Genomic DNA, 144,179 nt, shown 5'->3' with positions numbered 1-144,179 from the left:
GTCTCTAAATATTTTTGTACATAAAATTTGTGCAAAAAGAACACGTTTCGAAGAAAAAAAAATTTGCATTGACATATTTCTTCTTCTTATACACGTAAATGCTGAAACTTGCTTTGTGTCATATCCCCATGTGTATCTTGAGCCTATTAATGCATATACTGTACAAGGTATAGCAAGCAAAGGAGCAAAAAAGCTTTGTTCTTTACACCTACCATTGAATAGATATGAAGTACCCGGCTCCCTGTGCCCATTGTGCCAATGCATGATACTGTTTTGTGCCTACAAAACTATGAACAATTCCTATGATATGCCACCTACGACTAGGGTTGTCAACTTTATTTTGTTTTGTTTAATACCACCCTTTGTTTTGGGGGCAGGCCATAATGTAATTTAGGGGTGGGGCAATGCCATAATAGGCAGGGAAATTGTCAGACCAAGCAGGGAAGGGTGAATGTGATTGCCAAATAAGCGGGAAAATGGGTGAAGTGTATAGGTAAGAGTAGGGCCTATGGTGGACCTATGAGTATATGAAGGTAAGACAAGGGAGGGGATTTATAGGGTATTACAAATTTAAGGCAAGTAAATGGCTAGCAGGTGATTTACTGGCTTGGCTGGTTATACCAGCTAGTTGGCAACTCTACTTATGGCACAACTTTTTTGTAAAATATGTTCTTACATATAAATTCATATGTCAAATGAAAACACAGTTCTTACAGTGCTGTATATACCAAGTTTACTAAGCTTAGAATTTCCAGTGTTTGTATTTATATAAGGCGATATGGCTCACTTTACAGGGGTCACTCCACCAATAATGTGATACAATGTCCCCTCAACTGTCAGTGCCCACTCCCTCCTAGCATCTTGGATATGGGTTACAAACACAAAAGGAGACTGTTGAAAGGAGAATGTTAGAAGTAAAGAGCTTGTGACCAAAGTTTGAAAAATAATTTATATTTCCATTGGGCAAACTCATGTAAAAAGGTGAACATTTACTTTAAATGGTCCTTGTACCTGGCTGTGCTGGTACAAATACCGGTGCTTTGCAGCACTCAGTGGCCAGAGATAAATAAACAGTTTATTGACATTAAATATTTCATTTACCAACAGAACATTTGCATCTTATTGGAATTTTGTTGGTATGGCAACTGCTGCTATATGTCAGCTTTTAATTATATTACATTGGTAAGTACTATGCGAAGCATATTTTCAATAAATGGAAACAATGACTTTAAGGTTAGTTCAAAGGGAAAGATAGCCAAGTGAGAAATTTCTTGAATTGTTTTCTGGTCATTTAAGTCACAAATGGAAATGTATTATCACTGTATAGCTTCATCTACTGGATATCCCACCATTGTCACTTAGCCTCTAAAGGTGTCATTTACTATATTTAAAGTGCAAAAGAGTGTGCAACCCATCATGTTTTGGCACTTTGTATCCTATCCTGTACAAAGAAAAAATCCAGGTCCGGACTTGTTTTTTCCCATGAATACAGTGCTATCTGCATTCTACAGCTCTGTATTCATGAGGGGAAAAATGGAGGCAGCACATAAGCATCCCCCTCCCACCCCCTAACATGTGCATCATTTATTTGGATTTTTTAATCTGGCCCAATTTGCACAGCACAGCCAGACCTTGGACACTGTGTTAAGTAAGCATTGAGGGGTGTACTTTTGCATAAATTACCCCTTAAATCTCACTACACATGGAAAGGTCTGCTCCATTAGTAAGGTTACCAAAGAAGCGGTCTCCCAGCTGGTGGGCCCGATGGGGGTAATCCAATCTTATGGCCCCCAGCAATATATCACTTTGCAAGGAGGCCCTATACCCAGACCAATAAGCAACAAATTTGAACCGCAGTAGCCAAAAATGTCAGCCCCTGAATGGCCAGCTTACAACCATGTCTGCTTTGTAAAATTCCACAAGCATAAAATACAGACTTCTATTTCAAATCCTTTCTATAAAAAAAAAATTTACTGTAGCAATGTAATTAGCAATTATTTCCTAAATAATTGTTCTATAATAATGTATATTGCTATTATATATTTCAATTATTTAAACACTCTTGTATTAAATTTAAATGACAGAGATCCTGGTTTAATAGTAAACCCGCTAATCTACTAATCAGTCGAAAACAGTGGAAAATGAAGAAAAAATATCTTCTTGGTCTCCAGTAGGAACATATCAGATGAATCTTAAAAGGGTCCCATTATCTCCGTGGGTTTCTCTGTTGAAGTTAAAAATCTAAAAATGGTTTTCATTCATTTCTCATTAATATGCAAAATTATTTAAATGAGATTGTAATTAACCATCTACTCAGTAGAAAACCTTTTCATGATAATTTATGATAAACTCAGTTGCAGCTTTGATTGAGATTGATTTTTGGTGTTAGGAAACTGTCATGAATATAAAGGAGCAGCTGAAAGAAAAAAGGTCTTTAAACACCTTACTTTTCGCTTGTCTCATTACTGCTTGTGTTCACATAGACAGAGACTTGCAGGCACATTCACCCTCCTTTTTCCATTTTTGTTGACTAAAGGTTTGCATTTATGATGAGTTTCATTAATTAAAAATAAAAACGGAGGCATCCTGATTGCATAAGTATCCGGGTCTTTAGTTATGGCAAGCTTAAATTTGTTCAGGTGCTCGTAATTACCTCGACAAGTCACACAATTAGTGGCTAGAGGGTCTTTGCACAATGAGAGAGGCTCGTAGGATTGCAAAATAAACACACCTGTCTCTGAAGTGCTGCTTGCAAAGGTATTTCATTTCATGGAAAGGTGCAAATTATGGGAGAAGTGGGGAGGGGGGCGGGCGCAGCACAAGAGAACACACAAAGTACACAAAGTGAGGTTTAAATAGTGTTGCAAATAATGAAGGGTGAATCCAAGCACACCGGACAGCAGGAGATTCTCTTAAAACTTAGTCTTTATTCATCCATTTAAAAACAAGCCATGCCTAACGCGTTTCGTGCACAGATGCACTTAATCATAGGCTAAAATAGTGTTGCAAGTTAAATAGTGTTGCAAGTGCAAGAGTTGATAAGGTTAACAAAAGGGGTGGTATAGGACATGGAAACCCTATATTTTCCTACCATGTTTATAAGTTGGGCACGTCTCCCCCACCCACACTGCATCATTTATACTATATATATATATATATATATATATATATATATATATATATATATATATATATATATATCCCTTCTGTTTGCCAGCACCATCACATTTTACTAAAACAAATACCAGCTTTCACCTGGCAGCCATTTTCCTTCTGACATCATCAGTGACATTTACATCTGCAAACAGCACATGTACATGCAATGAAGAATGCAGGCTTACACAGGCAGAACGTACTTTGACAAAAAGTTCTGTTTTTCCAATTTGCAATTGGATTTCATTTTTAATTATTTGTAGTTTTTCAGTTATTTAGCTTTTGTGTTAAGCAGCTCTCTAGTTTGGAATTTTAGCAGGTATCTGGGTGAAAGGGTTTTGTTTACCTTAGCAACCAGACAGTGGTTTGAATAAGAGACTGGGATTTATGAATAGGTGAGGGCCTAAATAGAAAGATAAAAGGTAAGGAATAAAATGTAACAATAATAATTATAAGCTCACAGGTCCATAGTTTTTTTTAGTTGCTGGGGTCAGAGAAGCCCTTTTGAAAGCTGGAAAGAAGTAGAAGATTGATGCAAACACTATAAAAAATAAATAATAAAGACCAATTGCAAAGTTGCTAGGAATGGGACATTATATAACATATTAACAGTTTACTTAAAGATGAACAACTCCTTTAATTCCATATGGCTACCCCACCCCTGTGGGTAGCACAGCAACCCCCAGCACATAATTATACACCTTACAGACCCCCTAACAATTATTTCCAAACGTTAACAAAATCCAAAAACAAACCCCTGCCACAGGCGGAGGCGGCATAGGGTAGGTAGAGTATAGCACACACAGGCAGCATAGGGCAGGCAGAGTATGGCACACACAGGCAGCATAGGGCAGGCAGAGTATGGCACACACAGGCAGCATAGGGCAGGCAGAGTATGGCACACACAGGCAGCATAGGGTAGGCAGAGTATGGCACACACAGGCAGCAAAGGGCAAGTAGAATATGGCACACACATGCAGCATAGGGCAGTCAGAGTATGGCACACACGGGCAGCATAGAGCAGGAAGAGTATGGCATACACAGGCAGGGTAGGACAGGAAGAGTATGGCACACACAGGCCGGCAGATCCAAAGGGCAGGCCAAGTAGTGAAAGAGACCTATCATGCCAAGTAACTCATTATGACCACTCCAAGGGCCTTACAGGTTTGAATAATGCAGGGTCTTACAGGTATAAATAATACAGGGGCTTACAGTCTGAATCTGATCTGATATCAATGCAGGGAGGCCCAGTTAATCTTAGTACTGATATTTATATTTATATCTTACACACAGGTAAGCAGTCACAGCAGCCAGACAGATCGGGGGCCACACAAGAGGGGGCTGTGAGCCAGATGCAGTTGGATAGCACTGACATAATACATTGCACCAACTCCTTAATTTTGTAGAATGGGGTGGGTTATTTTTAAGTCGGCAGTCCAGAAACAGAATATAAAAGGACAGACTATTTTCATACAATTCTGGGCACCGGTATACATATTTTTCTCTTTTAAAGAAGGATTTACCTGTGCATGTATGCATTTGCCAAGTTAGGGCATTTCAAGAACATTTTCATTTTGGGATTGTAATTTAGAGCACTCTAGCATAGTGCTGTGAGGAAGAGCATTCATTTTATTATCTCAATCACTCTAACTGCTGCTCTTTCCATTCCTGAATTTTGTTTTTGTCATAAAACCCTGTTTTATATGAAAGTCAGCAAGCTAGACCCCTGCAGGTGAAATTAGTATTGATGCCACAACTAATCTTAAGTTACTGAATGCTGCTTACATCGATATTAGAATTCTTTTTATTTTTATGCTTGATTTTGACAGTAAAAACCACACTAAGCATGAATGCTATATTCCTGAAAGTACAGGTGTTGATTTGCTTAAAGATATTTGTAATTTTCTCTATCTATATAGATAGACAGATATTGCCATACATACAGAAGTTTGGTGGAAACTTTTGCCATGCTTACAGAACAGGTTTATATTTATAGTGTGGAAAGATTTTTGAGAAATTACACACACATATAAAAACCCATGGTAATATGGTGAAAATAATACCCAGGTAAGAGATTCAGTGGAGAACAGATATGTAGTGATGAGCGAATGTTTTTGCCTGGCAAGGATTGGGAGCGAAATTCCACCATTCACCATTGGCGAATAGTTTATCAAAACTTCTGTAAAACTGTGCCACCAAAAAAGGGTGTGATCTGCTAAAAAAGGCGTGGCCGTAGCAAAAAAGTTACGTGTGGAAAAAAGCTGCATGGTATCCGCGCTTCGCTCATCTCTACAGATATACAAAGCAAGAGATTGCACTCAAGGATCTCTTGATCGATTCCCAGAACACAATCTATTTATTTAATTTGTGTGTGTATAGGCGCACACACACACACACACATATATGTTTTAATATGGCACTCTAATTAAGTACTTACAAACTGCTCACGTATATTGTGTGTTTTTGTGGATTCACAGATATTGTAGATTTGGAGTTGCACACAGGCAAGTGAGTTATATGTAGCTATCCTGATAATGTATTTAATACAGGACAGGTCTTAAAATAGCTGAAAAACCACATTTTTATAATCAGTGCAAAACAAATGGATTATTATTATCAGCATCTTGGGTCACATATTTATGAGGAATCAGGTGTCTAGATAGACAGACAGACAAAATTATAGATAGATAGATATTTACATATTGGGAATGAAAGAATTAGTGACTTTTTTAAGATCTAAAGCTTTCAACTGAAAATATAGATATAGCATTTGTCCCCCTAGATATTTCTATTCTGAGAATAACTTCTATCAAAAAGTACCTGGAACAGCGATATAGGCAATAGTGGTCTTCTCACATGACAATACTTAGATGTAGTACTATGAAAGGTAACATATCATTAATTCATTTTCATCTCAGCTGATATTCTGCCATTGGTATATCAACAGTGTGATTCAATTTTGGTAAGGCTACTGCAGTATATGTGCCATCCGCAAACATTGAAACATAACAAATTTTATAGAATAAAACTGATTAAACAATGTATAAATAGAAGATAATAGGTGAAGCGAATGTAAGAAAAAAAGATGGTGAATCCCAAATTGAATACAGTTATGCCTTAAAATCACTAAAAACATCTTTTGTACCACTGTACATCATGTAATTTGCCTATATGAAATGTGACGACTGACTTGACCTTGAGACCTCAAACTGGTAGTCACCACTAGGCAACTAGAATAGTATTACTAATCCAACACTTTTTACAAAAAGGACCTAGTGTGTACCTCCCCAAAAGATAAGGTGGATTGATCTAATTTGCTTTTACAGAGGAAACAAAGTGGATAAACCCTTTGTATGTATACATGTATGTATGGGCACAAAAGTGTCTGGGGGATTGATTGAAAAAAGTGTTCTTTCACCTGTTTTAGTGCTATAAATAAATCATGACAAATATATTTTTCAAGTCTTTCTGTGCCACTGCAATGTGTGCAAATGCTTTATTGTACTCTTCAGCTTTAATGCATAATGAATTGTTGCATAGTGTAATTTTCCTTTTTAATTCTGTTCCATGTCTTTTGGGTGGAAGAGTCTGATTTTGTACAACCTGGTATAGCAAAGCATCTTTTGGTCTAACTGGTGAGGACTGTTTGTATTTTTCAGGGGGTTTTTGGACTTTGTTACAATTCAGTGCTCAATAGGTACCATACTAAGATTTATCAGTGTTCTGATTTTCGTGGTTTCTACTTATACCATAAATGTCTAGCCATTTATGGTATATAAACTGGAAAACTGAAGTCTAACTAAAGAAAGAGGTTAGAAATGTTGTACATTATGTTTTGGGCTTCTGTACCAGCACAAGGCAACCACACACACATGCTCTGTGCTGCTGTCACTTACCTGAGCTTAGGGACTGACTCACAATATACTGTATATATAGAATATAATTGTCACAATATGACACAACCCCTAAACTCAGCTTCCCAACAGCTGCCCAGAGTACACTGAGCATGTGCAGTGTCATTGACACTTCTAACACAATTCAGTATGGTGACACCCTGTGACAACTTTTAAGTTGGATCATTGCTACTGATGATGCTGAACCTTTAGGCTAGTTCAATAAATTCCTTATATAAAATATGGCATTTCTAGCCATATTCATTTTTAGGGTATAGTTCTCCTTTAAAAGACCTGAATTGAAAAAAGCATGAATACACTTTACATATTGAAAAAAAAACAAAACAAAAAACAAAAACCATTTTACAACTCCCATTGACTCAATACCTTTTAGTTTTGTATTAGAACTTCCTGGTTTTGACACATAATTAATGGTGAAAAATGTGTGCTTTTTCACAGAAAAATCAAGTTTAAGTGCAAAAAAACACAAATCGTGGAAAAAAAATAAAAAGAGATATGAATATTATGCCCCACCTTGACAGCGACCTTAGACCCAGAAAGAACTGTTGACTGCTTAGTATTTTATTAATTTTATCACCAAAATTGCATTGATTTTTTTAGATTACACACCCACACACATTTTATATATATATATATATATATATATATATATATATATATATATATATATATATATATATATTTATATAAATATATATATCCTGTTAAATGTATCCGTATAATAAATTAAGAGCCACTGTATCCTTATAAATGGCATTTAGTGATGTCATCAGTTGCAATAGGTTTTTAGTTATGTAATTTGTGTCACGTGACTCAATTAATTTTGTGTGTGTTATAAAAATGATATACTACATTGTAAAAGGAACCATGGAGTTTCATGTTGTGTCAACATAAAACATGATTTTATGTTGAAACACAACTCTTCAGTGACTTCTAATACAGGTATGGTATCCTTTATGCGGAAATCAGTAATCCAGAAAGCTCTGAATTACGGGATGGTCATCTCTCATAGACTTTATTTTTCAATCGTTTCCTTTACTTTGCACTTGATTCCAACTAAAATATTATTCATTCTTATTGGAGCAAAACAAATCTATTGGGTTTATTTAATGTTTAAATGATTTTTTAGTAGATTTTTAGTATGGTGATCCAAATTGCGAAAAGATCCTTTATCTGGAAAACCCCAAGTCTCAAGCTGGATGACAGGTCCCATACCTACAGTATATCCTTAAATTTTACAATACGGGGTAGATTATTTATTACAAAAATAACAGTTCCTAGGGATTTTATAAGTTGCTGAGTAGACAAGGGTGAAATAATTAGCGCGGTGGAGAAATTAGGCGCATATCACAGCGGGCGTGGCTTCCTCTGATGTGCGCGTCAGCTTTTGACACATGCGTAGTTTTTTTAAATGCGTGCATCATTCTTTTGACATGCCCGTCCAAAGCCAGCAATTTTTTCTGCGCACAAATTATTTTGCCCATCCCTATTGCTGAGTTGATGTCAATTCAGACACATGATTCACCTGTGTAATATCAAAATGTTACCCTCTGGTAAACTATGAGGATATTAGAAGCCACCTAAGAAAACGATCGGATTGTGTGATTTCTTATTTCGTTTGATTTTACAATACGGGAGCATTTTCCCCAATTTTTCGTCCTATAGCCAAAAGAATCTGGACATTCTATATGGCCCAAATCATCCAGATTCTACATAAATGATATAAGACACATAAGAGATATAACAGAGCCGGTTATAGCAGCAAAAGGAGGACCATTCCATTATACTGAATGCTCTGGTTTCTAAGATGTTGAGTGACAGGTACATGGACTCTTTTGGTACTATAATATATGTATTTCCAATGTATTTAGTCAGTTCATAATTGGATTCACAGTTGATTTCCATTAATATTTTATAGTAAGCCTGTCTTTAATCCTATGTTTCTTTTGTCATTTATCAAGCTAGCCTGCTTGGCTTTCATTTGGCAAGTGGGCTAGTTTATCTGGCTTCATTAGTCATCAAAATTAGCTGAAATTACACTCTAAGGTATTTCCTGATAAGAGAAAGTTAAAGGCCTGTCTCAGCAGTGTATTTCTCATTGCCATGGGAGCAATTAACACATGGTCTTAGAGCAAAACTGTTTTTAAGTGGACATTGCATACTTAACTGTATATTTTTGACAAAAAAAACACCAAGGCAATAAAACCTACTGGGAATATGCATTAAGTGTAACACCGAGCAGTTTCCTAATAACTCACTTGAGGCATAATCGCTTGCGAATTATCATTTATTTAACTCATGGGGATTCCCAGTGTGTTCTCTCTAACTGCTGCTAATGAAATTCTTTCAATTTGAATCAATGTAAAAATATAGTCGCTAGTGCTCAGTTTTACAGCATACTGGTAATACAAATCTAATACATATTAGCCTATTGATTCACTCTTATTAGTAGAGTTATGGTTACAGCTGATACTATATATGCAAATACCTCACAGGCAGTTATAACATTTAAAGGAGAAGGAAAGGAAAAAACTAAGTAAGCTTTATCAGAAAGGTCTATGTAAATACAGCCATAAGCACTCACAGAAAAGCTGCACTGATTCCTCTATCAAAAGAAACACAGGATTTCTTGTCTTTATTTGTGTACACGTGTACTTTGGTATCAGACTTCCTCTCTCAGAAAAATCCTTCTTTCCTGGGGTCTGAGTCTGCACAGCTTTTTCCTCTCTCCCTTCTCCTGCTCCCCCCAACCATAAGAATTCACTCCCCCTCCCATCAGAATGAGAGATCTATGCTACCAGCAGCACAGAACCTACGGAGACCAAACTCTAAAATGGCAGCTGCTATCTTAAACAAACAGAGGGAGCTTCTAGGGCTGTTTTCTCAAGTATGGTAAAGCTTTCTGCTGAATACATATGGCACTAATGTGGTTAATCTATTGGAAGTAAAATGCCAAAATGACTTTCCTTATTCTTTAAAAAGGACTAAAGCCATACATTAAGAAGAATGGTGCAAATATAAGCATCAGTTAATACTTTAGCACCAAATATTACGAATTTTCATTTTGATAGAGTAGTAAGGAAGAGAAAAGGTATGTGAAGTTTTGACTTCACATATTATTCTAACTTAAGAAACCTCTAGCAATTAATACTTGAGGACTTGGAAATGCTTATGTTTAGGATTTTGCGATACTACAGTTCAAAGCTTGATTAACCAGTGGAAACTTTGGAAATAAATGTTTACTTTAAACTTTAAATTTACTGTTGACATAGGAAATGAAAGCATTATGTTTAATTATGCCTTTTACAAAACACTGGTAAACTTACTTTTTTGCAAGGCAGTTTGCAAATACAGAGATGGGACCTGTTATCCAGAATGCTGGGGACCTGGAGTTTTTTAGGCAGATTTATCAAAATGGGAGTTTAGACCTTAATATTGTACATAAAAACTCACCCATGCTCTATTCGTTCCTATGGGGAACTTTCACCCATTGATAAATACACTTCTTAAAATCCCATAGGATTTTATGTATTAAGCTCTAAACTCACATTTGTATAAATCTGCCCCTAAGGGGCTGATTTACTAAGACACGATTTCGAATCCGAATTGGAAAAATTCCGATTGGAAACGAACATTTTGCGACGTTTTCGGTAATTTTGCGATTTTTTCGTATTTTTTGCGTTTTTCTCGGCGTCTTTACGATTTTTGCGTAAAAACGCGAGTTTTTTGTAGCCATTACGAAAGTTGCGCAAAGTCGCGATTTTTTCGTAGCGTTAACACTTGCGCGCAAAGTCGCGCCTTTTTCGTAGCCTTAAAACTTAAAAGGCGCGACGTTTCGCGCAAGTTTTAACGCTACGAAAAAATCGCGACTTTGCGCAACTTTCGTAATGGCGTTTTTACGCAAAAATCGTAAAGACGCCGAAAAAATCGCAAAAGACGCCGAAAAAATCGCAAAAGATATGAAAAAAATCGCAAAATTACCGATCATTACGAAAAAAACGCAATCGGACGCATTCGGCCTGTTCGTGGGTTAGTAAATGTGCCCCTTAGTCTACTAATAAATCATTTAAACATTAAGTAAACCCAATGGGATCATTTTGCCTCCAATAAGAATAATTATATCTTAGTTACGATCAAGTACAAGAGCTCGTAATGCTTTAATATTACAGAGATAAATATTTTTTAAAATGTGGATTATATGATTAAAATGGAGTCTGTGGGAGATGGCCAGCAATTCAGAGCTTTCAGGAAAACAGGCTTCCAGATAACGGATCCTATGCCTGTACCATTTCTTAAGAATGTCTTAGTAATTACTGCAAGAAAAAATCCAAGGCAATGACATACACACAAAGTTAGGCACACTCTCCCACAGTAAAAGAAAAGTATTTTATTTAGGTTCCATAAATTTTGATTTACAAAACAAAAAATATAATTTAGAAAGGTAAGAATATCATTGTAGCCATTTATTATCTTAGGTATATGCATTAACATGCTGCTTTAAATTGGAGCAATCAACATGGCAGCAGATCAACAACAGGCAACCACTTGAACTATGAATTAGCACATACAGTATAGAGATATTTAATTTTTAAATACAGTTATTTCTTGTGTTTAAACATTCTTTCTAGAAAGGCAATATAAATACAAATCCCCGCCATGTTTTTGTGCAGCATTAACGGTACACAACATGCAAAGAAAAGAGTCTTTGAATTGAACGGCTGAAAAATTACAGTGGCTAGAGACAAAAGGAGAAGCAGAACAAAGGTTTATAAAGATTCTAAATCACACACAAAACATTTGTTCTGCTCCAGCTCTTTGTGAACTAATTGGATCTCCTGGAGGGACAGGTAATTGTAGTTGCCTACATAAACTGTCCTGAAGCTCCCTTGGAAAGCTCCAGTAAGCTCCCAGTGTTAGCAGCTATCAAGGATTTCACAGGTCAGTCATTGGATCGATACAGCTAAAAGCAGCAGGGACTATAATGTCGACAGCAGGTTTAGAGAAGAAAAAAAATCTTGCTAGTGCCGGTTTGCTCCCCGTCATACAGCCACTCACGACAGCTTAATTAACCCTTGGAAAATACAATTTATCTAAAGACTTGCCAGGTCTATTCTTGGCCATATTGGTGAAATGATAGCAAAGATAGCTGGCAGCACCAAATTCCCATTTCTCCGTTACAGCTCTTACAGCAAGTTAGATAACATAATTATACGTGGATGTGAACGTCTTGTTTAGAAGGACAGAAAGAACACGGAATGCAATGCACCTGAACCAGGTTGTTAGAACTTGCAGGTGATTTTAGCAACAGCTTGGCTACAAAGGGCAATTGCGTGATGTGTTCAATGTCTGGGGATAGAGAAAACACTGGCCCGTGTTCTTGGAGTTTGATTTTAAGTGTCTGTAAAGTATTTGGTTTTCAAAGTTGCTAACAATTATAACAACACATTTAGCAGTACACAAAAACAGTATTTTGTAGAAGTTAGATTTGGCAAATTAAAACCTACCCCCATATGTAATAAAAGGCTCTAAGTTTGCCCAGGAGCAGTAACCCATAGCAACAAATTAAATATTTGTTTTTAAACTGACCAGAAAATGTTACCTGCTGATTGGTTGCTATTACATATAGTTACATAGGGTTGAAAAAAGACCATCCAAGAGTCCATCAAGTTCAACCCCTCCAAGTAAACCAAGCACACACAAAACTTTACTGACCTATCTATACACTCACATACATAAACCATATACATTAACATAAACCCCATATACAATTATTATCATGCAACAGCTCAATTTTTTTACAGTAAGGTAACCATGGTCCAACAAGGTAAATTTTGCACATAACCCAAATGGACAGAGAGCATATCAGGGGCCACACACACAGTATGGCTACCTTCCTAATATTCTGATGGCCTGTGCTGCAGCTTGTTTTCACTTCAGCTATCATGGTGACTTGGCAGCTAAAATATCCAATTTTAATATTTAATTCAAATTTAATATTTAACTACAGTACAAGGATATTGGTTGGGATTGATGGGCTACCATAGCCTTAGTAGCAACAGAATCAGTGGTACATGCATGACCAGCAGTTTACAATAGTGTACTATTTAATTAAACATCTTTTAACTGTTTATCCATAATAACAAAGATAGCAGAGGACATTTACTAATAAGTACAATATATACAGTGGTGTGAAAAACTATTTGCCCCCTTCCTGATTTCTTATTCTTTTGCATGTTTGTCACACAAAATGTTTCTGATCATCAAACACATTTAACTATTAGTCAAAGATAACACAAGTAAACACAAAATGCAGTTTTTAAATGAGGGTTTTTATTATTTAGGGAGAAAAAAAATCCAAACCTACATGGCCCTGTGTGAAAAAGTAATTGCCCCCTGAACCTAATAACTGGTTGGGCCACCCTTAGCAGCAATAACTGCAATCAAGTGTTTGCGATAACTTGCAACGAGTCTTTTACAGCGCTCTGGAGGAATTTTGGCCCACTCATCTTTGCAGAATTGTTGTAATTCAGCTTTATTTGAGGGTTTTCTAGCATGAACCGCCTTTTTAAGGTCATGCCACAACATCTCAATAGGATTCAGGTCAGGACTGTGACTAGGCCACTCCAAAGTCTTCATTTTGTTTTTCTTCAGCCATTCAGAGGTGGATTTGCTGGTGTGTTTTGGGTCATTGTCCTGCTGCAGCACCCAAGATCGCTTCAGCTTGAGTTGACGAACAGATGGCCGGACATTCTCCTTCAGGATTTTTTGGTAGACAGTAGAATTCATGGTTCCATCTATCACAGCAAGCCATCCAGGTCCTGAAGCAGCAAAACAACCCCAGACCATCACATTACCACCACCATATTTTACTGTTGGTATGATGTTCTTTTTCTGAAATGCTGTGTTACTTTTACGTCAGATGTAACGGGACACGCACCTTCCAAAAAGTTCAACTTTTGTCTCGTCGGTCCACAAGGTATTTTCCCAAAAGTCTTGGCAATCATTGAGATGTTTTTTAGCAAAATTGAGACGAGCCATAATGTTCTTTTTGCTTAAAAGTGGTTTGCGCCTTGGAAATCTGCCATGCAGGCCGTTTTTGCCCAGATCCTTTCTTATGGTGGAGTCGTGAATACTGACCTTAATTGAGGCAAGTGAGGCCTGCAGTTCTTTAGATGTTGTCCTGGGGTCTTTTGTGGCCTCTCGGATGAGTTGTCTCTGCGCTCTTGGGGTAATTTTGGTCGGCCGGCCACTCCTGGGAAGGTTCACCACTGTTCCATGTTTTTGCCATTTGTGGATAATGGCTCTCACTGTGGTTCGCTGGAGTCCCAAAGCTTTAGAAATGGCTTTATAACCTTTACCAGACTGATAGATCTCAATTACTTTTGTTCTCATTTGTTCCTGAATTTCTTTGGATCTTGGCATGATGTCTAGCTTTTGAGCTGCTTTTGGTCTACTTCTCTGTGTCAGGTAGCTCCTATTTAAGTGATTTCTTGATTGAAACAGGTGTGGCAGTAATCAGGCCTGGGGGTGACTACAGAAATTGATATTGAAATTGAAAATTGAAATTGATAAACCACAGTTAAGTTATTTTTTAACAAGGGGGGCAATCACTTTTTCACACAGGGCCATGTAGATTTGGAGTTTTTTTTCTCCCTTAATAAAGTAAACCTTCATTTTAAAACTGCATTTTGTGTTCAATTATGTTATCTTTGACTAATAGTTAACGGTTTTTGATGAGCAGAAACATTTAAGTGGGACAAACATGCAAAAGAATAAGAAATCAGGAAGGGGGCAAATAGTTTTTCACACCACTGTAAGCAACATTGTATTCTAGAATTCCAGATAATGAATGCCAAAAGTTGCAAATTGCAGTAGTAAATTGCTCAAAATGGCATGGTAAAGAGCAGTATGTATGTCATGGGTGCGCACTTAAATGCCCTTCAGCTGAATTCAATTGGCACAACAGTGAGTGCTTATAGACATAACATGCAAAAAGGGCCCTGACCTTATTGTCTGGTCAAGACACGTTAGAATATGACAATATTCTGCCCTACAAAGCCAATTAGTTTTAGGTACCAGGGTTATCTGTTTCTGTCTCAGCACATGTTCAAAGCAGAAAATATAGAAAATTGAATCCTTCAGAATGCTATGACATATCTTATATTTAATGTGTGCTAGAAGTAAAATAAAAAGCCACTAAACTCTGATTCCAGGGGAAGAGAGGGTGACCAAGGGGTCTGAAGGACAACAAAGTCTGCAGTTATCTGTCTTAAGAAAAGTATATGGTGGGGGGCTCGTTGGACATAATTGGTTGGTAAGCTCTATACATATTGTGCACACCAGCATGGCCTCTGCCCATTAACCAGGCAAAAATAAATACAAAAAAAGACAATAACAATAATACAACTATATGCAATATTTACACTGTTTTATATGGTTCTTTTCTTAAATTCTAAAATTTTAGGTCTTGTAGAGTGTGGACAAGGAACTTACTATTTGGCCTCTGTGGTTGGAAGAAGAACTGGAGATGATGAATGTACATAAAAGGTGACCACTTTTTATGTACTTATACTGAGTGTTTGTTTCCACTAGTATACTGAACTTTTTGGCTTGTGTCAGTATTACTGGGCTTGGTTTGTTTTGGCTCTTTTGCCAGTGTCACCATACTGGACCTTTTGGGTCAAATGTCACTTTTACTGTGTTAGGACTTTTACCAGTTCTACTATATTGAACCTTTAGGTATCTCAGGTGAGAGATTCTTTACATTTTTCCACTGGTGGCTGGGTTGTGCACTGGCAGTCAAAAGCACAAAGCAAGGCACACAAGAGGTTAAACATCTCAGATTCCAGGTAGCTGAGCTGGTCCTTGGTGTCCTAGCCCAGGGACACTAATGTCTGCACTATAGTGAATGGTAGTTACAGGGCTTGCTTTGGTCCACAAGGCCACTATACACTAGCCTAGCTAAAGCAGCCCAGGGGGATAGTGGTAAGTGCCTATGGTACAGTTGCTTATGTTATGATCTTTATAAGATGACAGCTAATGTAAGTGCACTAGCGATGCGTGGGTCAGGAAAAACTCAACCCCGACCCAACCCTAATCCACAAAAATATTGCTTTTTTGGGACCCGCACCAAACCCATAACCACTACAGCATGCACCAAGGGAAACTTTAGGAGCAGAGGAAGAGTGTACTTCCCCAGTCTGACCTGCTCCCAAACCCAAACCACAATGGTCATCCAAATATAACCCTAACCAGCCTGACACAAGGTTCAAACCTGCGGTTCCAGCGGGTTGCAGGTCAACCCGCACATCACTACAGTGCACTCAGCTTTCCCTCTGAAAACTCTGTAAATGAGTCCAGCTAACCGACATTCAGCAACTTTATTCTACTGACAAAGAGCATGAGCTTTGTAATTTATCAGCCAGTCAAATTATGCACAGCACAGAGGCTTCTCTTCCTCAGCCTGCATATGGTTTCCTGCACATTATGGTTGTGTTATGGCTCCCAGTCATCGGTGCATAGAAGCTATAGAAATGAGACTTTATTAGTATCTCAGTGGTTGTTTCAAATAACGACAAAACAGTTGTTCATTATTGCTCATTAGATTCATATTAGGCTCATCTGCAAGAGCAATACAGACCCTATTCATTCTCAACTGCAAAATAACAGATATGATTTGACACCTGTGATATTTCAGCATTCATTAGATGCTAATAACACCAAAAGGACTTCAAAGGCAACACATGATGAACATAGCTGTAAAAATGCTGCTTTCCGTTTCACTTGTTTGCAGCAATTTTTATTAGAACACAGTAAGAAACCCGCTTTTTGCCTGCACACAGCAGAAAAAAAATCATATTTTAATCAGTAAAGTAATTGTCAAAACAATGCCACAATCCCATTCATAACACATCAGGGAAATTAACTTTGTATTTACAGATTCATGCTCATCGTAGAAAACAGCACAGAAATATATTTAGTAATATTACCCTAACTGCTGCACTTGGCTCTTACTACACTTGAAACAATAAACTGAAAAAAATATATATTTTTTTGGTATTTTTGAAATGCATCTGATTTTAAAAATATATATTTCTGTTTTATGTTCCATATTCAGTTTTATTTTGCCTCCGTATAATGCTATTGGCTTCCCTTCTTTGTCTGTTGCTCATTTTCCAACCCCTTCCCCTTCTTGTTGTCTGCTCCACTCTGCCCCCAGCTGGAATGTATACTACTTTTAGTACAGCTAATGGAACTAATGGTTATGCAGAAAGCACTGAATTATGGAAAGGCCATTTCACAAAGCCTCCATTTTAATCAAATAATTCATTTTTTTTTTTTTTTTAAATGTCTTTTTTCTTTAATAATAATAAAGTATCTCTACTTGATACCAACTGACATACAATTAACCCTTATTAGGCATGCACTGAATCCAGGATTCATTTCGGGATTCGAACCAGGATTTGGCCTTTATCAGCAGGATTTGGACTTGGCCGAATTCAAGTGCCTGGGCGAACTGAATCAGATTTCTTAAAATCATGTGACTTTTCATCAGGTTTGCACGTGCAGCACGTGGTTCTCTTTAATTAGGATTTGATTTCGGATTCGGTCGAACCTTTCGTGCAGGATTCGGGGTTTGGCTGAATCCCAAAACAGAGGATTTGGTACATCCCTTATCCTTTTTGGAAGCAAAACAATTCTGTTGGGTTTATTTAATGTAAGGTATGGAAATCCAAATTATGCAATGACCCTTTATTTGGAAAACCCAATGCCCTGAGTATTCTAGATAATTTGCATTTTATCCATCACCACTCTTCACATCATGGCTTCAGATAACCATCTGCACCCAAAGTAGCAGCCTACTTTTCAGATCTGCTTGATTGCACCTTAACATTAAAGCAACATTAAGCAACTCAAGTACGTGGAGTGATGGGAAGTTTTCTAACTGAACAAATAATGATGTGCCCATTGGCTTGAATGAAATAAGTTAAGTAAGTGAGCTTCCAATTATTTATTATAAAAATATACTTCAAATATTTTAAATGTAAACTTTGAGTGGGGCAACTGGTATAGTCTGTTTATTTTTTCTTTTTGTAAATTGAATATATACAATATATACAAAACAGGCAAGAACAGGAGGTGAAAACAGAATTTAATTAGATACACTTCAGCATTCCCAATTAAAAATGGGAACATTTTAGCCTTGTGCACTCTTGCATTATATATGCAACAGCAGTCATTATGACTACTCAGATATACATTCAGATGCAGGGGCAAAGAGCAGTCACAGAGACAGACTTGCATGCAAATTGTGGTGATTATTGTAGTGCCACAACTGGGTGAGCTACAAATTTTCACATTCCCACCAAAGTGGGGGTACATTTTCCACAGAGACATGGAGCATGAAACAGGGTCAGTCCAACTGAAATGGGGACTAATAGTAACCTTAAATTACTTTACCTAACTTAGGGTTAAGTTAACTTAGTGCAAGGTATGCATGTATGCAAGTGTATTAAAGTGATACTGACACTAAAAAACTTCTCTTCAAAATATGAATGTACATAAAAAGTTGCCTATAGGTTATGTTGTTCATTATTTGCTGATAGGGCTGCTTTTGAAAGTAATTGTTACTTGAAGTTCCTAAACCTGACTGGTTTGCCAACCTGACTGTCCCTTCTCTACTCGTTAATTATGGCTTTTAATTCTAACCAATTACTGTTGCACAAATATGGCCGCCCCCTCATAGATAGGGGGATCAGATAGGTAATGTAAAAGCTTCGGGCAAATACTATTTATGGGACAATTAGGGCTCTGGCACACGGGGAGATTAGTCGCCCGCGAGAAATCTCCCTGTTCGCAGGCGACTAATCTCTCCGGATTGCCATCCCACCGGCGAAAATGTTTGCCTGAGATATTATTACACCGTGTGCCAGGGAGAATCATCTATCAACATTCTCATTTAAGTGGTTTTAGAGGTTTTTCAAAACCATAAATAAACTTATTTTCTTCAAAACCATGAATGCTAAGTGATTTATTAAAACAGACTTTTAAAAAGCCACAAATGAAAAAAAAAAACAGGAAAAAAGTTCGCAAATTTTTCATTGTCGCATAAATGAGTCAACTCCCCCCAAAGAAACCTCTAAAACCACAAAGCAAAGAAAGATTAGCCAATTGTAAAAGGTCAGTGGCCATTGACTTCTACATAACCTTGACATCTTTTAAATTGTGTATTTGTACTTTTGGATTTGTCACAGTTTTGACGTATAATAAATGGAGAAAAATCATATTTTTGTACAAAAAATATGATCATGAAAAAACAAACAAACAAACAAACCGACCTTTAGTAAATGGCCCCGTAGAATGTTATATGCCACATAACTAGTCTGTTACATTGTGTTGACTGGGAATAAAAATGTTATCAGCTTTGGTTAATTGCTTATTTTTTAATTTGTTTTTTTTTTTTAATTTTCTCATAATCCTGCAGTTGTATTGGTGTTACATTAATTAGATAAGAAGCTATGGGTTATGTCTCTTACCATTTCTTCTCTTGGGAAGAATGAACCAGAGGCCTAAATGATTCCTTATTTCAGTGTAAGTCTGGGAAACAATACTGAGCTATTAATAGCTTATGGTCAGGACTGTCTCCCATTAGTATGCCATTAATGTAATGACCCCTGTACTACATTTAAAGATCATCAGGATCAATTTTTATTCTGAGGTCAGACATATTGATTGTGTAGTAAAATGAGTCACATTTAATATATCCCATCATGATAATTAGGTTTCTGCTGAAATGTAGCAGTAACACTTGAATAATGAACATTATTGCGGATGAGGCATATAAAAGCAACAGAGACTGTGCTCACTGGGTAAAAGCAAAATACCAGGTTAAAGTAATTATGTTATTATTGCCAATGCATAGTGCTTGTTATGGGCAGTGATTAATATACAATAAACATGGTTACAGTAAATCACATTGCACAGTTTCTAACATTTAATTATTACAGCTATGAGAGTTGGGAATATTCCACACAAATATATATTTTGTTGCCTAATTGAAAATTCTAACCGAAGAGTATGGCCTGTGGTGCTAAATTTTAACATTTTAAGAGATAGCTTGACTCCTGACTGCTGTACATTTAATGCAAACAGCACAACACACAATAATGCCTGCATATTAGCACTAAAGCATACGTAGACAGAACAGTCAGTGGAGTCTACTTGAGATCCCCTATACATTAGTGAATTATTAACTATCTGTTAAATCCTAGTGATAAGAGTTAAGGTCAAATATGTTTATTTTAGGTAAAATGTACAGCAATATTGCCTTTTAATAAGGGAATGTATGTCTTATATATCTTTTTCTGTAAGCTCAATTATTAAATTAACACAAAAAGTTGTATTGTAAAATTTGTGAAAGTGATTTGATGTTATGGAAAATGTAAATAACGAGTTACAAAATAAACATGTATTGGTACATGTAGGCACAAATATCCCAGCTAATAAATCTATGGCTTACTGATGGATCTTTACATTTCTTTCCATTTACGGCCCTGCACAAAGCTCAGTATAACATACAATATAGCCAAAGATCTGTAGGAAAACCCTAAAACAGTGTAGATTTCCTAAAAAGAGATGTTCCAAGACACTAGACATTAGGGAGACTAAAATTTTGCTTTCATATTTAATTTTTTTTTATTACTAAGATTATTATTTACATTTGATAAAGAAATAGAAAAATCTAAAAAAAAATGTGCTTGTCTAGTGACAGATAGAAGGCAGCTTTGTCTTTTTTTGACCTGCAGGCAAGCAAAACAACAATAAAGAGATTGACTATTAAAAATGCAATATTTATACAGCATAACTTCTCAGAGAGAGCATTAAATGCCCAGTGCAGCATATTTACAATGTGCAGAACTCAAACCACCCAGTTCTGAGGTTGCCACACTGTGTTGCTAACACCTTGGGGTGCTTGGAGGTGCCATATTTCTGAGCATTATCAGCTCTGCTGCAAAGCCTGTACAGAAATCTCTGCCACATCCAAACACAGAGATTGCGTACAATACAATACTGTATTGCAACATACAATACTGGTGTACTGTACATTGTAGATAGACAGGAAAAGCAGTTGTAGTGGAGCAAACAGGCTATTTACATTTGACAATGCATTCCAAAATGGATATTACCTTCAAAAAGGTAACAGCAGGCACAGTGGCAAGTATAATTGTAAAGCTTGCTTAATTTCTTGGTATTAACAAAAAGCAAAGCTTTTAAAAATGTGCCCATTAATGCACTATCCATTATTTCTACATTCAAGGCAAAATTAGGTATGCTGTATCTTTTTTTTAAATGTCTATTTAATGGACAATTGAACATAAGAAAATGGAATATCTATCGTATAATCTACGAATATTTTTTTTTAAAAATGAGCCTCAAACAATATTTTGTGATAAAGAGACAAATAAAGTGACTTTTACAGATAATACTGTTTCATCCTGTAGTCTTTTTATCAGCCACTGTAATATATATAGATACTGCTTTCAGAGAAAGAGGACCACATTATTTGACTGAACTCTTCAATTAGCAAAATACATTAAAAGATGTCCACAAGGAAAAGTTAATCAGTCACAAAGTTGGCAAATTATACCTCATGTCATCCATATCCAGTATCCATCACTTCAGGACATAGCACATTAACTGACTCATTAGCTATTTCAAACCATATGGACATAGGTTTGGGTGGGTCGCTTTGATAATATGCTAAGGTGATCTTCCTAATTAACGCAATTATGTGATCTCAATCATTGGGCCAGTCATGCTAAATAGTGTCGCAGCCTTTAGAAAGGGTATCAGCGCACCAAGACAATGACAGAAATGAGGACCATGAACTCTGTTGCCTCTGAGTCCCACCGTAACAAACTCATTATTTTAAAAGTTTTGCGGACTGATCAAGCAGATAGGAGAGCAGACGCTTATTGATTGTGGAAGCAAACAGATTTCTCAATTTCAAAACTGGCAAAACTCACCATCTTGCTGTTACTGGATGGTGTTTATGCTGGGAAGGTATGTCAGCTGTGTAAATTTAGCAATGATATTTGGAGATACGTGCCAGACTGGAAAACATGTTAATACAGGATGTGCTAAAATGTCAGTATTAAATACCATGAGAATGCTTCAGTGCAACAGTGAGTGAGTGAGGGCATTTCTTCATATGCTGCAGGAATTGTAACAAACCTCTTGTGTAAACCTAATCTTTAAAATAATCCCTTTAATTCTTTCGGATGAAGAGGCTGGATTTTCTGAGAGTGATATTTTTTCATTTCCAAACTCTTGAGAAATTAAAATTTAAAAGTTTTTACATTTTCTTTTGCAGTCATAATGTTGAGCTTGTATTTGCAAACAGTCTATCTGTGAAATAATGACGTGAAACCTCTCTCCTTGCCCTTGGAATTAAGGGGATTCATCAGCAGAATGAGAACCTTGAAATGTAAAATGCAAAAAACCTGAATGTAAAACATCACATGTGAAAGCTTGCAAGGTCATGTAGAACTCAATGGGGGCTGTACTAGGCAAAATGTTAAATAGTTACTGATTTCAAGCTATTTAAAAAAAAAAATATTCAGATTTTTTTTAATAAATAAGGTAGCATTCAAGTGTTTTGAAATTTCAAGAATATTCAAAGAAGAAAAATATGAAAATTATGAATTTTGATAAACCCCCTAAGAGACAGATTTATCAATATTAAAAAACTTGAAAATCTTGAATGTGTGCTTATATATGAAATAACTTGAAAATCAAAACAAGAGTTTGAGAGGCCCCGTGATTTCTAATGGCGGCCCTGGGCATAACGCTGGTGCAGCCCGGCCCGGGCCGTCTGTAAGTCAATGTGGCCCCTGAGCCAAAAAGTTTGCCCACCCCTGATATACACCAACATCAACACTAAGGGGCTGATTTACTAAGACACAAATTCGAATCCGAATTGGAAAAATTCCGATTGGAAAACGAACATTTTGCGACTTTTTCGTATTTTTTGCGATTTTTTTCGGCGCCTTTACGACTTTTCAGAAATTGTCGCGACTTTTTCGTTACCAATACGATTTGCGCGAAAAACGCGAGTTTTTCGTAGCCATTACGATTCGCTCATATCTTTTTTGCGATTTTTTCGTATTGAGCGCTCGTAAGCGGTGGGCGAAACTTTCAGACTTAGCATGATTTTGGAAGCCTCCCATAGGACTCAATGGCACCCTGCAGCTCCAAACTGGCCCAATAAAAGTCACCATACTGAAGCTTGAATGAATCCGAACGCTACGAAAAAAATCGCAACATTTTGCACAACTTTCGGAATGGCTACGAAAAAGGCGCGATAATTTTCCGAAAAATCGCCAAATACCGATCATTACGAAAAAAACGCAATCGGACGCATTCGGCCCGTTCGTGGGTAAGTAAATGTGCCCCTAACTGTAGATATTAGTATCACAATAGCCTTGGATATTCTGATTGTTCAAGAACTCATCCAGGCCCCTCTTAAAGGCATTAACAGAATCTGCCATTACCACATCACTAGGAAGGGCATTCCCCAACCTCACTGCCCTCACCGTGAAAAACCACCTACACTGCTTGAAAGTTCCTGCTTGAAAGTCCCATTTCTGTAATCTAAAGGGGTGGCCTCTGGTGCGCTGATCATCTTTATGGGAAAAAAGAACATCCCCCAACTGCCTATAATCCCCTCTAATGTACATGTACAGAGTAATAATGTCCCCTCGCAAGCGCCTTTTTTCCAGAGAAAACAACCCCAACCCTGACAGTCTAACCTTATAGCTTAAATCTTCCATCCCCTTTAACAGTTTAGTTGCAGTCTCTGCACTCTCTTCAGCTCATTAATATCCTTCTTAAAGGAACAGTAACACCAAAAAATTCAAGTGTATAAAAGAAATTCAAATATAATGTACTGTTGCCCTGCACTGGTACAACTGGAGTGTTTACCTCAGAAACACTACTATGGTTTATATAAAGAATGCAGCTGTGTAGCCATGGGGGCAGCCATTCAAAGGAGAAAAGGCACAGGCACTTAGCAGATAACAGATAAAACACTATTGTATTCTACAGAGCTTATCCGTTATCTGCTATGTAACCTGTGCCTTTTCTCCTTTTTTCCAGTTTGAATGGCTGCCCCCGGGGCTACACAGCAGCTTATTATATATAAACTATAGTAGAGTTACTGTAGCAAACACACAACTTTTACCAGTGCAAGGCAACAGTACATTATTTTTAATTTACTTTAAATCTCTTTAATTTTTTGGTGTTACTGTTCCTTTAAGGAATGAAGCCCAAAACTTTACTGCTCACTCAAGATGATACAAGACAGCACTTTATTTCCTTTAGTAGTCACTGATTGACACTGCCTGGAATTAGACAACTTATCTACAAAAATCCTCAGATGCTGTTTTCCAATTTTGTCAAATCGCTCTGCAAATTTCACATTAATCTTACAAACTCAAATTTAAAAATAGCGTGAATCTTAAATAACCAACTTCCATTGACTTCTTGCCAGCTTTAAGACGGCAATTTTTCATTTCAAGTTTTTTTGCACTTTATAAATCTTGAAAACTCCAGGTTTGGAAATTTGAAGCAGTTTTCGATGCAAAATCAAGGTAAAATCATGGTATAAACTCAAATTCTAACAAATCTGCCTCATAGGACACCACTTACTAATGTTTGTAATTTTTTACAATTCATTTTTTTTTCACTAAAACTCAATTTTTTGTGTAAAAAACACACATTTTTTTCCATTTATTATGTGACAAACCCGTGAAAATTGCAAATGTAAAAATAGTTGCTGAGGTTATGTAAAAGTCAGTGGGACCTGTCCTAAGCAAATTTTAACAATCTTATTTAATTATTGGTTTTAGAGGTTTTTAGGCTTTTATTCCATGAAGATTCATAGGAAAATGTAAAATGTTATTTTTGTTTTTGGATCTTTTGATAAATGACTAGACAATTGTGGTTCGTAGAAATGGGTTTATTCGTGATTTCAAAAAAACTCTAAAACCACTAAAAACTGAAAGCTGCCTGTAAATGTATCAGTACCTAAACTATCATCAGAACTAATAGTGAAAAATAGTGATAATGGAAAGTTATTATGTTAAACACAGTTATTGAGGCTGTCTACCTTTATTTCTGTTTTTGCCCTGTTCAGCTGCACTGTATATTCACACCACAGTGCAGAGAAATCTCCGCCACTTGTAATGTGATTTCTCTGCAGATATTTAACCAAGTGAAATGTATTCTAATGTAAATATGCTAAAAGATTTCACTTTCAACGAGGGTTATTTGCATGGAGGGTAATTTTGCATCCTAAGTCAGATATAGTTATGCATATGCAAAAATAATATAACTAATGTTAAGATCAGATCTGCAATTTGCAACAACATATTTGCACTACAGCTCTTATGAGACAAAAAATTAAGCCACATGTAAAATATTCAAATGGATTATAAAATAACAAGTAATTATATGAACACAGCATTTTTTTCATTTAATCATGCATTTAGAATAGGTCAATTCAAATATATTGAATGATTTTTCTGACAACATACCCCCTAGTTGGCATATATGGCAAAAACATTAAGGAGAACTAAAGCATAACAAAGATGTAGGGCTGTGATCCCCAACCAGTGGCTCAGGGGCAACATGTTGCTCCCTAACCCCTTGGATGTTGCTCTCAGTGCCCCCAAACCAGGGAGTTATTTTTGAATCCCTGACTTGGGGGCAAGTTTTGGTTGAATGAAACAAGATTTCCTACCAAATAAAGCCTCCTGTAAGCTGATACGGTGCATAGAGGCCCCTAATAGCCAATCACAGCCCTTATTTGGCTCCTCCATGAACTTTTATGGTGCTTGTGTTGCTCCTCAAGTCTTTTTACATTTGACTGTGGCTCATGAGTAAGAAAGGTTGGGGATCCCTGATGTAGGGTAAAAATGCTGCACATAATGTTTTGAGATTTTGCACCAGCCCAAGGCAACCACATCCCTTTAGCAGGAAAGATCTGTGCAACTGAAAGTGCCCCTTAGTGAAAGCTTTCTCTTCTATATACTGCTGATTCATAGCACTTGTTTTGGGCTGCTGTTAGTTACCTGAAGTAGGGACAAATTTATAATTCATGAATGGTTATTTATTAATAAACAAAAACAGAAAAGGGTGAACGATAAAATGTGTAAAAAAAAAAAAAAGCAAATGCCATGACTGGGGAACTTTCCATCACTTTTATAACATTGCTATTAAAGGGGCTAAAGGCTATTTTGCCCCTCCCCCAAAAATGATTTGAATATTGGCTTCTACATACCCTCAACAGCTTTTAGATGTTTTAGTGTATTTTTACATTAGGGTTCTTTGACATTTTGATGCATAATAAATGGCAAACATTTCTCTTTTTTCAGTTAGCACAGAAAAATATGATTCACAGAAAAAAAATATGACTTTTGATAAATATGCCCTAGTTTCTGGTAGATGGTTTCCAATGGCCTTTTAAGTTTGGCTTCTCCACATCAAATCAGGACACAATGAGCATGTGCAGGGTCACTGACACTCAAAAGATGGCTTAATGAGGTCCAATATGGTGATCTCCTCTGGACTAATTTAAAGGTCTGGATTATTACTGGGCTGCTAAACCCCTGGGCTGGTACAGAAAGTTCAGTATATCAAATACAGCATTTCTAGCCACATTCATTTTCAGGGTTCTCCTTTAAAGGACTACTATTGAAAAAAACATCTTATTATGTTTATTTCAGAACCACTACTACAGATATAACAAATAAGCTAATGGTAGTTGTTGCTGATGATATCAGTTCCTACACAGGAAGATAAACATAAGCAAAATGTCTCATAACTCCCTATGGGAATATGTAGTAAGGTAGAGGTTTTGCCTGTCTTACATAAAGACTAACCCCAACATTTGGGAAGGGGTAACAATTTCATTTTTAAGGTTAGGGCATGCCCTGGGAGATTCTTATTGGCCAGGGATGTCAGGTGTTCGTTGTTCTTTAAAAGGGGAGGGGACCCAGTGTTCTGTCTCTATGAATCCTATTTGCTGGAGTTGGTTGTAGGCTCCAGAAAAGGTGGCAACCTTATTGCCAAAAAAATCGTTCGTTTGTAAAAAAATAAAACATTTACTTTAAAACATTACTGAGCTTATAAAAATATATTTCATCCTATAGGAATACACAATATTTAGTTTCCGCAGGGCAAAAAAATACGGAACTATTTCACAGCCTTGATTTGAAACCGAAACAGAAAGGTAATTGTGCAATGGGAAATGACCCCTTTCTCCCTCAAACCCCTCTCTTTTACACACGGCAACTCTCTATCCGGCTGGGAACACGGTTACGCTTTTGAGACGTTCCCTAAATCCCTGCGGGAATATGCGCTTGGCTGACGCTCCCAGTGCTAAAGTTGGTGGTCACATGACATAGTTGTTTCTGTTTCACTTTCCGGCGGCATGTGCAGTAATTCACTCGGAGCGGCAGCCCGGCCGTAGGAATGTGTGTGTGTGTGTGTGTGTGTGTGTAGCTGGAACCGAATAGTGTAATTGGAAAAAGACTGCGTATCTCTATTCCAGCTCTGTGTGTGTAGGCGAGAGAGAGTCTCTGGGGAGTGTGGGGACTGGAGGCTAATCGCAGTTCTGGACCTCATCACAGAAGTACGTATATTGTGCAGTTCTGTGCCCTGCATAGTAAACTAATGTAATAATATAGAATAATACTTTAGCACGCTTCCGGGGCTGCAGAATATGATCTTTTTGTGTTTTATTGGAACTGTGGTTGGATGTACTCATGTATGGATCACAATATGGCCAGCAGCATTCATACAGGAGGAACTTCATATTAGGGTTTGTAACATTAGGACTTACAGAATAATCATTCTATTTATAAAATGTCAACGTATTCCACAGTGAAGTACAGAAGGGAAGATAACTTACGTACACACAACCCAATATAGTAGGGAATAGTACTATCTGTATATATCTGTAGGGGTGGGATATAATATATGCACTAAATTCTTAACATACACATAGTTTAGAATTACTATTAATAGTATAATCTCTTAATTATAATGTATGGTGGTTTCATTTAAAAGGAAAAAAAAGCTATAATTATTGGGGGTGCACACATCTAATAATTAAACAACCTTTAAACAACCTGTCTTTTTAAAGGTGGCCATACACGTGGCGATCTGACGATGTTTCGTACGACCATCGGTCGCACGAAACATCGTAAGATCCGCCACACACCATTCAGGGCTGAATCGGCAGGTAAGGAGGTAGAAACAATAGGATTTCTACCTCCTTCTGCCGATTCAGATCTGAAGGGAGAATTTTGGTCAGGCGCCTTCTATGGCGCCCGATCAAAATTTTCCAACTGGTCCGATCGGCGAGTCGTCCGATATCAGCAGGTTCCTGCGATATCGGTCGACTCGCCGACATACCATACACGCACCGATTATCGTACGAAGCGAGGTTTCGTACGATAATATTGGTGCGTGTATGGCCACCTTTAGTCTGGGTGCTCCTGTTTGCTTAAGGGTGAAGACACACAGAGCTACTTAGTAGCAGCTACTTGTCACAGCTACTAAGCACCAGAAAATACCCTGCCATAGACTGAGAATTGCCTCTGCTAACACACACATAGAGACAATTATCACTAAATGATCAGTATTGTCTATTTTAGTAGCTGTGACAAGTAGCTGCTACTAGTAGCTCTGTGTGTCTTTACCCTAAAACTGCACTGACTCAGGGTATTTGTGTAGGCTCATTCGCGCCATTTTCTTCTGCTTCTTTCTTCTTATTTCAGGCCCAATCAGGCACATGTGTAATAGAGTAAAAACAATGACTTTTCACTTTACTGCACATGTGCCTGCTCAGGCTGGAACAAAGAGAAGCCAGGGCTTGTGCAGATTTAGGGAACAGGCCTGGGGTATCAGGTAAGTGATTATATCACTGGGGGATGCCTAAGATTTTTGGTACCCCCAATGATTATAACTTTAATTCTTTTAAATAACTTTTAAAATTCTTTTAAAATTGCTTGCAAATTATAATTCATGAATACATGAATTTGTATTATCTAAAGCTCCAATCAATCAATCAATCAATCAAAAGAGTAGATTGGATATTTAATAAGTGTGTGTATTTGTGAGTTGCTGAAACATTGCTCTTGTGAGTACTTTATATATTTACATAAGATTCTGAAAGTTGCGCTCCCTTAATGGTTGTCAGACCCAAAAGGTATACAGTTATGTGATCCATTATCCAGAAACCCTTCATTCAGAAAGCTCCAATTAAAAGAAGGCCATCTCCCATAGACTCCATTTTAATCAAATGATTACATTTTAAAAAATTATTTCCTTTTTCTCTGTAATAATAAATCAGTACCTTGTACTTGATCCCAACTAAGATATAATCAATCCTTTTTGGAGGCAAAATAATCCTGTTGGGTTTTGATAATGTTTAAATGATTTTTCAGTGGACTTAAAGTATGGAGATCCACATTATGGAAAGACCCCTTATCTGGAAACCCTGAGGTCCCAAGCATTCTGGCAAAATATGCAATTAAAGTCTGTACTGGGATTCAAAATTGGCCCTGGCATTTCTAGTACATAGAGGCCCAAAGAGCCCCTACTAGCCCATTAAATAGGGACTGTCTATGACAACTTATAGCAGTCTTTCTGGCATTTGCCAGAACCCGCAGATTGCCAGTCCGGGCCTGGTTAAAGAAGAAGTAAACCTTTTTTTTCTACATTTAAAATTACTTTAAAAAACCCATGGAATAACATACCCTAGTCCCTGCATTCAGTCTGATCTGGTTTCTGATTTATAAGTTGAAATCTCCAGCTCCTTTTCTCTTCTTCTGCCCCTTTTTCCTGTTCAGCTCTCCTCATCTCTTCGACTATAGGGTAGTCGAAGAGATGAAAGCCTTCTGTTCATGCCTGACAGAGAAGAAGCTTTCTGGGAATGCACAGTGAGTCAGGCAGTTATGTATGGGCACAAAAAAAAGCTGCTGCTGCACACTGGCTTCTGTTTATTCCCAGAAAGCTCCTTCTCTGTCAGGCATGCAAGGAAGGCTCTCCTCATTGACTGTCCTGTAGTCAGAGATATAAGGAGAGCTTATCAGAAACCAGATCAGACTGAATTTAGGGACTAGGGTATGTTATTCTGGGGGTTGTTTAGAGTAATTTTAAAGATAGGAAAAAAAAGTTTACTTCTTCTTTAATATCCATGTACTGTGAATAGTGGGGGGTTCACAGATTAGGCAAGTTTGAAAATTTCATCTGCTGATGCACCATATCAGCCATTGCATGGGACACTGGCAGAGAAGCCTCAGCGCCTTCTCTTGCTGTTCTGATTGTTAGGTATGGTGTCCTTACCATCTGTGGCTCTCATACACTTTCCCTTTGATTGAGACATGCAGTTATACTTAAATATGTGTTTTGCCTCTAATATACATGTGTGCTTTCCCAAATGGGACCTTAGGAGTCTCCTTCACAAGTTAATAATTGTTTCTGCAAAGTTTTCTGGCAACAGTACAAAGTCATGAGGAGGCTATTGCAAGCTGAATGAGTCAAAGTGCATGAGTCATGTTGCTTTTTTCATGTTTGCACTTTATAGAGTCTGAAACGAAAATGCCCCCAAGGAGAAGTAAACTCCCTGTTCCTCTTCCAGAAGGATGGAAAGTTACAGACACCAGCAAAAAAACATGGAGGATGGGTAAAATGATTGGCAAAGGAGGTTTTGGGCTCATTTATTTAGGTAATCTGAACAGCTTTAAATTAAAAAAAAAATATAGCACATATTTTATTGTGCTATGTCTGTACATGCATGATGATTCATTGGGAAATCCAGTTATGGTTATGTGAAATCATTTGCCTTTCTCAAGGTGGCTGTGCACGTTAAGATCTGCTCTTTTGGCAAGGTACCCAAGACTAATTTGATCTTTCAGGGTTGGTTCACTTTTTAGTTTACTTTTACTATGTTATAGAATGGCTAGTTCTAAGCAACTTTTCATGTAACATACTAAAAGTAAACTTAAGGTGATCCACCCCTTTAATCCGAATTCCTCTCTGAGCACTTTTGCAGTTTACATTAATTTTCTGTTTTTAGTGGTTTCCGAGATAATAGCAGTTTTAGACAGTTTAGATTCTTTTGACGTGAATCATGTCATAGAACTGATAACTTTTGCTAAACATTGGGATACATAGTATGGTGCTCAGACTGCAGCTATGGACAAGGATAAATAGTATTTTAGTTTACAGTAGGTCCTTTTGCTGTATGATTTTGCTTCCCATGATGCAGATGACATTGCTAACACTGTGCTAGAACTGCACGTATGGGCCACTTTCAGGTACAGCTAACTTCTCATCATGCTTAAAGGAGAAGGAAAGTTAAAATCACTGGGGGGGGGGGGGGGGGGCAAAGTGTTAGGTACTCCCAGTGATTGTTTTCACTTACCTAATACCCTGGGCTGGTGCTCCTATTACCAGAAAACTGCACCAGCCCGGGGTACATGCAGGCGAGCGATCCTCTTCCTTTCTTCTTCTTTCTCTGCGATCCCGGGGCCAGTGAATGCTCAGTAGAGTGAAAAAGCCAGCTTGATTGCTCACCTACATGTACCCCAAGCTGGTGCAGTTTTCTGCCAACCGGAGCACCAGCCCAGGGTATCAGGTAAGTGAATACAATCACTGGGGGGTACCTAACATTATGTCGCCCCCAGTGATTCGACCTTTCCTTCTTCTTTATGGCTAGTGCCACACAAAATGCTTTGTGCGCTATAGGTTTTAGGGTAGTTGCCACACTTGGCAGATTCTCAGCCTATAGATAAACGCAGCAGCTAAGAATCTGTCCCTATGCTCCTAATAGTTTTTTGATGTGCCTGAACTTTGAACCACTGCGTCGGCATACTCAAGCATTTTCTCGTGATTAAATCTGCTCTATGTGCCCGCACCTGGGCCGACGCAGTATCTCAGAGTGCAAGCACATCAGAAAGCATAGGGACCGATTTTCGGCCTGCATTTATCCATTGGCCTAGAATCTGGCACATGTAGCACTGCCCTAATATCTATAGCACACAGAGCATTTTGTTGCTGCCCTCAGATAGAACAACCCACTCCATCTGTTATCGCTCCAAACACTACAGAATGACATACTACTGTGCCAGAAAGTTCCTTGTATCTGCTCCATGCTCGCTAGATGGTGCGGTTTCCATTCAGCAGAGTGATGAGAAGCGGAGAGGGAAGTTTGGTCCACCACTGCCTAAGGACAGGAGAAAACAAAACTCTTAGTTTAAATTTATTACATTTCTAACAACACTATAAATGATCCTATAGATGCAACTTCTGCATCCACAAAATATTGTATATATATATATAACTTAGACTGATATTACTCCAAGTTTAATGTTCAATTTTTTCCTTCTCCAACAGCTTCTCCGGAATGTGATGTACCAGTGCGTGATGATGCAGTACATGTAATAAAAGTGGTAATGATCTAATTTTTTAAATCTTGTTTATCCATCAGAAATATTGCATCTGTAATAAGTAAATGTATTAGCTTCTGATTTTTTTAGTAAACACATAGGGGCACATTTACTAAAATCCAATGTTTTTCTGGTAAAAATTCGTAGTAACCATGATAATTTCTGAAGTGCTAAAATGTCAATTTGCGTTCTGAAAGTTACAAAATTTTTGTGTCGAAAAGTTCGTTAAGCCTTGAAAATTGTTTAGTAAATAGGCCCCATAGTGTAAGTCTCATAGTGACTTTCCTGCAGTAATATCAAAGATTAGATGAAAAAATTTCCGTGGATTTTGTCATGGTAAAAAATGTTTTTTTTACAAATACATCAGTCAATTGAGCTTCTTCAGCTGAATTCTGCATTGCATTTTCAAAAGAGCAAACTTTTTTTATGTTTAATTTTAAAATTTGACGTGGGGCTAGACATATTCTTAGTTTCGCAGGGGCCCTCAACCATGTGACCGCTAAACATCAGTCTCTCTTTATTGCTGCAATGCAAATTGGAATAATGTCACCCCTTTTCTTTCCCCCAGCAGCCAATCAGCAGAATAATGGGAAGGTAACAAGAGAACAGCTCCCTGACAGCTGCATTGCTAAAAAGGTCAATCAACAATTTATTCAGTGAAATAAACAACCATTTATTGGCTCAAAAAAAAGGTCCCATGCCCCAGCTAGTGGCAGATATGGGAAAAACACTTAATAATAAAACTCCCAAGTCCAGCCATGACTCCTTCAGTTACATAGAGTAGGAGAAACCATAGCTTATCTGAAAGCAGTTGTGTTGTGCAGTGCTGGCTCTTTCTGAAGAGCACTGAGATGGCTGCTTACACACCAATATTTATTGGTTCAAGAATAACATTTTAAATGGTAGAATTAAATATTTGCAATGTACACAGTGCAATTTAGCAATAAAAACTACACCATAAACACTGTGATAGAATCCCTGTAAATTAATCTTCTGGTAACACTCATGTTCTAAAGTGTTTAGTGAATTAATTCTTCAAGAAAAATGTGTTTCATGGGTAGTTTTTCCATTCAATTTATTTTGATGTAATAGGTTACTTATATATATGCTTAGGTTATACTAAATCCTTATTTATCAGATCTTGGATTTCCTAGATATGAGAATTCCTAAAATGTTTGTAATCCTTCAAAATAAATATGTGTAATGTTTTATTTGCATGTTCAGTCTTTGTTTGCTGTACCTGATGATTAAGTAGGGGCCAGTGTGGGTAGGTGGGATTTACACTAGGAAAGATTTTTCAATGTTTCAGCAACCACAGTAGAAATAAAAAAGAATCCTCCTCTCTTAATATGAATTTAACAAATATATTATTCCGAGAGTAACAGAGCATTAAAAAGTAAATTACTCCCCAAAATGATCATCCTTTTGTCCTTCCTACTGTGCCATGTTTGTGAAAGTAAAACAGCAGAACACCTGCAAACATTTAAAGCTGCCATTTGCACAGCAGGAATTATATAGATGATTCAGACTATGCATATTGGAACTGAAAAATTAAGGGACACTTTGCGGTTCCATCTTTCTGTTGTTTTGTTTCATAGTAAATGTATGTTCCTGTACCTGAAGTTATTCGTGTTTTTCTACTGACGCTCGAGGAACAAGTAGTTTATATAAAAATAGCATTAGTGACCCATTTGTTGAACAGAAGATAGAGTAAAATTGTACACACATGGGCTTAGTCCTCTTATTACTTTATTTGTCTGGGTTTCTGTTGTCGGTTTGCATGTGGGTTTGCTCTGTTTCTAGAAGAATTATGTAACATATGAGCTACAGAAACATTTGCAGTATAAAAACTTTAATCTTCCCTTGATATAGCTTCTAGCTTTCTCATTTGCCACTGCCACTCAGAAAACCAGATCGTACTCTGCTTATTGGCTGTCCCACTTGGCACACGACTAGATAGTAATTAAAGCTGTAGGGAACTGTGGCTTCTTTAATTCACTTGGCCGCTTTAATTTGTGTTGACTGATGACTACTTACATGAAAAATATGCCTTTTAAGAGAATAACTAAACAGAAAAACTAAGAAATAGAAGTAGTTAACAGACCATAGTGGTTAGATGGGAATGCCTATGTTAACGTAAGGTTATTTCTGAAAAAGATGCTGAAATTAATCTTTCTGACTAAAAAAGGGCCTATCCAAAATGTTGGAACAGCTGCTAAGTTAAGTTAATTAATTTCATAATAATTCTACCGTTAAATCTCTTGGTTTGCATTGAGGTGATGAAGAATTTAATTTTGTATGAAACACACTACCATTTGTTATTTTATACCAACAAAGTTTTTTTTTAATTTCAGGAGTACCATCAAAATGGACCTTTGTTTTGTGAGTTGAAATTTTACCAAAGAGCAGCAAAGCCAGAGGATAGTGAGTGTGATAATATTTTTATAGTTATATAAATATACAGTGTATGCCCTGTTATTGTTACTATATATGGGGTTTTGTTTAGGGATGCTCCAAATCCTTGATTTGGTTCAGCCTAGTCCAGGTGCCTGACTGAACCAAATCCCAACCCTTGAAATCAAGTGACTTCTGGTCAATTGAATAAGGAAATCACACATTGTAACCCTACCTTACCCTAAATAGTGGATTTGGTGCATAACTAGTTTTGTTAGAACAATGTTGGGTTCCACTGAGCTCAGTTTTCCTGTGCAGACTTTTATATGGTTACATTTTAATATACATGCTAGTAAATACCCTGTATTGGAGAAAAATGATTTTCCAGCTCTACCAACCAATTGATATAATAATATGTTAATAATAATCATGTTTGAATGGAAAAAAATAACAACCTTTTTGATTAACTCATTCAGTTGGGTTTATTTCTAATTTTTTTTTTACATAAACACTACCTGAACTGGCAAAATTAAAAAAAAAATGTTTTTTCACACAGACATACCTGATTCTTCAGATTGAGGATTTAAAATTCTTGGAGAAGAATTAATTTCAGTTTTACCAAACAATTGAACTTAAAGGGACACCTAAGAATACCTTTACTAAAAAAATGAGCTCTATAAATAGAATTATAGTTTTAATTAAATAATCAAATGTGAAAGTTTGGCTATCCCCCTCTCCATAATAAACAGGACAGTTTGTTCAGAGCTCCCTATCTATCTATCTATCTATCTATCTATCTATCTATCTATCTATCTATCTATCTATCTATCTATCTATCTATCTATCTATGTGTCTGTCTGTCTGTCTGTCTGTCTATCTAGCTATCTGTAAAACAAACCCCTACCTTCTCTAAGCAGCAGCCTTTGAGTATATCATTTTCAGAGGCTTATCAGTGGACTGGTAATTAGTTTTATCAGCTCCTCTGAAGTTCTTTAGGATCAGGAAGTGCTAAAGTAAAATTGGCTTTATATTCTTGTTTGTGCCAGAAATAACAGAAATCATAGATATTCTTTCTTAAAACAACAGGCAAAAAGTATGCACATCAGCACATGCTCTATTCATTGAGCTCATGTTGAACAAAGGGGTATATACTGTCCCTTTAATAATCACAATTAAAGGGAAAAAATAGCAAACTTTTGTGATCTAATTTAGCTGTGTTCATGTTAAAAAAATGATAATAATAATAATCACTACCTGAACTGCCAAAATCAAAAATCCATACAGGCATACCTGAGTCCTCAGATTGAGAGGAAACCATTATAGTCTGCATGTGACTCTCAGAAAATCTCCCTCCTCCCAGTAAGGCTGGCAAGTCATTTAAGTGATTGATGTTTGGAAGGAGGGCAGTACACATGGAACAAGATAAGGCAGAGGGTGGGAAATGTCCCTATAAGTCAGAGGCAAATTATCTGAGGAATCATGTGTGCCCGTGTAAAAAAATAAATATTTTATTTTTGGCATTCAGGACTGTATAGAGCTTCATTGTCAGAGTACCTTTGGAATGTGTTAAAAGTTTATGTCACACTGATAACCAGAAAATACTCCTAATGGTACTCCATCTACATTCCACCTAGGTTACATTCTACATGTATGGGACCTGTTATCCAGAATGGTTAGGATCTGGAGTTTTACAGATAAGGTATCATTCTGAAATTTGAATCTCCGTATCTTAAGGCATCCAAAATAATTTAAACATTAAATAAACCCAGCAGGATTGTTTTGCCACCAATATGGATTCATGCAGCTTAGTTACCATGAAGTACAAGGTACTGTCTTATTATTACAGAGAAAAAGAAAATCATTTTTAAAAACTGGAATTATTTGGTTAAAATGTAGTCTATGGGAAATGGGCCTTCCTGTAATTGAGATCTTTCTGGAAACAGGTTTCTGTATAACAGATCCCATACCTGTATAATTTTTTGTATACTTTACCAAACAGCCTAAATCATTGTACCTGTTGTGTTATGTTGTATTTTCTAAAATTAATTTAATTATATGTAGACATTGTCGTAAAAAAATACACAAACTGACACTGATTGAATCAAGTAGGGTTTGCAAAAAAAGTTTCTTTTTCGCTAATGTTAGACTGCATATAAACGTTATGTAGGCTGTTTTGTTGTGATTTGGTACCTAGGATTTCATGTAGCTCAAGAGGCAACACCGAATCACCAGAAGTCTGCCCTATTGCTTACTAAAGAAATCTTTTAAAAAAACACATGTACAACTCAGTCTCAGTCATATATAACCCATGACTGAAATAACAAAATTCTGATAAAATACACAATATACTCAAGAGTCATACAATGCAACTATAACTAATGTCATTCATACTGGAAGGTTTTGTTATAGCTATGCAATTTTTATCCTGTATCCTTTTGTTTCTTAGTTAGAAAATGGACAGCCAATAAGAAACTAGATTATCTTGGGATACCCAAGTACTGGGGATCAGGAGAAACTACATTCAATTCTCAAAGGTAAGAATATTTACTAGCATACGCAGATGAATCCATAGAGAAAAGCTATGAGTAAACTGTACAATTGCGCCTTTGGCAGAGGATGGGTTCTCATCTCGAGCCTTAAAACTTTTAGGATATCTTGCTATAATGAGTATTAAGAAAAACCACATGTATAATCTGCTTACTAAGTTATAAGAGTTCTGCACTAAAGCTGGACATTCACTGAAAGATCCGCTGGTGGGCCAAGGTTGCCAAATGAGGGGATCTTTCCTGATGTAGCCACCTTGAGGGTGGGTATTATCGGATTGATCCAGTCGTTTGGCCAAATGATCAGATCACATTGACGGAATGCAGGCCATCAGGGTGGGGACCACATCATTAAGCAACTAATGTAGCAAATCAGGGTCTTCATCTGGTTAAGGAAGATTGGAAGATTGAACTTAAATCTTAATATGACCATACACGTAAAAATTCACTCTTTTGGTGAGGTCAAAAATAAGCAAATCTTTCCCCTGATATGCTCATCTTGGGTGGGCGATATTGTGCCAATGTGATCATTTGGCCCTAGGGCAAAAGAATCCAATTACAATGAAGGGAATACGAAAAGTCACAGCGAGGACCGCATCAATGAGCTGATGCAGTCCTTGATCCGACAGAAAAATCAAGACTGCCCGAACATCTCATTTTTTGGCCAGATATCAGTCTGGGAGGCCCATCAGAAGGCCCCATACACAGGCAGATAAGATGCCAAAATGGGTTTTTAGTACCCAAATTGGCAACTTAAATCTGCCTGGATATGGCCACCTTTAGAAACATGGTAAGGTGTAAAATAGAAAGCAATTGAAAAAAGTCATTATTGCTGGTGTAACAACTGAACTGAAAAAAATGTTGAATAATGAGCTACCCCTTTAACAATTTATATAGTTGGTAACAGTGATATATTAGTTGATACATTCTTCTGTAGTATAAAAAAATGTCATTAATCCGATTGAACTAGTTGCTCTGTTTTTGGCCCAGCTTTCCCAGCATAAGCTGTAGGGGCAAAAGATGCTGCTAAACAATGTTAGTGATTAAAAATAAACTATTAGCTAATTTAGTGGAAATATAGTTGTGGTTGCAAACATTTGCCTGCAGTTGTTGCGTGAAAAAAACCCTTAATTAAATTACTTGCATCTAAAGGAGCTCTTCTTACTTCGGCATAGTGTTTCTCACAACTTGGTTTATCCCAAACTTTGTGAGAATTTTGCACAGTGGGTCTGTTGATGCAGAGGAAACCTGTAAACCTTTAATGGTTGTCTAGAGCTGCCTGTGTCAATAGACACAAAACACTTGCAATTAAAGAACTGGATGCAGACCAATTCAGACACTAAATGACAGAAGTGACAAATTCCGAACACAACCAATTTGTAGCACAACTTTGTCCAATTCGTGTCATCCAGGTGTTAGATGCATTGCTGCTTTGCGACCACTAATTCACTTGAATTACGAAATTACTCTTTTCAGACTTTTACTCCTTAACAAGGAGTATTATTTGTTAAATGGATACTATCATGATTTTTATGGTGTACTTTTTATTTCTAAATTCTCTCTACCATTTTAGTCTTGAACCAACAAATCATTTTTTTTGTTGTAATATTGGTGTGTAGGCAGCCATCTTAGTGCATTTTGCCTGAGTCTGCATCTGAATTTTCAGAAAGACACAGTGCTACACATTAGAACTGCTTTCAGGTAACCTATTGCTTCTCCTACTCCCATGTTACTGGAGGAGTCCCAAGCTGGATTTGGATTTCTTACTATTGAGTGTTATTCTGATATCTACTGGGAGCTTCTATCTTGCCACCTTCCCATTGTTCTGCTGATCGGCAGCTGGGAGGGTGGTGATATCACTCCAACTTGCAGCTCAGTTTTTTGGAGCATAGGTCACATGGCTGTGGCACCCTGGGAAATAAAGAATATGGCTAGCTCCATGTCACATTTCAAAATTAAATATAAAAAAATAAAATGGTTTCCCCATGACAATATTCCTTAAGTATCTGAATATGATACATTTTGTAAAGGTGTTCTGCACCAAACAAAAGAGACTTTTTTGTATTTATCGTGATTAATGATATCCTAAAAAACCTATTGTGGTGGCAAGATGGAGGACATAAGTGCACATCATGGAACCATTATCCTGCTCTGGATTTTGGATCTCATTATAAAATATAAAGCCAGCTATGCATTCTTAGTAATAAAGTGAGAAGCTTATCACTTTCACTTTAATCATACACCAGGCATACATTCTTAGACTCTATTAAAATTCACTGCCTTTGGTCACGTTCCACTTGTAAGAGTCTCATTTACATTTCATTACAGAGTCTCTTCAGTACCTTGTTGCAACAAATTGTCTCTTATTTATGTATAGAATAATCCGCCATTTCAGATTTATTTGTGAGGTTTTCTGCCTGAAGAAACAATCTCAGTACTGTGAAAGATTGCAGTGGATAGGTTTTGTTACTTGACTTTTTACAACTATCACCTTTCTTTATTTTAGTGGCCTTTAGGAAAGGTAGCCACTAAATCTGTTTTTTCTATGGCTAACACACCTCCAGTTTATTTCAGTTATTTACTAATAGAAGCTGCAGCATTTAAAGAAAACAATGCAAAAATGATTATAATGTATAATTCATTTTGTATCCGTTGTACAAGTTAGCTAGTGAAATCAAAGATCTGATTGGTTGACTTGGGTCACTATATTGGTGCAATGTAACACTTAGGTTAGTAAATTGGCCCTTTGTCTGTGTCTTTCTTTAATTTCTAATAACTATTGTAAAGTTACAGATTTATGGTGATGGATCGACTTGGAGTGGATCTTCAAACATTGCTGAACAAAAACAATGGAAAACTGTCAGCACAAAGAGTTATGCAATTAGGTATTTGTATGGTAAGTTTTGATTTTGGGATACATTTTTTCAGGTAAATAAAAAGTAAAATACAGTAACCTCAATTCCACATCTCCTTATTTTAAGTCTTCTTGCATAATATAGTTTCCTGATTTCACACCATTTTTTCTGGTAACCAGTTAAGTATTCAGCCATGAATCCCAGCCTTTTTTCCAGGGTATCCCAGTATAGCATAGATGAGTTTGTAGAGCGGAATTATCTGATAGACCTGCATTTGCCATTGGGTTCAAAGGGGTGGGTATTGTGCTTTCCAGTACATAACAATGCATCTTTTAGCTATGGTAATGAGTATTGGTAGGAGAGTTCTTGTAGCTCTAGTGGGGTCCACTATTTTAACCTGGTTCTCAGACCAGGGTTTTCCCAGACGGGCAGAACTTTATAGCGTCTATCACTTTCTGAACAGAGATGGGGATTTCTAGTTCCTGGCTTGCCGAGGCCCAGGTGGATGCTAAGCATGAGTGGGGAGTGGTCCGATAAACCTCTAGTCAGGCTTGGTTGTAACAACTGTACTGAGCGATACCTGGATTCCTGTAGTGCCATAGATCAAGTTAGACCAAATGTTTCCAACCACCTTGGGAAGGAGTCATCAGAGCAGGCCGGTGTGAGGAGCTGATTAATAGATTCACTAAATTAAAATCGCCCATAATAAGAAGAGGAACAACAGGTAAGCTGGTGACTTTGCTCATTATAGTATAAAGTACTGTATCAGAGAACAGTGGCAGGATGTAAACATTGGCATTTGTGACCAAGGACCCCATAACATGGGCCTTTGCAATAATAAATTTGCCCCCTGGGTCAGAAATCAGATGTTCTAGGCTAAAGGAGCAGGATCTATTGACTAAGATTAAGACCACTCTAGAGTTGGTCGAAGAGGAGGCATGAGGGGCTGCCATCATCCATGTTTTTCAAGAGCTAGAAGTTTTCTACCATCTAGATGTGTCTCCTGGAGGAGATAATATGGGGGGCATGTTTAATTAATTGAAATACTGGGCCTCTTTTTATCACACTACCAAAGCCTCTAACTTTCCAGTCTATGTTTAATCTGGACATTGTAAATTATGGTGATCCAGTATCGTACCATTAACAGTGAACAAGGTCATTAATCTAATTAACCTTAGAACAAAGCCAACTCCCACCCTATCCACTGAGAACACCGACAATAACAGTGGATTTACACCACATCAGAAGAAAAGGGACTACCCTAAGTAAATGGTCCACTTATTGAGCAGGACCTTAAGGCACAAGTAGTGTTCAGTAGTTGAGTACAAGTGTCCTGTACTTTTAGGTCTGATTACTGTTACCAGTAGTAAAGTTTCTGGGGGTTGTTGGCATCTAGGAGCCTAGGTCATTGGCAAGACTGAGATCTGCTGCCTTTGGCACCCAGCTATGAGATGACCTCTTCTGAGACTGTGTTTGGCTACCTTCCTAGACACTCAATTTAGCTGGAACAACATGGCATAGGACAGGTTGCATTGCCTCAGACATTTTTTGGCTTTGGCCAATAAAAGATCTATTGTCGTTTGCGGGCTTCCATCAGGATCAACCAGTGGTGGGGCGAGTGGGGATCTTATGGGCTTGCTCCACAGTAAAGTTGGAAGAGAAGTTGTCACTTCCCAGTTCATCTTTGAGCCATTTGGAATAGGAGCAGTAATATCCTCTAGTTTGCTGATGCTCCTTTCTGCCCTTTTAGTGTGATCAGACATAAGATCATCAATTTTCCCACTAGTAACAGCATGGTTGCCTCCCTGTGCTGGAGGCGATTTTGTGTAGGCAACACAACACCCCATTCATTTTTACCATTAATTGAAACTAAAACCCCAGTTTTAAAGCTTAAAAAAGCCAATAAAACTGTTTAGGTGTGATCTGTATTACAGGTTTGCATTGTCTCTATATTAAGGCTTATGCCTGCAGAGATCCATTATTACAAGTGACCCTGTTATAATGCTGTAAGTCAGTCAGGAATCAGCAGCTGGTATGTTTTGTGCTGGTGCACCAAGACTGTGCTTTCCCCCTTGTCCACTTCTTCCTGCCCTGTCATTTGTGATGAAATAGAGAAAAGCAGAGGGACATTCAAGTCTTTCCAGCTGTGTTCCCAACTGAGCTACATGGGGTATTTTAATTGGCTATATTATATGCATGCTGAATTGGGAATCTCTGCCACCCTTAGCAATGAAGGAAGGCTGCTGCTGCAAATGTTTCAATACATTTTTGCCAAAATGAATGATAATATAGTAAAAAATAATTTGCATGGCTCATGAGGCCTTACTAAATAAGATGCTACTAAATTTGTGTCATTTATGATACAGCACAACTGTGGCTTAGACTTGCACAGTGCTAGCATTCAGAATTGTATCTACACATTGAGCTATTTTTGCTATATTTGTTATCAATCTGAGCTATACGCACACGTTCAAAGGGACTTGGACCCAATAATGAAATGATGTTTGTACAGTGCCAAACATCACAAGACTGCGACTGCTGTTTTCCTTTTAAATGACCCCTTTTTACTATATCCCAGTGTACTGTATTGGGGTCTTTATGGGGTCATGTTGTACACTGGCAGCAAAAAAAAACAAAGCTTTCTGGCTTAGTTAGTAGGTATTTGGCTTGCCATGAACAAATGTTAGCTGGGGAACAATACTGTACAATTGTCATTGTATGATATTTTAACAGTATCAAAACGGAGTCCCTTGTAAGAATAATAAATACATAAAAAATGTTTATCTTCTCTCTTTTAGTTGGACATCTTGGAATTCATACATGGAAATGAATATGTACACTGTGATATAAAAGCAGCGAACATTCTTTTCAGCTACACCGATCAGACTGAGGTAACAAGGAACACCCTTTACTAACACACTTTAATGTCTAAGTATGCAGTCATGGGAACCTTTATCTGGAAACCTGACAGTTCAGAATTACGGGAAGGCCATCTCGCATAGAGTGCATTGTAAGCAAGTAATTGCATTAAAAATATATTACCTTTTTCTTAATAGTAAAACATTACCTTGTACTTAATGGTAACTAAGCTGCATGAGTTCATATTGGTGGCAAAACAATCCTAATGAGTTTATTTAATGTTTAAATGTTTTAGTAGACTTAAGCTGACCCGATAATTTTTGTGCCATACCTATTGGTCATTTAATTGATAGGCCAGGTTAGAAAACTTTTGGCCGGATAATGATAAAATCTGTGCATGTATGTGACGATACCCTTGTGGGACCTACAGTGCATTTCCGGGAAGTCACTTTCATACGATTGGTGTCTGCCAACTATTTTCATGCTCAGAACATCTTCTGATTTGTTATTTTTAGGGCTTCATTCTACAATTTCAATCTGAATGTTAGTTTTAGATTGTTGCAATTAAACGTACAATATCTGAACGTTTGTCAGAAGAAGACTAAAATCTGTACGTGTGTGGCCACCTTTAGGTATGGTGATCTAAATCACCACCTTGCTCCAAATCCTCCCCCACAGGCAAACAAGCACAATCATGAGGTGGGGAGGTAAACAGTATTTGGGTGGTGAGAGATGGGCCTGAACTAGAGTGTCAAGTGCCCCCGCACCACCATTGAGCCTAAGACACCTGCCTCTTCTGCCTACCCCTCATTCCGGCCCTGGTCAGCACAGCTGAAAAATTCTGGGGGGCCTTTACCCGCCCTTTATCTAATGTCACCCAAGGAGGCAGGGCAGGCCCAAGCTTATAAAGGAAAGCACAGAGTCAAATGGAGCTGGGAGTGATGCTTGAGGGGGCTGGAGCAGGAAGTGATGTCAACCGCAGGGAGGGCACTAGGCAAAAATCTGCCTGCAACCTGCTGGGTGAGACATTGCCCTTTGGTCACTTGTGATGTGTAGGTAAAACCAAAATCCACAGGTGGCTGGTTCAGACTAGTCTGCACATCAGTATTTTGCAGGTTTTCTGGGTTTTTCTGTATAGTTAGAGGGTGTCAGGGGGCTCTGTATGCAAAAGCTGAGTTGGCAGGCGAGAAATCCTTATGCGCTATTTCATTTTGGGGTCAGTACATACCACAGACTTTGGTATATCTATGCATATTGGGCATCAAACTGCCAGTAGACCTTGGGTGTTTCTATTTGGGGTGATTTGCTTCTGTATGCAAGAAATTGTGTGAGATAAATGCGGCAAATTGCAACATTTTTAGGCGATTTTCTGAATGCCATAAAAATCCGCAAACAGTAAAGCTTTATGGATTGGTACTTTGGAGTAAAAAGAAATGTGTACCCATTATAGATTCAGGGGAATGTGTACTTTCCAAAAATATATGGCTTTCTGGGGCGAGTGTACTTTTTTTTGTAACATTATCCCACATAAAGGATATAAATGTGTTGATTTTGCAGGAGCTGAAATGACAGATCATATGGGGGTATGTTTCCATTGGGGCCCCTACACACACATATTTGGGTAAACCTATACATATTGGTTATCAAACTGTTCAGTGGACCCCTGGTGTTCAAATTTATGGTGTTTTATCTTGGTACCTAATGCTATGTGGGAGATAAGATGCTGCAAACTGGAAGCTTTGAGGGGATTTTTGGAAATGTCATCAAAATTGCTAACTTTAGAAAAGCTGTGCGGCTTGGTACTTTGGAGTAGAAAGACATGGGTACCCATTTTAGATTCGGGGGAATGTGTACTTTCCAAAATATATGACTTTCTGGGGTGAGCGTACTTTTTACTAGCTTTATCCCACATATAATAATGTAAATGTGTTGATTTTGCAGGAGCTGAAATGACCGAAATGATATTTCATATGGGGGTATGTTCACATTGGGGCCCCTACATGCCACATACTTAGGTAAACCTATACATATTGGGCCTCAAACTGTTCAGTGGACCCCGGCATTCATATTTAGGGTGTTTTATTTTGTTACTTTATGACCTATAGGAGATAAAATACTATAGACTGGAAGCTTTGAAGTGATTTTTAAAAAAAAAATCACAAATTTTGATAAAACCAATAACTTTAGGAAAGCATTGTGACTTGATAGTTTGGAGTAGACAGACAGTTGTGCCTATTCTGGATTCCCCAGAATCTGTTCTTTCCAGAAATGTGTAATTTTCTGGGATAAACCTTCTGTTAGTGGATTTTTTGACCTTGAAATCTAAAGTATGCAGCTTTCTGAAGCAGTGCTTTGGAAATTTGGTAGTGTACTGTTGGGAGTTTTTGACCTATACAAGTGAGAAATCTTCATAAAACTATATATATTTGGTATTGGCACGTTCAGGCGACACAGGACTTTGCAAATCAGTTGTATTTTTGTGCAAAAAAGAATTATTGTTTCTGGTATGTGTGTTTATATTATGGAAAATGTGATTTTTTTTTTTTACATTGTTTAGATATTTAGAAGCCTATATCTTGTTACAGAATTGGAATTACACCAACATTCTACCATATTTTGAAAGCTTAGGTTGTCCTGAAAAAAACAATATATTGTTTTCCTGGGTAAACTAAAAGTCCCCCCGAGGAAAGGCCCCTAAAGTGAAACAGTGCAAAATGTTCAAAAACTGTCTGGCAGTAGAAGTTCCTCTTTGACCAAAACGGCTGGCAGTGAAAGGGTTAAAACAGAAATTATTTATTGATTTTGCTTTGTATAAGGCACATACTATGATACACATTTATCTTGGTAAACTTTTAACCCCTTTTAATGTGCTCTTATGCAAGTTTTAGCATGAATTGTACAAAAAAAGTAATTGCCAGAACAGCTGTTTATAAATAAAATAATAGTCCTGGCCATAAGACAGGAACATCTAGATAGGGAAGGGGGCTAGAAAGGGTAGTTGGCTGAAGTAGCAGAACTAGCTGCTCTGGCTGAGTTTAAGATGGATTGTAGAGGTGAAAGATGGGAAACAGGAAATGGTCAGAGCACAAATTAATTGTGGAGGGGATTTTGGCTGTGTAATGAAGATGCTTTAGACACAGAACTTTGTGGAGATAACTCCTAGACTCCATGCAGAGTTCACTAATATGACCTCTGTTCCATCAGTCATAATCTTCAAGTCTGGTATGGAGTCAGATTAGGAGAAAAAAATGTGTTCCGTTTTGAGTCAATTAATGTGAAAGAGAGAATTAAGCCAGCATGTGACCTGCCAGTGTCATACAATACACAGTACTGCTAATACTCTCCTGACACAGTTTTACTCTCTGTGCAACTGGCAAGCTATGCTGGCGCCATGTTGGATGTGTTCTTGCTGACCCTTTAGTAATACAGTGTTACATCCTTGCTGCTAAGTGTGTACAACCATGCCCCTCACATTTCTGCATCTCTTCAACTACATGGGCACTTGTTTTATTCTTGGGCAGCAGCTTAATCTTTGCCGTGTTAGTTCCTCTTGTTAAAATGAAGTACAGGTATGGGATCTGTTATCCAGAATGCTTGGGACCTGGGGTTTTCCGGATAAGGGATCTTTCTGTAATTTGGATCTCCATAACTTAAGTCTACTAAAAGTAATTTAAATATTGGAGTCAATAGGAGATGGCCTTTCCGTAATTCGGAACTTTCTGGAAAATGGGTTTCCGGATAAGGGATCGTATACCTGTATGTCATGTAATAGGTATTTATATACAATACAGTGGGAAATCAAAATATTCATTAACAGCAGTTATACAGTATATGTTATATATATATTTTAAATTTCCTTTTCCTGTTTTTAGATACTCAGCTCACATGGTGGGTTTTAATAAATAACATATGCATGTATGATGTAAGCATTCTTAGGTACAATAAACCTTTATTTTAGTAAACACAGTTCTTGGTATAATGTGCTTGTTTTTCATTTTGATGCTGAACAAACATATTAACAATGTAAGGTCTAAGAAAGGCAATTCCAGCTAAATGTAGCCCACTTTGGAACTGCAGCAAAGAGCAGCACTGCCTCCTAACTATGCCTATTTATAGAGCGAGTTGCATTGCAAACTATGTACACTTTATTTACCGGAGGGATTTTTTCATTTTCAAGTAGTAAAACACGCAGAGTTGATTTTAGCATATTAACACCTCAAAATGAACTGCTTCATTGTGCAGCCACTGCAGGAAATTCAGCTGGAATGAAAACATAACATTTCTGTTGGCTTTATACTTCCGATCCTACAAAAGGCAAACGCTTGTGCTGTGCCATCAGATTCACGCCCACCAGAATAATACTAGCCTAATAAACAAGGAAGATATGTATTTTATGCAGAACAAATTAAGTACAGGTATGGGATCGGTTATCCAGAAAGCTCTGAATTACAAAAAGGTTATCTCCCATAGACTCTATTTAAAGCAAATAATTCTAATTTTGAAAAATCATTTCCTTTTTCTCTGTAATAGTTAAGATCAAGTACAAGGTTTTGTTGAGTTTTTGGTTGAGTTTTTTTTAATGTTTAAATTATTTTTTAAAAGACTCAAGGTATGCTGATCCACATTATGGAAAAATCCCTTATCCAGAAAATCCCAGGTCCCAAGAATTGGAAATGGAAAGCTTCACCTTTAAACGCTCTGACTAAAGTAGCTGTAATATATTTAGACATTGATTCCTTATAAAATCAAAGAATAATGTGAAACAATAAAGAATTCTAATTTTAGTCAAATTGCCAGAGCTTCTACAAATTGGGAAAGGACACATAAAAGACACATTGCATTTTATGATGTGTAGATGCCCACCTGGAGAGATGAAGGCTAGGGAACGAACAAAAAAAATTCTGAAATCCAGCTAAATTCAGAAACAAGATATGACTGTGATGGGAAGGATTGAAAGTAGAAGGGTAACTGTTATAGCCCCTAGATGCTCATATATTATCTTGAGGTACCATTTGGTTTAATAAAATTTAGATCAGAGCTTGTCCTCAACCTATAAGTTTCTTAAGGCTTAATTATAAAGGTTATACTTTCAAAGGACAAAAGCATTATTCATTTATCTGTTCTTGTCTTCCAGGTTTATCTTGCAGATTATGGACTTTCTTACAGATACTGCCCCAATGGGAACCACAAAGAGTATAAAGAAAACCCCAAAAAAGGCCACAACGGGACCATTGAGTTTACCAGTTTAGATGCTCACAAGGGAGTTGGTAACTTCTTTCACTTTTATTATTGTATCAGTAGTTTAATTAAGGATATGCAATTTGTACCAAGAATGTGGACTGGGCCCTCTTACTCGAGCACACAGTATAAACGCGGTTTAACACCTTCATGAATAACAAAATAGGGCAGCTTCTGTTATAGGAAATACTTATTATTCTCATCTTTTCAAAACTGGCTCCAGTGTGTACAGTTTAATGAAATATAAACTGGAACAAGGTTCCTGCACAACTGTCAACGCAGTGGTGTTTATTAGAGTCTCATGGAAAACTTTCTTTTCTGTGTACTGGAAAGTGCAGTGAATTGGTTTTAAAAGCTTTATTATCTTAACAAAGACAGGCTATATTATTACAGGTATCGGACCCCTTATACGGAAAACCATTATCCAGAAAGTTCTGAATTACTTAAAGGCCATCTCCCTTAGACTCCATTTTAATCAAGTAACTTGCATTTTTAAAAATGGTTTTGTTTTTCTCTGTAATAATAAAACAGAACCTTGTACTTGATCCCAACTAAGATATAATTAATGCTTTTTGGATGCAAACCAATCCTATTGGGTTTAATTACTGTTTAAATAATTTTTTAGTAGATCTGAATTATGGAAAGACCCCTTATCTGTAAAACCCCAGGTCCAAAGCATTCTGGATAATGGGTCCCATACCTGTACTATTAATATTTGTTGTGAATATTATTATAATTAACCAAAGAAAAAATCTTTTCTGTTTCAATGTTTGTAGTGTCACTCATTTTTTTATTTGAATTCAAATGTGCTATCTGGAAATATGGAGTGGGCTCATTTTATAAATGCAGTGTAAAGTGTAAAATTGGGGTGCAATACTGTTTTTTCCCCAGCATTTCAGTGTAACAGTGGCTGCTAAGTGGCATCCGCTGTATCAGCACATATTTTTGCAGTGGGGATGGCTTCACTTCAATTGCGACAGTGCAGGCAGTAATGGTATCGGTGTCTTATTCACTTGCTACTAGTCAACTAAACCCTGGAATTAGAATCAGGGCCAGACCAGACTGCTGGTAATTCCAGCCTCCCTGTGTGTAGTACTTCATAGAGCAGCATGGTGTGCAGCCTCAGGGGTTACTTTCTCTACAAAATAATTATAGTATCCTTTAAAATCCAGGGCCAGAGGTGCCTTGCTTGGTTTATGTTCAGTGCTGCTCTTTGTCTCAAGCTCTGGCTTTGCTCCATTTAGTAGTGGCAGAACTGCATCCCCAGGGTGCACACGGGTTGTGGCGCTGAGCTACATTTGGGTCCTCAGCCTTTCCTAAGCAAAACTGAGCGGTTGCAAATGCAGGATAGTGTGTTAGTGCTTCACACCACAATATTTATGTGAGTTTTGTAATAAAATACACAGAGGGCAGGCTTATAAATGTAAGGTGGCCATACATGCTAGTTACAATCTTTCCCACAACCATTGGTCATAGGAAAGATAATGTGTCCACTCTGCTAACGTTAAGAGCTGAATCATCATAAATGCAGGTAAAAACCCCTATCTGGCAATTCAGCATTAGCGTAGGGCCGATATTTTCGGCAAGTTCCGCCCTATGCCTTGTCTGGTATTAGCCTTATGTTCCCATGTTCAGGCACCTTCAAAGGCACCGGATCAAAGTTTTCAGTCCTGCTCGATCGCCATGTTTTTTCCCCACAGTGCAATGTTTTCTTAACATTTTGGAATTATTGTGGACACAAATCAGGTGCATTTGCAACTAAAATATTCTAAGAGGGACATTTACTAACATATATTTCCCTACGATTCATGGGTTGCCCTAGGCAAATTGGAACAATCTTTTCAGGGCTTTCATATGTAAGGCCACGAAGATTTGTGGAAAAAAATGTTGTTAAATTTATGTTATAACATTTAATGAAATAAATGTATCTTTAATAAAAGTGGTTTTATATACAAATCACTGCAGGGAAAAGTCAGTTTTCCAGTTTGCCTGTGGATGTAAATGAACTCTTATTTTTTTTAGCAGGTACAGAGGTTCAGAATCTGGTACTGTAGTTTGGACATAAATAGGAATTTATAGAATTAGTTGATGCTGCATATGCTGCATATTGCTGTGCCTTTTAATATAATCTATTGTGGTCACTAGAGCTTACAACAATAACACAGAAAAGAGCACTGTCCAATCTATAAAGAAACATTGGCTTCAGTTCTGTAGATATCTGTTCTGCGATTATTTTCTCTTATATTGATATTAAAATGAACTATAGTGGTTATTTTATGTTCATCTTTTTAAGTGTTGCAATTTTTAAGCTTGTCCTTGTTGCCTTTCATATATTCAACTTACTTAAACTCACTTTGATGGTATTGGAAACACATTTCCAGCTAAATTACATACATAGTCCTTTTTATTGGATATTGATTGCGCTGCCTTGCATTCCCAGGCAGACTTAATTCAACAATTCCCTAATTAGTTAAAGTCATAACCTATGTCTTGTATTCATTTACCATTAATTAAACCTTAGTTGTTTATTACACCGCAGTCTCGATCCAACAGAAGGCCAAAAGGCCCGCCGAAGATGAGGTTTAGTAGCGAAACAGGGGGGAAGGTCAGCATTTAAAATATAGAAAGTTTTGTTGTTGTCAGACTGACTGAATCAATGTGGTCAATGCGGCACAACTTTCTCACTTGCTCCGTCAGCATGACAAAAAGTCAATTGAATTATTATACAGGAGGAAAAATAAGAGATGTATACCAGATACAGAGATTTGTAAAACTGCACTTTTATGCACATTGTCCACATTTTTAAACTGCTGCAAAAAAAAAAAAAAAGCATTGTAGCTGTAATGAATCTATTGTGGCCACCCTGGAAATGTATATAGTTTAGGTATACACTGGCATCAACAGACATATACAGGTATGGGATCCCTTATCCGGAGACCCGTTATCCAGAAGGTTCAGAATTACGAGAAGGCCATCCACCATAGACTCCATTATAAGCAAATAATTAAAATTTTTAAAAAGGATTTCCTTTTTCTCTGTAATAAAACAGTACCTCGTACTTGATCCTAACTAAGATATAATTAATCCTTATTGGAGGCAAAACAAGCCTATTAGGTTTATTTAATATTTAAATGATTTTAGTAGACTTAAGTTATGGAGATACAAATTACGGAAAGATCCCTTATCTGGAAAACCCCAGGTCCTGAGCATTCTGGATAACAGGTCCCATACCTGTATTGTCTTTTCTAATACAGGTATGGGACCTGTTATCCAGTATGCTTGGGACCTGGGGTTTTTTGGGAAAAGGATCTTTCAGTAATTTGGATCTCCATACTTTGTCTACTAAAAAATAACTTAAACATTAAATAAACCCAATAGGATTGTTTTGCCTCCAATAATTATTAATTCTGTCTTAGTTGGGATCAAGTACAAGAAACTGTTTTATTATTATAATGAAAAAGAAAATGTAGAAGAGAATTAGAAATATTTGATTAAAATGGACTCTGTGGGAGATGACCTTCCATAATTTGTAGTTTTCTGGATAATTGGTTTCCAGATAACCGATCCCAAACCTGTACAAGGTACTGTTTTATTACTACAGAGAAAAAGGAATTTTAAAAGTTTTGAATTGCTTGATTAAAATGCAGTCTACGGGAGATGGCCTTCCTGTAATTTGGAGCTTTCTGGATAACGGGTTTCCGGATCCTATACTTGTACTGCACATAGAATTTTGTACCAATGCCGGTAATCAGGGGGAAAAAGCAGGCAGATGGGAAATAGCTGGATATTTGTCTGCTACCGCCATATTTTCATTTGTTTTATTTATAGGAATATGTTAGTTTGTTACATAGATAGGTCATATTATTTTATCTAGGCCAATGCTTCTCAGGCCTTGTGGCAGTATCCCTGGGGGGGACCAGTAAAGCATCCCGTCAGAAAAAGCATAATGAATAAATTACAACTTAAAAGAGGCAAATAAGGACAGACTTACTAAATAGCAAACTGGGAAATCCAGAGGAATTCCCTGAAGTTTAAGATATATATATATATATATATAATTGCTGTCCCAATATGCCAGTACTCAGTCCTATGTTTCTAATGAAGTATATAAGAAATTGTGAACACATTTGCACTCTCTTGAGGTGAAAATTGTTTTTTTTTTGTTTCCTTTCTTAAAGGCATTGATCTCGCCTGCTTTTACTTACCAAGTATTTTCTGGTGACTTTTTGAGGATATTTTCTTTAATAAATACTAACTAACTACAAGAATTCTTGAAAAAATAAACATTAACTCATATTTTGATAAATCCACCCTCAAGTGTCAAGTTTTTATAGGGTCTGAGAAAATCAGCTGTAGTGTTCAAGCCTATATGCTGTAATGTCAGGCTAGCATATACACATCATATGATATCAAAGAATGGATGGCAAACCCAGTAACCTATACCAGGTGATTAACTAGGATAGGTAAATTACACCAGTATAGTTGCCCATAGCAACCAGGTACCAGTACTTTTATTTTCTAACTGGTGATCAAAACTTATTGATTACTGTGTGCTATGAGCAACTGCACTTGGTAGTAAATGCACCATTATATGTTTAGTTTGCTTAGAAGATTGCTTCATAGCTTATTATGCTTTAAAAGAATCCACACCAATATATATATATATATATATATATTACAGATAACATGCTATTGTGGGAAATGCCCCAGTTAGTATTTGAGGGGCATAGTTTTGCCATATTTTCTGCTACTTATTCTGAGCAACATACAGTTATGGAATCTGGAAACCTATTATGCAGAAAGCTCTGAATTATGGGAAGCCTGTCCCCCATAGACTCCATTTTAATCAAATACACGTATGGGATCCCTTATCCGGAAACCCGTTATCCAGAAAGCTCTGAATTACAGAAAGCCTGTCTCCCATAGACTTCATTTTAATCAAATAATTGAGAATTTTAAAACTGATTTCCTTTTTCTCTGTAATAATAAAACAATACCTTGTATTTGATCCCAACTAAGATATAAATAGTCCTTATTGGATGCAAAACAATCCTACTGGGTTTAATTACTGTTTTATAGATTTTTTAGTAGACTTAAGGTATGGAGATCCAAATTACGGAAAGACCCCTTATCCGGAATATCCTTGGTCCCGAGCATTCTGAATAATGGGTCCTATACCTGTAATTCTAATTTTTAAAAATGATTTCCTTTTTCTCTGTAATAATAAAACAGTACCTTGTACTTGATCCCAACTGAGATATAATTAACCCTTATTGGGGGCAGAACAGCCCTATTGGGTTTATTTAATGGTTAAATGATTCCCTTTTCTCTGTAATAATAAAACAGTACCTGTACTTGATCCCAACTGAGATATAATTAACCCTTATTGGAGGCAAAATAATCCTGTTGGGTTTATTTAACGTTCAAATTATTTTTTAGTAGATTTGTACCTGTACCTTGTAAACTCCCTCAACTTGAATAAATACTGATGCTGAAGCTAAAAATCAATTACTAGGTGTTAATGGGAATTCCTATTACATTAATAATTAGAATAATGAAAGAACTTGCTATTTTGGGGGAAGATATTTAACTTTAAAAATGCAGCTTGGAATGATGGAATTGAGATGTAAATAACCAATAAAAACAATTCTACCCCCTTTCTTTGGTCAGAACCTCTCGAGTGTATTTTTTTAGCCACACTGTATGTCTGCATCAGAGCTATTTTAATTTCTCTCATTGTTAGTAATAGTAAATGTGATATTTCAATCAATTTATTCTATAGATTTTTTTTCACTTTTTTTTCCTCGAACAAGGCATGTGGTCAATAGCTCATTTCTTTGTAGATATACCACATTTAATAAATGGATTGGCTGTTAATACAGTGTGAGATCTGCTTTTGATAATTAAGTATCGGCTAATGGGTATGTGTGTTAAATAACAACACTGAGGATTATTTTCTTACCTTTACAAGTGTGAGGGTTATGGGATTGGTGGGCAGTGGGGGCACAGGGAAAGCCTACAGCCTGCATTACAGACACACAGAGAGGCTTTCCACTTGTCACTGATACATGAAGCTGCAGTGTGTTCCACTGGCAATGCCCCGCACAAGCACCGCCGCTGCAAACTCATCTCCCTCATCTAAATGAATGCAGGAGGATATCTGTCCCTTCGGTACTGTTTAAAATGTTAATTTAGTTTGCGATAGGCATGAAATTTGTAGAAGATCTAGATAAGGATTTTTGAGGTGCTATAACACTTCTAAGATTTACTTGTAGTGTGGCAAGTAGATAAAACTGGATATGCTCCATGGCTCGCAGGCAGCATTTCTTCCCCTTTATGTGCTATGTTAATATGATAAACAACTGCATGCAAAGCTACTACTGCTACAAAGTGCCTTGCTTAGCTGAGAAGCTATATATGCCTCTGCTTTTGGACTTGCACTGATAAATAGAGTGAAAGAGAGATAGAGAGAGAGAGATTGAGCGATTGATCTGCGGTGGCACTTACTGAACTGCAGTCTTGGTTTTAGTTCTGACCAGGGCACAGTCTGCTTGCACTTTATCTCTTCCCACTGTGTGTGTGTATGCAGGTTTCTTCGGGGTGTCCTATCACAGGGGTGGTTCACCTTTAAGTTAACTTTTAGTATGTTATAGAATGGCCAATTTTAAGCAACTTTTCAATTGGTCTTAATTATTTTTTTTTTTTTATAGTTTTTGAACTATTTGCCTTTTTCTTATAACTATTTGCAGCTTTCGAATGGGGGGTCAGCCAGAACACTGTTGCTTGATGAGCCTATGGTTATACTGTTATTGTTGCTTTTTGTAATTTGTTTTTCTATTCATGTCCTCCCCTATTCATATACCAGACTCTCATTCAAACCACTCCCTGGTTGCTAAGGTAATTTGTACCCTAGTAACCAGATAGCTGCTGAAACTCCAAACTGAAGAGATGCTGGACACCAAGTGCAATAACCAAAAAAAACACACATGATAAAAAAAGACCAGTTGCGAATTGTCTTAGACTATTACTCTCTACATCATACTAAAAGTTAACTCAGAGGTGAACAACCCCTTTAGGGGCCCTATACAGAGGGCCTGTGCCTGAGGCAAAACTTGGGTGCCTATATGGGTAATTATATTCTTTAAGTAAGAAAAAAAAAACCCTTTCCTAGCTGCCACCCAAGATTTACTGTCTATATCCGGAGGTGGAGCTGGGGGTGTGTGAGGTACTTGGGCACCCAAAGCACCTATGGGTGGAAGTGATGTCACACATAACCAGAAGTGATGTCACCTGCAACCGTATGCTGGTACAGGTAGCACCCTTAGGATGGCACCGTACCAAAATACAGTGCTGAAGTAGGGACAGGTTAGTATAGGTATGGGATCCCTTATCAAGAAAGACTCCATTATAAGCAAATAATTCGAATTTTTAAAAATGATTTCCTTTTTCTCTGTAATAATAAAACAGTACCTTGTACTTGATCCCAAATAAGATATAATTAATCCTTTTTGGAGGCAAAACAATCCTATTGGGTTTATACAATATTGAAATGATTTTTAGCAGACTTTGGTTTCCAAATTACGGAAAGATCCCTTATCCAGAAACCCCCAGGTCCCAAGCATTTTGGATAACTGGTCCCATACCTGTATAACTATTTAACCTTGTTTAAAATATTAAGGATCATAATAAAAAAGACAGCTACACGAACCATGTTACTTCAGTTTCTTATTTAATACAGACAAAAAATAATTATGTACAGGTGCAGGATCTATAAGCAAAGTAAGTACAACATAAACCAATCCTATTGGGTTCTGTAATGTGTGCATATTTTAGCATTGAGGCAGGGCCCTTCATTATGTTAAGATCTCATATCTGGAAAACCCGGGTTCCAAGCCCAGCAAATAAGTCTCCTTTTTTTTTTTAGTGATTTGCTTTTTTTCCTGTAATAATTCTGTATTAGTAAATGACCCCCAAGGCCAGCTAAGGAAGGCATGCTGCTGTTTGTAGTTCTGCAGCATCTGTAGTGCCAAAGGTTACCTCTCCCTGCCTCACAGCATAGTGTAGGTCTCTTTAGATTCATCATATAATAGGGAATGTAGGTCAAGTTACCAACAAATTTAATATTTTATTGTTTTATCACTAAAATGATTTTTTTTTCATAATCCAGAGGCCTTGCTTGCCACTTTAAATAGCAATTGTACTATAATTGCTTTAATACATGATTCCATGAATGTCTCCTTTAATGAATGCATATTTATGGAATTAAGCTGATGCTTGTTTACACAGAGATTGCGTTCTAGCACCTAGCATAGGATAGATTCATAGTGTTGGAAACTTGTGTATTTCATCTCAGATTCCACTGGGAAACAGACCTTGTTAAAAATGCTGTGTGTGTATGTACCACGCATGTGCCAATCAGTCGGGGGCATTGTTTTCCTAAGCTTGTAATCTGGTATTGGCATAATGGAACAAGAACTTGCAAACACATGTGCATGAATGGAATCAGTCCACAGTTAATGGGAGATTTATTACTGATCAAATCAGCGCGGAACATCAAGTGGCAGAGACGGTGTTTTTTATTTTAATACGAGAGCCAAGTCTTGCATTAGGGCGCTGTAGAAGCCAGTGTAGGAAATAAACGGCACCCAAGGGACACCGCAGCATTCTGTTAGGTTGAAGGGCCTTTAATAACCACACAGCCTAATAGCAGTTTAGATGGAGTGTGTGTGTAAAAGCTAATCTTATCCTCTGATTCCATCATAACTTATGCAGAGTAACACAAAACAGTTATGATGTGTTGGCACTGGAGCTTTTAATAGTTGACTTTTTAAATTAAAAGATAAGTTTGCTGAGTGACTTTCTCGCATTCGCTTAACGAAAGCCCATAAAACATTGCGCAGGTTTAACAACCCCATGCAGCAGCACCGGCAACAGAGATGCTTTTTTTTTCTCTTCAATGGCAATAACAGATAAAATACACATCTCCAATCTTGCTTACTGATTGAGACGCAGCTTAGTCACTTTCCTAGAAGTCATATTGCACATACCCCCGGCTCAATAAAACAGAAAATGTAAGTTATGGCGGATAATATTTTGTCACTCTCGCTTTCACAGATATCAGCAAGTTTTATCTGTGATTATAAACACTTGCATGTTTATTCCACTCAAAATGGAACAGAGAGCGGCCCAGGTTCCCTCCACCTATGCATCACCTCTTAATGTGGCAATGATTAGTGGGACATTTTATTTCACTAGTTTTTTTTTTTTTTTTGCCAGTTCCTGAATTAAAAAACGGCTATAACAGGGTTTGCTGAACGTGCGGTTTAAGTGTTTTATTTTTAATGCTCTTTGTTGAACTGTGAGAGCTATCACCTGGGTGTAAATGAAACACTGCGTAATAAAAAGAAAAACATTTGTACGGCTCCGTTTGGAAGAGAAAAACTGCTAAGTTACGGGCGAAAGTTGACTTTAGAAGCCATACACTAGATGGCAGTTTTGCCTTATCTTTCAGCCTCAGCATTGCACACAACGGAACAGGAAAGGCCATCAGTGTTTAGTCTGCACTCAGAGGGTCTCTGCATGGCCAGTGTAGACCCTGTGGACTTCTTGGAACATGTGTTAGCAATTTAGCTACAGACATTTATTTCTTTGTTTTACTGCCTGGCTGTTTGAGAAAGTGTTGCTGCTGGGTTATGGGCTGTCTGGATCATGTCAGAGGCCATGGGGATCAAGTTCATGTGACAGGCTAGACTAAGGAAGGATGAATTTGGAGGAGGTAAGAAAACTGACCCTCCCTTTATACAGCGGGGGAAAAAAAATACCACTAGCTGTCTGTGGTGCAAAGCCAGAACGACTGGGCGTTTTTACTTTTAATACAGCTGAACAAACACAACACTTTGCCCATTTAAAGTTTTCATATTTCATCACCGAGAGCCAAAGCATTCCTCAGAATAAATTCTGATACTTCATCATCATCTTCCTCGTCATCATTGTTTTTCTTAATATTTTTTTTTTCCATTATCCTTTTAGCTCCATCAAGACGAGGGGACCTAGAGATTCTTGCATACTGCATGCTGTCCTGGCTATGTGGGAGTCTGCCATGGGATCACGCCCTAAGAAATCCTACTGCTGTTCAAGATTTAAAAGCAAAGTAAACCTTTTTTTTATTTTTTATTTACATGCTCTATGGAACTTTGAATGAAATAAAAACACGTGTAGCAGCTGGTATTGGAACTCATGTCAAAAAGTGACTCCAAAACAGAGCAACAAACAGTTTTTTTTATTAAGGAACTACAGATCTCATCAGACAGGTGGTAATAAGATAACATAGGTTCTTTGATCCAGTTCTTAAAAAAAAAACTGTGTAATAGGAATAGTATCACAGTAACTTTTCCCATTTCAATAATGTAAAATGTAACCTTAATTCTGTTTTCCCTGAGAAAAACAAGCAAAGCAATATAAAACTTGGAAAGGTAGCAGGGAAACTCTCTAACTGATTAAGCACAAGCAATGCTTTCCATTTATTACTAGGTTAATCACCTGTACAGTATAAATGGGAATGATGAAAAGCCATTCTTTCCCCTACCTGCTCCCCCTACACAATTTTAAAATGTATTTTTAATGTTGCACACATTTTGTAAGGTGGACTCAAATGTCAGATCTCTGATTCCCTAAGCAGTCTGAATAGACTGAGCTGGTGTTGTAAATGTTGGTATTTCAGATATACAGGTATGGGACCTGTTATCCACTATGCACGGAACTTAGGGTTTTCTGGATAAGGGATCTTTCAGTAATTTGATTTTCCATACTTATTCCAAGTTTATTTAAAAAAAAAATCATTTAAACATTAAATAAACGCAACAGGATTGTTTTGCCACCAGTATTGATCATGCAGGTTAGTTACCTAGTACAAGGTACTGTTTTCTTACTGCAGAGAATAATTTTTAAAACTTGAATTATTTGCTTAAAATTTTCTCTATGGGAGATGGCCTTCCTGTAATTTGGAGCTTTCTGGATAACAGATAAGGATTCTGTATTTGTATTCAATGCTTTGTTATGATATTAATGAGTATGACCATCTCTTGCAATATATATGAATATATACATTTATCCCCCAATATAATCAGCTCAGCTAGTTTAGTAGAAGTGTTTGTACTCTTATCTATTTCTATTTCTTTTTCTTTATTTTTACCCTTACATGTATTTGTCCATTGCTTAAAGAAAGCAACATTGCAAATTCCTCAGTCATTAAGCAGAATCAGGTAGGAAGGAATCTAGGGTTTCTCGTGGCCGCAGCAGCCTCTGATGAAATTTCAGCTCCATTCATGTGAGACAGGCCCAATCCTGAAGACGTATAATTAATAGTTGAAGTAATTGCTTAAGTGCATCATGTCAAGTAAGATAAGTGAAAGGGTTAATTCTTCCCCTTCTCCAAATCTCCCCCCTCGCTCAGCGAGGTCAGGTAAGAGTGTTTGAATATGGAATTTATTCCGATGGTTAAAGCGAAAGTTTTCATTCTGCCAGGATTTCATCCAGAAAATGTGCAAAATTAATAGTAGAAATGAAACTCGAAAGATTAACCTTTTTTTCCATTGTTGTTTATATGGCTTAAAAAATGGTAATCTCAACATTAAATGCACCGAGTTAGAAGAATTAGAATTACGCCTTCTGCTTTGTTCTTATTATGTATGAATTTAAGCCTCTTACCATGAATAATACATATGTGAATATAAAAAGTGAATATCGTTGGAAAGGGAAAGGGATAAAGTCTGAGCGAAAAGTTAACATGGTGAAAAAATAGGGGTAACCCCTTAGGGACAGATATACTTTAAAGTATCGTAGTGCTACAGCACTGGCGCTCCCTGGCACCCAGAGGGCTACTAATAATGCAAAATAATGTTCAGCTTGTCTTACTGGGTGTATATCAGGGAAAAAGAAGCGGCAGAATCTTCACCGTGGTTACAGGTTTTTAATGTCTTTCTTTCTGATTGTGGGCAAAGCAAGTCCAGACTCAGTTAAAAACAGTCATGGAAAACTATAAACCTCCTGTAGGGTAATGATATTGGTATATGTTGTGCTAATATATCTAAGTATACTAGTTGGTTTTAGCTTTTAAAATAAAGCAAATCATTTGTCAGCATTTGTGAGGTCCTGTGAACTCTATTAATATCTTTATAATGAGATGTGCTTCAGAAAACGGCTACATTTAAGGTGCAGCCCTAAACCCCCATTTAATCCCATATATTTTCTGAGCAGCCCTTCTGCTTGCTGGGTGCAAATTGCACTCTTGGGTGCAAAACACATGAAGGGCATCTCTAAAGAGACCAGTGAAGTAAGTGAGAATGAAGAGATCTCAAACTGATGGCACACATTGAGTTTTGCAGTCATTTTGGCCAGCCTGGCTGATAAGAACTATACACCAACTCTTCTAACTCTAGTTATTAATACAAAACATCTACAACTTCTAATACATTCTTTTTTCAGAGGAAAACAGCCAAAGGAGCATATTTGGGCTGAAAAGTGACTAGCGGAGGCCTTTCCCAATCAATGACTGGTCAAAATGCCACTTTGTAATGCACATTCATTATATTGCTGTATTTTTTAGATAAAGTAGCTTCTCTGTCATCTGTAGGTTAAAAAAAAAACATGGTGCTACAATCTTGGGAAGGCCGGCAGCATTCCTTTCTATTGAACAGAGTATCGACCAATGGGAACTAAGTAGGTGTTTCTGTGACTGCAGAGCTTACTGACCTTACTTGCAGTAACCAACGCCTGCTCATTTCCCATTAGCTGTCTGACCCCACAAGCAAGGCAATCCAAATGCCTGCTAGTTAAACCTGCAGGTGAAAGAAGAGGATTTTTTTCTTAAATAATTGTGTGGAAAAAAATAATGAATGTGCATTACAGAATGACTTGATTTGCTCTATAGTGCAGTACTGGCACACTTTCTCGCTACAGATCCACTTAAGATAGGCAGGTCATATTATATTGGTCACACATTATTTCAAATTATTCAGTTAGGGCAGAGCCAGGCAGATTGGGACACCATGTTAAACAAACAAAGAGAACAGAGAAATAGAGAAATTAAAGTTTATTAAAAATAACTCGTTTTGCATGTTTCATGCCTGAAAATGCACACTTAATAAAAGGCCTCTGATTAAAGGAGAACTAAACTCCCTACCACCCTAGGCCCCCTCCAATGGCCCCCTTCCCTGCATCACCAGTTACTCTCAGAAGTGGCTGTCTATCCCCTATATGTAATAAAAAGCATTATGTTTGCCCAGGAGCAGTAACCCATAGCAACCAATAAGATGTTTGCTTTTAAGCAGGTGACCAGTAAATGCAAGCTGCTGATTGGTTACTATGGGTTACTGCTTCCGGGCAAATTTAGTGTCTTTTATTACATAAACCCATATGCATGCTTAAAACATGCACAGCAGGGTTGGCTGGTGGCATCTTGCATCACTTGGAGTCCTCTTCTGTGGGAGATCAATGTAGCAAAACTGGGCCTGGCTTCAACTATGCATTAGTGATGAGTGGGTTGACCCACAACCCTCAGGTTTACCCTTAGTTCAAGCAGGTTTGGGTTGAAATTTGGGCAACCACTGCAGGTTCGGATTGGGTGTTGGTCAGACTGGGGAAGTACACTTTTCCCTGTCTTGGAACCTAAGGCGTGTGCAGTGGGTACAGGTTGGGTGTGGGTCGCGTGTGGTTTTATGGGATATGGGTTGAGTTTTTCCGGAGCTGTACATCATTACTGTGCATGCTTTGTGGCGGAAAAGGATTTGAAGCAGCACAATATGGTGCCTGCTGTGCAACACACACACATTAGAAGTTCTGGATACTAAGATCTAGTGTTATGTAGCTTAGATGTCTGTTTATAGGCATGGGGCAGTATTATACTCTTTGGGGCTCATTTTTAAAGCATTCCTAAAATGTGCACAAGATCAGCCTTCCGTCAATGCAACATTAGGGAGGGAAAGATCAAAAGTGTAGCTGTATTATTCATTTGTTAACGTGTAAAGGCTCATGTAAAATCATGGGTAAGTAGATGACTTTACTGTACATGTGTTCCTTTGTGTACACAGTAGCCTCACAGTTGGACTTTATCATCTCTCCAGGAATGATGTATAGTGTGCATTAAACATTATTTCCCAGCAGATCAAAACATTTATGAAATATTTTAAGTTCGCACAGGTCCTGGAATATTTAATATGGTGTTCGCTTTAACACTTCCATATAAACAGAATGTACTTTAGCTTCGAAACAATTGTTCCAGTAGTCACAGATATACTTATAGGGCTGCATACATCCGACTTCATTCTGTTCCAGCACTTTGTGCAGATATAGCATCCACTTCTCACTTATGGATTGAAAAGCAATATAAAAAGGGAGAAAAAGAGAAATGGAAGCTTCGCTGATAAAAAGTACAATGTTATGCATTTTCTTATAATATTTTCATGACTTGGCATATATGTTGGACAGGAAAAAGGAACTGTTCCTTTTGTACTTATGTTTTGTACTTATGTAAATTAAATGCGGTATTAATTGGCTGGAATGGTGAGAGGTAAATTCCCACACATTTTAAAGTAGAACTATAATTTGGATAGTTGATTCTATAAATACAAAAAGGTTCACATTTTCATGAAAATTGTGCCATTTACTACCCTGCACGCCTGGCTTTGGCAGCGCTATATTTATAAGGGGCAGCGGGTGGTACATAGACGTCTACCCTCCTACTCCCTGGGTTAGGAAGCGCTAGTGGGTGCAGGCCAAATTGGGGCCCTGTACTTACAGACTTTTGATTGTTACGGGAAAACATATTTTTTACAAAATGCATCAGCTCCTCCAGCAGAATCCTGCATTGTAATACGTTTTTCAAAAAGTAAATATAATGTGGGGCTAGATATGTTCTTAGTTTTTCAGGGGGCCACAGCCATGTGACTTGTGCTCTGATAAAATTCAGTCACACTTTACTGCTGCGCTGCAAGTTGGAATGGTATCACCCCCCTCCCAGCAGCCAATCAGCAGAACAATAGGAAGGGAGTCCGGCTTGGGACTCCTCCAGTTACATGGGAGTAGGAGAAACAACAGGTTATCTGAAAGCAGTTCTAATGTGTAGCGCTGGCTCCTTCTGAAAGCTCAGACACAATACATTTCTTTTTTGGTTTAAGAATAAAATTTTAAATGGTAGAATGAATGAATTATGTAAACAGTGTAATTTAGTACAGGTAGGGGACCTGCTTTTCAGAATGCTCGGGACCTGGGGTTTTCTGGATAAGGGATCTTTCCATAATTTGGATCTTCATACCTTAAGTCTGCTAATAATCATTTAAACATGAATTAAACCCAATAGGATTGTTTTGCCTCCAATAAAGATGAATTATATCTTAGTTGGGATCAAGTAAAAGTCACTGTTTTATTATTACAGAGAAAAAGGAAATCATTTTTAAAAATCTGAATTATTTGATTAAAATTGAGTCTATAGGAGACGGGCCTTTCTGTAATTTGGAGCTTTTTGGATAACAGAGTTCTTGTATGAGAAATGCATGCAACCCCCTTTAATTTCCATTAAACAGATCAAATTCAGCTGAACTATTTTGCTTTCTTCCTTCAGACTCCTGAGCCATCTCCCTGACTCTGTAGCGGAATGGACAGATGGAGATGACGGATCCTGTAAGATTAAACTTGATACAGTTCAGATCAATGTGTTGTTTTAAGGCACGGTGCAGATTGTTTAACCACTCTCCTGCCTGGGAGGACTCTCGGATCAAGCCGGGCTTCCTATCCGTCAGGCAGCAATGTTTCACTTTAATAGTAACCTTTATCAGTTAAGGGAATCTAACTGCTCAGAGGAGCGCCTATAATGAACTGTAACAGTGCTCTATTAATTCTGCAACAATTCAGCAGCAATGCTCATAGATATCTCATGGAGCATATTATTTTCTTTTTCACAAGTGGAAAGGGATATCAAAAATAATGGCTGGGATTGATTGGAAGTCATAAAACCAGGTGATTAGATCCAGTGTTCTTGGGAGAAATGTCAAATATTATCACCTATTAAATAATCTAGTCACTAAAATCTGCATGCGCACAATAAACAGGCAATATTAAGTTAATTTGTGTTTGGCAATCATAGATGCGATCATTCCTGCGAAGCAGCCCCCCCCCCCTTAAATGAAAAGGCCAAATGCAAATAGAAATGTCTTACAGTAATGTCACCGAGACAGCAAAGGAAAGGCCCCTGCGTGCTCCTGCCGCGGTGACCAAGCGCAGAACAATAGCAACGGAACCGAGCGCGAGGGTTAGTTCAATCATGTACCAGAGTAGCCTATCAGTTACAAGAATAAACAATTTCAAAAAATAAACTTTAGGGCTGAGGTTCCATGTTTGTCTTACATGTATATACTACTACTCCAATGATAGGGCTGCTGTTCATCAACTGATGGACAATTACCTTGTTACATTGAAAACTACTGTAAAATAATGCTTGGGACCTGGCATTTTCCATAGTCTGGATGACCAAACCTGCTACATTACGTCTATTTGGTTGTTATTTTTAAGTCTTTGTTTCTTTTGAATTATTTAACTTTTTATTCCCCTGCTTTGAATCCAAATTGACTGGTTGCTTACAGTCCTACTTATTAACCTAGCAACAAGGTAGTGGTTTGAATAATAGATCAGAAGATGAATAGGAAACGATTGAATGAAATATAAAATAAAATTAATATTAAAAGGCTTTCAGGGTCACAATATCCAATGTCAGACTGGAGAGAGAGTGAATAGGGGAAACCAATAAATATTGATGACTAGTTCCAAATTGGCTAAGGGTATCATTTTTGATATCCTATTTAAAGTTAAAGAGCAAAGAAAGCCAAACTTACTAGGGGCTGGTTATTTACCCCCATTTATTGCAGTCACACGGTCCCAGAAAGCTAAAAAGGGCCTATGGGAAATTGCAAAAAAAAAAAAAATGGTGTTAGAGGATACCCTTGGCATTTTTTATTTCCAGGGAACCTACTTTTTACTTACTTTTTCAGGTTACCTCTTTTACCAAGAATCTCTCTCTTTACCACTTGGGAAAAAAAACGATTTTGATTTGTAAATCAGAGTTTACAGCTTTGTAAAGCTGACCCCTAGTCGTGTGCTGTATTGCAGGTAATGCTGCACCTTTTCTTTTATAGAGGCTTTCTTGCTGGAATTCTGAGCAGCCTTGTGAGATTTCTGCCCCAGTAAACAATGTGTCTCCTTTAACCTGGCAAACACTCTGCTGGAAATGCCATTAAGGAAAGTGGGGAAATGATTTGATAAATGAGCAAATTTAACAATATTTAACAATTCTTCAGAAAAGTCAGACATTGTTCTGGAACTTTGGGAAAATTATTGAAAAATGCGAAACTGTCAGAAATAGACAACAAGAGATCCTCTGCACTCACCCATTATTAATATATATATAGGACATTAAGACATTCTGTGCATTAAGCTACCAAGCAATGCCCTCCCCCTTAAACAAAACAGGGATTGTTTGTCCATATATTGCAATATACTTCAAGCTGCCCAACTATTGTACGTCAAAGTCATCCCCTCTGGCCAGTTCTACACTGACTTATCTGATTCATTAAACTATAGCAAAAAAGGGGAAAGTTGTGCTCAACCACTAAATTTTAAACCATTAGGCGGGGGTGCAATGAGGTTGTGACCACAAAATACATACAGACAACAAGATATTCTCTGCACTCACCCATTATCAGTATATATAGGACATTAAGACATTCTGTGCATTAAGCTACCAAGATATACCCTCCCTTTAAAGCAAAAGAGGGATTGTTTGTCCATATATTGCAATATACTTCAAGCTGGCCAACTACCGTATATACTCGAATATAAGCCGAGTTTTTGAGCACTAAAAATGTGCTCAAAAAGTAACCCTCGGCTTATACTCGAGTATATGGCATGATGTGCCCGATGTGCCCCCCCCCACGGACTTGTGTCCCTGCATACCTGCGCCCGCACTCTCCGTATGCCAGCTTCCCAGAACGCCATCTTAACTGCGCTCTTCTCCTGTGCGCTCTGCTCTTCTCCTGTGTACGCTTCTGATCTGCTGGGCGCCGCAGTCGCGCCAGTGACGTCACGCGCCCCCTTCAGTTACTCATGGCCTGATCTTACAACTTGTAAGATCAGGCCAGGAGTAACTGAAGGGGGCGCGTGACGTCACTGGCGCGACTGCGGCGCCAAGCAGATCAGAAGCGTACACAGGAGAAGAGCAGAGCGCACAGGAGAAGAGCGCACAGTTAGGATGGCATAGGGAGCTGGCATAGGGAGAGCGGGGGCGCAGGTACGCAGGGACACAAGTCCCTCGGGGGGCGCCAGTAATGGCCTGCTGTATATCCAAACTGAACAGACAGAACATTTACAAACTTGGGGGATTGTGTGGTAAAGACACTGGTCTGTATTAGTCTGACTATTTTATACTTCCTTCAAAGACTGGTCCTAGAACTGAGGTGGATTTTACTTCATGGCTGCCACCACATCATAAATAACTTGTAGTTTTTAGAACTGTTTACAGAGCCTAAAGGGTATGCAATGTAGGAGTCAGGGGAAACTTTATCTTTGAATTTTAGATTGATGGTTTCTGGTTAATAAAAAATTATTTTGTTTCACCGACATTTGTAATCCATGCATTTATAGTATCAAACTGGAAAGGGCTATTGTCATTGCTGTTTTATTACCTTAGGCATTGGTAGAACATCACAGATTACCAATGGCTGCCCCAACTCCTGTACTATTTCTGCTAATCTTAAATGTGCTTTTCTTGGTAATCAATATAGACTTTGGAATCCCATGATACTAGTGGAAGGCCAGCCTGACCTTCAGCTGCTGTTTATACACAATCATAACTGAGCAAATGACTTTCTAAATGAAACTGTGCATTTGGTTTTGGCTATAATAAATAAATCTTTTTGGGATACTCAATTAAACCAAAGTGTGAGCACACTTTGTGTGCTGGCTCACTCGCACCAGCCCTACTGGTGACACCCTAGGCTTATACTCGAGTCAATAGGTTTTTCCAGTTTTCTTAGGTAAAATTAGGTACCTCGGCTTATATTCGGATCGGCTTATACTCGAGTATATACGGTACGTCAAAATCAGAAATCCCAGTTAGTCAATTAATAAATCAGACCATTTGGGTTCTGACACATCAAATTCCCCCCCCCCCTCCTTTTTTCCACTTGCATGGGGAAAGCTCACCAACTAAAACCAAGCCAAAAAATTTACACCTGTAGGAAAAAAGACCCACATGAGGGGAGCCCTTAAATGGGTGGTTCACCTTTAAGATAACTTTTAGTATGTTACAGAATGTCATATCCCTAGAAAATCTGCAATTATTCTTCATTATTTATTTTTTTATAGTTTTTAATTATTTGCCTTTCTCTTCTACATCTTTCCAGCTTTCAAATGGGGGTCACTGACCCCCATATTGCTCTGTGAGGCTACAATTTTATTGTTATTGTTACATTTTATTCCTTATCTTTCTATTCAGTCCCCTCTCCTATTTGTATTCCAGTCTCTTGTTTAAACTACTGCCTGGTTGCTAGAGTAAACAAGACCACAGCAACCAGATAGCTACTAAAATTCCAAACTGGCGAGCTGCTGAACAAAAAAACTAAATAACTGAAAAACCTCAAAAAAAATCACAAATTGCCTCAGAATATCAATGTCTATGTCATACTAAAAGTTAATTTAAAGGTGAACAACCCCTTTAAGTGATGGGAAACCATGAGATTACACATCAGTGAGCCAAACTTGGATCATGAGATGCAGGTTCACTTTACAGAACATACTAATGTTTTCCGTATCTTTAGATGAAATTGCCATGTTTATGGAAGAAATTCGCCATTTAGAGTATGAAGAACAGCCAGATTATGGAGCCCTGAAGAGAATCCTTGCCAAGCCTCTGGCATCCAGTGGGACCGGCCGTCATTTTACTTTGAGTTCCAAAGCAGCTCTACCCAAGCCCAGAAGCCTTCCCATGGCTTCCAAACCAACAGTATGTCCAGTAAGACAGCAGTGCGCTTATTATTATTATTTCCATTTACACAGATTAGTAAATAACTTTATCTTTTTGCACACAGCAAATCACCTGCACATTTTTAGTGTTTGAGGAAAGCTCTTCTTCTTTAGGCTGATGCCACATGAGGCGTAGGGCTGATATTTTCGGCAAGCGGAAAAACGTTTTGGAATACGCTCGGGTGCAGGCACATGTAGCCGATATACGCATGAAAACGCGAGACTTTGCATTCTCACGTGTTTTCATGCGTATATTGGCTACATGTGCCTGCACCCGAGCGTATCCCATTCATTCGGGTGCAGGCACAAGTAGCAGGCGTAGGGCTGAATTTTCGCCAAGTGTTTTTCCGCTTGCCGAAAATATCAGCCCTACGCCTCGTGTGGCATCAGCCTTAGTTTCCGCCTGTTCTGCCTGGTACTTGGGTGCCTCTACCAAAATTAGTCTGCTGCATATTCAGCCACCTGCAGGATATAGCTTCATTCATTTGGAATTGGTATGCTCCAAATCAGCAGCCATTTAATATACTAACACACTGTAGCTGTTACTAATAAAGGTCAGATAACTTGAATTGGAAGGTAAATGTAGAGATTAAAATGATGCCGTGTAATTTTTTTTCCTATTAATTGGACTTGATGTGGGAGAAACATCCTAATGAATGAGCTGCAGTTTGCGAATAAGAAGTTGAACTGCAGAGGTTTCTGGATTATTTCCCAGTTAAAGTTGAATAATAAATTAAGAAGTGGTCTTTAAATGACATGGTGTGACCTTTATCTTGCAAATTCAAGATTCAGTTCTTTGATCTGAAGGTCTCAAATTCTAGATGAAGTGTTCATGTTATAAGGGATTTAGGAGTTAACAGATTAGCATCCACTACTTAAAGGAGAACTAAAGCCTAACTAGAGAATTAGGTTAGAAATGCTGCACATTATGTTTTGTGCTTCTGTACCAGCCCAGAGCAAACACAGCCCTTTATCAGGGAAGATCTGTGCCCCCAAAATGCCCCAGTAGCCCCCCATCTTCTTTTCTGCGATTCCCTGCACAAGTTCCGTGCTGCTGCCAGTTACTGAGCTTAGGGACCCACTCACAATACGATATTTAGATTATTTGTACATGTAAATCTGAATGAATTATTAATCATCTTTATATTGTGACATTTAGTAACTGACAGCAGCACAGGGCATAGGTGCAGTGACTCTTTAGTTAAGGTTTAGTTCTTCTTAAAAATCACAATATTTAAACAATGTCTTATCTTCTAATGTCTGATTACAGCATAATGCCATGAAGCCAAACATACAGAATAATCTCTGTATATAATCAGTAGCGTAATGCCTAACATGGTGCTGCTAATCAGCATTCTCATTGGTAAATTGCAGTATCTTGCATGTGTAGGTTTTTAGCCATTTCTTAATAGGGAACTATGAGGTGCTGTGGGACACGTTTAATTTGCTAATGAACTTGAGTTTACAATTGAATAATTCAATATTATTCCATTTTTTTCAGTTTTTTATTATACACATAACAAAGACATAACCACACAATGATCATTGCATAAAAAAAGCATTGAGACATTAATTACATATTTTTTTTTGTACAAATGGTAAGGACACAAAATATAACGGATTTGGTGGTGTGTTAGAGCTCAGCCCTGCCACTGAGCTAATACGCCATAGCCTTTTGTCCTGAATCAAAAGATGCCATAAAAGCAGTGATAAATATGTTAAACGTATTCCTGAGAGCCAGGGACTTTAGCTAGTCATGAAAGGGTTAAGAAATGATAGAACTGCTGAGAGTTCCCCTGGATTTCAGTTTGATATAGAGTGACGTTTCTCCTTTGTTTGGTGTTTAATATTTCCAGTTTCCATGTGCAGGCCAAGCTCGGAGTCTTGGAGAAGAAGAAGAAGAAGAAGGAGTGGGGGGAGAAAAGAAAGGAGAAGAAAGAAGACAAGCTTAAAGTTGTGGTCAGTATACAAATATATCATAGAGAATAAGAGGGAGGGAATGGAGGGATCTTGCTCTTTAGCTTGGACCTTGCTGATCTTACCAAGTATTCCAAGTCTTCTTTTGTTCTGTTGTTGTGATCATGGTGACATAGTCATGTGAAAAAGTATTGGCTGCTTCCTGATTTCCCCTTTTATTGCAATTTTTTCTCACTGAATTTCTTCAGGATAAAATGTTAGACAAAGGGAGCCCTCAGTAAACACATAATACAATTGTTAAATGTATTATTGCATCGATTTAAAGAACAAAGTTATCCATCAAATATCACCCTTGTTAAAAACCAACTGCCCCTTAAATTTAAAGGGACAGTATACCCCCTTTTTTAACGTGACTTCAAACAGTAGGGCTTCTGCCTGTTTTTTTCTACTTAGAAAATATTGAAGATTTATGTTAGTTCTAGAGTTAAACAGGGAAATAAAAGCCTCTCCATGTTTGGTGCTTGCGAGGTAGATTATTAGATTGCCTATGATTTTGCATTCTCTCTGGCAGAATTGATAAATTGCTTCTACTGTGCTTTCCTTCTTGACCAATGTCTTCAGCAATGTTGTCACTTGGTAACCTTACAATCATTAAGCTTTGGGTTATCAAATCCAAACTAACTCACCTAAGCTCATAATAATATGGGTAATACTTTTATATGGTGAATGATGAGAAGTGAGCTGTACTTAAAGGACATGTAAACCCTACATTTTCCTACCATGTATATAAGTTGGGACATCTCCCCTACCTAAACCACACCATTTGTACTGCATATATCCCCTCCATTAGCCAGCTCCATTACATTTTCCTAAAAAAATTGCAGCTTTCACCCAGTGGCCATTTTTTCATTTTTCACATTTTCAATGACATTTACATCTGCAAGCAGAATGTGCACTCTAAAGTTCATGGATTAAAGAATGCAGGCTTACACAGGCAGAACTAACTTTGATATAAAAAAAAAAAAAAGTCCTGCTTGGATTGAGCACTGTAATGATTAAGCCAAGCTCAGGACAGTAAGATAGGAGAAAAAAAAATTTCTCCAGCAGAGTGCACAGCTAGAGCAGCTATGCCAACTCCTCATTGGCTACTAGACTGGAGGGTGTGTTTGGTAACATAAGTTGAGAAGAACTGAGCATGCTCAGTAGCCAAGAGCCAAAGTCAGTTCCTAAGGGAGGGGGCCAAGTGAGTTACAGGAGGAGAAGGGATCCTAAGTGATTAAGGGGCTGCAGCCTTATTAGTTAGTAGCCTTTGAACAACAGGTGTGGCAGGTATTTAAAGATTATGAAGAGACTGTTCACTGATTGTGTTTTTTATGGGGGGTTTACATGTCCTTTAATGCTATTTACTTATATTACACCACTCACATTCAATGTTATTTACACCTGTCTATTGCATTAGCTTTTATACACATTTGATTTCTCAGCAGGCAAATGTAGAAGAGACAGATTCACAGTGGGCAAATACAGAAGATTTGGAGGAGACACAATCACAGTGGACACCACTCAGAAGAAACCCAAAGGTACAAGTCTGATTAGAAGAATTACACGCAAGCTTCTTCAATAATATTACAAAGGAGCATGAAAGCCTAGACAAAAAAAAAAAAAAAGCTCCTGTGGAGAGATCTTAAAATTGTTGTTGGGAAAAGGCGCCCTTCCAGTAAGAGAGACCTGGAGCAGTTTGCAAAGGAAGAGTGGTCCAAAATTCCCGGTGAGAGGTGTAAGAAGCTTATTGATGGTTATAGGAAGCAACTGATTTCAGTTATTTTTTCCAAAGGGTGTGCAACCAAATATTAAGTTAAGGGTGCCAATAATTTTGTCCAGCCCATTTTTGGAGTTTTGTGTGACATTATGTCCCATTTGCTTTTTTTCCTCCCTTTTTTGTTCTGTTCCAATACACACAAAGGGAATAAACGTGTATAGCAAAACATGTGTTACTGCAATACTTTTCTGTGAGAAATACTTGATTTTCTGGAAAAAAATCTGGGGTGCCAACAATTTGGGCCATGACTGTAGAATTAATTGGCCTTATGTTTCCTTGGGGTGCAAATCCTAGAGCAGTAAGGGGTGCAAGAGCGCTTTTGTTGGTGCTCACTAACAAGCACTTGCACCCTGGGGAAAGCTGCCTTCAGTCCGGTGCAAGGAGCAGATCGTGGCATCAGAAGGTACAGGCAACATAAACCAACTCTTTCTAGTTCCAGGAGAATGAAGGATCATCCGAACTGGTTGTTTTATGATTTCAGATAAGGTCGAAGAACAATAGACAAGTTTATGTTGGAGAAGACCGTTACATTAACAGTGTGTACTACTATGCTGAAGAACATTTCAACTCACCACAGAGAAAGTCTAAGGTAATGTATTCAGCAGTTTGCCTAAAATATGTACCAGGCTAGGAAGAATAACATCTATGCTATGTCCCAGCAGGAGGTCCTACGTGGGCAAGGCACATTCGACCAACTGTGTGAATGGCCTTCATTGTGAATGTAGGCTGTACAACAGGGGCAGTTTTCAATGGGGTGGGGCGCTCCTGTGGATTTACATTATGTTGCATTCAGTTGCTTCATTTACGGCAACCCCACCTGAATTTTAACCATCAGGATAAACTTTTCCTATTGTATTAACAGGACGTAACGTGCAGGCCCAGCAGCAAAATGGATCACAATTAAAACTGGCCTAAACTCTCCTTTTATAGTCATAGCTTCAATCCTTTCTCAGAATATCTTGCAGATTACATTTTTTACCATTAGCCCTTTTGTGTATAGATTGCGCTGTACCAAAGGCCCGTACTAATCTAATGTGTGAATATATGTACATTTAAACCCATCATAAACTGATCGATGGACGCTAGCTGAAAATTGGGCAAGTCTTCATTGGGCAGATTTAAAAAGCCTGTTGGAGCAAGAAGCCCATCGGCCCCTAAGTCCCATCAATATGACTCGATCATTGGAACATCTTAAGGTGTGTGTGGCATATTAGGAAAAGATCTGCTAGTTTAATGACCTCACAAAATGAACATATGTTCAGTATGACCACCTTTAAAGGAGAAAGAAAGGTAAAAACAAACTAAGCTTTATCAGAAAGGTCTATGTAAATATAGCCATAAGCACTTACAGTAATGCTGCACTTCTATCAATAGAGAGTCCTCTATCAAAAGAAACACAGAATTTCTTGTCTTCTTTTGTGTAAACATGTTCTTCAGTATCAGACTTCTTGCTCTCAGAAAAATCCTTCAGGGCACCAGTCTGCACAGCTCTCTTCTCTCTCCCTTCTCCTGCTCCCCCTCCCATCAGAATGTGTGATCTGAGCTGCCAGAGCTGCAGCATGGAAGCTACTGAGACCAAGCTAAAATGGCAGCTGCTACCTTAAACAAACAGAGGGAGCTTCTAGGGCTCTTTACTCAGGTATGGTAAAGTTTTGTAAGTATAGATTATATAAATATAGCGTTCTAGCTTGCACTAATGTGGCAAAACTGTTGGCAGTAAAATGCCTTTCCTTCTCCTTTAAGACAGACATTTTGCAAAAGTGCAGATCACACAAAAGCTCAGTCTGCAACTCAACTGTGTATAGAGCCCAAGGAATACATTCACCCATCACAGCTTTGGAAGTGGGCTTCTTAGTATGAGAAACACCAGTTCTAAAGGCAAACTTGTTTTCTCTAATGTTCCTAGTTACTACTTCACTGATATTTTCTTTTCTTTTCTTTGCCACTAAGGATTATTTAGTAGTAACACTTACTTAATTCAAACCTGGAACTTATAAATATTCTGACTGAGCAAATGTTCTGCCCAAAAAACTCTCTCTGCAAAGGCTCCAGCAAACAATAAAGCGAGCCCCCTCAGCATTATTGCTTCCTCCTAACTGAGCAGCAGTGCTTTCATGGTGATTGGCTCCATAAAGTTGTGCAGGTCAGAGCACGGCCTGAAGGAGTCTATTGCAGGAGGATGCCAGACCTGGCTGCTGTGTTCAGGCAGGATACTGCCTATGCAAGGTACCCCCCACTTTCAAGGAAGAAAAATACAGAAGAAATACAAGAGAAACTTTTATAATCATTTGGAAGTTTTTTATTTTGTAATCTATGGATATTCTTACTTCAGCATCCCTAAGTGGTGTAGGAAAAGGCTTCTATATTGACTGCTATGTCCGGTTAATATTTGTGTTAAGAGCCAAGGGACGTTAAAGGGGTTGTTAACCTTTAATTTACATCTTAGTATGACACAGACAGGGATATTCAGAGACAATTTGCAGTAGATTTTCATTTTTTTTTATATTCTGTTGAGTTATTTAGCTTTTCATTCAGCAGATCTCCAGTTTGGAATTCTGGCAGCTGGTTGCCAGGGTCATGTTTACCTTAGCAACCAGGCAATGAAATATAAATAGGAGAGACTGGAATATAAATAGGAGTGAATAGGACTGAATAGAAAATAAGAAACAGTATCAATAATAACATTGTAATATCACAGAGCTGGGGCCACTGACCTCCATTGAAAGCTGAAAAATGTAGAAGAGGAAGGCAAAAAATTCAAAAATGATTTAAAAAAATGAAGACCAGTTGCACAGTTGCTAGAAATCCTGTAACATACTAAAAATTAATGTAAAGGTGAACCACTCCTTTAAGTGCACACTTAGAGGGGCAACTAAAGCTTCAAAGCAGGGCAGAAATGTTGCACATTATGTTTTGGCTTCTGTACCAGCCCAGAGCAAACACAGCCCTTTAGCAGGGAAGATCTGTGCCCCAAAGGTGCCCCAGTAGCTCCCCATCTTCTTTTCTGCTGATTCCCTGCACATGCTCTGTGCTGCTGTCACTTACTGAGCTTAGGGGCCCACTCACAATATACTGTATATATAAAATATACATGTCACAATATATCAGTAATTCAGATTCTCATTACATGGCAGCTTGGAAACCAGTGCAATTAGCATTTGAATTTAATAATCAGCCCTGTAGCATCAGCTTATATCACATCTAAACCTGATTTTCTGCTTTAAGATTTGTGACAACCCCCTAAGCTTAGCTTCTCTGCAGCTGCTCAGAGCATGTGCAGCGTCACAGACACTCCCAGCTAAATCCACAATGGTGACCCCTGTGCCCAACTGTAAAAGCCTGAATCATTACTGTTACAGAGATGCTGAAACTTCAGGCTGGTGCAGTAAGTTCAGTATATAAAATACAGTCTTTCTATACATATTCGTTATTAGGGTTTGGTTCTTCTCATTTACACAGACAATGTTTTGACTATTTCCACTGCTTACAAGGACAATCTCTTTTGTACTGCTAGTGCTGCTCAGGAGAAGGAGACTACTGCCATACTTATTTTGCACAGGACATGGAAATGTCAAGGAGTCTACAGAGCTACATGTATTCTGCAGAGGATGAAGAAGAAACTTTTCCAAACAACTACGAAAATTCACTTTTTCAAGACGTTTCTACCTCTGATCATCATTGTGAAATGAGTCCCCAGTATTGCAGAGACCTGTATAAATATGGAGTGGCCATTCCTCTATTTTTGCTAATGATTTACATTGCATTGTATGGGCTCTGATGGATTCAGCGGGTTTCTGAAATCATTTTGTCCATCTTCTGAATGTGTCAAGGTTTCTTGTTTGACATCTTTAGGGTAATAGGCTATAAAGAAAATAAACATTTTTAAGTCATTTTAAAAAAAGCAATGGAATAAAAACCTTCAGAATGAAAGTGCTTTACTCTACTCCCCTATGTTAGCTTTACCTTGTATGCACACTATTCCCTAATGATTGTTTTGCTCTCTACTCACACCCAGTATCATTCTGTTGCCTGCTGACAATATAAACATATTTTAATTAAAAAAGAGACACCACCACATGGGGTGTTTTGCGGCCTGCACCAAGCCGGTGGGTATTTTCTTGCAAATTCACAATTATACTGACATACCCATGCCGATTTACACTGCCGGCACTTAGGTATTTGACAATATTTTGTTACCCATGTTGATCACATTAGGGTTCTATCATTTCCCTAAAATTGCTTTTTGTTTACTGTAACATGAAGAAAGAGCTGACAGTTCCTGTAAGTACCAGGATTGTGGGTTTGGGGCATGTAGCTCATATCTTTCAGAGCTATAGTGCTTAGTGTGTTCTGAAACCCAATGGCTTGTAGTGATATAGATAGTGATATATCGACCCCAAAACCCCCCAGAGTAATTATACTAAGAGGACTTGTCTCACACTTGGCCACTCCCTATATCATAACAATGGGGAAATCTCAGTCAGTGTGTTTTTTGCAGTTTTAAGAGTGCTGCTCTCTATACTAAATTCGTGAACACATAAAATTAGAAACATTTACCTGGTCCACCGAGCACTTCTTTAAATTGTATTTGTTCTGAACAACAGCTTTGTACAAGTCAATCAGCAGCTCTTTATACACATTTCTACAGAGACTATTTCCATTCACACACAGTAGAGTTAGTTTTATCAGGAGCCAATTAACCTGTAGGTTTTTGGAGTGTGGAAACTGGTGTAACCGAAGGGAATAGTCCATAAACTTATTGCTAATTGTGCAGGAATATTTTGGGGAGCGCCTTGTGTGCCATCACCCTAATGTTTCAGTGTGTAGCCTGTGCGACTGTCTATTCCCTCAAAAGATGTTAGAAGATGTCCAGTAACCAATAAATGCCAGTGGCTGGAGGGAGGTTTATTGTATTACAACTGTGATACATTTTTATTTCCTGTGTATGAGTGAGATGGGAATAATGTAGTAAATAAGGAAAGCAAATAACAGGGAGAAAAAGAGATGAACAGTTGGCGTTATTTTACTGGTATCTACACCCACTCACATTAACAAACTTAGCTCCTAAGTGGGCATTCCTACACCTTTATTTTATTAATAGAATTTCTATTCATGTACACAAATCGAAGATGCTCATATAAAAACAATCTTTTATTTGGATAAGCTTGCAACACATAACGTGATTGGCCAGTTTGGTCATTATGTGTAGCATTGCCAAATGGAAAAAATAGAAGAGTCACCTGTTTATCACCCCATCAATGTTAAGAGGAATTTCTGTTGAACCTAAAATTAAATAATCTCAAGCTGTATATTCTCATTGGTGAATTCTAGTCACATGTCTAAATCCACCATTCTTGCAACCCAATCATGACATCAATGGTGCTGAGACACACACACAAAAAAGTATTCTTCTATTGGTCAGTTGGGTGAATATAGCTTTTAAGATGACTTAGATGCTAGAACAGTAATTCCTTTGCAGTTACTTTTTATAACTACTCTTTCCTATTCTTGAAAATAACTATTAGCTGCACATTGAAGGTTCTGAAAAATGTCTGAGCTTGATGAGCTTAGTGGTTCAGATAGCGTCTGCACTATGTTATCATGTTTTCTTAAGTAAAAGCTTATGCAAGTGTAAAATTAGAAAACTGAAAGGTGCATGGGAAGTTCCAGCATATATCTAGGATATGTATTATGCAGGCACAATAACATCAGCACATAAGGCAATCTTTGTCCCAAACCCTTCTTGTCTTTTCATCAACCATGTGTCTCTTCTGGGTAAGCCCTGCGTTTCTTGGCTTTTTGTCTTATTGAGCGAATTTGCGCCACCAAATGCCTGAATTAATGCCAGGTCTCATTAGAAAGTCATTAGCAAGAATACCAAAGATTTGGAAGATATGCTCAAAGGTTAGACCTTAAAGGAAGGTTTAAAGCATAAAAGTCCAAAAGTACACTGCTCTAATGCACTACTATTTTATGCCGTAAGCATTCTCTCAGTCAACGGTGTATAGTCCAGTAGTAAATTAACACAGTATACATAACTTTATGCTATGAAAATATGCTCTTACCTTGTTACAGTAAGGACATTCACCGTATATAATGTTGAAGCTTTGTCTACTGGAGGGCAGGCCTCTAAGCCACTAAGCAAAAAAAAAAAAAATATATAAAGTCAGTAAAAGTAATTCTTGTTTATTACTGCAAACATACAAATCAAATACTACCACTAATTAAATACAAACAATAGAAATAAGTACTAGCAACATGCTTTGCTTTGTAATTCCAGAGTAAGCTGTTAAATCACAATTGTGGAAAGCAAACAAGTCACCTAAAGTTGCCTCGCAGTGGGAAAACATTTTCAGAAGATTTGTAGCCTATGGTAGCACAGAATTAACAAACAAACCACCCTTAATGACAACACTATACAATATACGCCAGCTTATTGAATAGCTAATAAGGCTGACCCACTGTAAGTCTGTGGATGCTAGAGAACTTATCCCTATGATTGGTACTAGACCTAACAGGCATGGCTGCAGAGAACATATTTTTAAGAGTAAAATATAGATTATATGTATAATATAAGGAATATAGACAAGACCCGCAACATGCAGGGTAACTGCTTTTTTTGCAGGTAACCCGTGGGTATTCAACCCACTGCAGGATCCTAACCTCTATCTATCATGGGAAACCATCAAAGTGGCCCATGACACCCTAGGAGCTCTATTAGTCCACATAATGCTCACACCCACTGAGACTTGCTTTAAGTTGTATATTATTGCCCTAAGTTGCTGGCTAGAGTGGAAGGAATGTACTTATTAGAAAATGCTTAGTTGGCTACCAATGTAGGGGTGTGTGTGGTGCATTGCTCACTAAAGTAGTTCAGTTCATTAAAAATGATTAAGGAGTCTAGAAGGAAATGTCCTGACCCTTCCTAATTCTGTATATTCCACAGTGGTGAAGGCTATAGATTTGGCTACATGGGCTAAACTATTCCAGTTTGTCACATTTATCAAATGTATCTAGCTGTAATGTCTCATGAGTGAGTGATTTGAGCCATGTTGGGGACTCCTCTGGCTGACATATAGTTTTGGCTTTTTAACCATGCCTTCTTAACAATTCCCTTTCAGACTGCTTTTATTAGAGAATGCTCTCGCTGTGTCCTAAATGGGGTCTTTATATCCCAGGTAAAACATTATACACCTTTGTTCCACTAGCCCTAGGGACGGTATGCATGCAGTTGCTTCTATATACCTCCAATAATTTTTTGGAAAACAAATTTATCTGAAAGTATGTAAATACCCCTACCTCGTATAAGCAGGCTTGATGAAAAGGCTGCCCACACCGGGGGTCATCGCACACTTGATCTGGTATGGCAGAGTCAAGTCGATAGGCATAACATATGCCACAATCCATGCTGAAATCCTTTGAAAATAATTTTGCATTTTTGTGAGCATCTTCAAACTGCTAGCACTTTGTCACAATTTATATACAGTATATAATGCATGTCATTAGTAGCAAGAGGGAACATGAACCAGCAATATACATACCATGAAATACAGTAAAGACAGTTTTGTAATGAATAGGATGTGGCAATTTTTGATTTATACGTCTATAGAGTTATATACATCAGTGTTTTTCAACCTTTTTTGGGCCAAGGCACACTTGTTTCATGAAAAAAATCACGAGGCACACCACCATTAGAAAATGTTAAAAAATTTAACTCTGTGCCCAGCAGCAGTGCCCCCCTAGTACATTGGTGCCAAGAGCAGTGCCCCCCTAGTACATTGGTGCCAAGAGCAGTGCCCCCCTAGTACATTGGTGCCAAGAGCAGTGCCCCCCTAGTACATTGGTGCCCAGCAGCAGTGGCCCCCAGTACATTGGTGCCAAGAGCCAGCCCCCCTAGTACATTGGTGCCCAGCAGCAGTGCCCCCATAAGTCAGTGTGCCACGTGGCCCCCCCCTAATACATTGGTGCCCAGCAGCATTTTACTTCTGCTCTTCGGCGGCTTCTCCGGTGGCTTCAGCAGCATCTTCGTATCCCTCAGGCGCGCCGCCTCTTCACTTCTGCCTACACGCGACCGCACACAGGCCCTTTTATAACGTTGCGCCCCGTGCGTACTGACGTCACCCGTACACACGGGCGCAACCAATGACAGGGCCCGGATTTTATTAAAGGGGGCCCGAGCTACTAAGAAAAACTGTAGCATCGCCGGGCCCCCTTTGAAAGTAAAAATTGCGGCCCTGCCTACGCACACCAGTCAGCTAGTGTGCCGCAGAACAGTGGTTGAAAAACGCTGATATACATGTCTAAAGGCAGATTGATACTGTAGAACTAAATTTGCTGCACTTACAACCAACTTATGTGGTTGAACTTGCCACGTGGCCACAGAACCTAATATAATCAGTCTGTGTGAATGTCACATTCATCTAGAATTGTGTCTTCCCCATCATACTAAGGTAGAAATTTCATTTCTGTCACATGTTACTAAATTGTGTGTATTATATTACATAATGTACCCCTGTTGTAAAATGAGGATATTAGTCACCCCAGAGTTCCATAACCATATTAAAAGCAGTTGGCTGTAGGTATGTGCTTCTTATATGGTCATGGAACTCCTTATAATATCCTTATATTTTACACAAGGTGGTAGTTTATGCACTATATATCGTGCTGGTTTTATATAGAGACCAACGTACTCACAAAGACTGACACACAGACTACCTGGCACCCACACAGAGGCTGACATTCACACAATTACACTTATATGGAGGCTGACCCACTTTTTGGGCACAAATTAAGATGAGCTTATGATCTGGTCCATAGGCTAACAATCAGATCATAATAGGGACTCAAACTATGATTGAGCTGATGCATACTTCGCCAAATGGGATTTTCCAGCCTGTCTGACTGATATCTTGGCCAATGTTTAGTAAAATATTGGTTAGGCAGGTTGTAGGGAGGGCCCCATACACAGGCCAAAAGGATGCTGACTTGATCCAGAGGAGCAGAGTTAGCAGATTTTATTGTCCTGTGTGTGGTACCTACATAATGTACCCCTGTTGTAAAATGACGATATTAGTCACCCCTGAGTTCCATAACCATATTAAAAGAAGTTGGCTGTAGGTATGTGCTTGTTATATGGTCATGGAACTCCTTAGGGCTCTGGCACACGGGGAGATTAGTCGCCCGCGACAAAACTCCCTGTTCGCGGGCAACTAATCTCTCCGAGTTGCCATCACCTGCCATCCCACCGGCAACAATGTAAGTCTCCGGTGGGATGGCACATGCGGCGGTGCCATCCCTTACTTACATCCCACATTGTTGCCGGTGGGATGGCAGGTGATGGCAACTCGGGGAGATTAGTCGCCCGCGAACAGGGGATTTTTGTCGCGGGCGACTAATCTCTCCGTGTGCCAGAGCCCTTAGAAGCAGAATAGCAAAAAGGAGTTGTTGTTACAGTGATAGGATTAAAGTCATAGGATATTGTAAAATGCATTGTGGGAAAGGAGAGGTGTTCAGCTCTGATTAAACATTTAAGTTTTTTTTAAATGAAAGCTCAGCTCAACCATTTCTCAGCTTGTTTGCAAACAGTTGTCTATATTGCGATTGGGTAAATACGTAACTGTACTTGCAGCTTAGTTCTGCAGCATAGTGATACACTTTCTGGAAGTATTCATCCCCCAGGGCACTATCACTTAGAGAATACATGCTGTTTATAGAGCCAACTAATGATAAAATAATCTGCTATGTAAATGATCTATGTTTGGGTGGGAAAGAGAAACTGAAGCAAAAATACATAAAGCACTGCTCTTATCTACAAAGTGATACAGTAACTGCCAATAAACAAAGGCCATACATGGTGACCAGTTAGCGGTGGCAGAAGCGGTGTCTAAACACGCAAAGAAAATGTCTCTAAATTCGTGCAGGTTTTAAATCCAAAATAAAGGCAAGAGACTTACAGATTTCTCGACACTGGAACGTGATGGAAATTCAATTTCCAAGACATCTTTCAAATTTTGCAGTAAGCTGTTTTCTGGATCCCTAAAATGTAAAATAAACATACAAATAAATGTAGCAGATAATAACAACATTCTATTTAATGGAAAGAACGTTACTCACCATAAGTGAATGTTTGAGTTCAGTTTTTCTCTTAATGGATTCACCACTAAAAGCAGAAATCAGCAAGAATCTTTTATTATAAAAATAAATAATAAATGCCAATTGTAAAAATGTCGCTATTCTTCTGGCCTTTCACCTAAGTAACAGTACAAATACAGGCATAGGATCTGTTATCCACAATGCTTGGGTCCTGGGTGTTTTCTGGATAAGGGATCTTTTTCTATAATTTGGATCATCATACCTTAAGGCTGCTAAAGAATCATTTAAACATTAAATAAACCCAAAAAGATTGTTCTGGCACCAATATGGATTCATGCAGCTTAGTAACCATCAAGTACAAGGAACTGTTAATTTTTTTTTTTTTTTTTAAAACAAAAGAAAGCATTTTTAAAAATTACAATTATTTGCTTATAATGGGCTCTGTGGGAGATGTTCTTCCCATAATTCAGGGCTTTCCGGATAACAGGTTTCCTGATAAGAAATCCCATACCTCATACTTGCATCATGTCTTTGGTAGAGCAGATATAGGGACATCATTATCAAACAGTGAAATTCCCCTACACGTAAATTTAAGTTACCAATTCAGTTGTTTAGGGGCAAAATATTGTGATTAGATGCCTGCGGTGAACTCTTTTTTAACCTTTTCCCTCCCTGCTCTTATCCAAATTCAGTGGCTCCTCGTTAGTTACTACAGTTAAATTTAAAGGGATTAGGTCAGGACTTTTATAGTGTAGTTTTTATTACTAAATTACACTGATCACATTGCAATTAATTGATTCTACCATTTAAAATGTTATTCTTGAATCAACAAATGTATTTTTTTGGCTGTAATATTGGTGTGTAGGCGCCATCTCAGTGCATTGTGCCCAAATCTGAGCTTTCAGAAGGAGCCAGCGCTACACATTAGTACTGCTTTGTTGAGGTGAGATCACTCCAACTTGCAGCTCAGTAGTAAAGAGTGACTGAAGTTTATCAGAGCACAAATTACATGGCTGAGGTCACCTAGGAAACTAAGTATGTCTAGACCCATGTCGCATTTGAAAATTCTTTGTTACTTTGTAACTTTTTTACTCAATGAAGTGTTCTAAAAAAATGTTGGCACTTGAAAAGTATACTATAATGTTAATAATGGTATCAGCAGTGTACCGTGCTCAGCTCCAAGGAAATAGCATTCTGGAAGCATTGTTGGATGCTTAGGGTCCAAATCTATTGTAATGGAAACATTATTACCTACAAAATAAACAAAGGAACAATACATTATTAATACAACTGAACAAATTCCAAGAAATATCATAAAAAAAATGTAGATTTAGTTGAACACTAAGGCCAACTAAAATGAATTTTGCATCTGATCTGCATTATAACTGCTGTTTGGGTGCAAGACTGCTGTTTGGGTGCAAGACTGCTGTTAGCCTGGCAGACACTCCTGTAATACAGGGCCAATGTCATATATTGCTATGGTTTCCTACTTTCTTCTGACATCAGTGAGAAGACTGTGGGCCGCCTCTGTAGCTTGTGTGCCAGTTGGGCAACCAAACCAAAACAAAGTTCAAGCAATTGTGTGTGTACCAAATGCTGGAAACTCAATGTCTTCCAACACAATTCAATATAATCTTCTCATTTCTGAAATGTGAAACATTCTCAAAACCAGCTGTTCCGCATGGGGTGTTGTTTTTCTTGTGATCTTATTTGTTTTTTGTTTTTTAATCTCACACTTTCTGCAGGTGTCAGCACTGGCATCCCATGGAACCACACCAGGCATATTATATACCAGCCTCATTCTCCAACCCTCCCTTGTGCATAACCTGTAAAACATTACTATCATATATAACCACAACCCTGCTTTCTTCTGGATAAGGGTTCTTTCCATAATTGAAATCTCCAAACTTGATAAGTGATACTGACACTAAAAAACTACTCTTCAAAATATGAATGAACATTAAAAGTTACCTATAGGCCATGCTGATCATTTTCATGGTTAGGGCTGTTTTTGTAAGTTATTGTTATTTGAAGTCCCCATACCTGACTGTTTTGTCAACCTGACTGTCCCTTCTCAACCTGTCAGCATGGCAGTCCGTTAGCATTAGAAGCTATAACTATGATAGTTGTAAAAAAGAATACATTTCTGTTGTCAGTATCTCTTTGAGTCTACTAAAAAATAATGTAGAAATGAATTAAACCCAATAGTATTGTTTTACCTCCAATAAGGATTTTTTACATCTTAGCCGAGTGTCACTTTTCTATATATTTTAATTAAAACATAGGGGCACTGGACCATCTTCTATATAGAGTGTATTATAATCAAATAACTCACATTTTTAAAAATGATTTCTTTTTCTCTGTAATAATAAAACAGTACCTTGTACTTGATCCCAACTAAGATATAATTAATCCTTATTGAAGGCAAAACAATCCTATTGGGTTTATTTAATGCTTAAGTAATTTATTGGTAGACAAAGTGCAGTGATCCAAATTACAGAAATACCCATTATCCTGAAACCCCCAGGTCCCAAGCATTCTGGATAACAGGTCCCATACCTATATATATAAAGGTGCTGCCATGGTAAAATGACATCTCTTCCACACACTCTAATAAGTAGGGTTCATTTACAGTAATTAAACACAGTGGAAAGGTTGTTGGTCGTACACAACAGTAATATTTGTGAATGCCCTTATTTAGCTCAGGAAATCTATAAAAACAGTAATTATTTTAAAATCCTAAATAAGTCATTATAGGTCTATGTAAAATATACTCAACTATATGCTTCTGCAAATATTAAAATACATCTGCAGAAAGTGGCTTTGCATACCCCATAAATAAACCACCATTTCTAGTTGTCTTTAAAGATCCAGTAAAAAGTGAAAATATTTTGTTTACATTAAGTTTTCATCTGTTCATTCAATACTTACAATTAAAATATTTCTTGTTGACAAATGTCCTATTTTATATAAGAAAATTTTTTATTTACTAGTCCTGTAGAGAGCCATGAATGACAATTGACCCCTTATTTCATCTTCCTGTGTAAGAACTAAACCCAACGTTCCAGTCTAGTTTTTTTCATATTACTATACCATGTTATAAAAAAAAAAAAAAAAATACATTTGCTCACCAATCACAATCCGTCTCATAGTGGAACTGCGCAGGGGCTTTTCTGGTTCCAATACCCAGGTCTTTTGGTCTATTTCATCTAAAGCATCCCAAAAACCTTTCAATGACTCTAGTGCTGATGAGACTTGCTTGTAAACGTTCAGCAGAGAACTCTGCAAATGAAATTGGTTTCAGAGAAACAAAGAGACATTTGTGCAGGGTTGTAAGGAAAGTAGCACCTAGGTTATTAGTGACTATGCTCATTCAACTCACTCTAAAAGTGGGTTACACTAGTACATAGAAAGGTTTCATTGGGGATGCCAATAGTGATTTCCATATGCTTGTCCCAGTTTTTCAAAACCACTTGACAATAATATGTTCTTAATAAAAACCTTTGGATAATTTTAAGCACATTATGCCCCAGTCGGCTGCTTCTACAAGGCAGATAGTGCAAATGGTGAGGAATTATGTGTATAGGATGGGCAACGTTATGTTTAAATGTTGTGTGATAGTGGTGCTGCAAACCTATTGTGTATTAAATATAGGGATGCAGCAATATATTGCATTTGGCAAAATATCAAATCTGCCACAAACATTTGTCAAAACAGAATCCAAACACTAATCTGCAAATTCAATAAGAAAATTAATACAAAATAAAACTACCCCAGTGGTTAAATGGAAAAGGTGCAGAAACACTGAAATTCCAAAAAGAACTATATTTGTATGTATTTATATAGATGATCTGATCCAAGAAGCTGAAAGGAAACCATAGTGATCGATTGTGGGACTTGAAGTTCATCTTATTTCCAGTGAGTGATGCACAGATTTACTGAAAAGCAGAGAAACTTCACATTCCAAAATCAATAATTTCATAATGGAACAAGGTTCACTCTGTGAGCTTAAAGAGTTGGGGAAATGGTCCATGGGACACAGGCAGACAACCATGGTTTCCTTTTAATCTATGGAATATTGTCTGTACAATATATATCTATTACACACACATATATCTATCTATCTATCTTTATCTGGAAGTTAAGACTGTGTTTTTTAATAATGAAATGTATAGGAGCTCCCACCAGTGCTCCTTGTCATCCACTTTTAGTGAAGCTTAAGTTCTCTAGACATCTGGAAGGACGGAACAGCACTAGAAAGGCAAGGTGCTGTTCCTATTGCTAATTCACACCTTTTCTGCATAAATCAAACTGAAAGAGCTCATGTAAATAGAAAGTATTTTTTTTCCTTTGTGGGTTCAGACTATGTAGCTGAATGTCTGAATTCTGCAAAAAAAAGGTTTAACATTCCACTGAATCCTGAAACCAAATACCTTATAAATAAAGATACACACACACACACTTTAAAACTGTATGTCATCAAATGATGTTCAGTTACACAGAATAAGTAAAGTTGGCCACACATAGAAAGATCCGCTCATTTGTCAAGGTCACCAAACAAGCAGATCTTTCCCATTATGCCCACCTTGCGTGGGTGGTATCGGATCTATCCAATTATTTGCTCTGGGGCCAAACAATGGGATAACAAGGATGGGATACAGGCTGTCGGGAAAGGACCACATGCCAATGTGTTCCTCATCCCGATGGGATATTTAAACCTGCCTGATTGACATCTACTTCATTTCCAGGCAGATATTAGTTGGGTGGGCCTGCGCTACACACCTGGTAGTAAGTACAGGTCACCTTTTCAATGCAATCCCTTTTATAATGGCAGCTTTGGCATGTATATCCAATGAGCATCTTACAGTTTTCAGAGAATATAATTTAATTTTAATAAATCTCTTAATTTTTGCCAAAAAGAAACAAACAAACAAAAAAAAAAACACACTGGCCACTGTTAACCACTAATTTAATTGGTTTTGACGTACCCCTGGCAACAAAAGCCTTATAGTAGAAAACATGTATTACAAACAGGGTTTTTCTATTTCATTATTAAGCACAAGGAAGAATAATAATCCTTTAAGGGAAACCATCCTGTGACATGTTCATTTCAGTGAATAATCATAGCATGTACAATGTCGCTCTAATGATGGCAAGGGGATAGTGTCATTTACAACAATTCTCTTTCCAGGCCTTCATACTTTAGGGCATCTTGGGTTCCACGGCCCCATTTGTCATCTTCAGTCCAAATTTGCATCACACTGATGCATGGTCAGAAGGTGTGGGTAATTATTCTTGAAGGACTTAAATATTCCACCATCCGGCTTTTGTGACAAAGCAGCTTTTCATGCTAAACATTTAATGAATAACAAATTATTCCGTTAATTAAAATACAAATGTATGACTCAAATGAATGAATGCTTTGCAAGTTGTCACTGAGCAGCATTTTGCATTTTATTTGACGAACATGGGAAGAGCGGCAGCGGCGGCGGCACTGCCCTTGGTGGTGATTTCTTACCACTCTAAATGTCTCCTCTGAGCCAGAATACACTAGCTGTTTCTGATCATGCTGTGAGACACCTGCACTGGCTACTAGACTTGTCATGACGCACAAAACCCTACCATCTTCAGCTTGACATTGTGCAAGTTATAATTATTCATCCAAATGAATATGTCAGAGCAGCAGCGGCAGACCTCTCATCAGAGCAAAGGAAAAATACATCAAAACATTATCAACCCAGCAGGAAGACAGGGACCATAAGGAAAATTACCCATTTTTAATATGGATGCCACAAAGCAGTATCTATTATTTTTCACATACACACAGAAAAAAAAAACATCCAAGTTTTGAAGTCCATCTGTACAAACAAAAACCAAAGAATGGACAAAAGAGCAGACAAAAAAAGCAGAAATCAATTGCACCATCTCACTGTCTTACTTTGGAGTTTTAATGCACATTTTCAGAAATAAGTCTTAGACTGCTGCCTAATGACGACGGCAATCTATTTCTTCTCAGGCAAACAAATGTTAAGTGTGTCTTGCCAGCCGTTGGATCAGATGTGCATCTTTGAAAGTGCTGGAGAAAGGCTTTCATTAAATAAAGGGAGTTTGGGCACTGTGGAACAGCACTGCCTTCGTTATCAAGGGAGGAAAGTTAATCACTGAAATGCACGGTTAACATTGTGAAGTTGAATGTATTGCTGGACACAAAGCAACTCTCCAGAGCGATACAGACTTGGGTCAGTGACATGTAACTATATCTGAGCGATACAGTGGAGAAGAGCAATCTACATAAGTAGACAGCATAGATCCCATTGTTCCAATACATGTTAAATGCTCTGATGTGTAAAGCGCAGTGCAATAGGTCAGTGCTGTATAAGCAGGATAATAATATGCAAACAAACATGAGTTGGCAAAGGAAAGTGTTATGGAACTCTAGCTGCATATATGGTATATTTAAAAAGGTCGACAAAGCATGTTTTGTGCATACAAAAGACAAGTGCAGGTTAAGATGCTGTGGGGGTTGTACCCATTACAGCTACTGTAAAACCAACACACTGTAAGTAGAGTCTTTTGTACTAACTACTGTAGGTTCTGCAGAGATCAGCAGGTGAACAGAATGAATAATATCCAAAAACTGGCCCATGAAAATGCAAAGCATGTCTATTAGCTTAGCATGACTTCTACATGTATTTTGCCTTCATTATTACAATGCAACTTGCAAATTAAGTTGTTTTTATTGTGGTAGTGTTTCCTTCATGGATTTAAACTTTGTTACAGAATTTATTTTTCATAGGAAATGTTAAATCGAATGCTTTGTGCAGCACCAACATATGGCCAGCACAGTGGTTAAGTGGGTAGCACTTCTGGTTTGCAGCACTGGCACTGGGTCCCAAGTTTAATTCCAGAAAGGGCACTATCAGCAAGGCGTATGTTCTCCCTGTGTCCATCTGGGTTTTGTCTCACACTAAAGCCAATTAACCTGCCTGTATGTTCTTGAGACTAAAATGACCATAGTGTGTATGTGAATATGATAGGGACCTTACATTGTAACTCCTCTGGGGCAGGGACTGATGTGAATGATGTAAAATCTCTCTAAAGCACTGCGGAAATGTGTCAGCGCTATAAAAATAACGGGAAATAAATAAAAATTAAACATATCCTGCCGCACTTTCCAGAGATTATACATCACATCAGTTCAAGTGTAGCTCACAATCTAAGAACCCTATCATATTCATACAACGTTAATTTTATCAGTTGGAGGAATCCAGAGTTCCCAGAGGAAATCTGTGCATGCTTAGGGAGCCAATAGAGCCATGGTTGGGATCAAAGACGCCAGCCCTAAAGGGCAGCAATGCTAACCACTGTGGCATTGTGTTGCCCCAATTTTTAAGGGAGATCTATAGACTACCTATTTCATGTAATGGACACAAAGTTGTCACTGAAACCTCTCTCTATACTGAAGTACAACGGTTACAAAAGTTGTGCCTGGAGCAATTACATTTTTTCTATAATTGCACCCACAGGTAATATCTGTAGCAGTGATGTGCAGGTTGGCCTGCAACCCACAGGACTATAAAGCTAATTAAGCACAATGGCCTTTTCTATATTGATGCAATAGAATACTGGTTCACTGACAAATCTCAGGAGCCAAGCAATCACAGTCCCTATGTTTTGGGATAGGTTATGGCATCTATATAAACACCCACCAAATATGGTCTGGCTGTAAACTTATTCTAAATTTGCCCAATTTATCTTTGAGTTTCTGTACAGCTCCTACCTACAGTAATTTCCTAAACAATACAATGCAGTCCATATCGGAAATGGGTAATAAGGCATCTGAAAATGTCAAACAAATGTTACAGCATGGTAAAATGCATTGGTCCAAACCCGGATAAAATTACACAATAACAAAACATGCTCTGCCCCTATTAACAGGACACTGTTGTTTAAAATGAGGTTTACTCCTCCTGCTTATAAATATATGTAAATTCACTAATAAAGACTAAACTATAAAGGGAAGTTTGAGAACAAACTTCATGTTGAGTTGAAAAATGTGAAGTCACTGAATGAAATCTGTTGTTGGCTCCGCCTACTTTTTCTAACTGTGGACCACAGTTATATAGTAAAAACCACTGTGCAAAGTTTGGGGACCCTGGTTTTAATAGTGTCTGAATGGCAGCAACTTAAATTTCCCAACTGAAAGTTAACGACTGACATCTGATTGGCGGTTGATGGCTCCGCCCCGTTTTTTCTAACTTGGAACTGCAGTTATCCAGTGACTAACTCTGCAAAGTTTAGGGACCCTAGGATTAATAGTTAAAGAATGGCAACAGTTTAAATTTAAACCAATAAAAGTCAATTGATAAATTGTGATTGGTGGTTGGTGGGTGTGGCCCCTTTTTCTAACCTTGAGTCGAAGTCACCCAGTGACAAACAGTGGGCATCCTGGCATAAATAGTGTGAGAATGACAGCATTTTAAATTTAAACCAATAAAATTTAATGGCTGAAATCTGATTGGCTGTTAGTGGCCCAACCCACTTTTCCTATTTTTGAACTGGAGTTGCCCAGTGATCAACTTTGCAAAGTTTGGGGACTTATAAATTGTGAGACTGACAGCATTTAACACTTTACCATTAAAAGTAAATAGGTGAAATGTGATTAACTGTTGGTGGCTCCGCCCACTTTTTTTAAAAAAAACTTTGAACGGCAAATACCCAGTGACTAACTACTAAAAAATGTAACAACCCTGGAATTAATACTTAAATAATGGCATCAGTTTAAATATAAACCAATGAAATTTAATGGGTGGAAATGGATTGGCTGTTGGTGGCTCCGCCCACTTGTTCTAACCCTGAATATGTAGTCAGCCAGTGTCATAAATAGAGTGAGAAAGGCAGCATTTTAAATGAAATAAAAAATTCAATAGGTGAAGTCTGATTGTCTGTTGGTGGCTCCGCCTACTTTTTAAATCCTAAAAATGCAGTCCCCTAGTGACCCTGGTGTTAATACTGTGAGAATGGCAGCAGGCTGAATTTCCCCATTGAAAATCAATAGTTAAATGTGATTGGTGTTGATGGCTCCACCCACTTTTCTAACTCTGAACCGCAGTTACCTGGTAACTAGCTCTGCAAAGTTTGGGGAACTTAGCATTAATATTTAAAGAATGGCAGCAGTTAAAATTTCCCCACTGAAAACAGCGAAAGAAATGTGGTTGGCTTTTGGTGGCCCTGCCCACTTTTTCTAACCTTGAGTACGAAGTCACCCAGGCAGCAGGTTGAATTTCCCCATTAAAAGGCAATAGCTAAAATCTGAATCTGGCTGTTGGAGGCTCCGCCTACTTAAAAAAAACAACAACAAAAAAACACTTGAATATTTAATCACCCAGTGACTGGCTGTTCAAAATTTGGGAACCCTGGCATCAAACCAATAAAATTCAATAGGTAAAATCCCCTATTGACTTATTGTGAAAAGTTTGGGGACCCTGGGGTTAATATTGTAAGAATGGCAGCAGGTTGAATTTCCCCATTAAAAGTCAATAGGTAAAATCTGATTGGCTGTAGGTGGCTTTGGCGGTCATCCAACAAATGTTACTGTTTCATTAGGGGTGACCCCATTTGGGGGGTTTAGCTTCAAAGCTGTAAGTGTGGCAGCAGTTTGAAAATCTTTCCAGTCAATGGGAAAATTGGGGTGTTCAGAGCGGCGCCACAAAAAGACAGGGGGCGGGATCACTTAGAAAAGCACAAGCAACCTGCTCTGCTATAGGGCGAAGAAGTGTGGAGAGTTTGGGTGTTGTACCCCTAAAAACTGTAGGAGGAGTAGCGTTTAGAAAATGGGGGGGCGCTAAGCATAAGAAGAAAAAGCGAAAGAATAAACTGAAGTTGAAGAACAGTATGTTGGGTTTTTCAACCCAACATAATAACAGTATCCCCCATTGGTTCACTGATCTACAGCTTACCCATTGTCCACGTTTCACCTTAGTTATTATTCGTTACAATGACAAGATGAGTTAATCAGTTGCATTGCTTCCTATTGCATTATATTTCTACTGCAGCACTCGTACAGGACTATCCTTGTGACAGGCCCAGAGGAAGCAATAAGATTTAGGTCAATGTAAAACTATTTTAGGGCTACAGATTGACACTGTGCATCAAAAAACACTTGTGCTTAGTGCATAAGAAAAAGCCTTAATATACTGTATATCTCTTAAAAAAAATAAGTATGATTACCTGTGGTGTCCAGGATATAGTAAAAGGAGTTGGAAAGTCAACACAGCAATCAGGAGCTTCAAAAGGGTACTGAAATAATATATACACATGTATGAATTAAAAAAAAAAATATCACATACATTATTAATGTAACAATCTGCTGGGTTGGTAACAAGGCAATGTTTTACGGTTACAAAAAGAAATTGGAGAAATGTGGCGCTAAATAAAAAGTTTGACTAAAACAACTTTACTAACATCTTTTGTCTCCTCCTCCAGCCATGCCAACAGACCATGTACTACCGTTACAGGGATGCGGTGAGAACTACTAAACAATAATGTAATTGAACTAAAACCAGATCCATTCATTGAATGAACAAGGTTTTTTTTTCTCCCCATAATTGTTTACACTGTTAATACAAACCTTGTCCATATTTTGCAGGACATACCAAACAAATTTCCATACAAATATAACCAATAACCAAAACAAAAAGTAAAGAGGGTCTTGCCCAAAAGAGCTTGCAATCTAAAAGGGTACATAGAGAGCAAGCAAATACCAAGTCATCCACATGGATTTGGCTGAATATCAAACAGAAACAAAAAAAAAAATATAAAAATTGCATTAACGTTAAACAAAAATGTCTTAATCAGTTTTCCAGACTTTTAAAGTCACATGGCTTTAAAGGTTTGGATTTGTTTGGCTGAGCACTCAGGATTCCTCTGAATCATGCAAAAAGGTTTAGGATTTGGCTGAATCCAAGGTTCGGTGTTTCCCTACTAAAAATAAAGTGGTCTTTACCCCTCAGTTATGCCTCTGGACTATGGATATGAGGTTGATCAATCCTCCTTGGGGAAATACAGGGACATATAGTGCAGTGGCAGGATTGTGAATTGAGTGGTAATTTTAGGTCACAAATGGTAAGGCAGAAACCATGGGTCTCGGTTAAGTCATATGGTCGGTTTAGATAGCCTAAACATCTTTTGCAACACTTAAACCATTAATCACATAATTAACCCTTTTCTAACACTATTTACATTTGTTTTACCCAACCCTTAATATTTGTTTTTGTATAACTGCTAGAGGTTTGGGACCATTAGATACACATATACAAGACATATTGTACCAGTCTACAGACAGGTAGAATAAATGCAAGTAAAATGGATATTAATGAAAGGCTAATATATTATGTACTACTGACAAACAATACAGCTTTTTACTCACATTGCTTTGGTAAGAACAAACATGTATATAAATGTGACTGAATTTATCTTTAACTCTGATGTTTTCTTGGCATTAGCCAGTTATTGCACATTTTCCTCATTTAGAATATGATTGTTATTAATACAGTTACTGTTGAGGCAAATTAAATACTAGCCTTTTTTATCCTTTTTAACTGGATACAGGATTACAAGCAGACCATTACAAATATCCATGCCCCAGTTCCATTTATCTTCTCCTGGGCAAAGATAAAAGCTGAAAAATTGAACTACTTAGCTTTGTGAGCTTAGGGGAGCCTGAGTGGCTAGAGGCAAGAAAGGGTATTATTAAAAAGTCACAAACAGTTCAGAAAACCTTGGTTTAAATAATGAGAAAAGCGGCATTAATGCTGGCACATTACAAACTTCTTTTAATGTACCAGATGCTTCCCTATACATTACATGGAAGTGCAGATTACAAGCCGCAAAACTGTGCTTTTCTTTATTAACTCCATCTTTCTGCTGATGGGAATGTGCAGTTTAACAGTAAACACAAAGAATGTAAGACTACTTAAAGAGTTATAAAGATGGCATCATAGCCTGCTTCAGGAAGTCTTGCCTCAGTTTCGCCAACTTAATAATGTAGGGTAAAATTAAAAAGATACCTTCCGAGCAAGAATGCACAGAGTAATCACCTTTATAGCATTGCTTAACAGGCTAGTAAGTGAAACAGTTATTTCCCCAACTGTGAAATGGCTTTAAAAGAAACCAGTTCTTCAGACAATTTACTTAATAACATAGGCATTAAGAAGTTACAGTAATCTTTACCAATGAGCAAAGCGATTCATTTAAATAAACATTCATACAAAGGTACAAGCCTTGCATTTGTTACTTCTTCATACACATATAGGCTTGGGGCAGCATATTATACCACTGTTAGGAGTGAATGGGAGATACTGTTCCACTAGGAATGCTATTGTAGTTAAGCGTGTAATGGAAGTATCAATATGCTTATTCCTAAATAATTTGCAGGTTTATGAGTGGTCATGGTCAGACCCTTTTATAGAGCAGATTACTCCTAATTTGAAACTGCTTGGGCCATCATGCATGTTTAAGATGTCCCCATAGATTTTTATTGATGTCAGGGTACTGTGAGGGTCATTCCAAAAGCTTCAGATTGCTTTTCTTTAAGAAGCTCATGGTGGCTTTTGAGGCAAGTTTAAAATAATAGTCATTGTTGTAGGAGCTGGATCCCCTTTTAAGCTTTTTTTGTCTCACATTTTCACTGAATATTATCGAATTCTGGAATCGTTCTTCCCTGTAGATGTACAATATTTCCTGTGCCACTGGCTGTCACACAGCCCCAAAGCATATTGGACCCACTCCATGTTTAACAGATGGGGTAGTTTTTTTTTTGTTCATCAAATGCACCTCCTGTTTTTTCAAAAAATAAAAAACTTTAGTGATTTAACCAAATAGTTAAAATTTGTATTCATTAGTCCTACAGCATGTGTTTTAGAAGGCTTCTGGCTTGTCTAGATGCTGTTTTGCCTACGTCAGACACTGATGTTGCAGGTAAGGCTTCCTCCTGAAGACTTTTCCCTGCAGTTCATGTTTGTATATGCATTTGCAGCTGGTAAATCACTTCTTTGTCAGCCAAAACTTGCTTTCTTATTTTAAGTCATAAGGGTTTGCTTCTTGTGTCCATCATACGTGCAGTTCTCTCTGAAAGTTTTCTTGCTCTTTCAGCCTGACTCTGGCAGCCCTCTTTAACTGCCATTTCTGGATGATACTCCAGACACTGTCAATTGTGAGATGGAAGCATTTTGCAATCTTCTTATATCATTTCTCTACTCTGTAGGAATCAATATGCTTCATTTTCAGACTGGTACTGAGTTATTTAGAGGAGCCCATGGCTGTTGAATTTGAGTTTTCATATTTTGTAAACCTCTGCACTTATCAAAAGGTGACAGCTCCCTATGGCTATTGAGGCCTAATGAGGTAATTAAGTATCAGGGGCCTTGCAAAACAGTGCTTTTCATTGGACAGGTAGAGGGGTCACCAAATTGACCTATTGAGTGTCACACTTTTTGAGTGTCGCAATTACTGTTTTCTTTTTTACATGTTTTAAAGTTCATGAAATAAAATGTAACTGTGCATAAACGTTTTCAAATGTTAAAGGAACACCAAAAAATGAAAGCGTTTCAAAGTAATTAATATATTATGTACTATTGCCCTGTACTAGTAAACTTTGTGTGTTTTCAGAAACACTACTACAGAAACACTACAGCAGTTTATGCAAAGCTGCTGTGTAGCCATGGGGGCAGCCATTGAAAAAAGGAGAAAAGGCACAGGTTACATTGGAGATAACAGAAAAGCTGTGTAGATTCCTACAGAGCTTACCTGTTATCTGCTCTGTAACTTTTCTCCTTGTTTTCAGTTTAAATGTCGGCCTGGGCGGCTACACATTATATCAATTACTTTGATACACTTTCATTTTTTTGGTGTTCCTTTATACACTAATTCCTGCAGTACTAATTTTCCCTTCTACATTCACTAAATATGTAATTTGGCAAAGGGGTGCGCAAATATTTGCATCCAACTGTTTATGCTGCTGCTATAAAAAATCTATATCTATACATGCAAAATATTAATGTTTTAAAGCTGTAGGTGCTGATTCCATTAATTAAATTAAATCAACCCCTTGGTGAGCAACACTTTTTATTTTGATGAAAAAAGTGGACTGTTATGAAAACCCATTCAAGTGAAGTTCCAGCAGGGGTGATTTTGGGGGCTTCTCTTCTTGGCTGTTTAGAATTCACGCCCACACCCCCCTTCCTCTATTTAGAGCTTACTAGCAGCATAAGAGGAAAAAAAATGTAGGGTGGGAGGATATTATAGCAATGAGAGCTCATTTGTAGCTAAAAAGGGTGGGGTGTTACCTTAGCATTGAGTTTTAGCGTGACTAAATGATCACGTCCAGATGTATCCTCAATTTTTATCTGGATCATACTCAATTCAGTATCCACAAATGACAATCTGTGTAAGAAAATACAAAAACATTGTAGTAAAATTTTACCTATACTGAAAATAAGAACCTTAAAATAACCTTTCCTTAACCATTTAACATTTAAGTCAAGGGTTTTATTTACAAAGGGTAATGAATTTTAAACATGAAAAATAACTGCAATCATTTTAAATCTTTAGATCTATCCCCAATTCTCACCCTAACTGGCCTTTGGGTTGAGCTTTCCTTACCACTGTTTCACACTTCCGAAAGGGCCAGTACCACAGTTTGGGAAGGATTGCTCTAGACTAGACTGTGAATCATACAAATGCAGATGTTGGCAGATTGTGATCTGTCTGATAACCATGTTTGGTCAAACGGGATTAATAGCCTGGTCTGTTATTAATTATAAAAAGATCTCCTACTTGGAACACCCCAGATCCCAAGCATTTCAGATAAATGATCCCATAACTATATTGTAAACAAGGTCTTTAATGCAAAGACCTGTGTAAATATCAGAGGCCTTTAAGAAGTTATTTTATGAGGCTAATGGAAGGATGTGGTGCCCCGAGCAAAGTGAAATCGAATATGTTTAATTAAAACTCCAACAGGTACAAAAAGGGAACCCTGTACAGGAAACAGTGAGCCTATAAACCAGTATAAAGAATGAAAAACAAAAAAAGGCAGTAAAATATTTATACAAATCAAGTGCAGAATGTTAGTATAGTTTTGGGAGAAATCTTTCAATATATAATTGTGTAGAAATGAAAGGGGTTTCATAAACAAAATGAGAATGGAAAGGCTCCAATGTACTGTGGTTTCTATTTCTATTAACACCAACAGAACAGGAATTGTTAAGAAACCATCTAGGAAAGAGGTGCTGTATCTTCTACTTTCATATATTAAGCAACTGCAGCTGTTCTAAATGCCTTGTATCCAGAGATCTCTGTTGTTTGCCCAAAACTGAACAATGTAATTAAGTTTTCAGTGAGGTAATTTAAATGGGATTAAACTTTGACAGGCATATTTGCATATTAAAAAGGTACAATCCTTGCTCTTCAGTCCCAAGAAACACAACAAATGCACAAAATATTACAGTAATCCCCAATATGGTTTAAAATGACAATACATGTACTGCTTCCTTCTTTTAAAGTGCCATCATCTTATTCCCCATACCATTTGTATTATAAGCTTTAATTATAATGTTTTCTTTTTTTTTTCTCTTGCAAAGTATAACAAGCTATTTTGACTAATGTGCATTCTGTTTAATGGCCACTTCAGCCAAGAGTCAGATGCAAGGGCTGTACTTGTCATAGGCAGGCATGGCATACAATATCAAAGAACTGAAGCAAATGTGTCTCAAAAACCATAGGCTTATCTGCTCCCATCTGCTATTTTTTTCTCCTGCTTATGTACAACACATTTTCTATTATTATAGCATTGCTCTTCATATCTTTTCTTCTTTATCCCCTCACATTTCTTCCCATACGTTCACCTTTAAGGCACCATCATACCAAATACCTTCATGTATCTTGGCCAAATCTGAAGGCTTATGCGAATGGTTTTCAGATATTTTGAGTTCAAGTCCTCATGTATGGACCAACTTTGGTCTGGGCTCACCTTATCTCACAACACGGGTTTACGTGTATAAAACATTATTGAGGTTTCAAGAATAAAGCACTGAAAAAATCAGATAAACTTTATGATCAGTTACAATTACCTACTGGGAATTAAAAGAGGCAGGAGGTACCCTACATAAATTCTCATGGATATAACCTGCACCCAGGGTCAGGCGATTCCCATAGGGATAAATGGAGAGTACCCTTGGGGGTATATTTACTAAAACTCTATTTTCTAGTCCTTTTATGTTAAAATTCGAATAAACTTGTTTCTATGAATGTTTGGCATTTACTAAAAAATCTGAAATAAAAAAGCACATGCGGGAAAAGACTTTTCGGAAAAAAAAATCCAAAAACCTCATAAGTTCTGAAGAAAAAGGAGGATCATCCAGAGAAGAAAAGGGACATCTGCCATTGACTTCTACATGATCTCGGCAAGTTTTAACTGGTGAATTGTCAGATTCAGATTTTTAGCTGTTTTGACGTACAGTAAATCTTCAAAAAGTTGCAACTTTTTTCAGTGGCTTTAAGCGCTAAAAAATCCGAATCGGGGAAAAAACTAATCTGATGGTTGGTAAATGGCCCCTCTACTGTGATTGTGTGTGGGGAACTGGTTCCTGTCCTTGCTGGGTGTGTGTGTGTGCCATTTCAGTGCTAACATTTCCTTACAACGTAAACATACTTATCCCAGCCAAGGCTTTCAATGTCTTTCACAAGGCAGGAATAATACTGGGGAGCTGGAGGTGTCTGCAATGCATTAGTATTCTTCAAAGCCACTTCCTGAAATATCAGATCATTGGCAGTTATTAATACATTGTTAATCTTTTAAATGCATAAAATTAGAGATGCACCAAACCCAGTTTTTCAGGTTCGGCCAAACCCCCCAGATGGATTTGGCCAAATAGCGAACCGAATCCTAATTAGCATATGCTATTTAGGATCGGGTAGGGTTAAAAAAAAAATCACCCCTAATATTTAACTCTTCGGAATCCTAATTAGCATATGCTAATTTAGATTCAGTTCGCCCAGGACCATGGCCAAAACTGAACCCTGCCAAAAAAGGCCGGCTGAATACCGAACTGAATCCTGGATTCGGTGCATTCCTGCATAAAATACACAGGGATCCAAATGTTAATTTACTTATAACATACTTTGGGATGAAAGTGTAAATGAAATGTAAAACTAAAGGTATTTGTAAAAACTGACAAACCCAAATTGCTGTTGCTCACCAAGATGGTCTTTAGCTCCATCATGAAGCTTTCGAGGTTTATGCTATGTTGTAGCCTCTACAAAAGAGATTAAAAATTAAACCATTTATATAAAAATAAAAAAATTAATATTTGGTCAATTGGGCCATAAAGTTCTATAAAATACTACAGCATAAATATGCTTTATTCTTCATGTCTATGAACATTGACAATATGCATCTTTTTTAATACTATGACTTTTAAATACAATAAACAAGTATTAAAAAATATATAGTTATAGGAGTAACTTATAAAGATAAACCTTTTGCGTTTAAAGGGGAATTATCACAAAAACAAAAATGTAAGATTCATCCATGGAAATTAGAAACCTTTAAACTATAATCAGATTATATTACCCGACCCCTTCCAACCCTAACCCTACCCAGTTTCTTCCCTCTACTTACAGACCCGCCCCGCAATGACATTACAAAAGGGGTGAGCGTGTCGGGCGCGTGCCTATAAATTAGAGAGCCGGAAGAGGAAGCCGGCAGTGTTAGGTCGTGGGCGGCGAGGGCGAGCAGAAGAGCTAAACCCGAACTCGCATGTGACCCTGCAATTGATGTGCCGAGGTCAGCCCGTACCCACGGGTATAAGCCCGACTCGCACAATAAGGCACATCCCCAGTCCATATATAATTGCTTACCTTGAACATGGCCTGGTGCTTCTATTCACTGAAAAATGCTCTGGCACTTATGCCTTGTTGTATTTTTATGCCTTGTTTGGATTTTTATTCTACTGCACATGCACACTGCAGGGACAACCAACTGAAGAATAACTTGGTTATTTCAAAAACAGTAAAGAATTTTTAATTGATCCTATTTAGAAAGTTTCTTATCTCCATGAGATGAAGCTCATATTATTGTTTCATTGTCACAGTAGTTACCCCTTAAAATAAAGAGGTTGAAATGCTAAATAATACACTCAACAATAACCTGTACTCTACTACCCCAAAAAAACCACAACTGCCTTTATACCTGCTTCACAATCTGATCATAAGCTTGCAGAACTTTCTTTAATTTCCAGCTGCACTCTATTCTACAGAAGACAAAGAGAATTTATGTCAGAGTCATGAACAAAACAAGGAAGGTAAGAGCTTATGTGCTGCTCTATAACATAAAAATGAGCATAACTTTTGTATACAGAGCCAGACATGATTAAATTTGCTTAAACTCCTGCACAGTGACATACGCTGAAAGTGTTGCACAAATTGTCTAAAACAAATATATGGAGAGTAAAAGCGTATATGCTTAGGTAAGTGGCTTCATTGTTAATGATGCATACCGCTAATTTGAGACCTGTTCAGGTTTTGTTACATTTTACAACATAATGCCTTTGCCAATAGATAGGGACTTTTGAGTGATTTTAGCTGTAATAACTTTACGACATACAAATTCTAGTTGCGTGAATTAAGGAACATACTTTGCATTTCCCAGCTGTAAATCTTCAGGCAAAATGACCCTGAGACGAAAATCCTTATCCTGTAAAACAGAAAACAAATCCTCATTAAAATGGACTATAACAATATACAGCTGGATTACCTGTAATTTTATCAAAGCCAATACTAAACAGCACATGAAGGGCTGACTAGAGCATACATTTATGATTTAACATTTTTGGGTTTCCAGAGGAATGCATCAAATACACAAAAAGCATTCCTGGTAAAAATAAAAATCTTTAACACTTCCAATTAAAAAAAAAAAAAAAAAAAAACAACCTCACACTTAAAGGGGCACTGTTCCTTTAAATTACATTTTATTGTGATGTAGATGTGCTATTCTAAGACAATTTACAAATGACCTTTCATTTTATATTTATTTTTTACTTATTTAGCTTTTTATTTATGAGCTCTCCAGTTTGGAAAGCAAGATGCTATCTGGTTGCAAGGGCCTAATTTACCCTAGCAGCCAGTGGTAATTTGAATGAGAGACAGGAACATGGATAGAGGGCCTAAATAGAAGTATGAGTAAGAAAGAGTAAAGCTGGCCATACACGGGCCGATTCTAGCTGCTGATATCAGTCCCTAAGACCTATTTCAAAAGCAAAAAAGTATCTGCACACTCAGAAAAAGTAAATACAAAAGAAAAATTATATCATTAGAGAACAAAGCCCAATGCGTTTCAACCCAATAAAGGGTCTTCATCAGGGGAAAAAAATTCCCCCTGCCTGCCCCCTTTTTTAATTTTTTCGCCCCGATGAAGACCCTTTATTGGGTTGAAACGCGTTGGGATTTGTTCTCTTGATATCATTTTGTAATTAATAACTTTTTTCTTTTTATATACTTTTTCTGAGTGTGCAGATACTTTTTTGCTTTTGTGATTATTTTTGGAGTTACTGAATGGGTTTTCTCCAGTTTTCTGCACCTCAATTATTTTTGATTAGGTGTGCACTCTGGCATTTTGTAATCCTTAGACCGATTTGGCAGCTTATTGGCCCATGTAGGTGCACAAACAACTGGCCTGCCTGACCAACATCTGGCCTGAAATCGTCCAGATATCGATCGGGCAGGTTAAAACATTTAGTCAGATCGGGGGCAGCATTGGCTCCAGGGCCAAACGACTGAATTAGCCTGAATTTGCCTGATATCACCCACCCGCGAGCGGATCTTAACGTGTATGGCTACCTTAACAATAAAACTACAATTGTAGCCTGACAGATAACCAGTTTTCTTGGTGGCCAGTCAGTAACCACCATTTGAAAGCTGAACAGAGGCAGAGTGAGAAAATTGCAATTGAAAAGTTGCTAAGAACAGAAAATTCAATGAAATACTAAAAGTTAACTTTTAACTGAACTACCCTTTTAATAAAAGCAGTATTTGAGCACAATAACAAACCCTTGCCATCAATTTCTTCTTCGTGCAACATGCCAGGCTACGGAAAACCCAACAGATTAGAGATACTTTTTACAATGGTTATTTGGAGTGGGGAATCTGTTGACTGACACCAAACCCCATGCAATAGTAGTATAAAAACAAATGTTATAGTGAAATAAATTGCTTCTTTTCTGAATCATTTCCTTTAAAGGAAGAAATAAACTGCTACAGCTTAGGAACAAGGAAAAGATATTCAAATGAGAAAATTGTTCGTTTTCCTGTTACCGGCTCCAAAGCAGTTTTACACTGCTGCCATCATTCATTTACAACAGAAGTGCCCCTGCTGTTCAGGAGGTGCCTTCCTACATAAGTAATTTCAGGGATGCCATCCAACTAGAACAGCAGAGGGTGCTCCTGTGTAAATTCATAATAGCAGCAGTGTAAAACTGCAAACAGCACAAAAACTAAAATAAAGAATAATAATGCTCTTAAGTCACCATGTACACCAGGGGTGGGCAAACTACAGCCCATGGGGCACGTACGGATGTTGGTCTTCTTAAAGGACAAGGAAAGGCTAAGTCACTTGGGGGTGCCAAAATGTTTGGCACCCCCAAGTGACTTTAATCGCTTACCTTGTACCCTGGGCTGGTGCCCCTGTTAGAAGAGAACAGCACCAGCCCGGGGTACCTGTAGCGCTTCCTCCTTCGTTTTCTAAGGACTAAACGGCGCACGCATGCGCAGTAGAGTGAAAAGCCAACTTCTCTGTTTAAGTTCGGCTTTTCACTCTACTGCGCATGCGCGCGCACGGAACCAGGAAGCGCTGCGCTATAGATACCCCGGGCTAGTGCTATTCTCTCCGTACAGGGGTAAAAGGTAAGCGATTAAAGTCACTTGGGGGTGCCTCACATTTTGGCATCCCCAAGTAACTTTGACTTTCCTTGTCCTTTAATCCGGCCCGCCAACTCCGCAAGTCTCATCACGCGAGACTTGGCGCCTGCAGACTGACAAGTGAAAAAGGCGTAACGCTGGCCTGGCCTGTCTTTATATCAATGTGGCCCCTGAGCCAAAACAATTGGCCACCCCTGATCTACACCTATCACTACAATAACCCATATCAAGACAACCACACCCCTACTCCACTGCTGATTGGTTACTGTAAGTGACGCCACTATGGCTCCAATATTTTGCTAGAGGCTGTCACCACACGCAGGGATCTCTGCCACAGTCATATAGATTGTAAGCTCTACGGGGCAGGGACCTCAATCCTCTTGTGTCTTTGACTCTTAACTTATTGCAACTGTAACTTGTATTTATTTGTATTTATTGTTATACTTTGTATTTATCTATTATTATCTTAATAACCCCCTGTTTGTATTAATGTATTCTACTGTACAGTGCTGCGTACATAAGTAGCGCTTTATAAATAAAAATATACATACATACAGTCACAGTAATGTTAGAATGATGAAGGTGCAGCACACATTACTTGTACACTGAGGAATCCATCGTACACCCTCCCTTGCAGATCCTGAGGTATGAGAGTAGGGCACTGGCGCAGCATTCCCCCCACCGACACAGTGGTATCGCCTTAAGCCTGACTCACTGTAACCAGTTCCCATGAAACAGAGTCCCAGCAACTTCCTCTCAGCGCACTCAATGCGCGCCTCAAACTTTAAGGGTGGGCGGGGAGACATGACGCGCTAGTGACGTACAACCATAGGGGAGGGGCGTCAGTGCGAACAGCTGATAAATTAGTAGCGGGTGATGGGATGTGGGCGTTACTGTGCTGCTCGGCATGTAATGCTTTGTACGGAGCTGGGTAATGAAACGTATGGGGCTCGGCTCTCTAGTCCTGCGCATCCGGTGCCGCTATTAGGGCAGCATAGGGAGATGTTGGTGGGAAGGTGTCAGTGCGCAACAATTGGGTGTCTCATTCAGAACGTTCTGCCTTTTATACTACAGAGCTGTTGGTTCCAGTGTGGCTTTGGGCAGTGTGGCTTTGGGCAGTGTGGGTGCAGCTTTCTCACCAGCCTTCGTTTGTGTAAATCATCTGCTTTGGAGATGGGCCATATACAAACTGAGCTGTGAGGGAATGGGAATCTGTGGAGGTTCTGGGATATTTAGGACCCAGGGGCCCAAACAGCCCAATAAATAGTAACTGATTATGGCATGTTACAGCAGCCCCTCTGGCATTTACCGGAACCCACAGATTGCCAGTCCGGGCCAGCTCCCTGCATGCCTTTACAGCATATCTAAAGTTAGTAATTTAATGAGATCACTTTTTTATAACTAAAAATAAACCACTACGAACGAGAATAAATCAAATTAAAAGTAATAAAATGAATGACAGATTAACCACTGAATAATCCTGAAGTCCCTCAGTGCTAACATCATCTGAATGAGTACACAAAACTAGTGATGAGCGAATCTGTCCGGTTTCACTTCACAATAAAATTGACGAGATGGAAAGAAAATCTGTTGCGTGCTTTTTTTTGTCGCCTGCACCCAATTTGACACGCAACGTATTTTTTTGATGTGAGACAAATTGTTACGCTGCGAATTTTCACAGAATTTTTGCAAAACAATTCGTCAGTGGCGAAATGTGGAAATTCGCTGCGAATCCATGCCTGCTGAAAAAATTCGCTTATCACTACACAAAACAAAATGGAACCACAGTTTCTTTCTTTCTTCCTGATTGAAACTATGCTACTTCTTTATTGTGCTACGACTGTGCGAGGGAGGTTAGTAAAACCAGTCCACATAGCACCACATAAGCACTCTGTATAATGAGTCTGTGGGGCACATTTACTAACCCACGAACGGGCCGAATGCGCCCGATTGCGTTTTTTTTGTAATGATCGGTAATTTTGCGATTTTTTCGGCGTCTTTACGATTTTTGCGTAAAAACTCGATTTTTTCGGCGTCTTTACGATTTTTGCGTAAAAACGCGAGTTTTTCAGCGTCTTTACGATTTTTGCGTAAAAACGCGAGTTTTTCGGAGCCATTACGATAGTTGCGCAAAGTCACGATTTTTTCATAGCGTAAAAACTTGCGCGAAACCTCGCGCCTTTTAAGTTTTAACGCTACGAAAAAGGAGCGACTTTGCGTGCAAGTGTTAACGCTACGAAAAAATCGCGACTTTGCGCAACTTTCGTAATGGCTACGAAAAACTCGCGTTTTTACGCAAAAATCGTAAAGACGCCGAAAAACTCGCGTTTTTACGCAAAAATCGTAAAGACTCCGAAAAAATCGCAAAATATACAAAAAAGTCGCAAAATGTTCGTTTCCAATCGGAATTTTTCCAATTCGGATTCGAAATCGTGTCTTAGTAAATCAGCCCCTGTGTGTTGATGCTAACATTTTTATCACCATTTGAACAAATTACCCTGTTTACAGTGGGAAGAAGAGCTCTGGGAAAAAAACAATAGTTTTACATTAGTGCTAAGTTTAGAGGAGGAGGAGGAGATATGTCACCTGCATTTAAATCTGCACTACAGTGGGCAACCAGTCTCCTAAAAAATGACTTGTCTTTGATTAACGTTACGATCTTGGCAAGTAAAGCTTATCAATAAGGCCAATCCTGCTTAATTTAGGGAAAGTGCGAATGGTATGGTTGCCACCTGTCTGGTTTTTAGAAGGGCTGTTCGGGTCAAAACCTCCTGCCCGGTTTTAAACCGACCAGGACTCACTGACATTGACGCGGTGATCGGCCAATCACTGTGCTATAACCCTGCCCAGTGCATAAAGGGAATTCCTTTAGCCAGGTTAGAGCTGCAGAGTGCCATTGAGTCCTATGGGAGGCTTCCAAAAACATGCACTAAAGGTTCAAAGTCAGAAAGTTTTTCGCACTGGATGCGAAAATTTTGTAACTTTCAGATTGTACCACAATATTTTCGGATTGTAACGTTTGTAACATTTTCGTACATCAGAAATTATTGATATAAACAAATTTTTGCAAATTGTACTTTCAAGCAATCTAAATTCGTACATTGATAAATGAGCCCCTAAGGGGCAGATTTGTCAAAAAGCTGATGTTTGCTAAGAAGTCTAAACTCTAAAAGTCTGTGGGGGATTTCTTTTGACTTGTCGCATCAAAACCTCTACTTTTTCGAATTGTTGCACAAAAAACTGGGGTCAAAAATCCAAAAACCTTTAAAGTTTAGAAGCAATGACGGATCTTCCAGGGAAGGGACATCTGCCATTGACTTCTACATGATCTTAGCAAGTTTTAGCTGGAGAATTGTCAGATTTGGGTTTTTAGCTGTTTTGCCACATAATAAATGTTGAACTCCGAATTGGGGAAAAAATCAGAGAGTTAGTAAATGGCTCCCAAAGGGGCTGATTTATCAAAATGTGAGATTAGAGCTGAGCAGAGAAAACAATCACCCACTTTCTATTCATTCCTATGGGATTTTTTCCTCTTAATAATAAATACACTTTTACAAATCCCATAGAAACTAATAGAAAGTAGGTGAATTTTTCTGTGGTGAACTGTAATCTTACATTTTCATAAATATGCCCCTAAGTTGTTTTTTTTTTAATGCCTGAATATATTAAAATTATTTGAAATAAGCAGTTTTTAAAGGAAAAAAAACCAACATAAATCAAACAAAAAAGCAATGGAATTATCATTACCTATGCTTGATATGAAATAAAAAAGTTAGTTACGAATGTACCTACATATATATTAAATTATATTTTAGAGATGTAACCTTCTAAGACTATCTAGACTTATTCACACAGATGTCTTAATTGCTTGTAATTTTCCCTACCTTATCAAACTCAGGTAAATCTTAACTTGTGCTACAAGCTTTAGTCTCTGAAATCAAAAGTTTATTCTGGATTTTATTTTTGAAGTTGAAAATTCTCTCCAGGAAACTTGACTCTTTTTATTTTACTGTGGTTGGTTCTGCTGGATGTATTTATGTATGTTCCTAATAACATCATCTTTTATTCTAAAAATAATTATGCCACATTTACACAGTTTTCTTTTGAAAGCACTCACAAATTGCAGGATATTCCACAAACATTTTATTCTGAACCCTTCCTGTTCGTTGTTATCCTTCATGCTAAATAAAATAAAAGAACATTTTTGCTTTTTGTTCTTGTGTATTGGGTTGACAACGGCCAGAAATGCTAATCTTTTGAGGTTTGCGAGTTTCATTACGGACTAATAATTTATATTTAGAAACATTTTCCCAAATTTTGTGTCCGTATATTATTTTTATATATTACTTCTTAAATGTTACATTTTTCTTTCGCTTTTGTGGTATAAAACAAATTAAGAAATAGTATAATTAAATCCATATAGATTTTAGTTTTAAATACAGAAACTACAGGTCAGTAAAAATGAACTATGCTTACTTATATACAACTCTACACAGTCTTATGCAACACTAGAAAAATTCTTCTCCACTTTTTCCTCATATAAGAAAGCCACAGGTGAGTTTTGGTTGGCTATAAGAGGTAGAGTGCTAGTGTTCCCCCTGTATGCATATGTGTATATGATATTCGTCCAGCAAGCATTTCCCAATGAGTGAAATGGTTGTGATTCTGATCCAAATTTCAGGGATGAGTTTTTTTCTAAACTTGATTTGGGGAAGAAAATGCGATTTAACAGAAATTATTTTTTTTTCTTAATACATATATATAAAAATAATATGATCAAAATAAATCAATAACATTATAAACATTATTCTTTTAATTTTACTAATTATGAAAATAAAATAGATGAAAGGAGAAGGAAAGGTAAAAACTAAGTAAGATTTATGAGAAAGGTCTATGTAAACATGATGTTCCAGTGTCTGACTTCCTCTCTCAAAAAACTCCTTAATTCCCGGGGCCAGAGTCTGCACAGCTCTCTCCTCTTTACCCTCTCCTGCTCCCCCCTCCCATAAGAGTTCATAAAACTCACTCCCCCCACCCTTAGGAATGTGTAATCTGAGCTACCAGCCTACAGCAGGAAGCTATGAAGACTAAGCTTAAATGGCAGCTACTATCTTAAACAAACAGAGAAAGATTCTAGGGCTCTTTACTCAGATATAATAAAGCTTTCTGCAGAATAAATATAGTGTTCTAGGTGGCACTGGTGTGGCGAATCTATTGGCAGTAAAATGCCAAAATGACTTTCCTTCTTTAAATTTTAATTTCTGTGAAAGCTTGCCAGGAAAAAATTAACATTTTACTTGAATAAATAAAAAAGAATAACATTTTGCATTTTTCCCAATGATTTTCTCTTTATATATACCAGTAATTTAAATTTTTAATTATCCTTTTACTTTTTAGTGTTTTTCTCATTATTTATTTAGTGCTGCCTGACATCAAATATCTAGCCAGATATCCTGTATATGAGGATATTGTATTAACATTTAGGTAGAGTCTGGGAGCTATAAAATAGCTTGGAAGGGCACACATGGCGCGAGGCATTCAGTCAGACATCACAGCTTTATGTAAGTATTGGTGTAATATTGGTATGTACTAAATTCTTACTTTATGATTCTAATTTTTGACATTCCTCCACTATTTGCAGTTGCATAGAAGTTTTCAAATGTATTGAAAATGAGGATGGATAAAAATGATTCTTTTCTATTGACGTGCTTTATAGTGATGAGCAAAATTTTTTGCCAGATTTCACAGCAAAAAAAAAAAAACGCCCAGAGACTCCAATGGCTGGAAAACACCACGAAGAAAAAAAAATGCCCATTGACTTCAACGTGTTTTGCTGATTTTTGCTGCTTACTGAATTTTTTTTGGGTGAAGCAAAACAGGACAGATTTGCTCATCTAGAGTTCTCTATCTTGGACTGTCTTTTCTGGATTTAAAATCAGTAATTCACACTGAATGTTGCTATTCGCTGGCAGTTTTCTTGGTTCTGAGTACCTGAACTCTTTGGATGTAGGTTTGGTTTTTTTTCACAATCTGCTTTGGCATTGTTGTTCTATATAAACAAAAAACAAAACAATATATAAATACTTTTAAATGCACTATGGATTCTGAATTGCTATAATTACAATTGTTAAGGTATAAATGAATGGGGATACTTACCAACTATTACAGCAGTCAACCAGCAAACCTATTAGACAGCTCTGTTTGTAATAGTTAAATATTTAGTATTTACCCTTTCTTTTTAGATGGATATAATTAAAAATTTGAATTTAAGAAACTTAAGCCTCATATACAATGATAATATTGTCACCAGGCCAGTAATCATAGCAACCAAATTGCCAAATTGGTGCACAAGCTAGAGGTGCTATGCTACTTACAAAGCCTCAGTCAAGAAGTGCAAAAAACACCCAACCCCATAACAATTTGTAAAAACTGTAAGGAGGAAAAAATAAAATGATTACATGATTATGTAATTATTCAGAAAAAGGGGACGAAAACATTTCACAATACACAGTTCACAGACTGGCATGTGTATACAATCCTTCAATCGGGTTAAAACGTTCAGCCTGAACTCTTTTGGGGAAAGAAAGATCAAGGAACAAAAAATAATTAATATAAAAATGTACATTTTTAACAAATGCTATAGGGAAACCAATGATGATTGGTTATTGATTGCTTTATATGTTACTCTGTATGTCCAATGTATGAAACCCACTTATTGTACAGCGCTGCAGAATATGTTGGCGTTTTATAAATAAATGTTAATAATAATAATGATATCAGTTATTTAATATATATTGCTGGCGATCTCAGTTTGTACTGCAAGGTGGGGCATTGTAGTGTTTACTAGTTATACAAACTGTTAAGTTGCTGTGAACTGTAGGGTGCTGAGCATAAAAAAATATATATGATAAACTGTAGAAATATGACACTAATCACTTCAGTTCACATGAACTGGAACTGAACACAGGGAGCACACACACAAAGTCTGAGGGAACATAGGGCCCCTGAACATGGCAAAGATTCCTAGGGGTATGAGAGAAAACCGGGAGTTCTCTTTTTACCTTTGGCATCAATAGAATGCACCCTGCAACATTATATATTGAAGGTAATGGGCTATAAATGTCAGTTTAGGCAGGGGGATAAAAAGGTGTTAACTGGTCCTTTAATACCTATGCATAGTAGAGTATTTTAGGGCATTAGAGAGGGACAGGAAAAGCCTGGCACATTTACTAAGACACGAATCTGAACCGAATTGGAAAAATTCCGATTTGAAAACGAACATTTTGCGACTTTTTCGTATTTTTTGCGATTTTTTTCGGCGTCTTTACGACTTTTCGGAAATTGTCGCGACTTTTTCATTACTAATACGTTTTGCGCGATAAAACGCGAATTTTTCGTAGCCATTCCGAAAGTTGCGCAAAATCTGGCGATTTTTTCGTAGCGTTAAAACTTGCGCGAAAACTTGCGCCTTTTTCGTAGCGTTAAAACTTAAAAGGTGCGACGTTTCGCGCAAGTTTTAACGCTACGAAAAATTTGCAGCTTTTTGCGCAAGTTTTAACGCTACGAAAAATCGCCAGATTTCGCTCAACTTTCGGAATGGCTACGAAAAACTCGCGTTTTTTCGCACAAATCGTATTAGTAACGAAAAAGTTGCGTCAATTTTCCAAAAAAATCGCAAAATACCGATCATTACGAAAAAAACGCAATCGGACGCATTCGGCCCGTTCCTGGGTTAGTAAATGTGCCCCTAAGACTGGCATTTTTTTGTGATGTCAGAGCTTGTTTTTATGGGGGGGTTTACTTTTGATACTGCATTAGCTATTGCATTTTGATATTTTAAGGACATATTTTAATGCAATTCAAACTGTGTAAAGCAAGAGTTTATATGTCTCTTGATAATGGATGAAAGCGAATGTAAAAAAAAAAAAATCAGAAAGTGATTAAACATCACTTTACCTTTAAATAGTGGTGTATACTGGTTAAGTAATATATTTTATATAAAAAAAATTGTAATTTCTAAATAATTTACAATGTAACATAATGACTGGATAAATATAAACCTTTTAATGAAGACAATATAGAATAGCTTGGAATTACTGGCTTTATAGTTATTTTGCTTACCTTGTATAACAGCTGTTTTGCTTCTGATTTAGTTGAATAGGCATTTTATATGTTTTTCAAATTTCAGTTTGTGTAGGGAATATTTTTATTAAGAATGTCTGGTTATATGTTGTTGGGATGGAAAAAAATGTGAAACACATATATAGTATATCTTCTATGGGAATGGTATATGGGCCTTGTGGAACAATGGACATTTCTTTTTCAAATCCTCATAAAATCAATTATCTCCCCAGGCAGTAAGTTGCAAAACACAAAAAATGTGATAATAAAATTGTTCACAATGTAATATTCTCTTTTTGCTCTCAGTTTTGCAGACTTCACAATGTATTCTAAGGGTATCTGTTCATGACAGTTATGAGAAAAACACGCATTACTAAATTGTGATAGCCTGTTGGTTGCTGAAATACATAGTTAACAGTTTTCTTGCAATGCTATTTCAAACTCACACAATTATGTATTAATTGTCATTAAAGTAGCAGAAATTGGGTACACAGAATATTGCAAGGAATAAAAATGTATATTTGTTGCATTTTAAATTTAAATATCCAGTGTGGATAACAGTAAGACTGTTCTCCTCCACATTGAAGGGGCTGGGTACTGGTTGGTACTAGGTTAGCTTAACTAGTAAGGTTAAAGTGCCACTGACACAGGGATTTTAGCGTTACCTTTTTAAAAAGTTGAATTGGTTTTGCAATTTTTACTTAAAAGAAATATATCACAAAGAAATTACTATGTATCAAAGTAATTAAAATATAATGTACTGTTGCCCTGCACTGGTAAAAGTTATGCGCTTGCTTCAGAACCCCTACTGTAGTTTATATAACTACCCTGCTGTGTAGCCATGGGGGCAGCCATTCAAGATGAGAAAATGGAAAAGGTACAGGTAACAAAGCAGATAACAGATAAAACACCATTGTATTCTACAGGACTTTTCTGTTATCTGCTATGTAACCTGTGCCCTTGGCTACAAAGTTGGGTGTTTATATAAACTATATTAGAGTTTCTGAAGCAAACACACCAGTGTTACCAGTGCAGGGCCCCTTAGCTTTGGTACATTATACTTTAAAGGAGAAGGAAAGTCATTTTGGCATTTTACTGCCAATAGATTCGCCACATTAGTGCAAGCTAGAACACTATATTTATTCTGTAAAAAGCTTTACCATACCTGAGTAAACAGCCCTAGATGCTCCCTCTGTTTGTTTAAGATAGCAGCTGCTTGGTTTTAGTAGCTTCTATGCAGCTCAGATCACACTTTCTGATGGGAGGGGGAGTAATTTCTTATGAATTCTTATAGGAGGGGGGAGCAGGAGAAGGGAGAGAGCTGTGCAGACTCCACCCTGTGGAGTTTTTTTTACACAAAAGAAGAATCCTATCTTTCTTTTGATAGAGGACTGTAGCTTTTCTGTGAGTGCTTATGGCTGTATTTACAAAGGGTGGTTACCTGAAATTTTGCCTAGTCTTTTCCAACAAATAAAAGTCACAGTTTTCACCATTTTGGAGTGCTGCACTGTATTTTATTGTGAATTATGGCTGTATTTACATAGACCTTTCTGATAAAGCTTACTTAATTTTTACCTTTCCTTCTCCTATAATAAAATTAATACAAATTCATTTTTGGTCTTACTGTTTCTTTAAAATTGGTGGTTAGTGGTATTCTGCCCCTTAGCTTTGGTCACTGATATTTCTCACAAGTTCTGTATAAAACCTGTTATGTATAAATTAATGAAGCTGCAAGTCCCGGACCTCCCTGAGGCAAACTGGTTCAAACCAGTCCCCGTTCAGTCACCTTAACCCCAGGTAGCTGATTGCTCAATAATCAAGTAATTACCTCACACCTGAACTAATGATCCCCATTGGTCAGCCAGCCATGGCCCACAGCCAGCTTAATACAGCAGGCTGCTGGGCAAACTTTCTCCTTCATACCCTGCCATACAATGTGACACAGGCCTTCAGTAGCTTAGATGTCACCCTGGGTTCATTTGTAAACTCTTTGACTATTAGAGGCCTTGCAGTTGGATTTATCTTTGATGGTCGACCACTTCTAGGTAGGGTAACAACAGTGTTGAATTTCCTTCATTTGTACACAATCTGACTTGATTGCTGGAGTCCAAACTCTTCCAGCTTTATGGGCATCAACTCTTTTTCTGAGGTCTTTAGACACCTCCTTTGTTCGAGCCATGGTGCACATCCACATATGTGTTGTTTGTGCGATAAGGCTTTGCTGGATCCTCATTCTTTAAATAAAACAGGGTCTTTCACTCACACCTGATTGTCATACCATTGACTGAAACACCAGACTCTGATTTCACCTTCAAATTATATGATAATCCTAAGGATATTGGATTTTGGATCATTTTGTTTTTTAAAAAAATATGACCAAATATGTTTAACTTGGTTTTCTTCATCTACTTTTAGGGCTTTTCAGATGATGTTTTAGGTTACATTCATATGAAAATTTTAAAGGGTTTACACATTTTCAAGCACCACTGTAACTGTTCTAAATATTTTCACATATTTTACACTTCTGATACCATAGAGTTAGAATTAAAGGGTTAATTGAGAGCAAATGTGATAAAAAAAGAAGCTATAATATATGTAAGAATCCAGCCTGTTGACAGAACGCACTACTGAAACATTTTTAGAACAAAAAAAAGTTGTGTAAATTCATTTGCTCATTAAAACAAATCTATTATGTCATGGAGGCACATTTATGATTGCACGAGCCTTTCATTCCTTAACTCCTGTGGGGGCGTTGAGGTTTTTTTTTCCAAACGGGCTTTCTTAAATTATAAAAAGTTTGGCAGCTTTTAGGTACCAAACTTTTTCTTATTTACGAAATCCTGCCCTACATAGAATTTTATCTTAAACATAGTTGAATGCTAAAATAGTTAAATGGTATTGGCTTTTTTCTTTTTGATATGGAGTAGTTAAAAGTAAATGTATATATACATTAATATAGCGTTATTATTACTGCCTTGCTACTTTCACTTAACGGTCCCCTTTCTTGGGGAACACAGATTATATCAGTTTATTCCTTTGAAACGTTTGTTCAGTTTTATTTATGCAGATTTTCTTTATACAAATTGCGTACTTTTTTCTACAACAGTGTATTTGACTTTGAATCAAATAGCTTAAGAGTTAATTAAGACTGAATTGGACAATTACATGATCATGGCTTTTTATGATTTTAAAATAGGCACTTAAAATTTTTGATGAATAAATGAAAGCTGTGGAGTCAGGAGCACTAAACCATAAAAATCATAGAATAAAACAGATATTACAATAACTGCTTTGGAGCTTTCTTTATAACCAAGTCTGCTCCTCTTTCTGCTGATGGTGCAGAGGAATGGAAAAAACAATCTTGGAAGACATTTCTAATTTAATCATGAATGATCTGAAGTAAATTGCAATAAACATTTGCTGATTACTTACATAATTATAATTTTCTCTGGGGCAGTTTTCTTATGTATTTTATTGCTAAGTGTAACTTTTTCTCTTGCTTTTTACATACAGCTTCTGTTCCGTATCATGCTGGATAGAACAATCAGTTTTCAAACTGCAATGAATAAGCAGGTATATAACCAGGTTTAATTCATTTTGATCAGATAAATGTAATGGTATCCAGAACTATCAAAAGTACATGTTTTGCTTCATAGGAGGAGATTCAGCCACATCCTTAACTTTTTCATTGAGCTGTACCTATGGTGGTATAATTTATATGTATTACTCTTTTCCATGCTGGAAATATTTGGAGGGGTGTTAGAACTCATTACTGCCACAAAGCAGTTAAACATATTCTGATGTAGTGATATAGTAAAGCTTATTAACTGATCAAACAGATAAGAGCCCTAAGGAGCACAATTCAGTATGTCATTTCTTATGACTGCACTGATTCCAGCACAAGGTGCAAGGCACAGCACTGTCAGTACAAGGTGGCCCTCTATCGTCTGCCATTGGCAGGTGGTAAATACAGTTTCAAAGGTAAAGTATGACAATGTTTTTGGTTATGCAAAGGTATTAGAGACTTCATTTGGCAGAGGTAATTGGTACTATTACCTAGTGTATACAACAACTATATTAGCTCCCAGTGTGCTTGCTCTTGGTCTGTAATGGCTTCCAGGCAATCTAAGAGTTGGCATGCACCAACCCTACTGATCAACTCTGCATGTAGAAATAAAGAGAAATGGACCCTGGTAAAGTGCTTGTGATGCAGTTGGGGAGGAGGCCTGATCTCTATTTGGGGTGCTAAAAGTTAAAATACCCTAATAGGGTTTTCATTTCTCCTTTAAAGTTAAAGTAGTTAGAGTGTAAAGGGAATTTGTATAGTCCCATCTAACTCAATAATGTCCCATTTGAGTACTGGAGATCAAAACTGAGTGGCATATTCTAGATGGGGCCTTACCAGCGCTCTGTAAAGTGAAAGAATAACCTCCTCTTCCTGTGAATTTATGCCCCTTTTCATACAGCTCAAAACCTTGTTTGTCCTGGCAGCTGTTGCCTGGCATTGCTTGCTACAGCCAAGTTTATTAAATACAAGGACTCTAAGGTCCTTCTCCATTATGGATGTATCAAGTGCAAACCCAGTAAGGGTATAAGTGGCTTTCATATTTTTACATCCCATGTGCATGACCTCACATTTATCCACACTAAAACAATGATACATAACTTATAATACCCTCCCTTAAGTCATTAATGAAGTTTAAGAAAAATGGACCCAGTATAGAACCCTGAGGGACCTTACTCCAAGTAGAGATTGTACCATTAACAACCACCCTCTACCCGAACTTGGCAAAATCCAAATAGATCACAACTACTGCAACCCCACTATCCAGCTTCTTACTACCCTCATTATAAAAAGCAATCAAACTGGTCTGACTTGACCTGTCCTTCATAAAGCCATGTTGATGACTGCTCATAATGCAATTCTCCAGAACTTAATTTTGTATTTGATCCCTTAACAAGCCTTCAAATAACATGCCTGCCATGGATGTCAAACTTCCTGGCCTAAAACTGTCAGACTGAGATTGTAATCCATTTTTAAATATAGGAATGACATTAGCTTTCCTCCAATCTATAGGTACCATACAAGATGAAAGTGAGTCTGAGAATAATCAGAGGCCATTGTAAAAATTAACTTAGCTCTCTCAGTACCCAAGGGTGTATTCTATCTGGGCCTGGTACCTTGTTCACATTAATTTTGAGTAAACCATTATGTACCATATGCTGCATCAACCACTGACTAGATTGAGCTGAGCCAACATTGCAGCTATTAAGTGGGTCTTGGCACTTTGGCTCCTCTAATGTATACACTGAAGAAAAGAACTGGTTTAGTACATCTGCCTTTTTTTTATCCATTGTAACCATATTGTTACCATAATTCAGTGGGGCCACACTCAGCCTGCATCTTTTTACTATTAATATACTTAAAAAACTTTTTGGGTTAGTTTTAGCCTCTGCCGCAATGCACTCCTCATTTTCTGTTTTCCTTCTGTATTGCTGTTGTACAAAACTTGTTATAGTGTTAAATGCAGCTACTGTCCCCTCTGACTTGTGTTTCTTAAATGCTTTCCTTTTTTTCCCTAATAACTTCTTTACCTCCCAATTAAACCGCATAGGGTGATTCTTAATGCTTCGACATTTAATTCTTAAGGGATAAAATTGTGAACAGTAATGACAATCATTTCTGTTCAGTGTTTTAGCAGAAAACATAATGCCTCAATCTATGCTCTGAAGCACTGCCCTTAAGGAGCTAAAGTTTGGTTTTCTAAAATTCTTTGCCCCATTGTATATATTTTTTTTTTACACAGGGGTTCAACCACTTTCACATTTGCTATATGCTTTGGGTTGTCAGAGATCACTAGCTCCTCAACAACCTATGGCATAAATTTGTCATGCAACAAGTTTATAAACTTGTTCCCATTTACTGTTGCTGTTGATCTAGTCAATATCAGGGTAATTAAAATCCCACATTATTATCACTTGCCCCAAACTAGCAGAGTTTTCTATTTGCAAAAGGAGCTGAGCCTCTTCCTCTTCACTTACATTAGGGAGTCTATAACATACCCCTCACCAGTGTGAGAATTTTGCATATACAGCTTATGGTCCTCCCTGCCATTATCAGTACACCCAAGCAAGTCTCCTCCCCCATTTTCACACTATAAGATCAAGATTTATAGTGTGAAAAGGTGTTTTTCAGCATTAAAATGCTGCTTGAGATGTTTTTAATATCACTTTTGATGAAAGACACAAACACTACTTTTATTAGCAATTCAAAAAACATTACAAATTTGTAATGAATGTATATTGTTAAGATTTTGTTTTCTTTTATTAGGCAAAAAATTGTATTTTGGGTTGACTTGTCCTTTAAATGTTGTTGTAAATAACTTTAATTTCTTACTATTTTCGCAACCTTGTTAGTATTTGCTGTACTCGTATGCATTTATTTAATTATAAAGGACAGATTGCTTTTATAATCTACATATCTCAGTTCTGTCAAATCTTTACATGTTTTTACTTTTTACTTTTTTTGTACATTAATTTGTTGTTCATTACTAGAGCTCATGCAATAATAAATCTGTAGTGCTTTCAATGTCACCCTACCATACTCTGAATCTAGATTTAATTCATGTATATAATTTATTTTAATGCTTTTCAATCCGGAGAGAAACATTTTTCAAGCTACCACAAGAGATTAATATGATACTGATGGTTTTTCTGAACTGTGAAGAACCTGTCAGATTATCCTGATTAAATTCATTGGTGAGCCAAGAAAGTAGAATGAGGAGAAGTTGCGATAAAATATATGGATATGGACTATGTATTTATCATTTTTTTCATAAACTTAACATTTTTTTCAGAGGATTATTGAAATTGTATTTAAAAAGTTAAGTGAATATTTATTTTACATGAAACGATTTTTGTAAGAAAAGGAATTATTGTGAACAATTTAATTACAAAAGTAACACAAAACATCCAAAATGTATTTTTAAACAATATTTAATTAAGTATAAAAAATAGCATGTAATTCAATTGATCCTTAAACTCTGTTCTAAAATAAGTTAATTTTACGTCTTTGACCCTATTGAATTGGTTTTTTTTTTAAATATTATAATAGGTAAAAGTAAACTTGTTTTAGCATGAATTATCCAGTTATGGTAAAATTTGGAAAATCACCTTCAACTACAATTTAGTAAATGAAAGGTCTGTCATTTGCTGGTAAATGTCTTTGTATGGATTTTTTACTGTTAAAATATTCTTTTCTCATGCAAAAGTTTATATAATTGAAATAAAAGTAACCCATCAGTCAGAAATAATTTTGCCACACACAAACATAATTGTGCAGGATAATAGTACAGGAGCACTCATTCACTTTGGACTTGTGTCAGGGGCATTGTTGTGCTCTGCATCTTGTGCCACAATCAAAATCCATCCTGATTAGTAGAGTGCAGGGGTAAATTGTAGGGTTTCCTTGCACACTGCGCTGTCTGGCATCTGAATAGTGTGCAGTGGGCGGAGGGACGCTTGTGTGCTTTAAAGTACAGTATAAAGAACATGGCAGAATAACTTTTGTTTTATCATCTTTAATCTAATTCACTTATACAAGATCCTCAATATTTTATTTTAAAATATAAGTTTCAGTAAGCTTACTTAACTATGAACATACCATTTATACAGTCATTCTCAGATATAGTTTTTTTTCTCCAATCCTTTACATTTTAAGTATTCTGAGGCAGGGATATCCATCCACTGAAGCATTTTTTTTTTCTACTTTGCTTGCATTGTTCTTACTCTGCGATGTTTAAAGATAAGTATATACAACATGATCATCTTGTATATGTCAGTAGAGAGGTGATTCTTAACAGTACAACAGTCTATAATGCCTTTGTATGAGAATTCTGATAATATATATAGACTTCATCAGAATATGAGGTAGAGGCCATACTTCTCTTTCTTCCTTTCTTAAATGTTTCTGTTGTGTATAGTATTTTCTATATTTAATTAAAAGTAAGTAGTTTATTATCAGTTTTATAACTAAGCCTAACAATATGTACAAAGTCTACTCCAATTCTCTGAAGATATGAACAAATTCCATTTGTTCATATTTGGATTACATTTCACATTATCAGTCTCACTGTTGAATGAAGAGAGGACCACCAACAGTGGAAATATATTGCATTTTTGTAACAAACTATATCCAGTTGTGAGAACTATGTTAGGGGGCATGAAGCTGCCGGTTGTGTTATTTTCAGTTAGCAAAAAAAAAAAAAAAAAAATCAGATCAACATACACTGTGAATTTATAATAAGAAGTAGAACACTAAATAGATACTGTATTCCAAGGAAGGTGTTATCAATAATAACATACTTTATTAATGTATTGAATTTAAATATATTTTAAGGTACTGCACCCCATTTTCTGATAAATTTGAATTAATAATGTTTCCTTTTAACAATGTTAAAATAATTATTTGTTGTATACCTCTGTTACTATGAATAAACATACATATATACAAAAATGACACCATTATGAAATACCATTTACTAATGGCAAATAGTGCCTAAAGGCTTTGTCATTTAGTTGTATAATTGGGAAAATGCTGTACAAACTGTTGTTCATTTTGTACAATTGCTATGACACTGTATATTATTTGGTGTACTCAGTCCCCTATATTTATATCTGATTTTCTTTATCTACTGTATACTTCATTTTCTTTTTATATTTTGTTGGTCCCCCATACACCACACCACTGTGACATTTTTTGTTTGCTTCTCTCACCTAATTGGTGTCAGATGACATCACTCCCTCACTTTCCTGCCACTCCATTTTTTAAGCTTAGCGATTACTATAAATCTTTGCTTAGATAAAGGCTATTGTGTTAGCTGAAACGTCAGCCTCCACCAATAAAGTTTCACATAAGACCTGTGAGTGCGGACTATCTTCATTCCCTTCAGTATGTGTGAGTGCTAGTATTTTGAACTGTTTATTTTTGACAGGCAGGACAGTGTAATGACAGGAAAGTGTTGATGGATTGATACATTTATGTATGTATATCTTTATTTATAAAGTGCTACTTATGTACACAGCGCTGTGCAGTAGAACAATAAAGTAAAAAAACAGCTGGTTATTAAAATAATAGATAAATACAAAATATGATAATATAAGTTAAGAATCAAAGAGACAAGAGGATGGAGGTCCCTGCCCCATAGAGCTTACAATCTAAATACATTTATCAAAGATAATGAATGTATAAGTTCTTTAGAACACCATTCTGATTTATGGTGTATGAGCTGTGACATCACTCCAAATACCATTGCTGTGGCTTAATAAATAATGCAGGTTTATAAACCAGTCTCTGTAAAATAAGAATGTTCAGCTCTATTTAGAGGGATTGTAAACTATAATATATATCAATTTAACAATTTAAATAATGAAATTAGATTTCATTGTAACCTCTTTAACGTCTTGCAAAGGAGATTTAAAACCTGTGCCTAGGAAAAGGACTGCCCATTTTAAATTTAGCCACTTCATTATGCTATTTGTTTATTTTAAGGTTACTTAACATTGTATGTTGTATATAGAAACTATTTTATTTTAAAACTGAATAGCATGGGTCACTTATTAATTATATGTTATTAATAAAAATAGTAAGGAACCAATATGAGAATATATAAGGAGGCTATAATACTATTTATTAGGTAAAATTAAATGTTACGTTACCTTTAATGTCATGGTTTACCTAGGTGATTGCTCAGATAAAAAGTAGAAATTAGGAGTATACCTTAATTCAGCAGCACACAATAACTACCCATATAGTAAATAAAGTCTATATTATGTATTGCTATAAACTATTTGCACACATGTAAATTTGTGTAAGGATTTTAAAGCAGACATCAAAATTAAGCAGCTTATTTCACTTTCTTTGTTTCAAATCTTCCAAAGCATTTTGGATTCCTGGCATATCCAGAACAGCAATAATGTTACAAGAGTAAGTTATGTTGGTGTGTGAAACATAAAAAGATTTTTATTTCTTAATATAATCAAAGTTACTTCCTAATACATTTCACGTGTTTGGAAGAGGAAGGAATAATTACATGTGAAAAATGAATTACTGATTGTTATAAAAAAAATACAGATATTTTAAAATTTCAGGTTGGCTGTAATTAGAACATTGCACATATATCTTAAACAATAGTTTTAAAGAATCAAAAGAACTTCATTTTTATGCAGTTCCTCTGTACATTTGAAATGATATGCTAAATATCTTTAGTGCAAGCTTTTTCCCTACAAAAAATACGCAATGGAAAAGCAACAATAAATGACACTGAAGAATGTGTAGGGATTGGTAATGCTCAACAATATTTTGCAAAATATACCACAACAATGATATATTTTAGTTATTTAACCCCTTGAGAAAATATTTAAACCTTTGCTGATAGTATGTACTAACTCTGCAGAAAATGTTTTTTTATATATACACAATAATTCCAATTAAATTGTATTTCTTTTAAATAAAATCTTGCATTATATGTTCTATAATTGTTTGTAAGATCATTATTTACACACTTCTTTCATCCTTCTGTGTCTTTTTTATTTAACATAAAAAATAGTGTTAGTTTAGGAAAACATATATAGACGTGCACACATTCTCACTAGCACAACTTTTTGAAAAAAAAATTAAACTTAATGGCAGGTTTTCACCTTCTATACTAAAATTGATATATTTCACTGTAAACAAACAAATGCCGTAAAAGCTTGATAGCTGCATATTATAATATGTTAACTATTAAGACAAAATCTACTGTATTAGTGTAAAATTAGAATTTTTAAAATTTAATTCTGCCTGGTGTGTATTTCATATTATTAGAAGTATATACCTTAACAGCATGACATTATGCTCTTCTGCTGCTTCTTCCTGTGAATATTATTATTTTTTCCTATATGAGAGAAGGTTTTCACAAGAACAAATTGTGCCCTGGCTTTACAACATGATGAGATAGAAGGCCTAATAACACAAAAGTCCGTCTTTTGTAGGGAATTTCAATTTACTTAAGCTATGTCTTGATACTGCTGAAAACCAGTGGCACACCAAGCTGTAAATTCTGTTCCATTTGAAAAGAAAAACATTCTCTGGTTTCAACCATTTATGGGACTCTTAAATAATAAAATAGCAACCCAGAATGGACACAGCTTTTAGCAAGAATTAAAGCTACTTTTGATGAACTGTTTTAGTTTCCATCTTCATCTCAATATCAGCTGCCAGTCTATGGGTCTTTCATTCTGGTTGGTTTCCTAGCTTTTGTACTGCAGCTGCTCAAGCTGCTACACATTGAAGCATCAATTCAACCAAAAAGCTATTGTCACTCTGGACTATAGGTTTTTTAAAGATCCTATTTACAAAGAAACATGGTGGCGCTTACTATATATTGTTTACTAAATCAGGAGCATAGGAAGTGTTTTGTGATATTTTACCCAGAATGATTTCCAGCCTATTGTGCTTTAGCTGTGGGGCCTGCTTAATGGCTTTCTGTGCTCCAGTGTAATATTTGAAGTCCTCTGACTATGAGCAAAAAAAAAAGAAGAAAGTCAAGTTAGGCTTAAAAGTTGGTGGCTCATCATTAGGAAAATCATATAGGATAAGGCTTCACTTCTCTCTCCTCCCTTTCAGTCCTATTATAAGACTTTTTTTTGTAAACCAGTATTATAAACGATTATTTTTAGGTAAGAGAAGCCCCAGGAAAGATTAAAATGGGTAAAAGACATCCTGGTTCTTGATCTTCTTTTCTTCTCATCTCAATCTTTAGAAACTCTCTATAGAAGAACACAAGCAACAGCAGGATGGTTTGTTGCAGACCTTTGAGACCTCCTTCCAATCAGATCCCAGGGGAGCTAAAATGGTATACCTCTGAGGTTCAAAAAAACGTCTTTACACCAGAATAAGGGCCTTTATCTTCCAACATATCAAACATATATAATCAGATATTGATCTAGGGAATCATGCTCTCCTTTTGTATGTAGAGGAAATTAAATTAGTACCTGCTGAAGATCTAAAAATGGTGTTCCTCAAGATGATGACAGGGTTCCGCAGGCAATGCCAAGGTTCAAAGACATTTATATGGACACCAAACTGATTTAACATTTTCTGTAATGCATGGAGGAAAAAAGAGTGAAAGATCTGCTTGCCAAGAGTAATGCATTGGAGATGATCTCATGTGGCGAGACCTTGCATCAAGAAGTCAGGTTACGGTTTCAGATTCATCTAATCTTTGACTTAAAAGGTATAAAATGCATTTGCTTTAGACTTAAAATACGGTTTTCATAACCAAGAACTTTTATAGTGCTCATTCTCGATGGTAAGGCATAAGATCCTTTGGCTCAAATATCAATTTTTGTCCCCATTTCTTTTGTTCGTGAATTCCTCGATGTCGCTCATTTTTTGACTGAATACAAATAGATAATGTGTTTTAGGATTTTTTTAATCCTCTGAAACAGAAAAAGTCCTAAAACCAAATAAAGCATACCCTACGTGCCAACACCACAGGTTTGTGTCTATAGCCAATATTAAAAATATAACTAGTCTTAACTAAATGTGTTTCAATGCTAAAATAATACATTTATTTAATGATGCCGGTCTTTCATTTATGGTATTTTGAGTCAGCTGATGTTTTTATTTTACAGCAGGTTCAAGTTAAAATCACATTTACAACAGTTCCATTCTTTGTTTATGTAAGGTACAAATAAGTCTGATAGACATAACATAACCATACATTCATTCATTAAATCTTGCATTTTTTATTTGTTAATCTGTCATTGTTTGAAAAGTTAGTACAAATCTTTACACTTTTGTGGAACACTTGACGTGTCAGCAGTTTCTATAAAGCTGAGAACGCTGTGCAATTCTTAGAAGAAATTGTGAATGAGATCCGGTTTTTCCTTGCTGTCAGAGTGTAACCAAGTCAGCTTCTTAACCCCTTGTGATATTGATTCAAAAATAGAGGAATTCCTAGTTTAGTAATAATAAATGTAAGTACAGGTATGGGATCCCTTATCCAGAAATCCGTTATCCAGAAAGTTCAGAATTACGGAAAGGTCATCTCCCATAGACTTCATTATAAGCAAATAATTCTAATTTTTAAAATTGATTTCCTTTTTCTCTGCAATAATAAAACAGTACATTGTACTTGATCCCAACTTAATTAATCCTTATTGAAGGCAAAACCATTCTATTGGGTTTATTCAATATTGAAATGATTTTTAGCAGAGTTTAGTTACGGAGATCCAAATTATGGAAAGATCCCTTATCCGGAAAACCCCAGGTCCCGAGCATTCTGGATAAGAGGTCCCATACCTGTATATATCTTTGACTACACATATATACTTCATAGTCATTTGAACTTTTAAATTTGCTGCTGTATTACTACTACTGACGTTTGAGAAAAATGCATTATCGCATTTGCGGTATTTTACATATCTAGCTTATGTGTGTGTATATGCTTCTAAAATAATACACAAGCAAATAGCAGTAGGAGATGCAAAGAATATTATAACATGCCTTAAAACTTTGATAACCGATTTTCACTCCATATATATAAAATTTAAAGTGATCACAAAAAAATGTAAATTTTAAATTCCTGAAGTGTTTGTGGCTTTCATAAACTGCACACGCAACAAATACAGATATGGAACCTGTTATCCAGAATGCTTGGGACCTAGGGTTTTCTGGATAAGGTGTCTTTCTGTAATTTGGATCTTCATACCAACTGAAAAATCATTTAAACATTAATTAAACCTAAGGAAAAACCAAAGATTTTTTTTTCTACAATAAAGATGAATTATATCTTAGTTAGGATTAAGTGCAAGGTGGTTTATTATTACAGAGAAAAAGGAAATAATTTTTAAAAGTTTGAATTGAGTAAAAATAGACTCTATGCGAGATGGCCTTCCCGTAATTCAGAGTTTTCTGGATAATGAGTTTCCAGATAACGGATTACATTCCTGTAATCTAAAGATTAATATTTAATGTTAATAAGTACTGCATAACAAACAAAAATCAAACAAACCACGCTAATAACAGCTGTGCACAAAAGTAATTAGGCAAGATTAAAATACTTACTGCAGTGTGATGAGTGACCAGTATAAATGTGCTTTACCCATTGCTTATTTCATGTACAGGTTGCAATCTACAGTGAATGAGGCCATGAAAGGTAAACAGAAACACAGACCTAGATAAACAAAAAAATCCCTTCCACTAAAATTGTAATAGAAACGAATTTAGTACCGGTACTTTTAAGTGTAGAAATTTATTGTCACTGTCTAATTAAATTTGCAGCCAATATGCACTGTACAACAATACTAACAAGTTCTTCATAGTAAAAGCTGTAGGTACAATCCATCTCTTGTAATGGAATTAGCCCAAATAACATGACATCAGAAAAATCTAAATAAAGTGAAAAATATTTACTATATAAGAAGGATAAATGTGTTCTACAAATATGAGTGATACTATATGGATTGTATTCCAGTGTAGTCATTTGGCTGAAATTATATCTACACCCTTCACAGTTAAGGGCAGACTTATGGTTGCCTGAGCCTTTCAGCTCTAGTAATCATAAAGGAAACTCCACGTGAGTTAATGAAACAGTAACACCAAAAAACTATTGTATCAAAATAATATATTATGTACTTTTGCCTTACACTGGTAAAAGTTGCATGTTTGCTTCAGAAACACTACTATAGTTTATACAAGCAATGCTGCTATGTAGCCAACTGAAAAGAGGAGAAAAGGCACAGGTTACATAGCAGATAACCGATGAGTTGCATAGATTCCCATAGGATTTTACACAGTTTATCTGTTATCTGCTATGTAACTTGTGCCTTTTCTCCTTTTATCCAGCTTGAATGGCAGCCCCCATAGCTAAACAGCAGCCAGTCTATAGTATTAGTATTGTATAGTATAATATTAGTTCTATACTAATTTTACTGTAGCAAATACACCGATTCTACCAGTGCCGGGCAACAGTACATCATATTTTAATTTTACTTTGAAACATTTTTATTTTTTAGTGTTACTGTTCCCTTAAGGAACTCATGCCCCTTTTTCAGGAAAAAAAAACAGAGGAGCTTTCTTAAATGAGAAGCAGTTAGGTAGCTTTTAGGTGCCAAACTTTTTCTTTTAGAAAAATGCCTAAACCAATTGTTTTTTCCCCCTGAAACCCCAGATGAGTTAAGGAGGTCACATGGGGTTTCCATTTATGATTGCTGATGATTTATTAATCATAAATAAGCCCCCCAATGTAGGTGACAACATATATTGCATCTATACATTCTTTTAAAATAGTTTTTTTAAAATCATATAATAAATATGGCCAGAGTAAGTTGCTGTTATCTATCTAACCAGCCAGTCACTGTAGCTGGATTACAGTATGGCTGGCAATAATACAGGACTGATTTTTGTAATTTTAAGAAAACAACCATATGGATTGCAGTCATCTCAATTTTTTTTCACTAAAATATAGCTACACAAAGCTTTTTTCTTAGTAGAATTATTAACTTACTGAGCAAACAAACTACACTCAGCATGGAAACAGATGCTGAAAATGACAATTCAATTACCACTGATCATTGAAGGCTACAGTATAAAACATTGTTTCCATTTGCTTAAAAGCTAACCATTTGGGCCTTAAGATCAGATCCAGCACTAGTTTCTCTCTGAATGCTTGTAGGACTTAATTTTTTTTTTTTATAGGGAGTTGATAGTGGTTAGGTCCTCTGGAAACCATGCCCAACATACTACAATGGCCCAGTTAAAGCCCTAAACTGTTAAACTGTAAATCTATGAAACTGTTAGAAAATTTAAGTCTATATGTATACTAAGGGGCACATTTACTAATCCACAAATCCGAATCCCAAATGGCAAAAATTCGTATTGGAAACGAACATTTCTGAACTTTTTCGTTGCCGTCGCAACTTTTTCGTATTTTTCACGACTTTTTGTCGCAAATTTTTCGTATTGAACGATCGTAAACGATGGGAAAACCTTTCTGACTTTGATCCTTCAGTGCATGTCTGCATGGGCTCGATTAGTGCACTTGCGCACGAAAGAACGTTGTGCAATGAACGTTCTTTCGTTCAATCCGAAAATTTCGGTAAGGTGACAAAAAGTCGGGGAAAATACAAAAAAGTCGTGACGGCGACGAAAAAGTCGCAAAAATACCGATCATTACGAAAAAGACGCATTCGGATGCCCTTGGAGCATTCGTGAATTAGTAAATGTGCCCCTAAGACTGAGATTTAAAAAGCATTTAACGTATGTTGATGCCCAAACAGCCCTCCAAAGATTCAATATAAAGTACCAGTCTGAGCATACAGAAAACCCTCTGGCACTTGCCATAGTCCAGGACCTCAAGTACTTATACATCTATTTTAGCTCACCTACAATTAAGTTAAATTTTGGAAACTTGTATTTTGAAACAATTTCACAAATAGAGAAGAATAATTAGGTTGATTTCCCTTGCCAGTATTATTAACCTTCTTTAGGTCAAACACTCATCTAAGGTAGTTTCTTATAATAAACATTAGCTGCTCATTATTTACTTTTTCGATTCAAATATTTTTTTTTATAAATGTCAGACATTTGTGGAAATAAGTTTATTCAAATTTTAAGAAAGAAAAAAATGGGATTTTAGTTTATCTGCCTCCATGGGTGGTTTTAGTAAAACTTGTGTTTTATTTTTACCATAATTAATGAAATTAATGGCGAAAAACAAGATTAAACAAGCAAAAAAACTACATGCAACTGCTTTTTTGGTTACCATGATTGTACATTTCTTGTCATGTGTTTTTGAAATCCCATATGCATTGTAAGTCATAATTCTATGTTTTGCAGTTGCTTTCTGCTAGTCACCATTATAAACCCTTAATTTTTTAGGATTATTTTGTTATTTTTGCTTCTAAAGAAAAGGAGGAAATGCAGGAGAGACTGCTAACCAGACCACATATGTGGGTGCATCCTTTGTGCTACCACCATTTCAGTAAAGGACAATTTCATCTTCTGTATGGATTTTTGAGAAATTACCCTAAATCAGGGGTCTCAAACTCACGGCCCGCGGGCCATTTGCGGCCCTCGGTACAGTATTTTGTGGCCCGCACCAACGCCTTCGCAAAAGCAATGAATGGATCGTGATTTTTATTGCGATTCAAGGGATAATGCAAGGCACGGCGGGCGGGAGCTGCTGATTGCGGAAATGACGTTATGCCATCATAACAGTTATTATGGGAAGACGTTCTGTGTGCACAATTAGCTGCTAAGGAGCTAATTGTGCACACAGAACGTCTTCCTATAATAACTGTTATGATGGCATAACATAATTTCCGCAATCAGCAGCTCCCGCCGTGCCTTGCATTATCCCTTGAAAGCCATTTTTTTGTGAAATCCCTTATGCGGCCCAGCCTCATCCTGACTTTGCCTCCTGCGGCACCCAGGTAAATTGAGTTTGAGCCCCCTGCCCTAAATTCTTCATACTTCTTCATACATGGTTTTTAGCATGTAAGTAATTTCCTGTTTCTTTTTATATTTTGTAGGTTTCTGGCAACTGGAAATTAATTTGTCTCTCTACACCAATTTGTAATTGTAAAAGCTACAATTTAAATCATCATTACAGACACTTGCCAAATACTTAATATTACATTCACATTGACTCAGTATATGAATTGTGCTCAAGTACATTTATTGGTTTTGGGTTTTGTGAATCTGTAAATTCTAGGTCTTCAAGAAATGTCCTCTGTGGCTGCATGTGGCCAGTAAGTACAGAAGACAGGCCACAAGGTGTGTTTTGTAAGGGATGATGAATGACATGCTGACTAGATGGAAGTCATATTTGGGTGCTGATATGGTAGCTGCTGCATGTGTCTTGGTGAATATATAGAATGACTGTATGCATGTACTGTGACTGTCTGTGTGATTGTATTGGTGAATGTATGTTACCAAAGTAGTTTGGCGTATGCTGATAGGTGGTTGGTTGATTGAGTGTCTGTATATTCAGCAAGAGTACAGTATCCATAATGTTACTTTCTTAATGAAGGTGGTGGTTGGCTTCTTTTTTTAAATACCATAAAGATATCCAGTTTTGCATCTACCTCACAATGGGGATAGATTTTTCTGAGATATGGTAATAAAGAAATCGCAAAATGATAATCCTCATCTTGCTGTATGGCCTCATTGTGACATGTTTTGAACAGGTGTCAATCATGCCAATAATTTGAGTCTCTAAATCAGGTTTTTTGTTTGATGTGTTTAGTATTCTTTAAGACTTTATATGGCTCTTCTTCACTGTTATCATCCACATTTTCTGGGACATCTGGATGCAGTAAGACTGCTGGATGCAATTTAGAAGAAGAACAAGTCTTAAAATATAATAAAAAAAACCTAGGATCACATACACAAACACACACACATAAAAAAAAGCTTTGAATTACTGGAAGGCCACCTCCCTTAGACCCATTTAAATAAAATATTTCCAAATTTTTCACTTTTCTCTGTAAAAATAAAACAGTGCCTTGTACTTGATCCTAACTCAAATATAACTAATCCTTGTTAGAGGCAAACAATGCTATGGGGTGTAGTTAACGCTTAAGTTATTTTTTTAGTAGACAAAGGGGCACATTTACTAATCTACGAACGTCCAAAAGGCGTCCGAATGCGTTTTTTCGTAATGATCGGTATTTTGCGATATTTTTTGTAAATTGTCGCGACTTTTTCGTAGCCGTTACGACTTTTTCGTAAATTGTCGCAACTTTTTCTTGCGTTGCAACTTGTGCGAATTGTCATGACTTTTCCATAGCCGTCACGCCGAGTACGAAAGTTTCGGATTCATTCAAGCTTCAGTATCGTGACTTTCCTTGGGCCAGGTTGGAGCTGCAGAGTGCCATTGAGCCCTATGGGAGACTTTCCTTGGGCCAGGTTGGAGCTGCAGAATGCCATTGAGCCCTATGGGAGACTTACCTTGGACCAGGTTGGAGCTGCAGAGTGCCATTGAGCCCTATGGGAGACTTTCCTTGGGGCAGGTTGGAGCTGCAGAGTGCCATTGAGCCCTATGGGAGACTTTCCTTGGGCCGGGTTGGAGCTGCAGAGTGCCATTGAGTCCTATGGGAGACTTTCCTTGGGCCAGGTTGGAGCTGCAGAGTGCCATTGATTCCTATGGGAGGCTTTCCTTGGGCCGGGTTGGAGCTGCAGAGTGCCATTGAGTCCTATGGGAGACTTTCCTTGGGCCGGGTTGGAGCTGCAGAGTGCCATTGATTCCTATGGGAGGCTTTCCTTGGGCCAGGTTGGAGCTGCAGAGTGCCATTGAGCCCTATGGGAGACTTTCCTTGGGCCAGGTTGGAGCTGCAGAGTGCCATTGAGCCCTATGGGAGACTTTCCTTGGGCCAGGTTGGAGCTGCAGAGTGCCATTGAGCCCTATGGGTGACTTTCCTTGGGCCGGGTTGGAGCTGCAGAGTGCCATTGAGCCCTATGGGAGACTTTCCTTGGGCCAGGTTGGAGCTGCAGAGTGCCATTGAGCCCTATGGGAGGCTTCCAAAATCATGCAAAGTCTGAAAGGTTTGCCCGCCGTTTACGAGCGCTCAATATGAAAAAGTCGCGACAATATACGAACAAATCGTAACGGCTACGAAAAAGTCGCGACAATTCGCGCAAGTCGTAATGGCTACGAAAAAGTTGAGACAATTAACGAAAGGTCATAACGGCGACGGAAAAAATCGCAAAAAATACGAAAAAGTAGCAAAATGTTCGTTTCCAATCCGAATTTTTCCCATTCGGATTCGTGGATTAGTAAATGTGCCCCAAAGTATGGTGATCCCAATTAAAAAAGACCCCTTGTGCAAAAAAACCCCCAGGTCCTGAGCATTCTGGATAATAGATCCTATACCTGTAAATATATACATGCATACATATATAACGTATCAAATATACATTCTGGCTTCAAAAGTTGGCCCAGAACCTGTAAATGTTTAAAAAACACAAACTTTTCTTTTAGATGCTAAAGATCCACTTGTTTCCTTCTTTTTTTTAAAAAAATTCTTTATTTTGTTTTTTTCAAAAAAAAGAGAAGGGGGTGGGGAGGGGTACAGAAGAAAAGGGGGTGGGGGGGAGGTAGCAGTCATACACAAAATTATTTGGCAATATGTAAAGGCATATCTAACAACAAGTCATAACTATCTTGTACTGGCACATTTTTTTTTTTTTTTTTTATTCACATTGTCTTAATCACACAGTTTTAGCAACCTTGTCAGTGGATACCATATTTTCCCTTGTCTGTATCTGTAATACCTTGTATATTTGAGTAGGCAAGAGGGGGAGGGGGGGTTAATGTGGGAGGATAAGTTTTTCTTTACTGTGCTATGCTATGGGTACCCACTTTGGCTCAGTTTCTGTAGGTAGTTAGTCCAGGGTGACCATATATTTTTGTAATACTGGTTTTTGTTTTGTATTGAGAAGGAGATCTCCTCGAGTTTTCTTATTTCCTCAACTTTGGCTAGCCACTCATTATATGTGGGAGGGTTGGAGGATTTCCACTTTTGGGGAATCATCGACTTTGCGGCTTGTAGCAGATGTATCGTGAGTGGGTCTATCAAGGTTATATTTTTCTCTGGTATTGCATATAGTAGTATAGAAGCAGTATGGTCTAGTTTGATGGAGAATTGCGTTATTTCATTAATTGTTTCTGTTATCCTTTCCCAGTAGGGTTTAAGCTTTGAGCATGTTAACCAAATGTGAGAGTGCGTTCCAGCTAGTTGGTTACAGCGCCAGCAGAGGTTAGAGCAATTAGTGTACATCTTTTGAAGCTTGGCTGGCGTATAGTGCCATCTAGTGACCAATTTGTATATAGCTTCTCTAGTTCTTGCAGCTCTTGATGCTTTGTGGACTAGTCTGAAAATCCTATCCCATAGGCTAGGTGTGATTGTTGTGTTTAATTCTTTCTCCCAGGCTGTACAGAATGATTTTGGGATGGGTGAAGTTGTCGTGTTTAACATATTATAGAGTCTGGAGAGAGGCTTATCTATGCTCTTATTGGGTTCTATTGATGTGATTAGTTTTTCCCACATAGTGGGGGGTCTATTCCAGTCTCCACCTTTGCACGATGTTATATATGTGTGTAGCTGATTATAGTTCCATATGTCCCTAGGATGGGTGCCCCACTTTTTTTGGATTTCTGCAAGTGGTATGACTCTGTTGTCGGCCACAAAGTCGCTGATCCTGGTGGGTCTATCGTCTATTTTATTCCACCTTGTAAAGGAGGCCGGCTCCAAACTAGGCTTAAAATCAAGGTTATACATGAGTGGTTGTAAGATGTTGGGATAATGAGCTAACTGGTAGGTTTCCTTATTCTTGTGCCAAACCTTCAGTGTTGCCTCAATTAGTGGGTGGTTTGCTGCGGCCAGAGCTATTTTTTCTTTGGAGCACCATAGCATATTTTCTAGAGTTGGTAGTATAAATGATTGTTCTAGTTTGCACCAGTCTTTTGTTCCCTTCCTGCTAATCCAGTCTAGTACTCGCGTTAGATGGGAAGAAATGTAATATAGGTATATATTTGGAAGTGCTAGTCCTCCTTTTTCTTTTGGAAGAGTAAGAATACTGTATTTCAGTCTAGGGTTGAGGCCGCCCCATATAAATTTCGTTATCATTGACTTTACACTTGAGAAGAAGGGTTGTGGGATATGTACTGGGAGGACCTGTAATAAGTATAGGATTTTGGGGATGAAGGACATTTTGATGGCTTGTATCCTTCCAAACCATGACAATTGGAGTTTAGTCTAGTTGTCTAGGAGCTTACGTAGGGGAGTTAGTAGCATTAAAAAATTGTCTTGATACCATTTGCTTAGATCCTGGGTTAGTGTGATACCTAAGTATTTTATCCCTTTCGTGGCCCATTGAAACGGGAAGCTCTGTTTCAGGAACAGGGCAGATCTGTCTGGTATGTTGACGTTCAGTATATCAGACTTGGAATAGTTGACCTTGAAGTTAGATAAGTCACCAAACACTTTTAGAAGCTTCACCACATTAGGGAGAGAGAGTAGTGGCTTTGTAAGGAAAAGGAGGAGGTCGTCTGCAAAGGCAGCGCATTTGTATTCTGCACCTTTGATAACTAGGCCAGAGATATCAGGGTTATTCCTTATATGACTGAGTAATGTTTCCATAACCAGAACAAAAAGAGTGGGTGATAGGGGGCACCCCTGCCTTGTACCATTTTGTATTTGTACCTTGGGTGAAAGTATACCGTTTGCTCTTATTCTTGCTGAGGGGTTTTGGTATAGGGCCATTATTCTGTTTCTTGTGATTTGACCTATCCCAAACCCTGCTAATGTTCTTTCTAGGTAGTCCCAGGATACTCTATCAAACGCCTTTTCGGCATCAGTGGTCAAAATTAGTGCAGGGATCTTCCTGGTTTTGGCATAGTGTATCAGTGAGATTATTTTGGTTGTATTGTCTCTTCCCTCTCTTCCAGGTATAAAACCTGACTGGTCCGTGTGGATTAGCTCCGGTAAGTATTGTTTTATTCTATTATTGATTATCTTAGCATATATCTTCATGTCAATATTTATTAGGGATATAGGTCTATAACTAGCACATTGCTGGGGGTCTTTCCCTGGTTTGGGTATAATAGTTATGTGGGCTTCTTGGGCTTGTGGGTGAAATGGAGTTGTGGCTGATATAGAATTGAAGTAGTCTAGTAGGAGAGGGGCAATTTCTCTTTTGAACGTTTTATAGTATAGTGCCGTATATCTGTCAGGACCGGGGCTTTTACCTGTGGGGAGGTCATCTATGCTCTTTTCTATTTCCTGTAGGCTAAAGGGAGCGTCAACTGTTTACTTCTCATGAAGGCCTGGTAAGTTTTTTGGTCAAGTATTGCTTTTAATTGCAACCTTTTACTCTCTAGCTGAAGGAGATTATCCTGCGCTAATGTGGACTTGTGTATTTGTTCCAGGTGAGAGATTTCCTCTAATAATCTATTTATTTCTTTTTCCTTCTCTTTTTTCAGATTACTGCTTATTGAGATGAATTGCCCTCTGAGGACACATTTTAGAGTTTCCCAAATGGTTCCGGCGGAGATTGAGCTAGAAACGTTATCTTGCAACATTTGGGAGATATTTGTTTTGATCTGATTTCTAATGTGATCTCTATGCAATAAAAAATCATTCATTCTCCAGGTGAATTCAGGTTTGGTTGTCTTAGGGATCACAAACTTGGCTACTATGGGAGAATGGTCAGATAGGACACTGCTTCTAATTTTAGCCTGTGTAAATAAATGTAACCAGTTTTGTGATGCCATGATAAAGTCTATTCTGGAATAAACCATATGAGTTTTTGAAAAGTGTGTGTAGTCTTTTTTCGCCGGGTTCTGCGTTCTCCATATGTCTATTAATTGCATTTCAGAGAATAATTTTTTAGTCTTTTTTAAAACCTTGTAGGAGATATTGCTTTTCCCCGATGAGGAATCAATCAATGGGTTGAATACTAGGTTAAAGTCGCAACCAAGTATAGTGAGTCCCTCTTTGAAGTTATCTAGGGTTTTCAAAAATTGTTTAATGTAGGGAGTTTGCCCTTGATTGGGAACATAGACATTTGCCAAAGTGCATAAGAGTTGGCCCAAGTAGCATTTAATTATTAGGAATCTTCCCTCCTTGTCAGCGAGTGATGCTATTTGTTTAAATGGGATATCCTTATGGATCATAGTAATGACTCCTGTTGCTTTTTTTTCAGGGTTGTTACTAGTATATATATGGGGGTAATGTTTGAGATTGATTTTAGGGGTCTGGGTCTCCTTAAAGTGGGATTCTTGAATCATAATAATCTTTGCATTAGCTTTTTTACATTCGTTGAATATTTGTGCCCTCTTTACCGGTTCGTTAATACCATTAACATTGTATGATACCACTGTACACTCTATAGCTTCAGAGTTTTGTACGGTAGACATCTTGTGTTGTCTTGTAATTTATTACAGCTTGCCTCTCATACTCGTTGGCAGACTGCCCTTGTGTGGGGGAACATGGGCACCCAGGAGCGAGGGGTGATATTGTGGAAGATGGTATAGTCGGAGCATTACCCAACCCTGCTAAGATGATTAGGGGTATGGGGTTTTAAGTATGTATTGTGCTCTTATACCTTATGGGTGAGTGCATTTTGTAGACATTACCTCATGTCTACTTTTTACAAACTTAAATTGGCGCAATACTGTATAGTGAGTGCTTTAGTATTTTTACGCCGTTAACCAGTGAATATTGCATAACTTGTACGTTCTCTATGTGTTTGTGTGCATATAGTTTTTTTTTTTTTGTATAGCTTCTCTGTTATGCACAATCCCTTAATTCACCTGTTAACCTTAGTAAATATCAAGCAAGTTACTAGTTAACCTTAGTGAATATCAAGTGAGTTACCGGTTTACCTTAACATATATCATGTAAGTTACCAGTTAGCCTTAGTAAATATCTAGTAAGTTACCAGTTAATCTTAGTACAGGTATAGGACCCATTATCCAGAATGCTCGGGACCAAGGGTATTCCGGATAAGGGATCTTTACGTAATTTGGATCTCCATACCTTAAGTCTACTAATAAATCAATAAAACATTAATGAAACCCCATAGGCTTGTTTTGCATCCAATAAGGATTATTTATATCTTAGTTGGGATCAGTTACAAGGTACTGTTTTATTATTACAGAAAAAAAGGAAATCAGTTTTAAAATTCTATATTGTTTTATTAAAAGGGAGTCTATGGGAGACGGGCTTTCCGTAATTCGGAGCTTTCTGGATAATGGGTTTCCGGATAAGGGATCCCATACCTGTACATGTAAGGTAGGTTACCAGTTAACCTTGGCATGTATCAAGTACATTTCCTATTGACCTTAGTAAGTATCAAGTAAGTTACCAGTTGACCTTAGCACATCTCAAGTAAGTTATCAGTTAACCTTAGTAAGTTTCAAATAAGTTACCAGTTAACCTTAGCATATATCAGGCATGTTACCCTCCTTTTAGTGGTTGAGGGGAGTTCTCGGTTTGTTCCTAGGAGTCTTAGGCGTCTGCGGAGTGCGTCTTGGGGTTGCAGCCTGAGACCATTCTCCTTGGAGATCGAAGGATAAGTCTGGTAATACCGTGTGATCGGGAGTCCATCCTGGGAGTTCTATTTCAGCCAGATGAAGTCTTTTAATAAAGTTGGAGGTATCCAGCGGTGTACGGATGGTTGCTGTGGTTCCATCTTTAGATGCTGTGAGGGAGAAGGGGTATCCCCACCTGTATGAAATATTATTTTCCCTTAAGGTGTCAGTCAACGGCTTTAGAAGCTTTCGTTTTGTTAGAGTTATTCTAGAAACATCCTGGAAAAGTTTAATTTTGTTTCTTTCATAAGAGATAGTGCTGATGTCCTTTGCCTTAAGCAGAATTTCTTCTTTCAGAGTAAAATGATGCAGGCAACAGAGAATATCCCTTGGGGCATTGAGGGGGGCAGCCTTGGGTTTTTGTACCCTATGTGCTCTCTCCATTTTTATGTCCGAGTCGGGATCTTTATTCAGTATACTATTGAATATTTGGAGCAGAGCATGGCGTATATCATCCGCTTGTACAGTCTCGGGCACCCCTCTTACCCTAATATTATTTCTCCTGCTCCGATTTTCCTGGTCCTCAATCTGCCTTTGTAGTTCCATAATAGTGACGTCCTGCTGTTGGATATGCTTGTATATAGTTTTCTGATTAGTCGTTAGCTTACTTTGGTTATGTTCCACATCGTCGGTGCGGGATACTAGGGAGATCATATTCCTTTTAATGTCGAGGATTTCCTCTCTAAGCGTGGAGGTAACGTCTTGCAGCATTTCTTTGATGTCCGCTTTGGACGGTAGTTTAGCAAGGTAAGCGGGAATATCGATCGCTTCCTCCGTCTCGCTGTCTAGCTCTGACGCCTCTCTGTTCGTCGCCGAGTCTTCCTCTCTGTCCTCAGGCGCGGGCGCCATTTTGGATACAGCGCGGTCAGATTTTTTTTTAAAGAACATGGGGGTAAGCTCAGCTTGCGAGAGCTGTTGCTTTTTCCCTGATGTTCTCTCCCTCTCAGGTCTTGTTTTCGATGTTTTCCCCATCTTTTTTATTGCGTAGGTTAGCAGGGTAGGATTTTGGCTCACGGAGCTCAGCGTTCACACGTCCATACCGCTCCTTGGCAGACCACGCCCCCCTCTGTTTCCTCTTTTTTATGCTTTGCTAATGCTCTTGAAAAAACACAAAGATTGACATCTGGTTTGGATATAGCAAAAATGAGATATAGTGATAAACAAGGATATATGTATAGACAGATCATTACTTTTTCATTCTCATTGTTGCTGGAAAGCTCATCCCATTCATTAAACATGGTCTGGTAGACACTATCCCAATTTTGCTGGTTTGTGTTTGTCAATGTATACACTGTCCGTAAAATGGGGGCCTCTTCCGCTTCTCCAGAATAAGCTGCTCCAGATCCATGTACATCCTTGACAGGGACATCATCGAACACCTAAAGGAAGTGGAGTAGCAGCAGGAAGTGATGTGTGAAGCAAAAAATAAAAATAGGACATGTCAAATCAAGTCAGCTGTCTGATTCATGAAAACTGATATAATCGCATCATGTAACTACATCCAACAATCAATGTAATTCTGTGCCAAAAAGAAAAAAAAAAGTTGCTCTGTCTAAATTCAACTTTATCCAGCAGGCTCATCACAGCGGATGACAAACGATGCATGTAGTTTACACGTCAGATTTTTCTATCCGTCCCATTAAATTTTGACTCATGTGACTACATTTGAGTTGTCAGATGCATTCTGTCGATCCTAAACTATCTGAAAAAGGCACTCGTGGAGTTTAGCTCTAACACAAATTATTGTAATATGCGTAGTAAATAAAATTAATTTAGTTGTGCTGAATGTAGAACAGTTTGGTGTTTGTTTTGTTTCTTTTTACTTTTCAGCTGAAGGGTAAAGCTATTTTAAATGGTCACAGGAGTTAATGGAGGAGAGCTTTGCCTCTCCATGCTGACTGTTTTTTCAAGCAAGGTAGCGGCCTGATTATTAGGCTGTGGGTAGTTTAGCTTCAAGAAAGGGAGTTTTTTCAGTGTGAGAAACGTCCTAGGTGTGAGTGGGAGCTGAAAATATATGCAATTTCTAAACTAATTTGTAAGTTTAAAAATACTTTTGTGTTGAAGAGACTAGGGCCCATGTAATGGGGTCTGATTTATGTTACCATATATTATTCATAGGGTTGCAGAATGCAACAAATGTCTACAGGGACCATCCTTACATCTGTAAGGAAGTAAATTCACATGCCTACCCATCTGAATAATCAGATTGCACTATTACATACTATCATAGAACAGAACACAGCAATGCATTGTGACAAAAGACAAGCAAGTATAAAGAGAAACACAATAAAGGAAAAAGTCTCTCCTTCGTATTTTCCCTCCTCCAGATCACAGAACAATTATTGTAGAAAATGGTCAGCACCATAGGCTATAGGAAGACAGAAAACACCTAGGGGCACATTTACTAACCCACGAACGGGCCGAATGCGTCCGATTGCGTTTTTTTCGTAATGATCGGTATTTTGCGATTTTTTCGGAAATTATCGCGACTTTTTCGTTACCAATACGATTTGCGCGAAAAAACGCGAGTTTTCGTAGCCATTCCGAAAGTTGCGCAAAATCTGGCGTTTTTTTCGTAGCGTTAAAACTTGCGCGAAAAGTCGCGCCTTTTTCGTAGCATTAAAACTTAAAAGGCGCAACGTTTCGCGCAAGTTTTAACTCTACGAAAAAATCGCGACTTTTCGCGCAAGTTTTAACGCTACGAAAAAAACGCCAGATTTTGCGCAACTTTCGGAATGGCTACGAAAACTCACGTTTTTTCGCGCAAATCGTATTGGTAACGAAAAAGTCGCGATAATTTCCGAAAAGTCGTAAAGGCGCCGAAAAAATCGCAAAAAATACGAAAAAGTCGCAAAATGTTCGTTTTCCAATCGGAATTTTTCAAATTCGGATTCGAATTTGTGTCTTAGTAAATCAGCCCCCTAGTGCAGTATATCAGACTTTCAGTGATGTTGCACACTGAGAGAAAGTGCCAGGTGATTCAGCAGTTAACAATGTCATGTCTCCTAAAACCAAATTTTCTCAACATTTTTTACACAGCATAATAAATATGCCCCTCAGTGTGCAGTCACTATAAACGCATTTAAAAAAATCTCTTAATCCATAAAACTTGGATAAAAAGCTCTTCAAAAGCCTCATGTTAAGAACGAAAAAGCCAATATTAAAAAGCATTCATTTATAAAAACAGCAATATGTTTATCCCTAAAAATCATAACCTTTGCTGTAAGAGTGTATATATATATATATACATATAAGTTTAATCAAAGGTTCTCAGTAAGATCCTTCTTAAAATTATTTGTTTACTTAAGTAATGACCTTAAATTAATATTTAAACCTAGAGGTGTAAACGTTTGCATTTCATAGATCCACTTACTTTCTTGTCTTATTAACTAAGTCACCTTCTCTCAAGTTATAATTTTATTAATTCTGTTCATCAAAACCTAAGGCCTTGGGGTATTTTTTCATTGTAGTTCCTTGAAATGACCTGATGCACTATGGTATGTTTGTTATCGCTCAACTTCCTATCCATTGTTCATGAAGGATTCAGCAAGGCAAATGCTTTGCAATTCAGAGTGCCTTTAAAAAAAAATGATTTTACTGCTGTAAAGCTGTAATGTCACATTTGTAGTAAATTAATACAATGTGGGCCATGTAAAAAAAATCACGCAGCACAAAATTATACGCACAGTGAATATATTCGCCCTGCCCGTGTTTATATTTATAAAGCCGGACAACACTCGTGCATACATAATTGCAAATTTTTATACACAGTGCCACATATGGCATGATTGCAAATTGCGTCCAAGTTATGCCACAACTTTTAAAATATTTACTAACCGATTTTGCAAATTGGCACTATATTTGTGCACAATACACACAGATGGCATGCTCAAGCAAACCGCAATCTCATTTGCACATTTTTGTGTGCAGTTCGCATTTCACTACAATTTGCAAAAAAAAAGAAAGACAGGCACAGCAGTGCAAAATGTAAGCATTCAAGGGAGAACATGCACAAAATAACCATTTGCAAAAAAAAAATATGCACTGTGTGAACTTTAGAATGGCCCTCAGTAACTCAGCTAGTATATGCCCTCAGAACACTCACTCCAAACTAATTGTGGAAGCTATGTCAGCCTATGTTATACGTCCGCCTGTTGTTTTTTTTTGCTCCACACTCTAACCCAACAGCACAGCTGCAGCAGCTGTAGCTTAAGAGGTGTTGGGAGTCCGACTAATGGGGGACACATATGAGCAAAGGGGAACAAATAGGAGTGTTTTGAGGTTTATGTCCCCTTGAATACAAAAAACATAATGACATACTGGATGCTGGTGTAAATAAATATATTAATATAATAACTACAACCTTTGTATTCTACAGCTCACCTGTTGTCTGCTATGTAAGCCTGAGCCTTTCTGTCCTATTCAGCTCAAAGAGCCGTATTTATATATTAATATAGTAGCGTTTCTAAAACAAATGCAGTGTTTTACCAAGGCAGGTTAACAGCACATTATGTTTAAATGCATATAAAACTCTTTTTTAAGTGTTATTGATCCTTCAGCTAGATGAAACCTTTTGCCAGTGCTGCTTCTATTTTTAAAGTGGTAATATACGGTATATGTATGTCCAGAGTAAAGGACACTGCAGCGTAGCAGCTGCTATAGACCTACTAAGCTCCACATCCTTTATTTCCCTTTTGAAAGTCACAGATTGGACACCTCTGACTAAACTAAAAAAAAACAACAAACATTTCCAATAGCTATGCAGGTTGGATGCAAATTAGGAAGCACTCTAGTCACTAAATGACATGTTCTAATACAGATAATGGTGTTTGTATAGCAATTGGCATGGGGTGAAATCTGCTCTCAGTTTAAAGAGACACACAATTACAGTACATTACTCCTCATGTTTTATTGCAATAAACAACTTCAATGATAATGATACCATTTGAAAGAGCTGATGAAGCTCAGAATAATGGCACCACTGTAAAAGCATATTATATTTGCTATTAACATTTTATAGCCCAATAGGAAAATGTTTTGCAACTTGACAATGCCACAGATTGCAAAAAAGTTAGATTCTAAATGGGCTGCATCCTTTACGAATAGAAAAATGACTTCATAAAATCGAGATAGTATGCAGGAAACTTTTAATTGTTATCTAACAATATGTAACAGGCCAAATAAACCGGCTCTTAAATAATTTGTGTATGCAGGATATCTGCCTTAAATTGAACGCAAATTAATTTTTCATATAAATTACATTTTTATTACTTTTGCTCCATTGCACATGATAAACAAGCAAGGCTTCTAAACCTAAAACTATAGAAGTGCAGGATGAGTGATATTTCAAAGGAAGTTTGTACTGTCTTCAAATATTAAGTTTTCAAACATAAACTATCCCCAGGCAGTGATCTATGACTTAAGACTTCTGAAAGGACAGGAAGGACAAATATATTTCATTGTTTTTGAGCCAGATACTAATTATATGGACATGAAAGGATGGTACTAGAGATACGCAAGGTAGAAGAAGAAAGAATACAAGAGTAGATTGATATTTGGAAGAGAGAGTGCAGCATCTGGGGGTGCACATGTCCCATTACAATGTGTGCCTCTCGACACTACCTATTTACACGTCTTAATGATGTGCAAGTTAGGGGCTGGCTTTAGCTTCCTCCTCCCTTAGGCTGGTGGTAGTTCCAGGGTTCCCACAGTGACCTGTGTCAATACACACAGCAGATATGCACCTCAGAAAGTACACACAGACATCATTTTGCTGCTGAGATCCTTACCCAAAACATTTTTTGTATAATTGCATCTGATAAGAGTAAAAACACAAGCACAATTTTGACGCTTCTCTTGCAATCATATTGGAAGCACCAACCTTTGCAACCATAATGACACTGGAACTGTGTGGAAACCAGTAAAGTCTTGGTTTAATGATGAATTGCATCAAAAATTGAACAACATTGGCCTAGGTAAATAGCCCATTTGTGAAACACTAGGCACAAGATCTTGTTCAAGTTTGCATGCTCCTACCCGCAATACATAAAAGCTTATCCATGTTTTCTTGCACCTAATTTACCAGTTCGCCTGTTGAAAAATAAATGTACATAAAGTGCATGGCATGCTTAAGTGCATAGGAAGCCTGAAATTTAACCTGTCACCGACCAGGCTCAGGTTCTCCTTTGTAACGTGCCCATGCACTGCCCCGTTTCAGTTTTACAAGATTTACAAACAGGCACAAGTTTTGCCAGGGAAACTAAATCTATCAAGAATTAATTTAACCTTTTAACACATATGTTAGCAATGTTTTTCAGAGCTCAATACGATCTTCATTTGATAAGCTCTTAATTACAGATACAACTTTCTTAATAGTTTGGAAATAACAGCATCTTTATAGAGTTCACCCTTCAGTGACTGGTCCTGAAATAATGATAACAGAAGCTGAAACATACTTTATGGGAACTTCAAAGAACCCTTTGGCCTTCTGAACAATAGCTGTTCTTATTTTCCTACTTGCAATTAAGCGCTACATGATTCAACCCCTACTGCCATCAGCTCCCAAGGTATTTTTTACGGTTGGCATATACTTTCTATTCGCTGTACTTTTCTTACTATTGGCTTTACTATAGGCTTTCGCCTCAGATTATACAGCAGAGATGGGAGGGAGAAAGAGCAGAGAGGGGAGGGGGAGAGAGCAGAAGGGAGGGGGAGAGAGGTGCAAACTGAGCAGACTCGTGCAGTGCCCTGAAGGATTTTTCTAAGAGACAAAGTCTGACACAGAAGATCATGTACACAGAATAAAAGCAAAGAAATATGGTGTTTCTTTTTAATAAGGATTAAGCAGCAGTTCTGCAAGTGTTTATGGCTGTATTTACATATACCTTTTAGATAAATCTTGCTTAGTTTTTACCTTTCCTTCTCCTTTAATAATGAGCCTTAATGTTTTCAGCTTTTGTATACCATCCAGCTGATCTCAAAGCAAAGTAAACATATAGCTTATGTTCCAGGAAGATTATGATGGAGAATTACTACAGTATAATGTCCGACATGAAATCCATTTTAAATGTAAAATTGTGCCTTTGCACTGTTAAGAAGAATTTCTATTGTACAGCCATTCAAGCTTTAAGGAAATCGAGCTGAAAAAAAAAGTGGAATATATTTTAAAAGCTTCAAAGACAGTCTTATTTCATAGATCAGATGTTGAAATTAAAGCTTGACAGCTTTTCTCTTTTGCACAATAACTCTTGCTTGAATATACTGGCACATCAGTGCGCATTGCCTTGCCTTTGGTGTAACTTCTCCTTTGTCAGTTTTTAATGAAGACGTGTGTACGTTATTCATTTTTTTTTTTTCTTTAGCCAGATTTTGGTGCACAGGATTATTCAGAAGACCTGAATGATAAAGTTATTATGTCAAAATGATTGTGTGTTAACAGGAAAGAATTTACATTTCTGCTATGCTAAGTAGTTAGGGTCTTTTATATCTTTAGGCTTAGACGAGCATTAATCTCCCTGTTGCTGCTTGATTCATATAGTAATTTAATGAAAAGTACTTTAACACTAAATTAAC

General features: G+C 37.4%; 2 protein-coding genes across 8 annotated transcripts; one reads left to right on the top strand and one right to left on the bottom strand.

Moving 5' to 3' along the window:
• Positions 1-27,401: 27,401 nt before the first annotated feature.
• On the top strand, positions 27,402-76,835 carry vrk2 (VRK serine/threonine kinase 2). Of its 6 annotated transcripts, none has more exons than XM_031902156.1 (15): positions 27,402-27,762; positions 30,724-30,864; positions 32,535-32,590; positions 34,942-35,011; positions 37,428-37,515; positions 40,312-40,420; positions 43,178-43,270; positions 48,373-48,505; positions 58,506-58,626; positions 64,093-64,151; positions 68,339-68,532; positions 70,413-70,502; positions 71,945-72,040; positions 72,761-72,868; positions 75,794-76,835. In XM_031902156.1, the coding sequence occupies exons 2-15, from the start codon at positions 30,738-30,740 to the stop codon at positions 76,055-76,057; spliced, it is 1,608 nt and encodes a 535-aa protein (XP_031758016.1). In that variant the 5' UTR covers positions 27,402-27,762; positions 30,724-30,737; the 3' UTR covers positions 76,058-76,835. The 6 variants fall into 6 exon arrangements, with proteins under 6 accessions (XP_031758016.1, XP_031758013.1, XP_031758015.1 ...); XM_031902153.1 differs by lacking the exon at positions 27,402-27,762 and adding an exon at positions 28,960-29,042 and having other exon boundaries at positions 40,318-40,420; XM_031902155.1 differs by lacking the exon at positions 27,402-27,762 and adding an exon at positions 28,960-29,042 and having other exon boundaries at positions 68,339-68,523; positions 71,948-72,040.
• Positions 74,561-104,141, bottom strand: fancl (FA complementation group L). 2 transcript variants are annotated; one of them, NM_001007481.1, is given in 14 exon segments: positions 74,563-76,140; positions 78,345-78,416; positions 79,579-79,695; positions 82,233-82,314; positions 82,393-82,438; positions 83,539-83,622; positions 85,503-85,653; positions 92,602-92,670; positions 96,717-96,813; positions 99,083-99,180; positions 99,630-99,686; positions 100,622-100,682; positions 101,067-101,125; positions 103,943-104,108. In NM_001007481.1, coding segments are annotated over 14 exon segments (1,104 nt in total). In that variant the 5' UTR covers positions 104,018-104,108; the 3' UTR covers positions 74,563-76,104.
• Positions 104,142-144,179: the final 40,038 nt, after the last annotated feature.

The sequence above is a fragment of the Xenopus tropicalis genome, chromosome 5 (genome assembly GCF_000004195.4).
Source record: "Xenopus tropicalis strain Nigerian chromosome 5, UCB_Xtro_10.0, whole genome shotgun sequence".
In the NCBI taxonomy this organism is placed as follows: domain Eukaryota; kingdom Metazoa; phylum Chordata; class Amphibia; order Anura; family Pipidae; genus Xenopus; species Xenopus tropicalis.
Note: the sequence above shows the minus strand (reverse complement) of the source record. Positions and strands in the feature narration are given on the sequence as shown.

Excerpts from the sequence above, each read along its gene's own strand:
- vrk2 (XM_031902151.1), top strand. The coding sequence starts at position 28,970 with ATGTGCCTGCTCAGGCTGGAACAAAGAGAAGCCAGGGCTTGTGCAGAT. Across the intron at positions 29,043-30,723 it reads GAACAGGCCTGGGGTATCAG|AGTCTGAAACGAAAATGCCC; the intron begins GTAAGTGATTAT and ends TGCACTTTATAG. Across the intron at positions 68,533-70,412 it reads CCAAACCAACAGTATGTCCA|GCCAAGCTCGGAGTCTTGGA; the intron begins GTAAGACAGCAG and ends TTCCATGTGCAG.
- fancl (XM_018093848.2), bottom strand. The coding sequence starts at position 104,017 with ATGCTGCGCCAGTGCCCTACTCTCATACCTCAGGATCTGCAAGGGAGG. Across the intron at positions 78,417-79,578 it reads ATCAAGCCTGCTTATACGAG|TGGCTTAGAGGCCTGCCCTC; the intron begins GTAGGGGTATTT and ends TTTTTTGCTTAG. Across the intron at positions 76,141-78,344 it reads AATGTCCTTACTGTAACAAG|CCTATTACCCTAAAGATGTC; the intron begins GTAAGAGCATAT and ends TTTTCTTTATAG.